This window comes from Diorhabda sublineata, chromosome X (genome assembly GCF_026230105.1).
Source record: "Diorhabda sublineata isolate icDioSubl1.1 chromosome X, icDioSubl1.1, whole genome shotgun sequence".
In the NCBI taxonomy this organism is placed as follows: domain Eukaryota; kingdom Metazoa; phylum Arthropoda; class Insecta; order Coleoptera; family Chrysomelidae; genus Diorhabda; species Diorhabda sublineata.
In genome coordinates, this window is record NC_079485.1 from 20,435,673 (window position 1) to 20,579,851 (window position 144,179).

Consider the following 144,179-nt stretch of genomic DNA (forward strand, 5'->3'; position numbering starts at 1 on the left):
AGGTTATTAGTGTAATATTTGTTTTGGTCAGCAAAGACTCTAATTTTTGCAGCTTGAGTTTGTAGTTTATCCATTTCTAAAATGATTGGGTTCAAATAATAGTAATATTCAAGTGCATAGTTATACATTTCAATTTATATGATTTCTAATTTGAAGGTTGGCTGATACTAAGTTTGTTTTTGTTATATATCTTTTCTTATATATACCTTTCGAGGCATAAGTATTTCTGATTTGTCCCGGTTCTTATTAAGTGTTCTCGCAATTTTCTTTTTTCAATTAATTTAGTGGGAATCAATTTTTGAGTAAAATAATTTTGTTTTCCTTTTATGATTATCAATGTTCTTATTTAGGAGTATTTTATTTATATCAATATCAGATTTTCAGCTTTCAGTAGCACTTTTTAGTAGTCGCCATTTTCTACTAGATTTCTGTTATAAGGCTTTGTGATAAATATAATTATCTTCTAACTTATTGTAGGCCTTAGGCCTGTAGTTTCCAACTTGTCATCCTTGAGATGTTGATGTCCATGAATCCATCCATATTTTTGGAGGTCTTACTAAAGGTCGTCGTGTCCCTGGTTTACCGTCTCGTGCGATCTTTGCTAATCTTTCTCTGGTCATCCTGTGCACGTGTTCATTCAAAGCTCTTCTACGTTCCCATCTGACTATGTCTTCCACCTCACATTCGTGTCTTATGTCTGTGTTTCTCTTTCTGTCTCTTAGTCTGTTGTTCGAATGATGTTTTTAGTTCTTTTGTTCATACTGGTGTTATTCCAGATAATGCCCCGGAGTGCGCCTGATATTCGGCTGGCTTTGTTTGCTTGTCCTTTTACTTAATTTATTCTGTTCTGGTCTGCGCTGATATGTGTGCCTAGGTAGTTAAATGACATTACCTGTTTTATGGTTTTATTTTCTAGGGCGAGTTTGCATCTTATTGGTTCTTTAGAGATGACAAGGATTTTAGTTTTTTCGGTGGATACTTCCATGCTAGAGGTTTTAGCTTTTATCCTCTTGAACAGTTTGACAGTCTCCCTGTCGGATACCCATTGGTGCTTGTATTTCCCGTGTCAGGTTTTGGTTAACTGATATGTGAGTGGATGTGTTATAGTTTTAATGTCTTATGATGTATATTATGGTTTTCGTATTACGTCGTTTAGCCTTACCCTGTCGAGTTCTTTGGTGAGATCTATGAAGCACATATACGTGGGCTAGCCATATTCTATAGCTTTTTCAACTACTTCTCTGATTGTGAAGATGGCATCTATGGTTGATGAATGAATGAATATATTGTTCCCGATTCTTGCGTTCAGGTCACCCATTATGAGTAGTTTTTCATTTACCCGTATGTTTCTCAGCTCATTTTCAAGATTTTCGTAGAATGTGTCCGTGTCTTTGCTTTTGCTAATGTCCGGGGCATCTACACTTATAAGGTTAAGATTTCCTGTTCCTATATTCAGTGATACATTGAGGATTCTTTTGTCTACGTAGTGTATGTCTTGTAACAGATTTTTCGGTTATGATTATTCCCACTTCTGCTGTTGCTCGTTTATGCTTGGTGACACCGCTGTATATTAGTACATAGTTCGGTATTTTGATATTTCCTTTTCCTTTGAGCTTGGTTCCTGATAACGCACATCTATCTATATTATGTTGTTCCATTTCTAAAAGTACTTCACAATTTTTGGTGTTCCATGACATTATTTTCCAACAAGCAGTTCGTATTATAATTTTTCTCAATGTTTGTTTCTTGTTCAATTTGTTTACGGTATTCATATTCCAATTTCATTTTACGTCCGGCAGGTTGCTGCCCACACCTGACAACCCTCCTCCTTTACCCGGGCTTGGGCTTAGTAGTGGCAGTCACCAGGCTACTCTATTCACTCAGCAACCATGCACAGGCGGAGTTAAAAAACATGTTTATATTATTATTAAATTGTGTATTGCTTTGATTATTTTTGGGTTTTAATTGTTATTTTGTTTGTAGATTATAGTTTCTAAATTACAGCCAAACCAAAGTGATAAAACATAATGCGTTTTTACAATGTATGTTGAATCCCTGGATGTACTGAAATATCTAAAATTCACCACATATTTCCAAACCCTATAAAGGAAGGTTTAACAAATGGTTGGAATATATTAACGATGCTAATCTGAATAATATGAAAAGAATTTGTAATCGATATTTTGAACTTATATATGTTTCGGCGATGTCTCATCGACTACACTGAAATGCTATTCCTATGATGTATTTGCATGGTAAGTTCATTTCGTTGCTCGTGAATAGCTAGATATATCAATACCACGTTTCAGATAAAACAAAAAAATGCCAATATCAATGTACCATCTACATCCAGTGGTATACTATGAACATGAGCTAATTTACCATTGACATTGGAACCATCACAGATATTAGTTTCTTCTACACCAAGCACATATAAACGTATGTATGTATTAGTTTTATAAAATGCTATTGCAATTATATAATTAAATTGAGTTAGAGATAATATGCACATTGTTCTGAAGTTTTTTGATATAAAGCAAATGCTAATGCACCTATATATGCAATAATATAAAATTTAGAACTTTGCTATGCTTGACATTTGGTTGGATTCATTTTGTACAACATATAAAATCGCCTACTTTTTGTGGTTACCTTTAAAACCAGGATGTAAAATAAGTAATATGTATCAATTGAATTTGTTTGTAAGAAACAATATGAAGTAATATTACACTTACAACCAACCTTTTGTATCCGAGTAACTAAATATGATCCATGAGGTGATCATGCACAATAGCATACTTACATTAGTTTGAGTGATGTTTCTGATTTTTTTATTAATTTCTAATGAACAATATTTCAATTTTATTTAAATTTGTAACCTATGCTATATGATATCACGATAACCAATTAAACTTAATATTAAAATTTTTCAATAAAAACTATAATCCACAATTGGTGTAAAAGTATAAATAATATACTCTGTGGTAATTCTAAATATATAGGGAAACAGTTTTGTAAAGATGTAGGCATTAAAAATTAATAAAAATCGATTGAAAAATCAAAATGTAAAAAAACATGTAGATGCACCTAATGTTTAAATAATAGTTTATTAATAAACTTAATGAGCTGCAGTGTTGTACTTTTATTTATCCCTATATATATTCCAAATGAACCCTAGATTTTAATTGTATTATTCACTGCTATAGTTTCTCCTAATTTCAAACTAATATTTCAATTCTTCAAGTGATAGCGTCATTTAAATCAGATGTACGAATTTTAGAAACATTTGAGTTGCACTAAGAATATTCTGACATAAATATATTTAGAATAACTACTATGAATAATTTTTATTAAAACAAAATATTCGACGTTATTTTGGCAATTACAAATTTTATGAAGGGAAATATGTTAAGTTAGGTCAAAAGTGCAGGAAGTACGATTGTGACTTTTTTTGGAAAAAGTAGTAGAGAATTCACATAATTTTTTAATTGGATATAGATACTTAATTTAGTGCAAATCACATTTTCTTTAATTTCGCACATGTATGAATTCTTCAAATATCCCGCATTTGATTATTTCTGATGCAGATCTGTAGAGGGAATCAAATCAGTCTCATTTTATTGTTTTGTCTTGGAGTGTCTAGGGGTAAGTGGTCTGTGGCCCGCATATAGTATAGGACGTATAGGTAAGGGTTTTCGTTTTGAGTTGTTTCGTCGTCGGAATTCTGTGCTGATTGTTGGGGAGGGTGTACTAAGACCATAGATCAACCACATTCTTTGGGTAGCCAACTCGAGTTCTCGTTTCAGGGCCATATCTAGGTTGGTTCATTTGCAGGATTCAACGTACTTAGAAACAAAAGTTTCTATTCTGCTTTTGGCGGCCTATTTCCGATCCAATTTCAAATTCAAATATGTCGTCCAGTTATGTTTAGAAACAATTTAATGTAGTTGCATCAACCAAAACGATCACGATCGTTGGCCTTAAATATGTTGTATCCCTTCGTTTTTAATTATGGGGAGAATTGGGATTTAGAAACGAAACAAAAAAACGTGATAAAATAAACATATAGATTAATACATGTATGTACGTATAACTATATTAGAGTATCATATACACCGCGACCCAAAGTATCTATTGTGTTTACAGCTAATTAATCCCACCCCTCTTAGAAAGTTCAGAATATGGGATGGCTGTAGCTGCAAGAGATATTCGTCTTCTATTACATACACTGTCAGATGCAGAACTCTGGAGTTCTGTAGTATCTCCCACTTTGAGAGAATGTGGATAGAGGATTCGTCAAACCTTCAGACGTATTTTTGAATTTTCTGTTATGTTGCCCATAAAACCGGCCCGTGATTGTTACGTTGTGATTGGGAAGGAAATGGCACATCATCGATATTTAAATTGATTAAGAATTTCATTTGTTTTATTAGTATTAATTTCTATTCTAGATAATGCATCAGTATTGAATTTTCCATGTTTGTATACAAATTTGTAGTAGAATTCGTCTAATTTGATTCGCCATTTAATGAGTTTGGAGTTTGGGTCATTTAGAGAAAAGAGCCATTGGAGTGGTTTGTGATGGCAAACAATGGTAAATTTTCTACCATATAAATAAGGTCGGAAATACCAAACAATGGCCAAGAGTTGTTTTTCCGTGGTATCATAATTACGTTCAGAATCGTTAAGTGTCCGTGATGCGTAAGCGATTGGAAGATCTTTTCAGATAGGCCCTTGAGGAAGTACTGCTACGAGGGCTACGATACTGGAGTCTGTGATCAGGTTGAATAGTTTTGTGAAGTCGGGATATTGGAGAATGGGATCGTTGGTCAGGATGTTTTTTCACGTCTCGAAGCCTGATAGGAATTCGGCATTGGGTTGGATATTTGCGCCTATTTTTAGGCATTTTGTCAATGGTTTCGTCAAGTGAGCAAATTTTTTTATGAAGCGTTCATAGTATCCTAGCAGTCTTATCTGTTTTGTGGTCTTGGGTGTAGGATAATCTCTAATGGCTTTTATTTTATCTGCATTTTACTCCATCAGGGGTGACTACATTCCCAAGATAAGCAAGTTTTTTTCAGAAATTCCGATTTATCCGACTGGATTTTGAAAGAGGAATCCATGAGTCAATCAAATACACCTTTTATTCTCTCTAAAGGTGCTTGCAGTGGAGTGGAGAAAACGATTATATCATCAATGAAGATAAGGTATTACCAGTGTCCGAATTCGGTGCTAAAAGCTGTTGTCTCTGCCTGTTTCTGCCATCTCGAGTTGATGGAATCCTGAGGCTAGATCCAAAGTTGTAAAATATTGGCATCTCCATAACTTGTCTAATAAGTCCGTTATATTATGTAGAGGGTATTTGTCGTCAATCGTTTTTTCGTTAAGGCGTCTATAGTCGATTACTACACGAAATTTTTCTATATGGGCGCATTTCAAGCACTTGGGATCTGTTAGATAATTTTGTTGTCTAGAACTTTTTGAATTTGTTTGTCTACTTTGTTTTTGTAAACATCGATAGGTCTTAACGTTAACAGGCATCTCGTCAGAGGTTCGTATTTCATATTTAATTTTGTTTGGAAAAGGTTTGAAAACTTGAAATTCGATGGGGTTGTTTTGATATAATAGGACAAATAGGTGTAGGTTGAGATGGAAATGGTCTTTGTTTTCTAAAGAAATTATTAGGTGATGAGCATTAAATTGAAACTGGATTTTTTTATTATTAAAATTGCGTTTATCAGAGTATTGTGGTTGCCTAATATTTGTTTTATGAGTATAATTCTGGAAATAATAATTATTTGGTTTCATATATCTATCGGTTCTTGTAATCCTGACAAAAATGTTGTTAAAGTTACATTATTATATGAATTTTATCCAAGATTTTCTATTCATTTTCAATTACATGAACGTGTAGATATAGCTACACAAAAGGCTGAGAAAATTCAATATCTATCAAAGAATTGCTGTGGTTTTTCATTTGCTTGTTGTCTTATCATTACTAAATACCTGTTAAGATAAGTTTTGTCCATCCGATATGCGAAATTTCTAGATAATACATCCTCATTCCAAGTAGATACATTTTGTAGAGTTACGACTAATTTTTTATTTCCACTTAATTTGGATATCAAGAAATTTAGTAAATAAATATTTTGGAGATAATTTGGTATGTCTATCTATAAAATAATTTACATACACTTAAATATCTCTTTAGGTCGTTTGGGTTGCCAAATCTCGCACACATTTTAAATATTCTGGTCTGAATTCGGCTATTATTAAGTTATTACTAGCTCTACTTATTAAACTTTGATTTAAAATTTGTGAGTCAATTGAAGATCTCAATTTTAAAATATGTTAAATTGTCAACATCGGACATAAAATTTATTGTACTTATATTAATAATTGAAGAAATATTATCTGCGATATTGAACTAATTTCGGTTCCAGCTTTCTGGATTTTTTTGCACTTGGAGTCGTTTCGTTGCTTGATACACTGGGTTTCTTGATGCTCTAGGAACCGCTCTAAACTTTCACTAGTACAAAATAACTAAGTCCGTAGATTCAATATTCAGTCAATCGTTAAAATGAAAATCGACGCGTTCGTACGTACGAATCCCGATTTCAAATTTATAACTTGAAATATATTTTTTAAAAACTTCATTTTACATCTTCTTATATATAAAATTCTCATGTTACAATGTTAGTTACCATACTCCTCCGAAACTGCTTGCCGATTTTTATCAAATTTTATATGCATATTCAGTAGGTCTGAGAATCGGCGACTATCTAACATTTTATTTTTATTTTTTTTGGACAAAATTTTAATTTTTAATTTCTTTATAAGGCGCCATTAAAAAATACATACAACCCTAAATGTTCACCCTTTTATTACCAACCCCTATTTTTTAATAGTCATTTTAGTAATTTAATCATTTTTCATCCCGCTCGATAACTGATCAATTGTCACTGGTTTCAATCAAATGTTAGGCTCAACAGCCTAACATTTAATTGAAACTTATTACATGGTAACATTAGTATCGAGACAGTTTATTCCTGCTATAATTAGTGTTACCAGTGCTAGAATTTTCAAATTTTCCGCGCTTTTTCTGGATCAACACTCATTTGCCAGACTATACCGGTGTCACTTCCCAGTTAACAGCACGGAGTAGGGATGAGACCGAAATCGGTCTCCTGTTTCTCTCACACAATAAGCCTTTTCTCACTCCCTCCACAGTTTTCGGCCATTATTACTGTTCATGCATCAAGCGTAGTATGCAAACATTAGAGGCGTTGAACAGGACTTTGAAAGGTATTAAAAACAACGACAAACTATTTGGCGGCACTCTGTTAGTCCTTTCAGGTGATTTCAGATAAGCACTTCCCGTCATTCCACGTTCAACAGACGCTGATGAGATCAATGTTTGCTTAAAATCATCGCCATTGCGGTGTAATTTTGAAAAAATACAGATGAAAGTAAATATGCGCGTTCAAATGCTTCAAGATCCATCCGCTGAAACATTTTCAAAACAACTCTTGGATTTCGGTGATAGAACAGTTACTATAGATGAAACTGGATGCGTAAAATTACCGACCGATTTCTCACAATAATTGATTCGCAAGATGTTCTCATTGAACAAATATTTCCCGATGTACACACACAGTATACACATCATAAATGGCTTGCAAAAAGAGCAATTTTAGCTGCAAAAAATGTGGACGTCGACGATTTAAATCTGAAGATACAACAGTTGTTGCCAGAGAACTTGGTATTATACAAATCTATTGATACAGTTTGCGATACCAGCGAAGCTGTAAATTTTCCAACAGAGTTTTTGATCTCACTGGATTTGCCAGACATGCTACCCCATAATTTACAATTGATGGTTGGATCTCCCGATTGTTTTGCTTCGTAATTTGAACCTGCCACGGCTGTGCAATTGTACGCGATTAGTCATTCAAAAATTAATGAAAAACGTTATCGAAGCCAGTTGGCAAGTTCCGAGGTGAAATATATTAATATCACGAATTCCTATTATACCTACAGATGTGCCAATTCAATTTAAATGTATTTAGTTTCCGATTAGATTGACATTTGCAATGACTATCAATAAGTCCCAAGGCCAAACGATGTCTGTTTGTGGCTTAGATTTGAGCACACCATGTGTTTCACTCGGCATGCTCTCGAGTGGGTAAACCATCCAGTTTGTTTGTGTTAGCTAAAGATGGGCTAACAAAAAATATTATTCACGCTATAGCATTAAGAGATTGATATTGTTTGTATTACTGTCGTAATTAATTGATGATATATATATAATTTTAAGGAATAAATTATAATAAATAAAATAAAAAAACGTTTTGTTATTTTTATATTCGCTCATCGCTTACAGCGCTCCATGCCTCTTTCACTTATATACCACATCCTTATACACTTACAATAAGTTAGTTATTTTTTTTTCTATACTAGAAATTCCCTAGAAATCATTTATATGGCAAAACAACGTTTGCCGGGTCAGCTAGTAATTATATACTTTTTCACAATTAAAACTAACTAGAATTTATTATAATTGACTGACTTAAAATGTATGAGAAAATACTTTTATATAAATGAAAAATGCTGAAGTCTTCGCACTGTGACTCCGTGGAAACAGCAGGTGATGGCTTTCTGTGGGAACGGTCATCGGTTGAGATGATTTGTGTTTTTAAAATAGGGAAATGAACCTTCCTTAGGACTTTTCGGTACTTATAACCATAGTTCAGGTAGATCACCTATCAGCGGATTGAGGATCCTAACTCAGAACGAGATTCCATCTTCCATTGTATTTATTTAAGCCATTTAAGGGGTATAAATAACTTTTTAAGTTCAAAAAACCATTGAGAAATGAAACAAACCTTCAGCTGATGTCATTAACCCACCGGTCTATCAGGGAAGAAAGGATCAGAACGTATGATTACGACCCGATTACCTCAATCAGTTTCCTAACAACAATGGACGTGACCCGCGTTAGTTTCCGAACATTCAGATCATCGGGTTAACCCAATCATAGTTTCCGAAAAGTCCTTATATTAGTTAATATGTTGAATGGAATAATAGTAACAGTCTTCTTGCTCTTTTCTTATAATATAGTACTTCCGGAATTCGTCAGAAGTATGAACGGATCTAGGTAATACTTCATTAATAAAGGATGAAAAGTGAAAAACTCCAATCAGCCAGTAAAAACACTTCCCAAAAAAGTTTTAATGGTATAAATTCACTTGCTAATGGTTTGTGAAAATTAAGAATATTGTAAACACCACATATTTTATTTGTAGATATTTTATTTGTAACATGTATAGATATTTGACAAACAGAATAATTGTTAAAAAATTATTTACAATATAAAATATTACAACCCAACCACTATCCATATCCTATTATAGGAACACCATGTTTATATAATCCAATACAAATATAATATTTTCAAAATTTCGGTCAGTAGATTCATATAATGTCGACAAATGTTATTTATTGGTGATAGCCCTATAAAAATCCTACAGTTTTTTTACTGTACACTAAACATTTGTTTTCGAATACTAAACTTACAGTTTATTGTATTCAAACTACGGCTCATTAAATCGTGCAAATCTATATACAGGGTCTTTTAAAACGTTTGCATGCGAGTTATATCAGTGCATTGAGCGAAAAAAATCGATTAAAAATCACAAAACAATCACATGTCTATAACGCATAGATTAATCGCAAATTAACAATAAGGTTTAGCCAATCAAAGCTTGTGAAACCTATCGAGTGGTCGAGAGAGCTATAAAAGTATTTAGCTGCTGCCGCATTTTTGAACTTTGCGTTATAGACATGTGATTGTTTGGCGATTTTTGATCGATTTTTTTCGCTTAATTCAGTGATATAATTCGCTTGCGAACGTTTTGAAAGACCCGATGTAATACATGGATCAAGTGACAAAGAAAAATTTGATTTTTTTTTATTTTTAATGGAAGTATTATTTTTGTGACTTATCTATACCTAATCCACATGCTAATTGATAAAAAAAAAATAAATAGTCAAATTATTCACGTATAAAAAGTCAAATCACCTACTTAAAATTAACTACTTATAAAATATAACGAAGACTTAGAATGTGAAAATTGAGCTTCCAACAAGAAGATTTGATTTGCATCTAACACTAACATTTGTTTACGAGAAAATTTGAATTGATAATATATTTTTGGCACATGTAAGTTTTAGAGTAATTTGCGTATTATATAAAATTGCCAGTAAAATTACATAGTCCAGAATTGACATACCATATCTCCTTGTTTTATTGGTTAAAATCTAAATTCTACTATTAATCTCTATCAGTCTTTATCATTTGTTTTTGAACTATTTCTGTTAACATTGTTGTATGTTGAGAAAAACGTCAAGGCTTTCATTAGTTGGTAGCTTTTAGATATAGGAATATTAGAATCATACAATTTTTTGGAGTTTTTACAGTCCACGTAAAACCACCAATTACATTTTAGTATTGTTTGGTCGAACAAAGTTGATTCCGGACACAGGAAGCTCTTCATAATGAGTCCATCATCTGTTAAAGCACATACGTGAAATACCTGAAAATAATAAAAAATTTGCTTCATCTGTTTCGCAAGAGTTATAATTAAAGAACAAAACTATATTTATTTATTTTATGAAGGGTAACTAGAAATGAATATCATCACCAATCTTTACAGAAATCATGTTAAATAGCTAGCAGGTAACTGCAAATATCTCAGAACTCGGGTACATTCTAAATTTGATTGTACACCTAGAACCAACCAACCATTATCACGCAACTAACAACCCTAAGTAACATTGTTGTCATTTATGGTATCACAGTTCTGCAAACAAAAGAAAATGATACAGTTTGCAAAGAATGTCTGTCTTTTGAAATTGGATTAATATACCAGATAATATTGTTGTGTTCAACAAATTATATGACTTTTGAAGATGACATATATAAATTTTAAATTTATTTACTGTGATGATAGAGAAATAATATTTATTTTTCCATCATTTTTCAGTTAATTAGAAGATAATGTATCTCCTTCATCACAGTATTAGGTTACTCATATTACAAAGGGTATAAAAGGCTAAATAATTTAATTTCATCCAAAAATTATACCTATTTCCTTTCTGCATTATATCTATGACAAAGCTTATATGAAAATTTAGTTAGTCTACTGCATTTGACAATTGTTATGAACCTTTATTGAGTGATTTATATGCCACTCTCTAATATAAATATTTCTCAATTTCATCACCTTGAAGCTTTCTCCAATCCTTATGTTTCCCAATGTTTTTTTTATGTTGCTTCGTAGGTTTTTAAAACAGTTTTTTTATTAATACTCTAATCATTTTGAACAATATATGATATTTCTAAGAATAGACAGATTCATAATTCATAGCATTACCTTCATAGTAAACATATGATGGTAACTAGCACATAATTTGGTAGCACTTTTGTGAGAGATTATTCGATTGTTGTGTGACCTCTAGACTGACGAATTTATTTTTCATCACAATTTAAATATGTTCAAAGATTCCGGAAAGGTTAGAACAGATAATATACGAGTATTATTTAATCTAATAAATTATAATGTTATAAATAATGAATCATTTTACAAAATATATATTTTCTTAATATAATAAATGTAAAATAAATAATACTATTTAACCAGGTCGTCAGTACGAAATTAAATTCGCATACTTTGTAAAAGCACTTAAATTCATTACTTGGATAGTTGCTTCAAAATCATACCATAAGGTAGTACTGATGAAGCCTCTTTTAATATTTGTGATTCGATTAAGATCCTAATCATCTTACAGAGCTTATATGTCTTTCTTGTCTATAGAGGGAAAGATAACAGTAAGATCAGTCGCTTTTAAAGTTTTCCCTATCATGTTCCTCATTAGAGAGTGTATGTATCATGTATGTTTAACAGTTTGGTTACTTGGAAATTCTATAAATTTAGACAAGATTTGGGGTTTATTGCCTTAATAATTTCTTCAATTCTATACGCAAGTGATAGGATTTTAAGGTAGAAATTACCTCCTTGTCCATGGGATGAAATGTGGGAGTTGTGTTATGGGATATAAATTATATTAACATTAAGTCCTTTCGGTAGGTGCTCAGATTTAAGGTTCAGGGGTGATGTATTATACTAGATTTGCTTTCTTTAGAATTTTATTTGTGTCATAAAATTCAAGCACAGTAGCGCAAAATTATTTTTATACTGGCTATTAGAACCTCCTTAGTGAAGCTGTTCTGAAAAATAGGCGGGTAGCTTTTTTAAGACTTTTAATATCCCGGATTTCATCTAAATTAAATATGAGATTTACGACTGTAGCTTTTTTGTGCAATATTTTAAAATTTTCAGGTTAAGTTGCCGCTGCTGCTACATCAGTGTTCATCCCTTTTGTTTCGAGATATGAAGACCGGAAACCACCTAATGATTAACAAAAAAGTTTCATCATTAAATTGAAATGAGAAAATCTTTCTTTGATTTGCATCATAAACACACAATGCCAATGTCCGTTACAGTTTTTCTATATTTTTGCTCAGGGCAGTAACATACTATACACTTACAGCTATTGTTTGCCGATATTTTTCAAATTGTTGTCACAATGGATGAGATAAATTGAAATATCTGCAAACTAAATATTTTCTTGAACCATGTTTGGTTTCTTAATTGATATTATCGCCTTTAATGAAACAACAAATATGATTTTTCGGAGTGTGAATTGGTGTAAATCGAACCAATGTAAAACAAAGTGTAATTTATCATGGAAGTTAGTAAGAACAACAAAAACCTTGAAGTTAACTAATGCATTATTCAAAATCACTTCCAATAATCTCTTCAATTCTGCAATTTTCACCCAAAAACTAATTTTTGATATGCACAAATACCCAATGTGGTAACTACGAAATATTAGTGGGTGGCGACTGGTCATTTGTTGAACCACTTCATTCTACCACTGAAAAACCTAGAAAAACGTAGTGATGCAATGAATTATTGCAAAATTGTTTGAATATATTGCTGAACAGTATATAACGTTTTATTATTTCAAGATAGTATTGAAAAGAAATAATGATTCAAGTTGTTGCTGATTAAACCTGTATTTTTCATATATTTTGATTTTGTTTTCTTAGACTAAATGCTCTAATTATATCCTTTTTTCGATTTCTTTCATTTTCTGTATTACAAGGCAACAGAATCTGTTTTTGTTGATTTATCAACTTTTTCTATAATATGTTCCGTTACTACCGCTAATATTCAGTTAATTAGGTTTTGTTTCTATTTTGCCCCATTTTTTAATCTTGTAGACTATAGTTTGTGTTATTTGTTGTTTCTCCTCTTTTTCCCTCTTAGTTTCCTAGTATTTTCCAAATAATCTGTCCTTTCATTCTACAATTATCATTTCGATCCTGCAAGCAACAATTATTATTTTTTAAATATCAATAATAATTTTCCACTTAACGGTTAGGTTAGTTATTTTCCAAATGACGTTCAATTCTAATCAATATAAAAATTGGTAATTCCAGGGAAATAGAAGTCCCACTAGTTAAGATATTAAAAAACACATTTATTTTTTATCTAAAAATTATTATTACTAATAAAAAAGAGTGACGAAAGAATCATTATTGGAAAAAAAACTTACTAACTAAATTAGTATTATTTAGGATTTATTTAGTATTTATATGGTGGACCGACGTCCGCTCCTTGACGATTGCTTTTATTAATATGTAGGTAAGTACATTTTATCTTTCAAATATTGTTATGCATCTCTTGATTTTATTGTATTTTGTATTTTTCTCTAATCCACGAATATATCCGTCTAAATTTATAAAATTGTCTATGCTAAAGTTGTTGTACGAGCCCCGTCCCATTTGAGTTGGCCCAATTGAGAAAAATTACTAATCATTGCTTTTTCAACTATTAAAAACCGGCAAATTGTTTCATTTTGAGCACTTTATATTTTCTATAAACATTTTAGATACTTTTACAGGAGTTATAAGTTTTAATAACAGCCGTAATTCTTTGAGGCATCGTGTTTATTAAATTTTGGCAGTATTCGGGAGTAAAATCATCCTAAATTTCTTGTAGTCTTTCTTTTAATTCCATGACAGTTCTAGCTGGATTTGCACGCAACTGCTTTTTCATTTCACGCCAAAGTGTTTCCATTGGTGATAAATCTTGGACTACTTGAAACCCACTCTAAAAGTGGAATATTGTTGTCTGAGAACCATTTTAAGGCCTTTTTTAATTTATGGCATGCTGCTCCATTTTGCTGAAAAATAAAGGCTTTCCCAGCGGTTAAAGTTACTTCTCTTGTTGGTAACAATGATTCTTCTAAAATATCCAGGTACTTTTCAGTATTAACAATTCCGTTTATGAAATGCAGTTTTCCCACTCCTCTTGCAGATATAGAGCCCCACACCATCACAGATGCCGGAAATTTTGCTTTCCGCTTCAAACAATCTGGATGAAAAGCTTAATTTTTTTGTCGAATAACTCTACTTCGATCGTCACTCCAATGTATACAGCTCCACTGTATGGCTTTTCCTTGGCCTATGTAAAGAAAATTTAAATTTAGAAAAATATGCATTAAACTAAGGTGTTACAAAATTCACCTTGTATGTCCGAAATCCTAATTTTTTTGAGCCTCTCTGTGACATGTGGATCTTGAAACCCGCCTACCCACTGCATTACTCAAAAGTACACTTAGTTGACCATAGTTAACACGTCTGTTTTGTTGAATTATTCTTTTTAACGCTTGTTTATCTTTGTCTGACAATTTCGATTTTCTTACGTACTTACAACTGTCGCGATTTCTGAGTTCTTTTTTCCCATTTTTGAATAAGTTTATTATGATTAATCGAATTTTTTCATCAATAATTTCTCCTCTACCCATTTTAAAAATTATTACTTCAAAAATCTATCTGTCACTTAAAAAAAAACATTTTGTGAAAATATGACTTACACAGCCTACTTTATTATTTGCGTATTTTAGACCTAATGAAAGTTTGAACACAATTTTGGAAACAATGAACCCTTGTATATGCATAAAAATTATTATCAACAAGACCTATCTATTTCCATCATATTAAATATCATTCAAAATATTTGACAATATTCATCCAAAACCTATTTTAGACGTAAAACTAAAAGTTCAAAACATTTTACTAACAGCTACTTTTTGGCATTTTAAAATAAAGTTTAATAATTACGAATTTTTCTAAGTGGGCCAACTGAAATGGGACGGGGCTCGTACATTTACATTATAGTTATTTTAAACAAATGGTGTGTAAGTGTACAATTTTCTACAAACTGAAAGAAATTTTAAAAAGGACGAAGAAATAAGTACTTGTTTCCTAGTTTCAAATAATAAATATAAATTTAGACATATCTACAGAGAAACATACACGTTTAACGAATTTGTTTTATTATAAATCTCATGCAATAAACGTATATTTATTCATTAATGTTTGCCATAAATTGACATAGTTATACTGATTATAATTGAATAAATTATATTCTGAAAATATTCATGTATTATTTGACTTACAAATTCGAGTTGCAAAAGTGATAATATTTAATATTCTTTCAGGTAATGACTCAATTTAAAGAATGATCAAATTGCTTACGAATTTCTATTCTCAAATATAGAAATTGAAGTAAAAGTTCAATACAAAAGTTCAAACGTTAATAGGTAAGTGAATGTGAAAGTAGGTGCCATCAAAAAGTGTTCCTAATTACAACAATGACCTTGATAGTATCCGTGGCCGACTATTAAGTACATTTGAAACGGTTAAAAATTATTATAAACAGATATTATTACGAAAATGATAGAAATTTGATTGAGCAATTGTTCAATATGGGAAGACTAATCAATTAAATATGGAGTTTATTTTTTATCTTGGCGTTTTCTAAATTTCGAAAGTATGTACATGTTCCTGTTATCTTTAGTAAGTTACAACTGCTATTATTAATCGGTAGATGGGAAGATTTGAAAACGTGGTCGCCAACCTTCAATGAGAAGACGGTATGAGAAGATGAGAAGATGTCAAATGACATAGTATAGGTATATCTTCCGAAATGATAGATACATTTATGACGATTGCGAAAACGTTGCTTAGGCGTATTATCAATAATCGACTTAATTTTTTCTATTCTTCTATCGATTGAAAACAATTCCTCAAGATGTTGTTTTGTTATTTAAAAAAAGTGAATTTTACCGAAGCCATATTAGATTAATATACTAGTTAATCCTTGAAAATAATAGTCTTGTGAAATGGTGCTGTGCCCAAATAATGGTAGAATATTAAAACTATATTTATGGAAGGAATTTAACAACTATATTTGAAGTGAGAAGTGATGATTCTGCTTCAATGTCTGGCCATAAATTATTTGTCTTTAATTGTATAAAAAGTAACACAAATGCTATATCGGTTGCGAAACAATACACAAAATCAAATAGCGCCACATTAAAATATACCGTTCGATACAAATATTTAAATGAAAACACGTGTTTATAAAGATACTGCCCGTGTAGCCGGTTGAAGTAAGGAGTGTTCAAATATCGCTTGCTTCATGCGATGTCTTTGAGTTTACACTCTCGCTATGCAGGGAGATTTGAAGTTTTGGATTGGTCTCTATAAATTGGTATACGAACCAATATATTACGCTGGAAATACCTTCTCTAAATTTTCTAGAGATACATTTGTTACATGATCGATCTTTCTGAATAAACATATCACCATTTGCTTATTAATTATTCAAGAACAAGATGCTGTTCCTAATTTTCTCCATATTAAAATAAACTACGGATAAGCATAATTATTGTTATGGCTCCTAGGTAAGAATCTTCTACTTTGCTTAAGCGCGGTATCCATGTTTTCTGCCGCAACCACCGACTCTAAACGGTGTTTTTCCATTACATGCGTATGCAAACTAGGATCGTATTTGAATTTATTGTATCATAGATATATAGCGGCCTTGAATGGTGGTTCATCGCCAAAATTTCTTTGATATTGTGTTCTTGAGTTAAATCACATTTTATTTTTGAATATTTTAACTTGACAGAGTCCATTAGGCAACATTAATAATGACAGGTGAAGAATTTACTCATATGAGCATGTTAACTTGAGAATATAAAAGTAAATACATCAAAACTCTGCAATATATGGAATTTTAATAATGAGGATAAACATTGGGCCATGGAATACTAAATTATATTACAGAATTAATGATAGGAAAAACGTTGCTTATTACTCTAGTTATGTAAAAAAGTTTATACAATTTGTAGTTCAAGGTTCAAAATCAGTTTTCTTAGCTGCTTCAGAATTACACAATCGGTCAATTAGTATATTATTGCAATGTTTCAGAATATTGAATATAAAATTTCATGTATGTTTTTTCAATTATCATATCTTATTATAATATATCTGGAAATCTGTTTTTGTCCACTGTGTGTGAAATAAGAATGATGTTTGATTATTGTGACAATAAAATGTCAAAGTGTACTCCTAATAATATATATTCCATGCTCTCGAATAACTGTGCATTTATCTACGGGGAAGTAATAAATTGAGAATCGTCGAATTGAATATGAGAATAACATTGGATATAGACATTTTGATATGTTTTATTATAAAATTTCATTCTTCGAATTTGTATTAATCACTTTACCGAAGATACATACACATTTATTCCAAAGCTTGGAACATATATTAAAAATTTTACAATTTGGTATTTTATTACCATAATCCCATAATAATAATATTTATAAAGGGTTTTCATATTTTGTTCTTTGGCCTTTCATTTACCAGAAATTAATTAACCGAGAATAAGGGTATTAGATCTTTAATATAGAATACTAATAGAATATAATTCAAAATACAACTTAATATTTATGTCTATTTCCTTTCATTTTCATCATTTATATACAGTCGTACCTGGATGAGTGAGAGTTCAAGGGATCGCTTATACAGGTTTCTCACTAAACCCTGTTTCTACCTTATAGAGGTACAGAACAGGCCTTTCACATTTATAGAGGTTTATGAAAAATACAGCGAATACGTAATGAGAGAGATCCACAGGTATAGGTATTATTCATTGTGATATAGATGCTTGCGAAAAAAACTTACACTAAAAATAATAACAATTTTTATTTAAACAAATTAGTTAATTTGTTCTGCGTTCCTAGTTTTACATTTTGTATATGTTTTTCGAGTTTGTTTTATAAACTACCGTTAAGTATTTAAAAAAACTTGTGGGCCGTCTCCAGTTCATATAAAGCGTCTTGCTTCTTGGAATGTTCCTCACTTTTATATTCAAAATCTGTGATCGGTTGCCTTAATCTTCACTATCATTTCCGTCAGCACACACAATTCTGGTTGCCACGTCGTCGTATATCTGTATAAAGTTTTCAAAGTTTGGCGTTAACATATTATCAGTAGTTTTGTGAGTCACAAGCTTGGCCCAGTCCTTCGTTGCTAGCTCCAAATTCAACCATATTTTTTTTAGGCAGAAAGTCTTGGAAGACTTTTTTTAGCCAATCTTCAAATAATATCTTTGTTACCTAAGTTTTGATAATACTAGCATAATCAACAGGTACAGTCTTGACACCCTTAAGTTTTTCTGCACCCATCATATTTACACATTAAAGAATAGGAAACTTTCCTTGTTTTGTTTTCCTTGATGGCATTTTTTGCCTTCAAATGTGAATGTTCTAAGACACTTGAAGAACAAATCAGTTTAGCCGCGTTGTGAATATCTTCTGCATCATACCCTTCTAAAAGACTTGGCAGATCTTCGGTCCATTAGTTAAGCACGCTTTAGTCCACAGCTTACGCTTTTCAAAACCCTCCAACTAACCAGCGACGTCTTTAAATTTTTGTTTTAATAAAGGTTCATCTATGGGAATATTTTTATTTAGGGTTTGTTTTATCCATTCTTCTCGTTCGATTTTATAATTTTATGAAAGGTTGATTTTAGTAAGTCAAACTCATTATGTATGCCAATTCACGATTTCCAGGACTCGAACACATTTTACCATTATATAGAGAAAACACTTTGATATGTTGTTTCAGCATTGTGAGTATGGGCGGAACCTCCCATCGCAACAGATAGCTATCAACTGTTAAGTTCGAGAAATAAGTCAATAGATACATTCCTCGAAATTTAAGAAAACAACAACAAAGTCATTTTCACTAAATTTACGAATGAGTTATAGACAGCAGACATCTCAATATTTGGAAAATAGATTAAAAAGTCATCAATACAATATAAAAACTGCATTAATAAATGGTGAAATATAAAAAAAACATGAATTTAATTATAAAAATTCAAAAATTCTTGAAGCAAAGTCAAATACAAGGAAAAGAGAATTTTTCGAAATGGTTCATATACATAAAAAAACAGTTATCAATGATAAAAAAGACAATTAAAGTAAAATTTATAATCTTATTTTATGAATTTTAATGTAACTATATATAATTTGATTGATTGTTGCTACTTATTTTAAGTCATTTATAACAACTTAGAATAAAAATAAAAAATTATTAAGTGAGGTAAGAGATAATTTTTATTTTGATTTCCATGTTGTTATTGATTAATATAATTATGAAAAATGTCAATCTCAAATAATATTTTGATAAAAGCCGCAAAAGGTCGAAACGTTAAGATTTTGTCAGTTTTTAAATGAGATTTAAATTCAATGACACTTAAAATTAAATTTATCAGCAAAACAATATAAAAAAGGTCTAGAAGCCACTAGACTCAAGTGTATCTCATCTTCTTGTCGCCACTTTCTTACACTTTAATCTGAAACCGAATTGTGATTCTTCGGAAAGATCATTATCTGATGCTCAATGTCCAAGTCTATTGAGAGAAGAATTCATTTGTTTGATAGAAGGCATCAATCAATATGTTTTAAATATTTGTATAAAAAGATGGATTTGGGAATAGTATGTTTCTTTTTCGATTAAGTTCAACTATTCTGAAGATAACCAAAACTATATCTAGATAGCTTAAAAATAAACAAAAATAATATCTATTAATAGCAACAATATCTCAGCTCATTCTGCTCTTCTTTCAATTACAATTTAAAACTGAAGAAATGCAAATTAATAAGAAACAATCAAGAAATATTTCAGCTTACCATACAACCTAAATCTTCGTCAGCATATAATCCTGGGAAATGTTTCTGATCCCCGCAGTAAAATGAAGTTTCAGGTAATTCTACCCTTGAGGCAAAATTGTCATCAAAATTCTTATCATAACCTACAGGATAATACTCCTTAGGAGCATTCATAACTTTTCCTACACTATTAGCATATTTATTTGAATATCTAGGAGTAGTAGATATGGGTTTAATCCTCATTGGTGGTAATGGTAGAGGTCTATGAGTTACCATATCAAAGTCGTCTTCTATTAAAGAATTGTTATCTGGAAGTGATAATTGTGGTATAACCTCGTTATTGCTGGCTCCTGTTCCTTGAAGTATCCTTACTGCGAAATTATCATTAATGTTTTTATCTTGAGCACGAACATTCATGTCCTTTTTGGGTACAGCAATCACAGCCATGAGTTCAGGACTCGGTAATTTTCCTAAAAAAAAGTGTTTTGAAATTTTGTGTTTTTAGGAAAAAAAACCAATTGATTTATATTTAACTTTCACAACTGTGACAAATATTAAGTATTATAACCAGTTAAATATATTTGTTTTCGAAACTTTTTCAAATAGCATAATAATTCAATACATGTATATTATAAAAAACTTTGGGTATAACGTAATCATCTCAATATTATTATTGTAAAACAATGGCTTGCGAAAAAAGTAGTGGAAGGAATCAAACCAATAATAAAAACTAGAAATACAGTTCAATACCAATTTTGTCCGAATATTTACAAATACCAGATGATTTACACATGAATGGCTCATATGCAATGAATTATTAGTTTAACCCTCCATCTGCATCGGTCGAACCATTTTCTATTGAAAAGGTATCGCAATGTGTCAAATTGATAGATCTAACTTTTGCTTAGAATTACACTAAGAACATCAGTTCTTGTATCAAGCTAAGTTGTAGATTAAATTCAATAATTAATTTTGCTCATCCTTTTATTTGTTTGTTTAAGTATGTTGTGATCACAAAAAAAATATTTCAGTGATTTACGGGTAAAAAATTATTGACAGCGATGCTCGCAATGTATTTGTTTGATACATGATTGTAAAATTTACTAACGAGAAGTCAATTGTGTCTGGTTTTAGTTGTTATGTTTTTTATATTTATTTTTTTTAGTATGATTTGAAATATTTATGTTATGAAACTTATACAGAAATATAACCTAAGTAGCTAGGTACTCATATGAAATTATTTTATTTCTTACATTGTAGATTGGCAACACAAATAAAATCTGGCATTCTTATGTAACACAAACAAAAAATATATACTCGTAATTTTAGAAACATTTGAAATAAAAATATTTAGTCTTCACTCGAGAATTATAATTTTCGGTTTTGGAAAATTATTTTAAAAATTTTATTTTACACAAAATAAAATCTCACAAGCGAACTAACTATAAACATTGAATGAACTATATATTCAAGAGCGATACATATATTCATTGCCAAGTTGTTTACAATAATTCATATTTATAGTAAAATAAATGCTGATGAAGTGTTTACGATATTTAATACAATTGCGTTTTATAAAATGTCCTTCAAGAATTTTCTTCATGTAACTCGAGTCTTCTTTTTCTTGCAACCTTGAGTGACACGGTGTGCACACTGGAGTTGTATTCTCGCAAAAAAAAATTACTTGTTTTTCGTCAATAGTAACACATTGTTGTAGTGAACAGCTGTGTTTACAATTCTTAACAAAATTGTCGAAGAGATCACGAATCTGCGCAATGTTGTCAAAAGCTTTTCTTTCAGTTCTTGTGATGCGGCCATCGAAACGCAGGCATTTCATAAGAAACTTGTCCCTTTTGAGACTCATAACAAGCTGAAATATTTCCATGCCGTGTCATCTGTACCCCAGAGTACTCTGAGTTCGGTCATTACCGTATCATTTGCATCACGTCGTCGGCCAAACCGATCCCTTACTTCAAGTTGAATGTACTGATTTGTAAACTTGAATATTCCTTGTAGCATTTCATCAGAAAACATATGACTCCAACATTCTATGGGTAACTTAGCTAGTCGTGCTTCATGTATTACTCCTGGGAGACGTGTTACAATATTATGGGGCTCAGTGCGTCGCTTCTTTGCGCGTGGTAGTTTCATCCATGTTGTGGTTTTGTCTTTTCCGAGGTAAAAATTTTTCTTGTATTTCAGGTTCTTCCTCTGCCCCACTCTCCTTAGTATCAGAGTTACCATCTCTTTTTTCCGCTGGCTGATCGTCCGCATCTATGTCCAGTTCATACTCGAAGTCTTCCATTTGGTTAGGAATGTCTTCATATTCATCATCTTCTAACATAAACTTTTGAAGATATTCTACATCATTTGGATTATTAAGGTTGTACATTTGCTTTGCATCCATTACACTGAAAATTAAAATATAAAATAACACTAAGCTATAATAATTAGGCCAAAAATAGCTTACTACAGTCAAAGTAAAAAAACACTTACACGTTATGTCGCAATTTATCAATATGATACAATAGGTTCGTAGCTAACCACACTCAATCACTACAACGTTGCGAATACGACTGAGTGATAGACTAATGCGACATAGGAAGGCACTATGAAAGAGGAATCTCCACACTTTAGGGTTCTCTAATAAAATTGAAAATTGGCGATTTTGTATTATTTTGATACGCATGCGACCGACCGAGGGTTAAAATCGTTTTGTTCTAAAAATACCTGGATAACGGATTAAAAGTATTTCTACTTTACCATATATCTAGCTACTTTACCATATATCTAGGAGCGGCAGCTTTACCACTGTAATATTATTGTGTTTAAATGAATTGAGGTAGTAAAAGATAGTTAAGTTGGAATTTCTGGAACCGTTGGTGATATTCATACTGAACACACTGTTTACCCTACCACCTCACCAACAGTTTTTTAAGACGATAACTTGGTTATCGAAACGCGCGCCAGACAATGTAATTGTAAGTGTTGGTGTGGTGGTAGTGTAAACAGTGTGTTCAGTAGTAAAAGATATCGATATTAATAGTGTAAATAAATAAGAAAACACTAGATTGGCGTCAGGGGTGGGGTTTTGTAAATAAATAGTGACATAAACATGGCTAAGATACTTGGTGACCTGAAAACCGAAGTGAAGATTTGCAAGCGTTTGGTAAGAAAAGCGAATTAGTAGAATAGCTCATACTGATACTGTTAAGAGACAGATTTGAATCAGAATCTTATCTATACAAAGACGAGTCTTCCATCTTGATCTCGTCACTTTATACTAAGATGGATGAGAAAATTTACATTGAAAAACGATATTTCTGTCAATATGGATGACAAGATTTCGACTGTGAAGAACGATATTTCTGCTAATATTGAAGAGAAGATTTTGATCATGAAGGACTGTATGTTTAATTTGAAAGACAATATTTCGGCTGATATTGAAAAACGATATTTCTGCCAATATGGATGAGTAGATTTCGTCCCAAAGGAGCGATATTTCTGCCGATATTCTATCGTTGAAAACGAACGTTGTCGTTGACATGGAAAACAAAGTCTCTAAAATTAGATATTGAGCATGAAATGACAACGATGAAAAATCATATAGACGAGAAAATCAAGGAAGAGAAAGAAACATTGCAAATTCGAGAACAGAAGATATTCCAGTAGAAGAAAAGAATATTGTAAAAATGAATTCCTGCAAATCCTCAAGAGCGAAGACAACGGCAGCTTTACACGATTTAAAGCCCTAATGTTCCACGGTAAGACGTCATGGACCAATTACGTTAAACAGTTTGAGGCAGCCGAGTGAATAATTGGTCCGACAAAGAAAAGGTAGTGAATTTGACCATAACACTGCAAGGAGATACTTTAAATGTACTCCAGACGATACTTCTGAAACTAACGATTTCCAATAGCTGAAGAAGAGGTTAGACATGGTCACGAACATTTAGAACACTTGTATCAATCGCAGCTGAAGGACCGGAGGCAGAAGTGAGATGAAACTCTTCAAGAGTAAGAGGTAGAGATTGCCCGATTTGTTTATCCATCAGTACCAAAGAACATGAAGAAATGTTTGGGCATCCATACATTGATGGCCTGCGCGATCATGATATGTAGAGGACACTTCGATTAAGCCATCCGAAAACCTTAGTTGATGCTCTGACTGCTGCTTAGAATAGAATCTTATAAGATGGTGACGAGGACAAACTAGTCCAGATCAACTTATTGTAAGATATGGTTAACAAGAAGCCAAGAAAGAGCAATTGTCGGAATTTTAGTAAACGGGTCGCCTACAAGAGGGCAGCACTGAACCAGGATTATAAGCTTGCCTTCTACTTCTGTTGTCACCGTAAAGTCAATACTTTGTCTGGACGACCGTACCCAGCAGACTGTACTCGGCGCAATAAAGCCGAATCTAAAGAAGCCGAAGTTTCGAAAACTACAGTGGTAAACAAAGATTGGTCACCCACAAGGATCAAAGATCAGGAGAATGATACTCACGTAAAAATGATTCGGCAATGGAAGAAAGAAAATCGGCGACTTACATTGCAAGAAGTGTCAAGATTCTCAGCATATTGGGCTCAGGGGGACTCCCTTGTCCTGGAAGAGGACCTTTTAAAAAGAATCCTTGAGAACGATGATGGTTGCGAGAAGAGAGCATAGCTAGTAATTCCGAGAACGAAAGTAGCCAAGGTACAGAAGGAGAAAGAGACTCTTCAGCATTACACACATAATCCGATGGAATAGTGGAGAGAATGAACAGGATCATTGGCAGATATCTGTCCAAAGTATCTTCCAGTCTCCAGAGAGATTGAGGTAAGTATCTATCCCTATTTGTAATGGCTTACCGATCCGTTATTAATGAGTCTACCTCTAAAGATGGGGATAAAGTTGGATGCACAACCTTACGAGGAGAAATGAATTTTATCCGAAATTACAAAAATCCTGGGAAAGTCCATACTTAGTCGGAAAAAGGATTTATGATGTCATCTATCGCATAAGCAAGATTCACAATGGTATACCAAAAGTACTCGGCCTGAAAAAACTGGATATGACCAAGATAGCGAGTAACCAGTTGAATTGGTGAGTCGTCAGGAGCATAGTAGAGGTGATATTCCAACACACGAAAAGTGCACGAAAGGGTTCATTTGCTGATTTAAGCATGCAGTCCCGGCTATTCACGAGTTTCAGGAAGAATCATCTAAGGTTATGTTACGAACTCTTCCTCGACATGAAGCCAGTCCGGTCCGGTTATAATGGAATTTTAACAATTGGCGAAATCGCGGCCCGTTTGATGTTTTTTTTATCATAGCAGGCAATTTGTCCACATTCTTTCTTTTGAACTAATGTCTAGAAAGGTCTATTTATTTATTTTGTTTCTTTATTTTCTCGAATTTCTGAGAACTTTGTTTGGATATATAAACGAGTTTGTGTAGTGCAGTTAGTTTAGTTTATAATAAATAGTCATAGTGAACAGAGCAAAATAGAAAATTTACCGAATTCAAATAAATTATATAAGTAAGTTAATTATTATATAATTTAGTTAAGTGTAATGTAAAGTGTTTAAATAAATTAAGTGAGTAGAAGAAATTCACCCCACCGATAGTAATGTGTAAATAAATTTGAAAAGCGTTACATCATTAAGCAAAAACACAAATAATTGTCGGAACAATCGTAACGTACAGGTACTATCAGTAATATTTATTATACTTGTTAATTTGTTAAAAACTGGTATACTCTTATACACTTACTCACTATTAATATCAATTAATAATATGATTGGTAAGAAGTGTCCGACATTTAATTTTCAATTTTTTGATACACAATTAAGATTTTTTGAATTTTTTATATTAATGAGTTATTTTATATTTTTTATTTTATATTTCAGCCGAAAAAAGATAGCTTGATGAAATGAATAAAACAAAGTGTGACTGTCTAATTAGCGTCCCCTATTAGTAACATTAAAAATTAGAGTAAAAAAATGGTAATTATAATGACAAAAAACGAAAATCGCCAATTATCAAACAGAAGTTATTAAAATATGGAAAATTATTGAAAATTTTGTAGCTTATTGGGACACACTTATAAGCAATATTTATATGAGGCATGTCGAGCTAAATCATAATATTTTCGGTATGTTCAGAAACTGGATATTCACAATTAATCACCTTGTATAAATATTTATGCTGTACACATCTAGATTGTTGTTGAGAAGCTTTTACCTGCACATTTGTACAATCGCCAAGTCATCGTTAGTATCATTTGGTACGTTTTCCTGGTACTGACCGAGAGCATATTAAAGTGATAGTAAAACTTACAATATTGTCTAACGTCAGGAGCATTATTTAAAAAGCATATCTCGTATACCTAAAATTTTACACAATACCACATAAAACATCAAACACCAACATAATAAATAACTTTTTGGATATCTTTCAGATAAAACTAAGTATGACAGCATTGTATGGATAAGAACTTTCCAATGAGAAAAACTCATAGACTAGACGACTAGAGGAACAGCTCATAGAAGAAATATCTGCACCAAATTTTTTTATTGCAAATTTGTCTTGATTGTTATATAATAGTTACACTATAGTTTCTACAATATGCTATTTTAATTATTTAATCATATTTTTCTTCTTGATAAAAGCTTATTCAAACGTTTCATATTTGATAAATTTTATAATTTTGTTGTATATTTAGTACCAATGTTATATGGTGAAAATCAATCATATGAACCTAGAAGTAATCCTATATATATGGAACGGTGGAACGAAGTCTTTGCCAGTTAGTTTTCCTAGTGGGATTGATGTGGCAAAATTAAACATCAAAGTGTACTAACTCTAAAATATTTCCAAGCTCTCGAATACATAGGTATATATTAAAAACATATGGATGATGTGCGTCATACTTATTGTTACCCTTTCATAAATATTGCATTTTAAGACATATTGGAAAACAATATTTTTTATTTTTAAAAAATTGATATCCATTACAAAACACTGTGATCATGTTTTTTAAGTCAAAAAAGTGATAAAAAATTATTATGATAAGAAAAGTAAGTATAAAAAATGTTCATATATATATGACAGAATTTTTTAAAATCCTGTGAGATAAACCAGTGAAATAAAAATGAATATGATATACGAGAACTGCCATAATAAAAATTATGAAGATGATTATCTGGAAAAAATACAAAAATTAATAATAATTAGATTTTCGATCGTAACTGAGTTAGTTAGAGCTTCCAATTTTTATTCCATCAATTTCTTTTATCCACTTTCCACTTATTTAGGTACTTGAAATGTGTTACACTCACTGTTTCTGCCTGTATATTATTACCAATTTTTTAATCAATTTCCATGTGTTTATCTATTTCAAGAGCATGATTTGGCGATAATTCAACCACCAAAAATTTATACAGAACCATCCACTAGTTTGTAATTTTTCCAATTTCATCTTAATTCTGTCATATGTCGTAATATAGCCTTATTCCATATGATTTTTAGTTATAGAAAAAATGGCATAGTAAGTAGCTAACAAATTAAAAAAACACAATAGGTATATTGATCATTTACCCACTGGCGTATTAAGAACCTATCACATGGTTATGACACGATAACATCGTTCAGTTTCTCTATCACAGTTTTCGAAAAGCTCTTTAGGCTTATGAAAATAAGTCAATCATAGCTAACATTCAGTGAGGGTCTAGATACAAACAAAAATCGCTAAAGATTGTCTACAATTCTTTGTTTTTAAATTAGGCATATATAAGTAAGCAATATAAAGTTATATTTTTTAATGTCAAATATCATTATGTGTCAAGTTACCAGTTCGTTCCATACAGTTTCGCGAGTGAGAGATATTGAATCTGAATTAAAAAATGAATATGTTTGATTGTTACTATGATTTGATATTATCAAAAAGCAAGTTAGACTTTACTATGAAGTGAGTAGTATTGCCGATTACTCTATATAGAGTATATCTTATTCTTTCCATTAACTTCATGATAAAAACATTTTTTACGTATTTTAATGAAACAATCTCAATGTTGTTTTTGCTACTGATTCTATTTCAATTGTTATATCTAAGATAAACAACTGAATAAATGTTTGTTTCCATGGTAGACTTGTGTATATATTTAACCAATCTCAATATAGTGCCTGCTATCTGTTATACGAGGTGCGTGAGAAAAGTAATGATACTGATTTACTATAGTTTTCCTTTTTTCACACAACAAAGTTATTCCCCTCAAAGTAGTCTCTTTGGGCAGTTATACAGCGATGGATCGTTCCAAAATGTCCTTTTAAGCCTTATTGTAAATTCTAGAGAAAAAAACGTTGAAAATTATTGAAAATCAGAATTCTTGCTTATTGTTAATTCTCTCGACAATATTAACGCACACGTTTCTTTGACTGCCCTTCTGTAGAGCTGTGAGGTAGTTCGGCAACATTTTGGCACAAAACTTTTGCTTTTCTATATCGTATATTGAGTGAGGTTAATCCTAAACGTCTTCTCGTTCTTCCAAAAATGATTTGTTTGAGGAAAACTTGACCCAAAAAAAGCACAACATAAATGATGACACTGTTAAAAATACTGTGTTAGCTATATGGGGTTAGAGTGGGCAAAAACAAACCAGTCTTAACACAGGCCAATCTCATTATTTACCTTGGATAATAATAATTTTTGATCAACTTTATTTTTAAATGACCCGTAAGGGTTTTTGATATTAATCACACCAAATAATTTGATATTTCGGCTCGTATCAAAGTATTCTAACGATTAGCTTTATTATTTTAGACCGAAGCGGTTGCACAAACACAAAACGTTGATGTAAATAAATTCTTTGTTTAAAATTCCATTGCAGTTAGTACTGTTGATTCTATGCTCAAGTAAAATGGAATGGAAATTACCTGTGGCACCTTTATTAAAACTAATAAGAAAACTTGGAAATATACTTTTATTACCATCATACGAAGTTAGATTAGGTTGTGGGAAATTATTCTGATAAACATAATTATGTTATGTCACAGAAATTGGCGATGTGACGTACGAAGCCTGATTTTGTCTTTTAATCGTTCTTTAGTTTTGGCTTCAGAATAAGGTACAAAACAAATTAATTGAGCCGAACGATAGAATCAGTGGGAATTGTGATAGTCATTAAAAATAGTTTTCCAAATTTTCTTTTTACAAACTTTCTAATGCTTTATTTAAAATTGAATACATTATTGGGTTTCTGCTGTTCATTTTCTGGCCTATCCTAGATGAATTCAGGGCAGATATAAAATCTGGAAAATATTATAGATGTTACAATAATCCCATTTCTAAACTCATGAATTGTATAAATTTACAAGAAATTTTCCAAAAAAAAAAACAAAAGAGAACCTAAACATAAATAAGGGGGTGCCATTCTACAAAATTTGATCCAATATATAATAAATAACATGTGCTGCTCTTATAGTTTTTTGATTGTTTTACTTCATATTCATTTTACAATAGAATTATAGGTATCCAAAGTACTTTATAATTTCCAAACACAGATTCCTATAAAAAAACTTGGAAAAAATGTCATTTGAAATATAAAATGCAAATTTCACTATCATCATACTGAATGAATTATTATTGCAGTAATTACATACGATGTATCTATTGTAATTAATGTCATACACCCTCACTTGTTGAAACCTGTATTGAGAAGTGTTAGCCCGTTCCGATCTGCTACTATAACACCAATATAGTGAAATCGTGTTTGTAGAGTCTGTCACGAAACAATTATCTCATTAACATTCAGTTTTGTTGAAAACATGTTAAAAGAAACTGACTGTTTTTTTTTACTTTCTGCCAATAAATCGTTGATGATAGTTTGTTTATATTCGAATCAATTCGAAAAAGGGTTTTGAAAACATTTTGTGGATTTGAGAAAAGACTAATTTAAGAAAAGCAAGTTTTAATTAAACAATATTCACAAATGTGTGTAACATTATACCACGCCGATTCAATTTATTTCACTACATTTGCTATGGTTCTCTCAGATTAGAGTTAATTAGCCCAAATGATACAAATCTAAAACTTATTTTTATTATTCCAACATGAATGCAATTTATTTGATAAAAAATGTTGATTTAGAAAATGTTAGGAAATTTTAGAGTATGTGTCAAACTTCTATTCCAAAAGTATTTAGTGAAAATCAATCTAAATGTTATCTCTGTAAACATGACATATATTCCGTTAGAGGAAGAGTTGTAGAGATCAAACTAAACTACTTTTTTAAATCTATTCGAACAATCTTATGTCTACAAAACTTGATATATTCACGAAATACTAATCGTTTGCTTTCTACTATTTATAATAAATTATTGTTTTGTGACGAGTTTATTAATCTATGTACGAATTTTATTGATTATAAAATGAATATACCGGGGTGTTCCATATCTATTGGAAAAATAGATTTTGCAAAGGAAGACATGGCAGCATATGTGTTCGAAGCTTTGTGCAAGGATCACCTAACAAAACTATAAAATGATTTGCTCGAGATTTGTTTCAGACATACTGATATTAGTAAAACGACCATATATGAAAAGAAAATATTTAAATGGGACATTAAAATAATCACAATTCAAATTGTAGGAGATGATATTTTGTAAAATGGTGTCAGTAGAAAAATTCATATTCATATATATCTTACTTACTACTACCTACTACTAGTACATGTCTAGGCATCGACGGAACTTGCGGTATTTTGTTACTAGTGGAGAGCTGGTCGCCACTTCGACTAAGGTACTTTCACAAGGCTGAAACTTTTTCTATATGTTATTTAATATATTTAAAGTAAAAAAATCCACTTCTGGCAGGGTTGCAATAATATCCACTGTTTTTTACAAGTTGCAATTTTTTTATTTAAAAAAACGTATCTTTACAAATCTGGCTTTTCAGTATATTTTTAATTAGACAATTTTAAATATAAAAAAATTGCTAGATGATTTGTTCGGTTACAAGTATCTGTAAAATGGATTGAAAGTTGATAAAGATATATATGAAATTACCTATTTCATGATATTTTATTATAAATACCTAACTTTACAAAATAGTTTAAAAGATATTTTCTTTAGGAATTAGATTTGGAACATCGTACCAGCCGTCTTAGTAATTTTCGATCCATTTTACAGACACTTGCAACCAAGCAAATCATCTGGCATTTTTTTTATACTCAAAATTGTCTGATAAAAAATATACTCACAGATTTGTGAAGATATATTTTTTTAAATAAAAAATTTGTAATATGCAAAAAACAATGGATATTGTTGCAACCGCGCTAACCCTGCCAGAAGATGATTTTTCTACTTTAAATATATTAAATAACATTAGAAAAAGTTTCAGCCTTGTGAATGCACCTTAGTCGAAGTGGAGACCAGCTCTTAGACTATACGCTAAGCCCAAGTATATAGGAACTTGCAGTAACCGACAATATCTTTATACTCGGATTTCGTGAATAGGATTCTTCAGAAAAAAATTTGTATCATAGACTACTCTTTAATCAAGGTCACGATAATGCAAAAAATTAAGCTTAAATGATTACTATTATTCCTTTTGATTATAACACTCCTAATTTTACAGTTTACTTTCGATCAGTGATAGAATTCTGACAAGAAGGAAAGCAAATATATTTTTTTGACAAAACTTAAGAGAAAAGGAAGACAAGACAAATCTATAGTATCATATGACATAGCGAAAAGGTGGTGTGTGAATGTGATAGACATTCGTGTTCAAACAAACATGCAGATAGAACACCAACACCCGCTACCAAACACGAAAAGAGTCCATTTTCTTGCTTAGCAGCTATCAATTTAAACTCTTCATCTTCGTCATTCGTAATCTAGTTAGACATGTGCGACATTTTTGAAAATCTTAATGTAGATAATACGGTTTGAACTATGTGTATGATTTCAGATGATTTGAACAAATATTACGAATATTCTAAAATAATTAGCGCACGTACGTACATACTTCATGAACATTTCTAACGGCAATGATGGGCGAATGTTGTAATTATATATACAAATTCTTCGTATTCTACTATGTAAAAATCATTCCGAAATGAATATGTCATATTAAATAGTGTATAGTATAAGAGAAAAACAGTATTCGATATTTATAGCTTTTTTCCAAAAATATCAAATACGAAACTGTTCTCAATCTAGCCATTATGCAAGGTTTTCATTATAAATTTTATAAATATTTTGTTGTATGATATTTCTACCCGTAAGTATTTGTAAACAAGAGATTGTAAGCTTGTTTGCTATGCAATTATGTTCTTCTTGCATCCAAAAGGTACGACCATGCTGACCAAAAATATATTCAGATTCAAATACAGAACCAACAATTTTGATCTCGGCTTAGTGGAGGTTGTTTATCATTGCACAAATAGAACGTTCTTTTATTTTATGTATCTCATATTATGTAAAAATTGAAAATCTTGTATTTGATTGGCTGCACTCAATGTATGGTTGTATATACTGTTTCTTCCTCTTTACTATCGATCGTAGAGATTATTGCTATATGGGTGTTGATTTGTAGCCAATTGTCTAGCAGTTACGGATACTACCCTTTAAAACTTAAATGGGTTGGGAGGTTGAGTGGTATCTTATTGTAAGCGTCGTTTGATTACCTCTTCATTATGCATTGCAAATAGTTTGTCTTCAGTACTGTTGTGAAAATCAAGTGATTCTATGAAAATATAATAAAATTTTCGAAATGTTGTCCATTATTCAACTCGCAGTAGTTATTCTCGAAAAATTGGCTAAATCTCGACAATGTGCTTTGTAAACTTAGGCGCCCAGATAGAAAGAAATCTAGAAGCGTCTTTAGTATTATTGTAGAAATCAAGTAAAACCACGAAAACATGATAAAATTCCATCTAATTCCAGGACATATTTATGATTTAAATCAATCTTCAGATGTCTTCCATTAAATCTTGTTATCGATGAAAGAATATTGTCAGTTTTTTGTTGAAGTATAAACGCCATTTAATAAAAAACAAAACTAATTTTTCTATAAAGTAATATTGACTTTAAGACATGGTGTCGGGAATGATAAATCGAGAATATCTCAATAAAGCTGTACTTTGGATCTGTTTTGCTATCTTATGTATCTACGACTAAAAACAGTCTAGTTCAGGTAAATACCATTATTATTTAGTTATTATTATTTTGTCGATTTCTGGTTTTGATACCGAAAACTTATTCACAGTGTTCACCAGATAACTCACGGACTGCTACAAAAAGTCTGCTATCAGTTAACCTTCAAACTTTGAGGGTCCGCTCTTGATAGAGGCTTCATTTGATTTTATTGGAAACCAGCCTTAAACGTATCCATTAAAAATGAGCGTAATGTGGCTTCGAATATTGTTGAATTTTCTATAGAAGTCCAAATAAACTGGAAAATTTGCCAATTAACACCTTGTATACTCTAGTTATAATCTTTTTTTGATTTATTGTTATCAATTTTATGGATATCTGTGGAATAATCTAATTGGGTTTCTGAAACTATCAGAGATTTTTTTTCCAGTTTTCTATTTCTCTGTGTGTTTTTGTAATTTCGAGGTCACCTTTGTTTGAACCATCAGGTAGATCTTTTAGTAGCCGAGAAAAATTAGCTACTTCACGAGTTTACGAATAACAGCCACTTGCTTCTTACCCATATAATGTTCTTAAAGACCCGTGTAAGAATCACAAGTGTATGAATTACAGCTATTTAAAAATTATATTTCAATTAATTTTTTCGGTAGAAAATAATAAAGTAAATCAATTATGAATCAGTGAAATAAATAGAATTTATAGTATATAGGTATTCATATTAATTACTTCTCTAATCCAAACTACTTAATTTGAAACAGTTACCTGAAACTATAGAGGGTGGTTGTTTGGCTACATATCTGTCATCGGAGGGAGGAATCGGTTTGAATGGAGGAACAACTATGGATGATTTTTTTGATGCTGCACCTAATGATGAAGGTGTGACCACGTCTGCAGGACCTATTCTCGCATCTGCCTGAGTCATCTTAGGTACAAAGGTATTCTGAAACGTAATTAATATCATTTTATTATCACATTTGAGCTTAGCACGCATAATAGCATATTTTCAATTATTGCAAGTATTATATTTATGCGTACCCGATTGTCTTAGCAGATACTGATATTTCATTATATAAATAGCGAAAAGCCCAAATTTGATTATAGAAATTCGTAAATTTGTTAAACAGAATCGAATACAAAAAAAGAGAATTTTTATAAATAATTCATATACACTATATAATCCAACAACAATGAAACGACCTAAATAATTTGAATTTATATTTACATTTTATATATTTCGTTAAAACTATCAAATATAACCATAATTTGAAATGGATTTTTCCTTCTTTACCCCATATCAATATATGACAATCAAGAATGGAGAATAAATAGAGTAAAAACGGATTCTATTGTTATATTAATGTGGTGTGTGATTTATTGATTCAATTAATTATCGGAATTGTACGTCAAAATTATTAACTATCGTTAATTATAAAATACTGTACACAGGGCATCTAATTTAGAATGAAACATCATTGTTGATTTTGACTAACAGCAACAATGTCATTTTGATTGCCTCGATGAATTTTTTAACTTCAATTAAGCATATACTCTTAAAGTTGTCCATTGACTATTTGGTAGTATTCTAAACGTAATCAAAATTTGTTTTAAAAATTTCTAATTTGTTCTTTTAGCACTTCAACATTTACTAGTTTGCTCTCAAAGACATTGCTTTTCAAGTATCCCCATGAAAAGAAGGATTGAAATCTGGGGGTATCGATTGTCATTTAATAGGTTTCCTTCTACCTAACCGTTGTCGATAGAGCATGGAGATACTCACGAACAGGTCCTCTGACTTGATTTTTCTGTAATCCCTGCCCAAATACACATGGGGCGTTGAGTATAGCCTTCGCTCACCCACTGTGGATGCTAATTCGGACAACATAAATAGTTTTGTTGATTTACTTATTATTTAAAACAGATATATATTAATCAGAAAACAAAATTGTCCGAAAGAATTGACTTTGTCAGTATGAATTTTTTTTTAATATCTAGATTGCTAGTTTTTTATAGAATGTCTATGAATGGTTAGGTAAGTACAATAATATCCAATTTGATTTTGTAATTAGTAAGGAATCGAAAATTGGTATTTGACCTTTAGTCATCAAAATGGAAAAAATTAATGATGACGTCATTTATCCAAATTATAATCCTCTGTATAATTTATCGTATATAAAAAATTGCGATTGAAAATATTAATATACTTGTAATCGTATTTTACTAAGATTGTGAAATGATTGTCTATTAAACAAGATTTTACTATTAGGTGTATAATAAATTATACAATATATAATTAAATAAATGAAATTCAACATGAATTATTAGTAAAAAGAATAGCTAGGTAATTGGCAAACTAGATAAATGCTTCACGAAGTGAAGACCTTCGGAATGTAACTTATCACAAATTCACAGTTGAAAGCCACTACGCGTATATTTGGATTTCATCTATTTTATCACTAATAACAAAGGCTTGAAGTTTGTCTTATTGCAAAATGAATAATTTTTTAGTCCAATGTTACAAGGTATTCTTACAAAACGCAATAAAAAATTACTTCAATAATAATTAGTTTCACTATTTTGATAAATTAAGTTTTCAAGGATAAAATGAAAATCCACGTAGTTTCTATGTATATTTAAATTATTGGATCAGAAATTCTATCTATCACTGAAATTTATGGTGGTATAAAGTCAAAAAAATGCCGTTATAAAATAACTGTTTCCTTTACCGATATTCAATTGAAAAATATACATATCTTCACACCAACAATAAATAAATTAATTCAAGTGGGACTCTACCATATTAGACATTAAGATATTCTATATGTTTTTCGAAAACACACTTTTAGCTATTTAAACTTTACGAGGATGTATTGATATATAGTTAGCCTAGACCAGTTCCATGCATAAACAAAATATTACGTTACCATAGCAACGAACAATAACTTATTAGAAGTGTCAGTGTAAAGTTTGATGTCTAAAAAGTAAACCAGAGTTACGCAATAAATTAAAAGAAAAAAGATGTCAACCCAAATTGTGAAAATCGAAAAATTGGAGTATCGAGCCATCATCAAGTACCTGTATTTAAAAGGGTTAAGAGGTAAACAGATTTACGAAGATATGCTCAATACTCTTAGTGATCGATGTTCTTCGTATGCTGAATATTTCAATATTTTATACGTTCATTATATAGTTCACGTCAATTCGGACATAAGAAAAATTGCCCCAAAATGGATCCCCAAATGTTTGAATGTTGACCAAAAGCGTGCAAGGGTAGAAGCATCGCGTTCGATCTGTGCTCGATTTGAAAACGATGTTGACTTCTTAAACCAAATTGTTACTATGGGTGAGACTTGGGTACATTTCTATGATCCAGAAACAAAGCAACAATCGATGTAATGGACACTCTCGTTCTCCAAGTCTTAAGAAGTTTCGTGTCCAAAAATCTGCTGGAATAGTTCTTGCTTCAGGTTTTTGGGATTGCCATGGAGTAATCATGATTTATTTTTGGATTAGGGTAGAACAATAACTTAAGATTACTATTTGACATTACTGACCACTTTACGTGAAAAAATTAAAGAGAAAAGACGTGGAAAGCTATCCAAAGGTATTTTGCTTTTGCAGGATACGCCCTTGCACACAAATTTCATGTTGCCGTGCAAAAAATTCGTGATTTAGGGTTTGAAATACTAGAATTTTCTTCCAACGAGGAAGTAATAAAAGCCGTGGAGATCTGGTTTGCAGAGCAAGAAGAAACATTTTTTAAAAGGTCTAGAGATGTTGCAGGTTCGCCGTAACAAATGTATCCAATTAAGAGGAAAATATGTTGAGTAATAAAATATTTTAACATTGAAATTTTGTATAGTAGGCTAAGAATTTTTCAATATATCCTAGTAATATGTAACAATAATTTCTACTTATTAGTTAAGTATGTCTTGTTATATGAAGTTATTCTGGTATTAGGAGTGCAGGATTACCTGTTTTTTTGCTGCTTCTTGCTGAGCTTGAATCAACTGCGCTGTGAATTTGGAAGCTGATACCGATCTTCGTTTACTATTTTCAACATTGGTAAGAGATTCTTTGAATCCCAATTCGTCACCTAGACTAAATCCTAAAAGAAAAAATATTTAGAATAGTTTGTTGGTTATCCTCATTTTACAACAATTAAAATAGCTACATATATTTTCGACAAGAATCGATTTAACCCATTATAGCTGCATCTCAGTACACACCCTAAAAAATTCTGAAGGTAATACGTCGACCTTGATTTTAATGGGGACATATTTCATTATAATACTGGTATACGTAATTTCGCTCCCATATTTTACTGTTACCCCCTTAAATTGCGAGAGGGTCGAGTAATATCTTATTTGAAACATATCAGAATTCTCTGAACAATCATTTTAAATCCTTCATAAAATTCAGTAAAGGGTTTGTGAAAGCATGAACAGGAAAGATATAATATAATATAATATAATAATACAAGGTATTATCTTGCCTTAAATTTTTTGAAAATTTAGTTGTCATGTAAATAATGAAATAAAAATTAGATTAGATTCTCGTGGGGCTGAGTTTCTAATTATGTTAAAGATCTTTTCATATATGAATTTAGTTGATTGTGATTTGCCCTGATAACAAATTCTTGTCTTCTGCTGAGATTGCGTTGGAATTTCCTTAATGGAGTTGTTGTGTTTGTGGGGTTCCGCGTATTTGTTACGTGTGGTGTCCTTTGGTTGACTTAAAAATAGCTCACCCAAACAGACCCTTTTTGGAACACGAACTGTTTTTTCAACAGAAGGTGCGCCATATTTTGCTGTACCGGTCCGTCAACTTCGAAATAATCAATTTCCTAGTCGATGAATTGGGAGAAGTGCGAGATTTATTTCATTGAGGTTATTTGAAATCGAAGAAAAACATATGCTCAGAAATGTCCGCATAGCAGTTGAAGAATTCATCATTGTATGGAAGGAAACAGAGAAAATTTTGAGCATTACAAAAGAAAATGTGAAGTCTATCATTCGTGTTTATATTTTTAGAATCCAAACAGTTATTTTCATAAGTCTACTGATAAAATTCTTGAAAAATTGGACGATTCTAAAATCTCAATATCAGTCATTCCTTCTGCAATTATTTAAGATAAGTACTTTTTATTGGGACACAAGGTATACAGTGTTATAATGTAAAACCCTTACAATGTAAACGTCACATGTATTATACTTAAGCAGTACAGATGGCAGTACACAAATATATAGTTGTAACTAAATCCCAAAAGAATTTAGTATTTATTTATAATTATATATTGAATCATTCAGTTTACTTATTTTAATTTTTGTACTATATCATAAGGTTAAGTTGAAATATATTTATTTATTTAAGTTTCACAAGAATGACATGTTTATCTCCTATTGGGTTTTGTATTCAAACAAATATATTCATTTTAGCAGTTTTGCATCTTAGAATAATGTGCCTCTTTATTTCTCAAGGTGCTACGATTACTTCAGCATTATAGTAGCTTTTTTATCTCTGTAGCAGATTAGTAATGTACTATACATTCCTTTTCTGTCTGTTCCTAAGCTTCCTAAGTATGTAGCAAGTGGGTTAAGTAGTACTGTACATGAAGTACATTTTTTCACATCTTCTAATCGACATTAAGTGATTGGAATCCTTTTGATAATGTCTCATTCATTCTTATTGTGGTAGTAATTTCAAAGTTTGCCTGTTGCAAATCTGATAATTTGTATTAGGTGGCTTGTTCTTTCCCAGCCAGTGAAACAATAAAGTATTAAAATTGCTTAATCATGTTCTATTAACCGTTCACAAGTATTTCGTTGGTATAAAATGCTCAAGGAATTCGGTGAGACGAGGACGACGAAGCGCGAGGAGTAGGAGCGGTTGAGGTGCGGATTGATACTAACGCGTAACGTGAACGATCGTAGGTTGATAGTTCAAATGATAGCAGACGATCTAAATGTCAACGCGAAACTATCAGACAGATTTTAACTAAAAATTTCGCGATGAGGGAGCTATGTGCAAAAATGATAGGTCGAAAAACCTATCGGGTGAGCAAAAACAACATAGAAAATCATAGAATAACTGGCAGCGTGCTCGGAATTTCCCGATTTTTCGATCCGTCCATATTTAAATGAGCTATGTTGTTTAAACTGGATATACTTTTAGTATAAATTACCTTTAGTCTCCAAAGACGATAACTCATCGAAACGCGCGTCAGACACTGTAATTGTGAGTATTGGTGTATTTATAATGTAAGTATGAATATCACTAACGGCTCCAGAAATTGGTAAATGATCCTATGTTACCGGATTACATTATTATGGGAGATGAAAGCTGTTTTTTTCCATAAGTTCCATCTGGACAGACCGTGAAACAAGTATATTATTGTGCCTCTGTGCATTGAGTGTAAGCTGTTTTTGTTTCCAGTATTATCACAGCCGCTCTATGCACCGGATCTATGGCTCCAAGACTTCTTTCTCTTCCCCAAATTCCAAAACTTTGTGAAAGGAATGCATTTTGAACCAATTAACGACATCCAAATAATTGTAATGAGTGTGCAGTCGGAGATTCTAGTTAAAGACTTCTGGAACTGTTAAAACAACTGGAAAAATAGATGATATATATTGGGAATTATCATGAAGGGGATTATATTCTCACTGAATAATGTTGTAATGAATAATTTTTACTGTCAGTTTCATTACTGATTGAATTGAAATATGTACATATTTTCTACCATAAAACCATATTCTTTGAATTGACGAACCGTATGGTAATATTAAACTATCGCTGTGAAAGTATGAACACTTTCTGATATTTACATTTAAAAAAAAAATTAATCTCTGAAAATTGTTACTTTGCCACAGTTTTATAATTCTACAGTATTATATAATGTTGTTCATAAAAGTGAGGAAATTACTTTGTGTTTACTGTTTATGAAAAATTAAAAAGTAGCGCTGTTCTTCTAGTAACGTATTAAATAACCTTGGGGACGATGAAGCGAATAATAAACCAACTGAATTTCAATTCAATACAGCAAAGAGTGTAATGGTTTATTCTAGAATAACAAGCGTTTTTTACTTAAGAGAATCAATTATTTAATGCGGAATTATTACAGAAAATGGGATAGAATATACATCTATAAATTTCAATATAAAGGAAAAAAGTCACATCATTCTGAGAATCTTGTTATAAGTGTAGACGTTTTCATTATGCTTCTTTTAGCTTCATTATATATGTATACAGTGCTTTTCAGATAAAAGTATCCACCTTTAATAACTTTTGTAATACTGGTATTTAGAAAAAATCCAAAAACACGTCAATTTATGTTGGAAGGGGCAAGCATTATGGCATATTTAAACTTACTGGAAAAGCCACCCCCTCACCCCTAGCAGCATCCCCTTTATTTTTTTAAATTACTTGTCATATTTTTTATGTAAAATTTGGATACTCCTCTTTGAGCTGATTTCAAAAATGTATAATACTTGTAGGTTAAAGTGGTTAGTTTATGAGATAAACAATTTTTCTTTTAAGAGCACAAATTTTACTTATTATTTATTTTCACCTTATTTGCCTGTACTAAAATGGGTTGTACAACAGTTCAAACTCTTTAATCTTTTTAACTGTGCTATTTATTCTACTTAAAAAATCCAAACAACACAAAACTCTACTTTTTATTAAAGTTTGACATTGTCAACTAGAATTTGTAGTCACTATTGATAGTGTAATTTGATACATTATTTATTTTGTTTCTCTGAAATGGTTTACTCTTTGCAAGAAAGAATTGAAATTGTAGGTTTATACTACCAAAATAATAATTGTGCAAGAGCTGCTGCTAGAATATTTAACGAATTACATGACGGAAGACATGCAACTCATAAGTATGTAATTCAACTGATGGAGAAATTTACCACAACAGGGTCTGTTTGCAATAAAGTGCATAAGCGAGAGGGATATATATATATATATATATATATATATATATATATATATATATATATATATATATATATATATATATATATATATGTATAACGGAATGTTTTAACACAATTTTTGAGCACTGGAAAACGGATGAAATTCAAATTTGATTTAATAATTTTGTATCGTAGTCTTTATCGATTAAAAATTATCACCTGAATTTGGCATCGATCATCCACAAGATGCAATTGTGTACGATAGAACATACTGACCCATGTAACGGTTAAGCATTAAATTGCGAAATGATTTATACACCTCATATTCTAATCATATACGGTCCAACAAATAAATTATAGTTAAAAAAACTGAAACGCTCTTTTAAATTTAATCAATGTATTATTTTGTTATAATTTGATACTAGTTTTATTCCGAAATAAAGAGAAAAATGTCCCAAGTTTTGGCAAAGTAGCAAAATATTCTTGATATACTAATGATATAAATGAGATGAGTTGTGAAAAAAAATAGTTAATTATTTATACCAAAGTAAAATAAGCTGTTGATTATACTTTACATACATTAAACTAAGCAAATTATTTCGACCATGAAAACTATTTTTTACTTGTGAAAGGTGCACTGACATTGAAAAAACGTTCCACAAATGTGTAGTAACAAGGAAACACTGATTCTAAAACAAAATAACGTTTGCAAAATTAATCATTTTCATTATATCCTAACGGAAGTATTCTCCCAATCTCATTTTGAAACCGAACTAAGAATTTGAAGCTGGTAAATTTTGAAAAATATGAACATAGGAACTCAAACATTATTTGAGAAATATTGTACGTACATATTCAGAATTTTTTAATACAAGATTATAATTCGAGTGATATTAATCCTTTTTTTCTTCTATTCCTGACCTGAGCGATGCAGACAATTTATTTGAGTACACTGATTTTAAATATTGTCTTCCAAGAATTCCAAGAATGTTTAACTACATGTACTATATAGCGTCGCTCTTTGACATCTTCAGTTCGGGTCTCAAGCCCGAACGAGGGCTGTTAAACTGCTCTGATGAACCGTAATGACGTCGAAGCTCTTCTTACAATTGCGAGCCATTGGGGATGTTAATATCGATAAAAAGGTCGATTGACATCACGCTCTTCATAGGAGTTGTAATTCAATATTTGTCGAGGCAGTAGCCAGGAAAGTGGAATTTTGAAGTTTCGGTTCCACTTTAGAGTCATTATCAAGAGAAGGATAGAGATAGGGTGGTAGTTTATTGGTAAGAACTAATCCGATCCCGTGGTCTCAATATGTCTACTCCACGCAACGAATCAGCCCTTTTTTTGGTTGATTCCAAAGCCTCAAACTGCCTACTCCTTGGATTTTCATCGAGGAAGTGATAAGCATCGACAACACTGTTAACACTAACCCAATCACTGCTGGTCTTGAGCTAATTGGTGAGTTAGCCGCCTGGACCTTGTAATTATAGGGAGGTTTTGGGTTTTTGGGCGCGCGTGGGAAGTATAATATTGGCGAGAGAGGTACTAAATGCGTAGAGATCGGCTTCTTGGGATATTTTAGAGATGTTAATATTGGCAGAAGTGGTATTGGAGCGAAATGGATGAAGAAGGTGTTTTCTGGTTTTCTATAGACACGATGTTGGGCAAGGGTGGAGGGAATGTTGGAATTGACAGACAACAAATGTTCCTTTGCACTGATGGGAATACGTCGATTTGTCTGGCCGGCTGGATTCGTCAGTCAACGGGATGAATCGTGATAAGAGGGTATTAATTTTACTTTTGAATCGGAATTATTGTTTGTATTATATTTGATATCTCTATATAAAACTTAGAAACGGTAAAATCAAATTAATAATATTGATGGCGTGATTCATTTCTTCAAGACTATTGGAAAGTTTTGTTGATTTCCAATGTTTTTTTATAAATAACGTAGTCTTGCTTTGTGTTGATTTATGCAACATTTTACGGGATATTTGAAGCTGAAAATTAGAAATTAACTCACTTGTATTCAAATCACATATGTTTCATAGTAAAATATATTGGTAATCATGAGATTACATTAAATTAAATGACACATTGTATTCTGCTGTTTAAGGTAATAATAAAACCAATGCTATGTAGTCGGTTAGGTGAAGAAAAATTGGTCTAATCTGTCAGTGCGAAAACTTAAATTTGCAGTAATATATATTGAAGTGTTTAAAAGCATCACTGACTAGCGTGTCGGCATTTTTAGGCTGACATACGAGTTTTTTGTAATCGATACATACATTGTAATCGATACGATACATTGACCGTTTTTATATCTACTGGTTTAGTTTTTCGTTTATGTGTATGTTTTGCTAACGATAAGAATGACGCTCTGTTCTTGTTTAAAGAGGTCTAAAAAGTGTATCCTATTTTTACTAGAGTCAGTCGGTTATTTGCTTTACTTGTAAACGTTCGAGTTACGAGTTTTAATTAAAGTATTCAGTTTTCACGAGTTTATTATTTACTTCACCTGATCCACAAAAATTCTACAACAGGTTATGGGCCCAGGTGTGTAGTGGAAGTAAATAATTGTTCGGTTTTTTTTTCGGTGTAACGGAAAAGTGAAGTGCGGGTGCGACAGAGTAAAAACTAAGTGCATTCGGCTATCGTTCGCCGGTCAAGTTTGCCATAATGGAAATTGACAAACCGAAAATAGATAAACTGCGTGATGCTGACAACTGGTCGCAGTGGCGGTTTGTGATGCAAACGCTATTGCGTATATGCATTGCATATATGCTTCGCAGCATATGACAAATCGACGGACCTGGTTTGTAAATTTTAAAGAATTTGCAAAACCAACTATGGTTTATGTAGGTAATGGTGCTGCCGTGGAAGCTTTTGGAAGTGGTGACATTGATATGGAGACATTTGTAAACGGTGAGTGGTACCCAGGAACTTTATGTGACGTCCTCTATACTCCGGAAATGTCGAAAAATTTGTTTTCGGTTCGCGTAGCCGCTAAAAAGGGTATCGATTTCACTCTGACGCATAATGGTAGTCAATGTACATTTCGTAGAGGTAAAAAATTGGTGGCTGTCGGGATCGAAGCGGGTAACTTATATCGACTTTTAATGCGAGTGGTTTCGCCGGATAATGCTTCTGCCGCGTCAGTGGATGATGAACTGCAACTTTGGCATGAACGGTTATGTCATCAAAATAAACGACACGTGCAGATGGTTATGAAAAATCGCGGAGTTGAACTTAAGTTAAACAATGAGTTGTGTGATGCGTGCGCGTTCGGTAAACATCACAGACTCAAGTTCGGTACACGTGAGAATATTGCATCACATCCGCGTGCAATTATTCATTCGGACGTGTGCGGACCGATCCAAGTGGAAAGTCCAGGTAAGAAAAGATATTATGTACTTTTCAAAGACGATTACAGTAATTATCGGACTGTTTATTTTCTTCGTGAAAAATCGGAGGTCAAAGACAAAATTGAACTTTTTTGCGCGGAAATTAAAACACGCTTTGGTAGAGACATCATTGAAATGCGTACAGATGGTGGGGGCGAATATGTGAATAAGGAGGTTGAAGATTTCCTAAACAAACGAGGTATTAAACATACAATAACAACTCCTTACTGCCCGGAGCAAAATGGAAGTGCCGAACGAGAAAATCGTACCTTAATGGAAGCAGCACGTTCTATGTTACATGCAAAGCCACATTTGCCGCAGTTTCTTTGGGCCGAAGCTGTAAATACTGCTGTATTTGTTTTGAATAGAACAGGACCAACCAAAATCAAAGATCAAAGCCCATATGAATTATGGTTTGCTGAGAAACCCAGAATTGGTAACCTAAAAGTTTTTGGTACGGATTGTTTTGTCCACATACCTGTACAAAAACGTAGAAAACTGGACAAAAAGGCATATTTGTCGGATATCTTGAACATCTTGATGGGTATCGTATTTGGGTTTCGGAAAAACATGATGTGGTATTAAGTCATGATGTGATTTTTAAGGAGGAGAAAATAGTTTTAAAATCAACTCAATTTGAGAATACATCAGAAGAAAATCACGATGAAGATCAGATACCAGAAATGCTGCAAGAGCCAAAAGAAGTTTTGGAAGAGGTGTCTTCAGAAACTACAACACGTCAGTTACGTCCCAGGGATAAAATCAATGCTCCAGATTATTACGGTATTCCTGTAGCGTGGGTTGCTCAGAGTGAGCCAGAAAGCTTCGAGAAGGCGGTTTCATCAGAACATTCGACTGAATGGTTACGTGCTATGCAAGAAGAAATGAGCTCCCTGCAACAAAATGACACGTGGTTGTTAGTTGAAAGACCTCCTGACAAAAAGGTAATTGGAAATCGTTGGTTTTTTCGTATCAAGTATAAAGACAATGGTGAAATTGAGCGGTTTAAGGCGCGTCTTGTCGTAAAAGGTTGTGCGCAGAAAACCGGGATAGACTTTAATGAAACTTTCAGTCCCGTGGCTCGTTTTGAGACTATTCGTGTTGTGTTAAGTTTTGCTGCTATGGAGAAGCTTCATCTACGACAGTTCGACATCAAGACAGCTTTCTTGTATGGAGATCTTGAGGAGGAAATTTTCAAGGAACATCTTAATGTCTACTGTGATGCGGATTTCGCGAGTGACGTAAATACGCGAAAGTCAACTTCGGGAGTAATTTGTAAGTTCGGGGGTGCGGCTGTAACGTGGTTCAGTAAAAAACAACAATGTATCGCGCAATCAACGACTGAATCCGAATACGTGAGTGCGGCTATGGCGGTAAAAGACTTAATTTGGTTAAAGCGCATCATCAGTGAAGTAGGTTTAGAAAATGTAAAAAATCCATTGTTATGTATCGATAATCAAAGCGCACTTAAGTTGATAAAGAACCCAGAATTTCATGCTCGTACAAAACATATTGATATTAAGTATCATTTTGTTAGTGATGTATATGCTAAGGGCGAATTTGACGTCATTTATGTATCTAGTGACGAACAGGTTGCTGATATTATGATGAAGCCTTTACCAAAACCTAAATTTGTGAAGTTGTTTTCGGAAATTGGTTTAGTTCGAAATAATAGCTTATAGACTGGGTGAGTTGGTTAGTCAGTTATACTTTTAGGGAGAGTATTGAAGTGTTTAAAAGCATCACTGACTAGCGTGTCGGCATTTTTAGGCTGACATACGAGTTTTTTGTAATCGATACATACATTGTAATCGGTACGATACATTGACCGTTTTTATATCTACTGGTTTAGTTTTTCGTTTATGTGTATGTTTTGCTAACGATAAGAATGACGCTCTGTTCTTGTTTAAAGAGGTCTAAAAAGTGTATCGTATTTTTACTAGAGTCAGTCGGTTATTTGCTTTACTTGTAAACGTTCGAGTTACGAGTTTTAATTAAAGTATTCAGTTTTCACGAGTTTATTATTTACTTCACCTGATCCACAAAAATTCTACAACAATATATAAGAACAATTCACCAAGCTTTCCGCAATATTTATAGACGGTTAGGAAAGACTGGGTAATTAATTTCTAAACAAAGAGTGGTATCAAAGAAAAGTTTCTATAAGATGATCAGATTAATGAAGTTCTAATACTGTCAATCTTTCGAATATTGAACAAACAAAAAACAAACCTCGACCAAATCATTTTGCAATTGTTCACAATATATTATATTTTGTTAAAGATAGAATTTTGTGTAGTGGATTATAGAAATGGAAAACAAAAATCCCCGATATATCAGAAATATTCTTTTATCTATAACTCGAAGAAGACTGTTTCTTTGAAGCCATAGTTGGGGTATTGAAAATCCTCTTCACTCATTTTCAACATGAGTTTAGTGCTTGAAACTCTTCCTTGGTTCCTTACAACTTACCATACAATTTGAATAGTCACTCCTATTTTTAGTTTTTATAGACAACCTTTTTTGCATGAGATGGAATCATTTCTAATTAATGTTAAACGCGATATATGGTTCATGCATGAAAGGACACCAATCATTATTCTTCAATTATATGTTACTATACAAACGATGAATTTCAACATTGTGGAATTGGCAAAGGAAGCGAATTTTCGTGGAAGGTGCGAGACTCAGAGAGTAATTTAGATTTTTGTAGACACATAAAATTCTTAGAATTTTCCCAAGAAATTAATATCCGCTATACGTTGTGAAATCAATCAATATATTGCATATTTTTATATTGAAGCATTACTTATTATTTCTACTACACTTTATTCAATTCTCTATATCTCTTGGTATTTTATAATCAATATAACAACTATTACTCCTTTGATAATACATGAATCAATTAAAAAATGCACTAGTCAAGTAATAGCAATTAATTAATTTAATATATATTTCATATGGTAGATATTGTTGTTCATGATTTCACCAATAGATGCTCTCAATAGACGGGCGGTAAGCGTTGCACAATTTCTTACTTCATTCCTTCGGTTCAAATCACAGTTCGACCGTTAAAAATTATAAAAAAGACGTCGAATTTGTGAAATAACAGAATTTTTTTAACTACCATACATCATAAAGACTAAAAAGCGGTCAGGGTAAACAAGGATAGGACGTATGACGTCAGAAGTTGGTGAAAAAGAAAACGTTAAAAATTCATTATAACAATACCTGGAGTGTGGTCATTCACCAGTAGGATATATACTTGAAACAGATTCATCGAATTTATATCACATTTTTATTTAGCGTATTATATGATCAAATTGTATTCATTGATTTTGAACCTAAAATAGGGAACTATAATATACTATTAATTAATTAACAAATAATTTCATGATTTTTCGTGTAACTGTGATTATTTCGCAAATCAGCACAAAATCGAAAAATGCTATTAAAACGACAATTCACACAGTTGTGTACAATGTAGGAAGGAAAAATCTCCCCCTGTTCAGTTCTGGCTATAGATAAGTTTCATGAGGACTCTGTCGAGGGAGTAATGTTACAAAATCGTCCACAACATAGACCGTGAAGCCGTTCCTGTTCGATTATCTTAATTGAATAGAAAATTTGGTGAACTTACCAAGAAATGAAGCTGAAACCTGTGATGTTGTTTTTTCTAACTTATTTACAGAAAGTCATAGCCGTTTTTATAGAATCAGTTTTTACGAAGACATTTTTGTTTATTCTAGAGCCGAATTATCGAGAAATCCTTTTTTTATAAATAGGGGCTTATTGATCAGCGAGAAGTCAGTAAATAATCTGGGATACATCGGTATAGACACGTAAGCGGTGTGTTTAAATAAAATAAAATGAATTAGTTTAGTGTACTTAATGTAAGTGTATAAATGAAATAAGAAAGTGAGAAACATCGTGTGTTCACTCCAATGTTAAATGCTGTTTAAATAAATAAGAAAAAACATTACATTATTGTATTGTAATCGATTAATAAATGTGCGAAATTTCAAATAAGTTCGATGTTTTGAATATCGATTTCAAATACAAGTTTGTTTAAAATAATATGTCACAGAATAGAGCGTTTATAAGTGTTTCGGTTTAAATATTTTAGGCTCAGGATTTCTGTCTAAATTATTTACACTCATTAAAGAGTCATATTTCACTTAATTATCTATATGAACAAATTGCAAAATTTGAGAAGGTATTTTCCAAATATTTTGTACAAATAACAGTCGATTAGATTTCAGTTGATATTTTTACGATCATTAAATCCTTGTTCTGTTTTTAGAATTTGCGTTTTTTACGTGGCTTTTAACCTTAATAGTTTTAAGAATGGAAAGTTTACTAAGAGTGTTTTAAAATGGCTAATTTGATTCAAAAAACAACTAACGAAGTCAAGTTCAACGGGTATCTGAGAAACTGTGTACAATTCATAAATACCGTTACGTTTTCCAGAAATCACGATTATAAGAAAAAAATCACCATTTTATGTATAAAACTAAAATCCAATTTATCATCAACAGAATGGCTGTATCAAACATCAACAGCACTTTTGACATTTTGCCGAAAATCATGCTTGGAAAGCAACAAAAATATGTGGCAATAAGAGGAAAGGCAATCTTGAAGTACCGATAAAAATAATAAAATAATTCTATATAAAAATGAGTTTTTGAAAATGTATCTCTTTGAATAAGTCAGTTAAATAAATTTGCTTTTTATGTAGAAAATCTATTGATGATTTCATAATATCAGACGAAAAATTTCTGGTCATCGAAGAAACATAATGACTGTTCATGGAATTGATCTATTATCCAATATAAAAGTTCAGGTAATAAGTTACATACAATTTAATTGCACACTCTAAAAATTATCGGTCTGCTTCAATTCGTCTGCGTAGTGAAAAGAAAATTAATTAAATATAGTCCAAAAAAAAGGTATCTGGGTAAAGTATATCCTAAATATACGATAAATATCAAGTGTCAAGTGTAAAAAGCCTTATATCCTCAAAAGTATATAGGGTGTCCCGCATAAGAATTGAAAAAGTGCAAAGGCGTGCAGGGGAGCGTAAAATATGACGATTGCAAGCAATTGACTATACCAAGGTGCATACCAGACGAGTTATTAGGCCTCAAAGTAGGGCTCAAAATTTCTAAAAAATTTATTTCTTTGTAACACTATAACTTAAAAATCCAAATTTGGTACCCTTTATAAGACTGTGAAGGGCATTAGGTTAATTAAGAGTAACCTAAACTTGAAATTCCATAGAAATATTTTATCTGTCACTTGATTTGAAAAATTATTTTCATACCACGGATAATTTCATTCATGAACTTTCTTTAATCTTGTAATTTTTCACAAAACTTTGTCGAATAACCAAAGACATTTTTTCAACAATGTTATTTGAAAAGTTAGAGAAAAGTCAAGATATGGCTATAAATTTATACATCAACTTGGACAATTTTCAATTCAGTTAAATCTAATAGTCTAGTGTACAGATGATCTTAATATGGCTCGTTGTCCATACTAGGTGAACTTCTAGTGCTAATATGCCGCCGATCATCAAAGGTATCCACTCTTTAACATATAAAACTTTCCTGTTTCTAGAACCCGTCTTTACAAAATGTTTCTCTATGACAAATCTCCTCTGATATTCTTCTGCGCTTCTTCCACAGTTTCCGTCACAAAAACCCAACACCAATAACATATCTACTTGTTAGCTAAATGAGAATTTTCCACTCATTCTAAATAAATTATAACAGAAGAATTAGAAGAAATGATTTAAAAATTGTCAAATCTATAAATAAATTCATTGTCAACTTTTTAAATAAGAAAACATGTCCTTGGTTATACAACTTTTTTTTGAAAAGGACAAAATTTTATGAGAAACTACAGGAGTAAAAAAGGTTTAAGAATTGAATGATCCATAAAATGGAATAAATTTTGTTTCAAGTGACAGATGAACAGCTTCTGTGAAATTTTAAGGTTCGATTGCCTTCAACTTCTTTAACGCCCTTAACCGTCTACAGTGTACCAAATTTGGTATTTTTAACTTTAAGGGTTGCAAAGAAATTTTGGTCCCTACTTTGATGCAACTTGGTATAGACGTAAATTGCCTCCATCTACCATATTTTCGACTTCCCTATACGTATCTGCTCTGTGTCGGGACAACCTATATATTCATTTTCACTGAAATTAATTTGTTTATTTTTATTAATTATTGTGCACAAAGTGTTTTTTTATTCAAAATAGTATATGAGAAATAAATTTATATCCATTTTTAGTAACTATTTTAACTTTAAAAAGTATTCGTAGTGTTCAAGTACCTCAAAATGCTATCGCGACACTGCGTAATAAATTTGAAATAAAATATTTTTGTAAAATTCTTGCGTGCAACTGTTCGAAAAATGTAAGAAAGTAGAGGAAATGTTCAGTGTTGATCACGTAATCACAAATTCATGTACCGAATAAAAATGATTATCAGTTACAAGACTTGAGTTAAACTACCCGTTTACAAAATTTATGTGTAGCTTAAATGAATATAATGTATGATATTTATGGATCATTATAAGAGTGAAAGTGTAGGGCCTCTACAAAATTTTGCATGAGTAATTTCAAAATATATTACGGGTGTAGTTGCAATTTTTAAGATAGAATAGTTACTTTATTAAAATTTAAAAAGTATGCACATCAATTCTCACAGCAAATTTTGTATTATTGGATCTTTTACAATAGTTTTAAGTATATATATATATATATATATATATATATATATATATATATATATATATATATATATATTAATACATTTAAATGTTCTTGATTTTAGGTTTCTTCTGTTTTAAAATTAGTTTTTTTTGATAATTTTTAAAAGAAATACAAATTAGGACGTTTCGACTTTTCTTAGGTCTTTATCAAAATAAGATATTGACACTGACAATTTGCTTATTTATATTGATTTATAGATCCCCTTCATCATGAATAGGATAAGGATAAAATCAACTTAGAACTTCAACAAGAAAAAATGAATCCAAAAGAAGTAATATTATATATCAAGTGTCTTGTACTAATTGTGACGCTGTCTACATAGGGCAAACATCTCAGTATTTAGAAAATAGACTAAGAGATCATCAATACGAAGAAAGAAAATAAAACTGCGTTAACCCACAATGAAATATCAAAAAAATATAAATTCAATTATAAAGATTCAAAAATTCTTGGAACGGAATCTAATTTACGAAAAATAGAATTTTTAGAAATGGTCCATATTCATAAGAACGAAAAAGCTATAAATGATAAAAAAGATCTAAATAATTTAAGTAAAATTTATAGCTCTATTTTGTAAATTCTAATAAAACTACAAATAATTTGATTGATTAAGTACTGCTACATATTTGAGATGTAAGGACTAAGGAAAAATTAATTTTTCTTATTAGAACATTTTCTATTTTGATTTTATTCTTATTTTGTTGTTCATGATGTAGGTGATGTATTGATTAATATAAATACGCAAATTGTTAGTGTTAATATAATATTTTGATAAAGACTTAAAGAAAAATCGAAGCATCAAATTTTATCTTCCTTCCAAAAGTTATTGAAAAAAACTAATTTTAAAACAGAAGAGACCTAAAATCAAGAACATTTAGATGCATTAATAACCTAACCTAATACAGTGAAATCGGTTAAGTGGGACCTGGATAAGTGAGAAACCTCCATAACTGGAACTCATGCTGAGGTCCCAACATTTTGGCACTGAATTACCTCTGTTAGTGGGACGAGGCAAGCCTCTTTATCTGGGATTTGTTCTTTCGATTTATCATCATAGTTACCTCTATAACTGAGACAGCGAGTAAATTTTATATGCATAAACCTCTGTAACTGAGATAACATTGTTTGTTTACTCATTCTTATTCTACCCACAAATTCCACACTTTTAGTTTTAGTTTCGCTTTACTATCATACAGATGTTTATTTGAAAAATGCCAAAACGAAAGCTACAATCGCTATCATTACGTGAAAAACTGAAGTTAATATCCGTTTATGAAAGTGGGAAGACACGCGAAGAAGTTTGTGACGAATTTAATGTGCCAAAATCTACTCTTTGTAGAATAATTCAGAGTAAACATAAAATTGAATCACAATGTTCTGAAGGACAAGGAAAACTAAAACGTGTACGTTTATCAGAATATCCTGAACTTGAACAGTGTTTGCTAACATGGGTCAAGCAACTTCGTAACAAAAACGTTCCAGTAAGTGGACCGATGATTAAAGAAAAGGCACGAGATTTCGCGCGAGGGCTCGATATTCATAATTTTTGTAGCAGCAATGGTGGAAAATAACGCTGTTGATGTTAACAAATGTAGCCAATGGATTGAAGACCTACCACTTCTATTACGCAATTATTCTGCTGATGATATTTTGAACGCAGACGAAACGGGTTTATTTTACAAGTGTCTACCCGATAAAACTTTTACCTGAAAAGGTGAGTCTTGTCATGGCGGGAAACTCAGTAAAGAGCGCATTACAATACTTTTAGGTGCTAACATGTCAGGAACTGAAAAGTTGCCTATCCTATTAATAGGAAAATCCAAGTCTCCGCGATGTTTCAAAGGTGTTAAAACTTTGCCTGTGAATTACCAAAATAATAAAAAGGCATGGATGACATCCATTATTTTTTTGATTGGTTGAAGAATTTAAACCAAGAAATGAAAGCCCAGAAGCGAAAAACTTTAATGTTTGTGGACAATTGTACTGCTCACAATAATATGCCCGAGCTAAGCCACATTAAACTCGTGTATCTGCCTGCGAATACGACAAGTAAATTGCAGCCAATGGATCAAGGCATCATCAATAATTTCAAAATTTATTACAGAAAAGAAGTTGTTCGACATGTTATTAAATCTATAGAAGACAATCAGTGCCCACAAATCGATGTTTTTCAGGCGATGAGGTTTGCTAGGAAAGCTTGGTTTTCTGTGACCAAAACTACTATAGCAAACTGCTTTAAAAAATCTGGATTCAAATCTGAATTAACTGATGACGGTTTAATAGTTTCAGGAGAACTTAATGAAAGCGACATTGTTCATGCCTTCTCGTCTTCTTCATTGGAAAATGAAGAAGAAGACGATGAAATGAGCGCGGAAGTAAATTTAGTAAAAATTTCTAAACGCGAAGCAGTAAAAGCACTAGAAACTTTGCACAGTTATTTTGAAATGTCATCAATTGGTGACCAAAGCATATTTGATAAAATTTATAACATCGAAAAACATCTGATGGCTGATACTTCCAAACGACAAACTAAAATGACAGATTTTTATAATTGATACATTCTGTTTCCATATTCGTACATCATCATCATATATTTAAGAGCTCAGCTCTTGTCGTTGAGTACATATTACGTGTAAAAACGTGCCTGAATATTTTTGTATGATGATCTTTAAGTACTATTTTTTTTATTAAAACTCATTTACACACATAACACGTTATTTTATTTAATAATTTAACCTTTATAACTGAAATAACCTGTATTATCATCTCTATTAATGGAACTCTCTGTAAATTAGACAGATATTTATTTATACCTGTATATCTGAGACACTGGGTAAGTGGAATACCTCTATAAGTGAAACGACAGTGCAGGTCCCTTGATGTCTCACTTAGCCAAGTTTCAATGTAATTATAATATAAATTAAAGTTTCCTGGGTTACATTACAGTTCATGACAATTATTCTTTAAAATTCTTCAGTAAAATATGTGCATTACATTTGTCTCTGACCAAATCCTCTTAACTTTTAAGTTACTTTAATCTATTTTCCAAATTTTGACGCTTCGGTCTATAGATGAGTTGCCTGAGCATACGCCAAATCGAACACATTCCATGCCAATCAGAAAGAACGCTTACCCAACTGATACCAATTTTACCCAACACCTCGAACGACAACTACAGCGCCGAAATTGAAAGATAACTCAATTTTTTCAACTGACTTTGTTATTAGAATTTGGTTTTTCTTGCGATTACGATTGTTGACTTATTTTAGCTGCATAAAACTTTTATGCGATGTAGTGTATGTTTTAATAACTTTTTTAAGAACATTTTAAACATATTTTCTACGATTTTATTGTGATATTGTATGGTTTTATTGTTCATCCTATTATCATGAAGCAGCATCATGGATCTTGAGAGGTATGTAGTAGTTACACCCCCATAATGGGGGTGGGGGGAAAATTAAAGAAATAATAAAGATTCGGTAACCAGATAATAATAGTTGTCCATTTACTACTGCAATTTTTAATTACTTGGTTATATAACTGTACAAATGTGCATGCAGAAAAAAAAACATATGTGAATATTCAACAAAAAGTCTTCGACCATCAGTATTATAAATAAACACATGTCAAAATATTTTCTTCAACAATGATTCGCCCAATAAACATTTAACAAATTGGCATAACATAATAATCAAACAATCTGTTTTTAATTTTAGGAACATTAAAGAATTGGAAACATGTAGATCACAAGGAAATAAAGAAGTAAATCATGCATGTCAAAAGAAAAACAAATTACCCAATGGAAATAAGAATATCTATTAAATTATATAATTTAAGTAATTATAAAGTTATATGCCATCATTATTTTTGCACACGATTCGTTTTGTTTTCATTCTCTAAGGATATACCAGTACTGCTCAAAAATGAAATTCAAAAGTAGGCAGTACTCATATATACGGGGAATGCCCTTCTCGGTTTATTGTTAAGATGATGTAAATGGAAAGTAGGAATTGGCGAAACATTAAAGAAATATTATGTTTTATTAATTATTTCATAAATCAGGGTCAGTTAAAGTGACAATTAATGGAACACATGTGGAACATAACAATGAATTAAGGAATAAGTATTCTCTTAATAAGACTGAGCAGATCAATCAATAAGGAAAATTTTATTAAGGATATTACCACAATGCATGGACCATGATTATGTGAGAAGAAGAAAAACCTAGAAGATTATTTTGTATGTGGCATATTATTAAGAATTAGAATATACAGAGGAGGTACGCGAACAAACAAAATAATATAAGAAATGAAATGAAAAAGGAAATAAAGAAAATGATAAGAAGCATATGAAGGAGATGAATATAAACAAATTTATGGAATTGAAGGATGATTATCTTAAATAGGTATTTAGAAGAACAAGATTGTCTCATATTTTTGAGATATTTTCAAAAGTAAGTATTTAAATATATATGTATTTGCCTACCTCTTTTAGAGATGATAATAATGATATACATTTTTTGGTAGTAATTATTTTCAGAGTGAAAAAAGAAATACAATATGGTAGCATTGATACAGAAAGCATACATAAATCAATACCAACATCTCGCAATAAAAAGTTTGAATAAGTTTTAAAGTATGAATTTTACGTATTTAGCTTATTATATCAGTTACAAACCATAAACATATTCTAATATATTTTGTTTTTATAGGGTTGTTACACGTACTGGAAGAAACTATAGATGAAAAGATGGCTGGAGCTGTTTTTATAAAGAGCAATCAAAAACTCTCTTCGCCAACAAAACGAAAAATACTGTCTACTGTCTACTACCTGTATATATTCATAAACGTGTATACGTATAAATATACGGAATTACATGATACATTTTGCTTAGTTCTGATGGGTTTTAATGGAAAATATAGATGTTTTCCATCATGGGAAAATGCACAGGTGAGTCAGAATATTATTCCATATGAATTTTAACTACTTGCATGTAAAAAACCCAAGTTATTTTAAATATGTTTGGTTGTCTCAAAAAGAAAAATATTTAGAAATTTTATAACGCAATCATGGCAAGAATTGCAGAATGGGCCAAAAATTTATTGAATTTTTACGAAATAAGTTGTACTTTGATCAGAGAAAATGATAAAAAAATTAAAAATTTACGCGAGAGTTTGTATTTATATATACTTATATCATCGTGAAGATATTCAATAATTTGTAGTTTAAAACACAAAACCATGATTATTACCGTATCATCTGCAGACATTCTGAGAGACCCATTAGTTGTTGTTTTGATTAAAAGTAGTTCCACAGTCATGATGTTTAATTATTTAATACTTAAGGAAAACGCATTATAATAGTACATGCTGGAACCAGAGACCATTTTGTTCCTAATACTAAAGTCAGGCAAATAAGAACTCTGAGGAGCAGTGTTTATACACTCCAAAAATTCGTTATTGAAAGTCCTGTGTGAGATACAAAAGATTTCGCATTATATCAAAATATTTATCGCTTACTTAAGACGTCGTGCGTAAGCTTAAAATAAAATTTACAAAAACAACCTCTCAAAAAATCTCTAAAACAATAAATAAAACTAAAGAGCTCAAATTAATTTTTAAGTTGTATATCGTTGTTGTCTATCATTCCTATGTTGCAGACATCACAGTTCACATTAAAGCTATGCGTACTTTAACAGTAATATGGATTCGTTGAGATTAAGTCTAGATATATTTCAGAAGTAGAACATATGGAGAAATCTTCATTGTAGGTCTACTTCAATAAATAACATATTTTTAATGGAATAGACAATTGGCATTCAGTTTATATCAAAGTATTACCTGGCATATCTATTTGGATCATCATATGAGTTAATGGATCACTTACCAAATGATTATAAAAATACAATTTGTTTCAACCATTAAAATATTTTAATTCTTCAATTACTAAATCAAATTTTAGTATACGAAAAATAAACAATTAGCAATTGAAATAATTTACAGTTTCAACATAACAACGCTCTTATTACACATCAAATTATCGATTTTCAAGTCAAATGAATGTCCATAATCTGTGTACAGAAAATATGGGAATATATGATTTAACAAATAGTTCAAAGAAAACGAGAAGTCAATCAACTTAAATCCTAATAGTGTACGAGGTCTATAAAATGATTGAGTGAAGCCTATAGGTCAAAAATGTGATGATCTCACACGGAAGTGCGTGTGTTAAGGTATAAATCAACCAAAATCTCTGAAGGGATCATACCTATTTGTTATGTGCATAGTTCTATATATATTTTCGCTAAATATATAATTAATTCCTATTTGCCACTATTACTAATCACATATTAACAGATTTGGAAATAAAGCTAAGGTACACAACTAACACCATATATATACTTATTTAAGTACATATCCAATTTTTATGTAAATCAAATTTAATCAATAAGATTTTAAATGAAAAATGGCTAAGTGGTAAGAAGTTTTGGTTCACAAATTCAATGACTTATCTCTGTAAAAATTTTTTGTAAAATTATCATTGTTTTGCGAAACATATGATGGCTAAAATTAATACTCAGTGTGTGTGAATTCAAATTATAATACAGTTTGAGTGATTTTATTTTATTATTTTATTATTTTTCAATAACAATGTTTGAAGATTGAAAAGTTACAACACTGAGTAGTAAATTTACTGAGTATCCTTATAATAAATCTTTTATTGAAATTACAAAATTATATAGTAAAATTGCTAATGAAATATTCTAGTACCACTAGTGAATTTTATAAAATTTCTTCAAATTAAATTTAATTATTTTGTTTAGTGGTTTCATAATTATATAACTGTTTCTGGTACTGAAAATCATCGGTTCAAACTACAAACATGTCGTATTTAATAATCTCTCAATTAATATATTCAATTGGGACAATCGTTTCTTCTACATATCGTCTTTATTATGGGTATGATTTTCCACAGCTTTCTCTCGTATATTGTCTGCTTATTGAATCTACACTGTCATTAGTGACAAAATTGTATTTTACGATGTATTACAATACCAATTCCATAATTACTCAATAGTATAGTAAAAATATAAAATCGTGACAATTAAATTGTTGACCCCTATCTATTATACGAGTTAGAAAGTATTAAATTTGACCACAAATCGTATTACCTAACACCGGATCACAAATAAGAGGCACCATAACCACTTCACATTGACTGATATGTTATAATTTATATGTTATAATTTATATAATTTATATAATGATATAATTATAAAAGATGGCAATAATAATGTTAATAAGGGATTTGTACAGGTTACTGAAATATACATACTTCGTTTGATGATTGTTTTTAAAGGCAACACTGTCTTTTTGATGGATATTTTTATAGGGTATCAATTATGAAATTTTCATTCCTCACTAATTACAAGAAAAAATTTGGAAAATGTTAAGTTCATGTAGGTTTTGATAAGTCAACAAATGTATTGATTGTAAGCAAAGTTATTTCTGTCGGAGAAATCTTTGGATATAGTTTATTCAACTGCAATGCATAAAATTTAAATTTTACAAATGATTGGATATTGAGGTAGAGCAAGAACATGAATTAAAGTTACGCATCTATTGAGTTAGAAAAATATTTCAAGTAAAATAGAAATACAATTTAGGGAAAACGCCATTATAAAACAATGACTCATCATCCTAATATCTCTACCAGGTAGATATGTAATGATATTGAAATTAGTCAGTGCTCTTCGTGACCACTGACTAATTTCTTAAATCATCACTTGAGACAACTTAATATAAAATAAAATAAAAATAAAATTGTTGATATTCGGCGGATGAAAATTCAACCTGGATAAGAAAAGGCCATACTCGAAGCCTGAAAAAATGAATGTTTGCACAGGAATTTTTGCAAATCAAGTAATATTCTTATGCGAGTACGATATTTGAAATTATTGCAAGAGAAGTTAGTGCCGCTATTAGCTAATTCATTTCCTAGCCTTATAGATGCTATCAGATAGAAACATTTGGTTCCAACAAGATGGAATGCCTTCCAATCTCATAACACCCAGTTAGATGGATAGGTAGAAGGGGATATATTGAAAGTTGTTATAAATGTTCAAGACGAATTTTTATTGCTTTTAGAATATCACAAAATATACTCAATGAACAAATTTATGAGCATTTGCTTGATTAAAATAATTGAATTAGATTATTTGATTACTTTTTTTATAACTCTGCTACTTTTTATTATCTTGAAATTGGCAAGGAATACAAATATGATATTTGTAAGTTATTTATAACGTTTGAAAACATCCTTCAAAATGTCAACCTTTAATAATGATGACGTCGTATATTCAAATTAGGATACCCTCTAGGTATATATCAATATTGCTCGTAAAAATCAATCAATGATTAATAAAAAATTAGTATTGCTTTCTCTTCAGATTACAGTATGTCATTAAATACTGATACCTTTGCAAATAAAATATGAAATATAGAATAAGTAATAATGTTTATGTCTTTTAAGAATTCAATAAACGTATCAATATTATGTATATTGTTTATCTATACGTAAGGAAATTCAACGGAAATGGCAGTTCTATGTTGTGTGTTCTGAAAACCGATTTGGTTTATAACATAAAAATAAATAATATCAATATATTAATTATCCTTACGCTGAATAGGATCAAGATATATAGATTTCTTTGTTTCGCATTGAAATAAAGGAAAAGGATAGTATTCAACAATATAGTGAACATCTGGTGTTTAAAGAATCAATTGGCTCTGTTTAGTATAAAATCATATTGCAGTTCGAATATCGCGAAAGTTCTGCACCGTTGCAAGTTGTTTGATATAAAACTAAACTAATAACTTTGTCATTCATTACAGAGTTTAAACGTGATATTTTCTGTATTGTATTTGTTGGACAACGTCGCTTCAATATATGCAATTGAATATTAAAGATTGAAGTGGTTCCGAATTTCAACTTAGAGTTTGTAATTATAAGTAGTACTAGCATTCTAATAATATTTCTAGAGTTTACCGGTACCTTATTAATATTAGCCGCAATCCTTTAATGAGCTGTTTTGTTTTTCCGGTTCATTCAAACGGCAGATATTTATTGAGCTTTTACATGCAAACAATAAGTGAAATATTCCTAGGTGTAAATTTAAAGCTAGTTTTTTAACACAATAGTACTGCCAAAATAAAACGTTGGGTGTGCTGAGGCTTAGACCATATTCGTATTTCAATTTGCCGATAAATATCGTGATCTATATAGTGATTTTTTCTCATCGTTTTTCTATAAATATTTTTTTTTGTTTCTGTAACAAGAAACAGTAATTTACAAACTTATTATATCATAACCTATCAACTGAATTTTCCTAATATAGAGACAATTATGAGTAAATATAGTTCTTCAGATTAAGGGATATGTCTCTTAAAATTTCTCTCAATAATTACCGTTTAAGATTGTTCGTTTCACACCATGTGTAAAATATATAATAATAAGAATTTCAGAGGGTAGTTGTCTAAAAATAATACAGATATTCGGATACAGAAAAAATTTTGTTCCATAATTCGAAATCTGCTAATGTTTTCATGTTATTTTATTGTACTAAATCCTATACATTTGGATAAATTCACAATGTTCTGATGGAAATAGTTATGTACGCTACTGATGTTCATTTTCACTTTTTATGAAATAGTTTATGCAAAAGTGTTGATAATTAATCAACAAAATTACGCGGCAAACCGTAATCGATAATGAATTTTTACTAACATTAGTTAAAAATTTGGAAATAAAAAAATTTCTCATATTACATAACAAAAATTTTAACCAAGAGTAGTTGAGTAGGTTAACATTTTTCCTATTTTAGAAAGTACAAAATATATTTGGGATACTAGCTAATTGGTATTTCTGGAACCGTTGGCGTTGATATTTATACTGAATACTGTTTACACTACCTCTACACTAACACAATTACACTGACTGAGTGCAAACAGTGTACTCAGTACATGAAGATAAACGATTAATTCATTATTATTTCATGGATATTTAGGTATATAGGATTAGAATACGGATATGAACTATTAATTGAAACTTCTATAGAACACTATACAATAAAAACTGCTGACAACGGTTAGATTTATGTATGGTGAGTAGTTAACGAAACTTAAAAGAGATATGTCATGACAATCAAGGTTGAGCAATTAACAAAATTTTATAACATTCAAACACTTAATAGGCGTAAGTTCCTTTTATATATACATGATGAAGCTCCCCCTAAGTTGATAGAAGGTCTCGTAATTGATTCAGTAACTATTGATTTATTTATTGGTAGATGAGGAGAATCTCAATTCATTAACCACTTTCACACGATTTCAATTCTTTGAACTACATAGTTTCGTCGTATGTTAAGATAAAATTTCATGCCACAGAGGTAAAGACACGTCAATACTTGTAAGATATAATATCTTCATAGCTGATGCCCTGCAGTTTCGAAGATTAATACATTCTTTCGTAAAAGGGAATTAACAAGATTTTTCTCACACTTACAAAACTAGGCTTCCATCAATACAATATTTTTTTATGACTAGAAATGTCGTATCTTGCTCTGTTTCTGCTATGTGTACATAATTTGGGCAAATCGCTTCCCTTAGATTGTGTGACTACTAAAAAAAGTGTAGATAACGGCAGCACTTTTTAAAAATTGGTTAGGTTTATAAAAACATGTACATTCATTGAAGACGATCACTTTCACCAAATTCGAGACATGATTTACTTGCCTTGGTTTAAAGTAGAGAAGAGCGGAGTTTATTTACTAATTTTATTTTTATATAGAGCTTGTACTGACATTAACTTTTCAATTTAATTTAAATTTACATCAAATTTGAAGTACTTGTCACATCATCCAATTATCTTTTAATTCCGTCTTAAAAAATTTTGCTACCTGTCTAGACAATCATATGGCACTTACCACCTGAGTGTTTATTCAATTGATACTGAGATTGTGGGAAGGATTATCTACTTCTTGTAAACTAAATTCTCTGATCAGATGTTGGGTTCGATTGATTGCAAGTGGACGAGCATTACCACGAAACAAAATTATAACTTTTCTCGGCATTTCACACCTTGTGTTTTTAATAGCACAACGGAGTTTTCTTAAAATCCTCCATAAATTCTTCAGTAACATGTTCTTCCCGTTCCAATTAATGGTACAATGATTTTCTGGGCTGAAAATATTTGTTTAAACTTGACTTTCTTGGACACTGTCGAATATCGCAATACTATATTTAATTTAATTCTGGAATAACGTATACCACTCATGTTCCATCGCTTATCACTGTCTGGCTTAAAAAATTTAAAAAATCATCACCTCATTCATAGTTTAAACCAGAGATGGGGAAACTATGGCCCGCGGGTCGTCTTCGGCCCGCAAAGCGTTGAAATCCGGCCCGCGACCATCAAACAAAAATCAAGTACAGCTTTCTTATTATCAGAAATTACATTATTATCAATTGGCAGTAATGGCAGTGCACGTCGCACATAACACAACATGTGCGAGCGCGGACGGGGATATGAGCAAAACCGGAAATGGAGCCCGAGTAGGTTTGAAGCAACGAGTTCTGAACACCAGGAAATTGGAATTTTATAAGTCCTTATCTAGGTCACAATACCCAAATATAGTTGCCCACGCCCAGAAAATAATGACAATGTTTGGTACAAGCAATTTGTGCGTACAAACGTTTTCAATAATGAAACTAAGAAAAAATTGTCTTCGTAATAGGCATTTGGATGACCTCCTTTTTTCATTGTTAATAATTCAGCATCACAATGGAGCCGGCTTATGGTGAAGTTCTGCCGAAACAAAAACAGTTCCACATGTCACATGTTCCAACAAAGACCAGCGCTTCTCAACCTTTTACTTCGCGGCTAACTTGAGTTCAATTAATTGCAATTGAAAATGTTATTTTTTAATATTGCACAATAAGTTAATGTTTCAGAAAAATTGAAGTAATACTTTTATTCTAGTAAATAATGTAATTTTACAACTTGGCCCGCTATATATTTCGTTAACAAAAATTGGCACGCGAAGAAAAAAGTTTCCCCATCCCCGGTTTAAACGTTCCATCACAAATTCGTACACTCGAGGAAAGTCATGAGAAACGCCTTGAATTTTCTGATCATCTTTTCTCACTAAATCAACAGTAATTACAGAAGAGCGGCCACTGCGTTCCTCTTTGTTTTGCTCATTGTAGTGTAATGTCTATACGATCTAACCAACTACACCTATTTTATAAAAAATATCGATCACCTCTATACCTTTAGAAGAAAGAAACCGGATAACAGACCGTACTAATTTAAAATAGTCGCAAAAAACCAGACGCAATTGAATAGAAATTTAGTACATCAATAGAAAGTGGTGTATTTTTTTAATCAAGCCCAGAAAAGTAGGATTTTTGAATCTAAACAAGCTGGTGACCATTGAGAGGACGCAAAATGCAGATCGATTCGAATTGTGGATTGAGTTCGTCCTGCAACGTGTTGAAATATTTTTTCAATAGTCTAGCCAAATAAATTAAATTCGTTTCCGATTAAATGCTTCGTATACACGGCTTCATAATTTTATTAGTGCAACTATATCATTGTGAGTTCAACCCTCTCAACATATTTGAGTACATACAAAGAGTTACGCAGTGAGCAATTTAAAATTGGAGACGTGAACCATTTACTTCGTAATTTAATGGAGAATTAGCATGAAGGAACACTGTAAATCCCGTTCAACCTGAGAAAAACTTTATGCGAAATTAGATTTTCCAGTGGATACGGTTATTGGACAAGTCGTTATTTATGTATGAGACTGATAGTAGTAGAAACAATAGTAACATTATATATCAAAAGAGGCAGACTAAATGGTTTCGATGAGGTACTTGTACTACTTTACCATAAAAATATTGTGTTCCTCAAATATCAAACATTATACAGCCCGGCACAGCCAAATGGAATAAATTCGTTAATAAATGAGAATATTCTAGACATAATTCATGTACAATGTCTTATACCTACCTTCTACCTATGTAACTGTATCCAATATATATTAAAAAAAGGAACTTATGTTATTTCACAAATTCGCTATATTACAAGCTATACTTTTTTTTCACTTAGCTCATGATATTGAGAAAGTGAGCAAAAATCATTCTAGCGTTCCTTTTTACTGTTATAAATGGCAACTTTAATGGAGATAAATATTTAGAACTGCTCCAAAATAATGTCGTCCTATTTTTGACATACTTATATCCTGATTTAGCAAATCTACAAGTTCCTGTGAAAATAATCTGGTTTCAGTAAGATGGAGCTCTATTATTAAATCAATGTCCGGCAATAACTCAACCAAATTATTCCACGTCAGTGCATAGTGAGGCGCGGATCGATAGAATGATCAGCGCGATCTCCCGATCTATCGCGATTAGATATCTTTTAGTGACGATATGTCAACAGTACTGTATACAGAACTAAACCCCTCAACTTGAGATGTTAAATAACTGGAGAAGACATTCCCATTTCATATAGCATGTTGTCAAGACACGAGCATTTATATCATTTTTAGTATAATTTGTGAAATGAAATAATTTTATTTCTTTAATATTAATTCAACATGAATAATGTACAGGGGGCTGGTTTTAAATTTGAAAAGTCGTTGCCACTGTCACATAAGTGTATTTTTTTTTGAAAAAATGTCTGTTTAAAAATACAAATCAATGTGTCTAAACGTTTTTCTCAACACGCCCTCATTTATTTATCAAAGAGTTTTCTTCATTTGGCTGCTCCACACCATATTAGAATATTATGAATATTTCAGATCCCTCCGCTACTGGCGCTTAAATTGAAATTTATTTTATACTGATAATGTAGCTGACTAATTTTATTTTAAGTTTCTTAGACTAAAGGTTATAATATTCATGATATTTTTTTATCTTTACTATGCAATTAAATAAATCAAACTCATTAGAAACTTCATAATAATTATTACACATATTTTGGGAAATACTAGATATAAAATGACAATTTAACATATGGGAAAATTAGTTTATAAAACGGAAAATGGATGATTTGAAACGTAAGAAAAAAAATTTGGAACAATAATGACCACGTAAATTTCTAAAGTAGTAGCTAACATTATGGAATGCAAGAAAAAGCTGCGAATTAAGGAGACGATCTATCCGACATTCCCTCAATCACTACTATTGACTGTATAGGAAAAGAGCCCAAACTGCAAGGTACAACAAATAACAAATAGATACTAGCAGGCAGTGTAGCAAATTTAGCAAAATACCGTAAAAGAAAACAATTTGAAGTTAACAAAAGTAACAGTTAATATCCTCAACTATTTGGTGACAAAAACAAAAAAAAATACATTAATAACAGTACTAGCTAAAGTGCTGTCAATAAGAAATATAGGCAAAGATTGAAAAAAAGGTGGAACAATTTAAAATTGACTTTTTTACGACAAAAATAAATATTCAGGAAAACGCAATTCAAATTTTTTAATAGTTAAGGGAAATATATAAGGAGTTCAAAATCTACAATATTTATGAAAAAAAAAATAAGTACCATTGTACAGCTCCAATTTTCTTAGGAATGTTTAGCTAAGAGAAAAAGTTTTATGATATGAATTAAATAACATAAGTTTTTTATGAGATATCTCTAGAGTTAATTTTATTTCATATGCGGTACAATTCAATTCATAGTTTGAAAAATTTCTAAATGAAAACAAAAAGAATGTGCTAAAAATGCGAACAACCAAATCTAAGCATTATTCTAATGTTAAAGGAGCGTGACAAGCGTGGTATTAAGTACTAGTCATAGACATAAGCATAGAATTCTGATTAGAATGATTAATTATGTTTCCCATTTTTCTTAGCAAACATTATTGTTACTATAGTTTTATTATTTTCTATATCCAGCTATCATCATTAAAAAACATTCCAAAGTTAATTAAATATGAAGTCACTGATTTTTTCAAATACTTTACTTTCCATTACTTCCCAACTTATGGAAATTAAATAAAAAAAAAACATGGAAAAAATGTGAAATAATCACTTTACTTTGAATTCGTATATATCATTAAATGTACATCATGCATTTCCTTACCTTTACAATAAACAGAAAACCTAAATTATTCCTATTATGACAGTCAATTGTGTTTTTTAATAAATAATGAATTCCTCGTATTATAATTACTGTATAGTGCCCCAATATGAAAGTACAACGATAAAATGCCAGACAAATTATTCATATACGTTCCAAACAATAAAGAAATACGAAGAAAATGGTTAAATATGGCAAGGAGGCAAGATGCTCTTACATTATCAACTAATTCCACAAATTATTTCTGTGAAGATCATTTTGATGTTGAAATGTTTGCATTTACAAAGATAATGATAAAAAGAGCCAACTTCTTATACAATTTCATTCACATTTATGAGGAATTCAAATAAGGTGTCATATTAACAGCTCAGATTTATTTTATTGAATCATTGCAGAAAATTTGAGCCAGGGCCCTCTCGATGATCATCTTTGTTTATATATATTTTGTGGGTAAAAAAGAACATCTTTTGTGATGTCAATTGAAAATAAGCACATTATTTTATTAAGTAAGTATTTAAAAAATACAGCTGGTAGTTTTCGTATCTAGTATACTGAACTGATTCAATACACCTTAACCCATTTGCTCAAACATAGATTCAATTAAAAAAGAATTACAAAATGATCAGAAACAAATGAAACAAATCAGTCTTCCAATTGAAAACTACAAACTACAAATAAACTCAATGGTTTATTATTCCTGAAAAATTTCATATCCAAAATTAATCCCTTATTTAAAAGATATTATTTCACAAAAAATGTGTCTAAATCCTACCTCTTATATGTAGTTCGAAATTATGTATAAACTGAATTCTAAATTTTTCTCCAGAAATATGTATGATCTGATAATGGAAAATATTTCATTATTTATCTGTTATTTCAGTTTTTTGTATATCCAATGCATAATACACTGAATAATCATATTTTTGGTACCACATATCTGATTTGTTTTTAATAGTTATTATATTTTCTATACTTCATAGTTATGATAGTGGCCGATCATCAACTATTGCACACATGGACCTCCTGATAGAGCACTCACCGATAACGTAGTCTGCAGTTTCCTCCTTACATAGAGGAGTCTGAGATGACCGTGTCTGGTTATAAGGGCAGGACTCAGTCTAACTTCGCACTTTTTCAAGTGGAGCAGTTGATTGGTAAACGAGGCAGAAGGCCCATCGATGTGTACCTTCACTTTTCTCATACTCATCTTCGCAGTGTTTGATGCGCGAGCATACTACTCACAGGTATTATTACTACACTTCTAGCTACAATATCAAGAATTGGTTCTGAGCACTTTGATAGTTTTGCTGTTCTCAGTCTGACAAGCAGTGTTGTCCTTGTTGCCCAAAGTAACCGGACACCCAAACTCACTGAACCTTGCAGCCGTTACTTCCCAGTTTTACAAGCTATTTTTGCGCTCAAGTATAAGTTTAGAGCAAACTGTTTCAGCTCTTATCGCTTTTAGGGTAACTCTGCTGTCTGAACGGATTGATATTACTGATTTTCTATGGCGCAGATTAAGTATCTTCTATCCACATTCCATCAGAGCGAAAACTCTGGCTAGGAAGACAATAGCATGTTTCACGAACCCTGTACAGAAGCTGGCATCGGCCAAGCTATTCATGCTGAAGCCATCCGTGTACCAGGTAGCTCCACTCATCTGCTGCGAGATTTTCGAACGGTCAGTTAAGCTGCAAATGGTTGAATATATTTAGCCTGTATGCTGTCCTCATGGTCTAGAATTATATCGTTAGGTCCAAAGATGGAAGACACAGTAGGACTTCAAGGACCCTATTTGAATTTTATGATATTAAGACACGCGAGGCACTGAACTTCGTTCAGTTGTAATCTTGTTTCCCTTTCCCGTACAGGGCCAACACACAATGGCTCCGTACTATATTTTCTATAATAATTAGTAATACATTCATTCATACATCATGGATATTATTTTTTTTTCTTCATTTCTGTGTTAGCACAAGTTTAGGATTTCTTTCTATTATCAAGAGATGAGAAATTAAGTTATTAGGGTAGTCAGTGGGTTAAAAATTAAATATTATTTTTTGGATTATTGTATACAGACAAGGGAATATGTCGAATTATTTGTGTTAATCATTATGTATTCATATTAAACCACAAATATAAAATAATAAAGGAGATCATTTGTGAAGAATATCACCCATACGAATCCGAGGAACAAAACGGCTTCAGAGCAGGTCGATCGACGATAGATAGTATTTTCTGTCTATCACAAATAATCGAAAAGAGAACCGTAAGATCACAAGAAGTGCACCTACTATTGGTAGACTTGAAGAAAGCGTATGACACAGTACCTGTCTCAAAATTATGGGAGGTTCTGGAAAGAACGAGCATAAATACCACTCTAATAAAGGCTATAAAAGAACTATACAGAGACACAACAGCAAAAATAAAAATAGGTAACAAGGTGACAGACGGCTTCAAAACAACCAAAGGCTTGCGACAAGGGTGTTGTTTATCCCCAACTCTGTTCAACATATACATAGATGAAGCCCTAAGAGTTTGGAAAAAAAAATGTAAAGGAATGGGACTAACTATTGGGGAGAGCACCTTGTATACACTGCACTATGCCGATGACCAGGTAGTGGTAGCACAGGAAAAAGAAGATCTGGAGTACATGTCTAGAAAACTTATAGAAGAATACCAAAAGTGGGGTCTACAGGTTAGCACGGAGAAGACACAATACATATGTATAGGATCAGAAGATTCACCTGGGAATTTAGATCTAGAGGGAAAAATAATTAAAAACTGTAAGGAATGCATATACCTAGGTGTAAAACTAACAACTTAAATGCAGTGGAAATGGATTTCTGGAGGAGAGCAGCAGGAATATCTAGAACGGAACATATAAGAAACGAGGAAATAAGAAGACAATTGAAAGTAGAAAGAACTTTAGTAGAAGATATAGAAAAGAAACAGTTGATTTGGTACGGACACGTTAAGAGAATGGGAAGAGAACGACTACCAAGAATAATATTAGAATGGACCCCCAAAGAAAAAAGAAAGAGGGGAAGACCACCTAGAACATGGCTACAAGGAATCACTAGAGCAATGTCCGAAAGGAACCTAGCAGTCGACGACTGGCAAGATAGACAGGCCTGGAGATTAGGAACCCAAAGGCGTATAACGCTATAAAAGGGGATATATATATATATATATTAAACCACAAATAAATTGAAAAGTAAACTAAGCACAAATTTTCAAATTATATTATAAAGGAAAACAACTTGTATGAATGACGCAATAATCTAGTATAATAGTATCAATTGTAGTAGTATTGGCGATGAGTATACAAAAAATAAAAATAAATATTCATTCATTAAAATTAAGTGCACTTATGAAATTTAATCATTTGATTGATTGAGTGCGCCGTCGGATTTATAAGTAAAATATAATCTCCAACGACTTATTTAATTGACTACAATTTACCAGAGGTACTACGTGGCTTTTGTGCGGTATGTGAATTCCAGTAAACAGTAGACGTTTCATTGTAATGTTATTGAATGTTAATGCGCTTCTACCTATTGATTATAGGAATCCATTAATTCAAATAAATTTTCATTAGAGAGTCAATATTTATCAATATTGGAAAACTTTCTAGATCAACAAGAGAAGGTAGTTTTAAAAAACCAATAAGTGATACTAATTACCCTTCGCAAACTTTTTAGTATAGCATTGCACGTGAAATGTTCCAGAAAAAATTGTTTCTGAAGTTCACATTTAATTTTCTTGGATTTGGGTTTTGTGAGATTCATTTTAGGAAAATGGAAGTTTCGGTAATCTCTTAAATTGATATTTTGCGAAAACCGTTCATAGGAATGAAATTTTGCAAATGAAAATGTTTTAAGACATTTCCTGGTCTCATTACTATGAAGTATTTTCTTCTCTTCCAAAATTATAGTATAACAATTTTTTAACCAACTGCCCCTTGCATTTGTTAATTGAATTATGTGCCAGTGAAACTCACCCTTGCAATAGTAGATTTGTTATAATTTCTACACTACTTGATAGACTAGTATTTTTAAGATACAAGTTAATGTTAGGAGAGCATTGTAAAAACCTACTTATACAACGTACCGCAGACTAAAAGACACATTTCTTCGAAAATCATGCTTATTAAGATCGATTCGACTTATATGTTGATATTATACAATGCAAAAAAATGCGAATATAGAAGAAGAAATATACTTCCATTTTTTTACTCAAAATATACTCTTCATATAATTAACATTTTGTCTTAATGAATTAATGAGATTAATAATTTGAAAAAAAATTATATAGTGGATTATGACTTTCAAAATTTTAGACAGTGTTTAATTGTGTTCAGCCATTTGTAACCATTAACTTTGTAGTTCATATAATTAATTTTATTCTTTATACTCTATCACTTAAAAAGTAAATTTTCGAAGAAATGAATCACAGAAAAGGAAGATAGAATTTACCCAGGCCTATGTGAGCTTTAACGCCACCAAGATTTCTAACTCGAAACAGCCCTGATTTCTTAAAAGCACAGTTGATGCTAAATCCAAAATCTGATTCCAATACACAGGTCGGTCGACCTAACCTCCAAGTCCCGCCTGTAAGGAAAATTAAGCTTTTACTGAACAATTACCATGCCATTAATTTTTACTTTCCTTACATCTTGCAATATACATTCAATCAATAAATCATCTAAATTATCATGGCAAAATTTTCAAATTCCAAATGTACATATAAAAATCTCAATTTTATTGACGAAAACGTATTTTTCAATTATAGATAGATCGTGAAAAAATGGATGATTGTGGACAAACAAAATAAAAAATTATAGCATTCCAAAAGTTAAAAAACAAGTTTATTCGGGTATGAAACCTTGCAAAAATCAGTCTTAGAAAGAAACAAAATGAATAGTAGTAGTCCACAAATATCTACGGAAAGGGAAAGTTACTAAGAAAAGGTACAACGAATTAATTGTCTGTCCAAACAAATAAACAACACATATACTGCACATTAATAATGTTTTCTTCTATCTCAAATGGATAAATACATTGAAAGAACAGACTGCTTTCTAAATGGTTATGAGGTCGGTTACCAACTACTATTTCATTTCCTCTTCTTATTTGTATATTGACCTGTATTCACTGGGTAATATTAATATTTAATGAAAATCCAATCAAGAACTGTCCTCCATTTACCTTTATTTTAGGTGAATATTGATTCAAATTTTTTCTCCGTTCCTGTTTCGATCTTTTTATTGAGAAGAATAGGTTCACCCCGTAACAAGGTGAAAACAAGCATATATAGTATTGTTGAAAAAATCCAGATTATACCCAACTCCCCACAGAACTATTAAACGATACATTTGCCATCTTTAATGAGCAAAATAAATTAACAAATCTTCAAAAGCGATAGTTAATTGCTTGAAAGAACTTTGGTTTTAAAGAGAACACAGTATCGACAAAAAATCTACTTAGAAGCGGAATATACCACTTGAGGGGAATATAGAGAAACGATTTTTCTCGATGTAAGGAGGGCTTATAATGTGAGGACTTACTAATAGTTATTTTCACAAGATAGACCCATATAGAAAACTTGGCTAACTATATATTTACAGCGGCAACCTTCTAGTGAAGATTATAAATAAGATAAGATTTTTGCCAAAATAATAGATTTTTATACATATATAAACAATATTTGAAATAAGGTGTATTTTAAATTTTTTGCTAGAATAAATATATCACACAATCATTCCAATACGTTCAAAGTAAGAAAATAAGAAAAAATCATATTTATAAAAGAATATATTTTACAGCGTAGGAACAAGGAAAATATAGACACTATGTTTATACATTCTTTTTGAGAATTAGGTTATTTATGTTTCCTCTCAAATTTCGACTATGAAAATACGATAGTTTTTGGATCTAACTATAAACTTTCAGAATACTATAACTATTTAATGTATTCATAACTTTCTTCAAACGCTCTTATGGTTTAATAGCCCCCCCCCTCCCAATTATTAGCACTCTGACTTATTATTTTTCAATTCTAAACTTTTACAATATTGTAGATTTGCTATTCTTTATATATATATATATATATATATATATATATATATATATATATATATATATATATATATATATATATACAAGACTATACATTCTATTGAGAATTGTAGTCGCTCAAAATTGAGCTCTTTTGACCCTGTATTTTTATGGGTGGTCAGCCCACATTTTACCCTATTTAATTACAATTTATCACATATTTTTGCAGCTTCGACTATTGTTCTCCATTTTTCTCTGTCCTGCATCTGTTTGTTCCAGTCATGTACTCCCAGATTTTCCATTTCTTGCAAAATCTGATCTTCCCATCTATTTTTTGGTCTACCAGGCAATCTTTTCTCGCTCGGTCTCAATTCTTCTTTATTATCTAATCGAAATTTCATTGATCAGTACAAATTATTCATAGTTACATTGAAATTTATAATTATATTCTATGAATTTACATGGAATGAGCTTGATTGATAATTGCTTCTCTTTCGTATATTGAAATGTGAGTTTTGATAATTAAGAGTCTATTCTCCGTTTGTTAAAATATCAGACAGTGCAATTGTGAGAGTTGGTGTAGTGCTGAAGGATTGACACTGAAGGACACAAAATCTTTCTGTTTAAAACAGATCCTATTTTAGTATTTCTGGTAGGTGATTTGTTCATTCATAAATCTAGTTGTAAATTTGTTTATATTCATCAAAAGGGCCGTAAGTAAGTCGAACTGTTTGAAATGTGTTCTATTATAGCTAAGGATGCTAGAAAAATATCTTGATATAGGTATTTTTATAAACTGGTATTCAACATCGGCGAGATCTCTTCTAAAAAGTACATAAAATCTTCTGGCACCATCGATTAAAATTAAAATTGAATGATAGTTAAATTGCAAGAAACTAACATTCTAAATCATACAATACTTAAAGTTCAGCAGATTGAATTTGGATTGACGAAAAGTTAAAAATTGATTAAACAAAAAATAGAATTTTTGGTGTAAGTCTAGATACAATTGGTCTTTAAAAATGATTTATATAATGGATGCTTATGATGACAAAATTGACAAATCATCTTGTGAACATATAGGTACAGAAATGTAATTGTAAAAAGTGTGGGCGTTGTATACATCAAACGCCTACAGTTTTGTTTCTGTCGGTAAAAATATTACTATTTTTTGGGGTACTGGTCAGGTAAGTTCTTTGTGACTATCCTATTAAAACTAATAACCAGATTATTTGGTGGCCTCTACAAGAAAACTTGTTCAAGACTTTCTTTATATCAATCCATGAGACTCAATATGTATAACGTTTTCTGTTCATTTTTTCAAATGGTAGAAATTTTTCTAGGGAATCATAAAGTAGAGGATAACAGAAAATTGATGGAAACTATTCGTTTAAAAATTTAAAATGTAGCATGAGTATAAAAAATCAGTACCTCTATAGCTACCACGATGTTTTCCAGCAAACTGGAGTGATTATACTAGAAAATGAAGGAAAAGATTCAAACCTTATATCAATCAATATCCGGGACCATAGAACATACATATGATGATCGACAATTCTACTCAAAAGTAACCAGGAATAATTGAATAATCGTGGACAAGTATAGATTTTATAAGGAAGAGGAAAAAATTTCAGTTCACTTACGAGTAGTTTCAGAATACCTTTTCATTGAAAGCATACGTAAAAAAACATGTAGAGAGAAGGTGTAGCTGCTTTGATTCAACACAAACATTTGAATGTAGATTATAAGTCTATAGCTGGGAGGCGAGCTGTAGATTGCGGAAGAAGCTTTGTTTAAAACCTTAAAAGTGTAGTGGAATTCAATATCAATTATTATCTACGTTATAATAGTTGCTTTGTCATTAATTAAGGGAGTCAATGATTACACATGTATCGAAAATAAATCATGGTTCTACTTTCAATTTATGGTTAACTTCAGAAGTTATTTTTCAATATGAATTCATTTTCATTTCTGAGGCTCATTCACAGAGATTTTTGGGGCACTCAGTGAACTACAGAAAAAAAAATTCGCCTCAATACATTACGATGATGAAACGGAGATATCAAGGTAACAAATTGGTGTTTGGATGACCTAATAGATAATTTATGATATAAATGTGATGTAAAATATTCAAATTTAACCTTAAAAAATTACAAACGTTCGAATAATTTTTGCAGTATGTTGATATACAAGATAAAGCTATTAAATACGAGGCATATTTTTTAAGTAAGTACCGTTTTGGAATTAAAAAAAGAAGAAAGAAAGATTTGATGAGATCTTCGGTTCGACTAGCCACATGTGGACGAGCATTGTCATGCAGCAAAACGATACCCTTACTCAACTTGCCACGTCTTTTGTTCTGGATTGCACGACGCAGATTGTTCAATGTTTCACAATAAGACACTGCATTGCGAGGCCGAAACTTTACTAGCAATACTCCTTTTCTGTCCCAAAAAACTGTGCACATGATATTCCGGGCAGAAATTGTTTACTTAAACTTCACTTTTTTGGGTGATGATGAATGTCGATTGGTTTTACGCCTTTAGCACTAAGAAATCGTATAACAGCCCGTACTTCACAATCGGCGGGACTCACGATTGTCGGAGGAATCTTAAACACTCAGTAAACAACGTACACAATGAAGAATCAGACTGTAATGGCGTCAGTGCGTAAACAAGAGATGTAGGTAACCAGCGCGCATGTGCGGAACGGCGACCTTGGGATTGCGGCGGCGGAATCGCAAAACGGTACTTACTTAAAAAATATGCTTTGTACAAGTCCGACGGTGACATTAAAGAAATGCGGATGCGCCAAATGCCAGCAACCGACAACTGTTACTACGAAACCTCAAGTTACGAATGCCAAGACTTTCGCTACTGTACCTAAATCAGCATAACCTTAGGCTTCATCTAGATTCGAGTTGCTTTTTTTATTTCTCCGGAAATATCAACTAATTGTGGTGATAAATACATATTCAGGAATTGCGATATTAAATTATAATTTATTGGAACAAATGTATGACAATTAATCATGTGCACGAGTTTTTTGGATGGTTCTAATGTTTTTGAAATGATTAAGTATTCGTACGATTGCTGAAGTTCAATAAAAAAAATCCATAGGGCGAATTTTATACAAGTTTATCACGCAAAAAGTTAAATTGGTGCCTTACTTCTGAGCTAAAAGCTTGCAAAAATGTTTCTATTTATATTTTGAAAACAACAAGACGACATTTATTGGAAAGGATGATGGCAGGTGACGATTCACGTTTTTGTATATTTACTTAAAACGAAGCGCCAATCTATGCAACAAGAGCTAATTTCATCGAGAATAAAAAAACTCGAATTAACAAATCAATGTTGTAAGTACGCTAAGTAAAATACATGATTTGAAATAAAATATTTTACACGGTCAGTCTCGTTATTTAATAACCACACCTCGTAAAATAATTGAAAAATACGTTTTTTTATAATTTGAAATTAGGTAAAACCAACTTGAAACAACTGGATGTAGACATATTTAGTTTATATACCTATTAGACAATCTACAAAAACCTTTACATATTCATGTGGGAAATTCTTCTACTTAAACTTTTTTCATATTTTTAGATGGAAATTTCATCATTTTTGCTAAATGAAAGTGAATTGCTTTCAGGGCCGGATTAAGATTTATAAGGCCCGGGGCTAAAATAATGACGGGGTCCCCTTAAAGAATTCGGAAACCCGGAAAAATTCACAAAATAAAAACAATTTGTGGTATCAACACATCAAAAAATACAGAATGATTTCCAAATGATGGGGCCCTCTTGGATCTGGGGTCCGGGGCTATAGCCCCCCAAGCCCCTAGCTTAATCCGGCCCTGATTGCTTTTTATATATATCATATAATATTAAAAGTTTTGTCATATTATTCCAACCCAATAACAAACAATTTGTCGTAAAACAAAGTTTTGGTACTTTCATATCTAGCTTATAGTTATTTTTAGTTTGTTCATGGTCAGTCTTACAAAATTGATTAACTTCAGATATACAATACCATTTAAACATCAATAATAACTGAGAACAAATTAGGAAATTTAAATTCCGATATTTTTCGTTACAACGTGAATCGTCAATAGAATGGATGAAGCATTCATTAGATAAACTTTGTGTACTGTGTATAAATTTATATGTGAAAATTAAGATGAAATAATACCTCACTACTATAATTAGGATTAATTCATGTCAGTGGCTGATCTAGAATTTTATTTGGGAGGAAGGGGTTGAACGGGGGCAAATTTTGTGAGCCACTATAAGAGCCTTTTCGATAGGGCGCAATTATTTCAATGACACTAGATAAACGGAGCGGACACAAAAATCAAAATACTTTATGTTGATTGATTACAGTATATGTAGGTAATTAACCTATTCAGGGATATTGTGTTTTCAGATTTGAGGGGGGAGAATATTCGGAGTAAAGAAAAGTTTCAGAAAAATATTTAAAGAGGAATAGTTGCAAAGTTGAATGAAATAGTAGAAACAAGTTGAGAGATACAGAACATTTTGAAATATTTGGAAAAGTAAAGTGATGAGCATAACTAAAAGAAGAAACCCAAGAGAATCATGTTAGAAGACTATATTGCCAAAAATTTGGTTCACTAAAGGAATTATCTCAAATATAAGATGAGTAGATTTTTTGAGATTGGAATCATATTTTATTTAAATTTGACAATCATTTTCCATTCCCATTCCATCATTTTGGAAGCCAAAGGAAGAACAAAATTACAGTAATCCTTTGAGAACAAGTTTTTGTGAGACTTTTATCTTAGCTATTTTTCTTAAATTTACTGCAGTTAAAAATGATTTTTTTTTCACATAACATAATTATATAACTGTAAATTTATATTTAATTGTTAATACATGGATTAATTATATTAGGTGATTATTAGAACAGATTAGAGAAGAAATAGAAAAAATAATTCCTTGTAAAGCTCAAATTCTTTCGATTTCGAGGCTTTTAGCTCTGGTTCGGCATTCATTTTATGATACAAATTGGTTTGAAATAGCAATTTCAAACCAGCTAATTGGATCAGAGCTCTTCAACTGCCACTTAGCTCTAATTTGTAGATAAATAAAAAATAGTTTTTAATTTAGATTCTAAGAATTTGAAGGATATTATTTTTTGACCTCGTAATATTTAAGTAAGACTGGTAAACGGTAATAATGTTTCTTTATTGAGAAAGTTTTTTTCTATATCCTATTCAATAAAATTTAATGATAGGTCAAGCTGGTAAAACCTATTAAATATTCTGATGAGTATTTAATATAAAGTAATTTCTAAACAGTCAAAAATTCCCCACTTTTTTATGAACAAAACAAAACATATTTTCCTTAAATTTCGAAATTATTCAATGAGGACAGACATAGAGTATACTGGACTTTTATGACCCAGTAGGTTAACCTGAATATAACATGAAACAAGGAAATAATGGAAGTATTACAGTAATAAGTAAAACGTCACTTGGTAGAAAATTCATTGTAATAGATGATACTATGAAACAACTCATCATAAGAAAAGTGCATTAATATTATTTACAAAAAAAAGATACCTATTTTGAATCAAATTTCAGTAGATAAATTGAGACGTGCTTTACCAAATATTGAAAGCGTTAAATTTTGAAAAACAAGTATTAGATTTCGTTTGGGAGAAGCACGATAAAAAATCTAACCTAATATCTAGTATAATATTCTTAGAAAAATAGCTGTGGGAAATTAATATTAATATTTAATTATTTTTTATATCTAAAGTAATTTTGTGTTTTCCGCCACTAAGGTACAAATTACTTGATAAATCCTGAGACTTTGCTAATTCACTTTTTTTGATGTAATATATTCGAGGTTTTTCGGGGTGATCATACTAAAAGCTGCATGCATTAAATCATGCTATTTAAAACGAACAGCTATATTTCTATTTGAATTATAATGAAGATAATTTCGGCTTAATGAAAATAATTTTCACATATTCAAAAAATTGTGTGAATAGTAAACTGGAGAGTTTAACAGATGTGATCAAAATGTACTAATATGAGTGCGATGGAGTTACTTAGTTTATTGAATAGGTTTAAGATTAGAGAAAGACCTAGCCAAATGAATTGGGAATTTTGTAAAAAGAAAAATAAAAAATATTTCATATAAGACCTTGAAATCAACGGAATACATCATAAAATAAATTTTTAAAAAACATCTTGCTGGTTACGCCAAAGGTACAAAAAAAATTGAGTAGCATTTCATGATAATAGATAAATTAGAAACATACGTCAAGAAACATATGTGTAAAAATAAAAAGTAGAAAATATATCGATTACTACATACATTGTAGGGTCACGTAAAAAATTATTATGTTAGTATCTTAGATTAAAGTAAAATTTTGAAACTTTAGTGCAATTCTGTAAAACGGAGTCTAGATTAATTTTGAAAAAATTAAAGTAACCGTACTATGATACATTGGCTTTCTACGGTACTTTTCTAGATTACTCAGTATATAAATATAATAAATATGATTAATAACTGTTGTGGAAACAAGATGTATTCAAAATATTCAATATGACTCTCTTTTCTCTTATACCCAAAAATATCAAACTTTGATTCATCACTCTAAAAAACTCTCTCCCACTCTTCATATGTCGAATTTTTATATTTCTTAGCTCACTGCAGCCTCTTAATTTTATTTTGACGTCTTAAAAGAGGTTTTTCCACCTTTCCAAAAAGACCAGCTTCTCTAAATCTCCTCCTCCTGGTAGATGCATATTTTTTCACGTTATAGTTCACGATATGTCGAGGTATTTTCAATTCGGCAGCAACCGTATGGTTAGTTTTGCCTTGGCCATGAAGATTTGCGATTAATATACCAGCTTAGACCGATAACTCCTTGGTTTTACCCATTTTAAAACTTACAAGTCTGAATGTACGAAAACGAAAACAAAGAGAACTTAGCACAAAGTATAAATCACAGCACGTTCTTACGCCTCACAGGGCTAACTGGGGCTAAACTATAATCATAAATACCGAATAAATAATTCAAAGTTAACGAATAATAAACAAATGTGTCTGGCCGACCTAGAGTGACTTCAGGGAGGGAAGATCAGTATATGGCTAATTTCACTCGAAGATACCGCAGAATAACGGTAACAGCCCTTCGAATTTTTAGCATATCTACCGAAGAGTAATTTCGAGAAGTACCATAAGAAGGAGGTTACATTCTTTAAATCTCAGAGTAAGAAGACCTTTAAGGGTACCTAGACTTCTACCTCGACATAGAGCTGAACGTCGCCAATGAGCCAAAGAGCATCGGAATTGGCTTTTACCCGAATGGCGCAACGTCTTATTTTCTGACGAGTCACGATTTGGCCTACAGAGTGATAGTCGCCGGGAAAGAATTTGGAGAGGTCCAGGTAGACGAGAGCGACTAATTTTCGCAAGAGGCGTTGTCCCTTATCAAGGTGGATCAGTTATGTTTTGGGGGTATAATGTATGGTCGCCGCACTCCACTTATTCTTATTAAGTGAACAATGACCGGTGCCATATACGCTCAAAACATTATCCAAGCAATCGTGCAACCTTTGCGCAACTAATATGGAGCAAATTTTATTTTTCAAGATGATAATGCCAGACCACATCGCGTACCAAGGGTACAGAATATGCTACAAGAGGGAGATATCCAAAGATTAAACTGGCCAGCAAACTCGCCAGACATGAATCCCATCAAACATGTATAGGATTATCTTGGCAAAGCAATATCCAATAGAGAAAACCCCCCTCTAACTCTCCGTGACCTAACTGCAGCTGTTCAAGAAGAGTGGAACAATATGCCCAATAATGTTATTGATGAGCTAATTCGTGGCATGCCAAGAAGCGTTGGAGAATTAATTACAAGAAGAGGTGGAAACACAAGTTATTAAGTTATGTTATTTTCAGTATTCACATTTTTTTCTTAAAAAAAAAAAGATTTTATTTTGTTTTTTTTTTCGGATTTATTTTACAAAATTCTGCTTATTTTTACACGAATACAAGTTTTTACTTTATAATTGTTTTTATTTGTATGATAAGATAAACAAGTATTTGCAAACAAAAAATCCTCAAATTAAAATAAACTTGTGAAAAATTACCAAGGGGGGCCAAGACTTTTGGAGATGTGTATATAAACATTTGCTCGTATAAAGTAAACAAATAACGGACACTATTATCATTGGTTTATAAGACACCGTTCCGACCTTTAATTGACAATATGAAAGAGGAAGTGGATTATTTTGAAATATAATGGATGTATTATCGGCTGGGCGATAACTTTTGACCGGTAGTGTATATATAGACAAAACAATTGCCTATGCAAGAATATGCCTTTTTTAAGAGCTGTGGTATTAAATATTTAAGTATATTTAAGTTTAATATTATTTATATAACAGTGAACTTGACACATAGAAACATTTGAATGTTTTTTTGAGTTTTTTCGAGGTAATGTTAACCACAATATTAATTTTTTTGACACTCGTTGTTACAGAAACGAGCAGAACGTTTAAATTATTTAAAAACATATTTGTATTAACTTCGTGGAACTACAACCCTGTTAATCCAGAAACAAAGTATGAAATTCACTTCAGTTGTGCAGTTAACTTGGTCTCTAGCGTGTGACGTCATACGTCTCACGAGACCAACGCTTTTACAGAAATGACGTTTTTAGCGTTGTTTCGACAATTTGAACTTCATTATTTTTAATAATACGGTTAATCTCATTATGTGATGCATAATAATTTAAAAAAATTCCAAAACTTACTCAAATGAAAATGTGTTTTAAATATTATAAGAAGAATATTTCACACTTGACTTCCAATAAATTATTGTTTGCATGACATAATATTAGTAGTAGATGAATAATTTTAGTGTCAAAAAATATGAGAAAATATGAGAAAAATATGAGGTTTCACCTTCGAAATAAGCCCCTGCTGCGTGCTTTTACGTCTTTTAATTATTGAAAGAAATCAGATAAACATGATGGTGCGTTATTACACAGCAAAATATTCGACTTTTCTAAAAAATCTGTTCTTTCAAACTCTTAGCCTTCATGTTTTTTCCTAATAGCTTGTTCAACTCTTTGGCAAGTTCCAAATGCACAATACTAGAAAGAAACTGTGAGCATTACCTTCACATTCGCTCAAGTTGAAGACGGCATTCTAAAGTTTGTTTATTCATAGACATATATTTCATGGAATTTGATTCTTATAGTAACCGACGAATTTGTTACTGCTTCTAATATGAAGTCTAAGGTACATAGGCTTTCAGTACTTGGTGCCATTACTTCAGTGCAACATCGTTTAAAATTGTATACAAAAGTACTCCCGAACGGTTTGGTAATATACTGTGGAACGATTGTCACGGACGAAGGCAAAGAAAAAAAAGTAAACATAGATTTCGAACCGTTCAAACCAATAAATACCTCGTTCTATCTATGCGACAATAAGTTCCACACGGAAGCTCTACCTGCTCTATTAGCAGACGATAACAAATTCGGTTTTATCGTAATGGACGGTAACGGAGCCCATATAGTAGTCGGCTTTTTCAATTGGGTTTTTGTAAAAAAATCTTGTCGTCCATCTCTCACCCAAATAATAGTTTGAAATGACATTTATAGATAAGTGAAGGAGAAAAACTTAAGTGGCTTGCATATATCTAACTCTTATCAATATCTTGCTGTTGATAAAAATTAGGCCCATTTTACAGACGATAAAATTAGAATTAAAAACACTTCAGAAAGAACAATCAAAATGTTCAAATAACGGTATAATACACGTTGCGAACTATAAATGGATGGGCTTATAATATTCATCTTAAACATTAATTGTTTCGATGGAGAAAATTGTACCTTGGAAACTCACGTTCTATACAGATAGATAGTTGATAATTTTGTGAGAAAAAAGACTAAAATATATGATCTCCTAAAAATATTAGAACACACAGACTTGTTAGTACGTTTTTTATATTGGATGTTTTCTTCAAAATTAATAGGATTAACGACCCTAAAATATGGAGAACATTTTGGAAAAAAGAACATTTCAGTTGAAGAATGTTATGCGTAAGATCTTCCTAGAGCAGTTGGAATGTAAAATAAACAAATACGAAAGCTTCGAGATAATTTTAAAACTTAAAACTTCATCATAGAGTAAACCTAGTCGAATATAATATAAATAAATTAGTAGAATTTTAGTTTTGTTGACACTTTTCAAACCATTTTATTAGACTCCAGTTCATTTTGTTATATTTACTACTAATCATTTTCAATGTACGATTAATGCATAATTCATTTCAAACTTATATATTTTAACGTATACCTCCCAAATTAATATTCTGGATCAATTTGTTCAAGTACTTTCCAAAAATTCGAAAGAGAACTTTTTAAAAATTCCGGAACTACATAAATAACCTCATTCTACAAAAAATGTTAAATCCACTTGTCCCCAATAGACCAATTCAATAAATTGGATACTGTACAAGATATTTACACTATGAGAATGATGAAGTCCTTACCTAATATTGTAATAAACAAAAGGACACGTGTACACCTCATTATCACTTTCTAATTCGCCACAATTATTAAGTTTTTGTACTATTTTGATATAATACGAAAAGAACTGACCATTAATACCGTGGTCAATCAATGTCCGTACTCCAACTGTTGGTATCTGACTGAAGCAAACGTGACCCAGTCTCACTCTTACGGTTAACGGTATCGATAAAAGAAAGAGCTAAATTATATTATAATTTGATGTTTACGTTTGTATTGGGTTACATTGGCGAATATTATATTAAAATATAACCTTCGAGGCTAAATAAATAATTTGATGATTTTTCAAAATACAGGGTGAGTCAAGCATATGTCAACATCTCCAGCAAAGCTTATTTATATTTTTCAGACACTGTTCTACAGCTTTATTGATTTCTTGTTTGCTAAATGTAATTATAATTTTAAATGTTTTTTAATGAGCGCGAAATGGGATCCTATTTTGGGGAATTTCCAATTATACATGTATAAGTAATATTGGTTTCTGTAAATTAGTTGATTTCTTGCATACTTAGTTACGGCATAACGCAACAGATGGAGTAAGTGTTACATAGGTGTAGTTAAGTTAAAGATACCTCATGTTTCGATGGCATGGCGGAGAAACACGAAGCAGATAAAAATTATAAAGATATTATCAATCAACCCATAAAGGTTATCCTTTAACTTTAACTATCTCTACAACTGTAAAGAAAGTCTTCCTTAAACCACCACCTCTACATAACTTCGTCCAAGGCAAGGCTAGATCTGTATTGTACAGATTAATACACCTATAATTATATGAGTTGACAGACTAGTTCTTGTACAAAATCTGTCAATCAGAGGAAGGAATTTCAGAGCGCATACTTTAACATACTGCACAGTTTGATAAGCCTATAGTTTGCTTAAGAAAGCCAGGAAATAGATACACGAAGGATTTAGTGTCTCACCCTTATGAGGAGAATAAAGCTGAAACAGAAATAGGTGATCTAGATATGAAGAATCACAATAGACCTGAACATGCAGTGGAATAGGCCACAAGCCACCTTAGTATAATACCCACTTCTAATCTGCACAAAAATTCCATCATATGCAGTATTAAAAAATTATTCAATCAGCTACCTTCAGAACTAAAAATGGAAAATAAATTCAATAAGTTCTGGAAATTGACTAAGATTTGAAAGACCTTTTATTTCGTGGTAAAATTTTACTATCTACCTTAGACTCAATAGACTGGCATAATTCAATTTAGTATTAAGATATTATATTATAATATTATATTATATTATAATAATTATTATTAATCCAAATTGTTATTTTATATTATCGCACAAAAAATTGTATCACTTGTAAAATTTTCTTATGACAATAAAACGTATATCATCATCATCATCTGTATTTATGTATCTACTCTTCATTAACAACAAACCTTTCAACATTTTGTTTTTGTTAAAATGCTTTGAATGAGTAGGGTCCTAAATGATACTTCAGAATTTAGGAAACACAAAAATAAATCCGCAACTATATCTAAAACTAGGATTATCCATCCCTAACCGCGAATATAGAGTTTTCGAATATTGGAAGTAACATATTCACGCAATCTGAGCATGCAAATTTTGAATCCAAAGGTTGATTTTCACTAACCAGGGGTCAGCGGCTGGAGATCATTTGAATCGGATGATAATGGATACAACGGTCGTGAATTTAGGGTAGCTTCTATCTGCGTGAAACTATGTACATCACGAATTATCCAATAATCGAACCAAATGATATTTAGCGCCTTTCACAGTGGATTCCCATAGTCTACCACAGTGCGGGTATCGAGGGGGAATAAATTTCCCTTGAGTTTCATTTTGCTCCAAATACGTTTTAACATTATCAGAAGCGGACTTAGGTTTGGAGAAATGATAAAACTCTTTTAGTTTATTGCTAGTGCTTACAAAATTGGTATCAATGTCATTGTAAATGCCATGCGGATTTCCCCTGTGAGCAATAAACCGATTTCATGTAGCAAGAGAAGCGTCAGCGGACAGATCACTTACAACCTCGATATGAATAGCTTTAGTTGCCATACAAATGAATTTAGCGAAATCTACATACGTTTTATAGATGCGCGTGGAGACCAAACTCTGTCTCTCAGGCCAAGCCTGAGCGCAGATTACTACTACTATGTCCCAATCAGCAATGTGACACTTCATGATTATTAGCGGAAATGCTTGCTTATATTCCACCGAGCATTGGCAAGACAGTCTCCAACCCGTAAAATACCGGTAAGTATCTATTTCCAAAAATAGATCTATTATTCGACAAACCAGCGATTTTCTTAGAAAAATATTGAGCTCGAATAGTTTTTATAATAAAATCACGTGCGCTGATAAGGTCCTTCTGTGTGAGGAAATGTTGCTTTCTATTTTCTTTATTTTTTTACGGATAAATATTAGTAGATAGGCCACACAGCTGATCAGTTGTTTCATTCGCCTATCATTTGTTGAATTTACAAAAATTATTTATACCCCTTTAATGTCTGTCTAATATTAATTTTCATGAGCAGCGTCATCGATAAGTTATTGAGGTACACAGTTTCTATACTTTTCGAAATTTCAACATAAAAATAGCTTATTAGAATTAATCCGTGCGAAGGGGTAAATCTCGTTCTGGGCTAGGATCCACAATCAGCTGATAAGTGATCTTAACTCGAGATGTAATTTCCGAAAAGTCCTAAATGTAACAATGTGGAATGTCGTATGATTCTATATCTTTGAAGATTCATGTTTATATGCAATGAATCTAACATACACGAAAAAAGAACCAAAAGCCAAAATTTTCGTGCTGAAAAACAAAACCCTTCCCAGTCCCACAGCAATCGCTAATTTTTTTAAGTAGTGTGGTCGAATGGTTATTTGGAAAGTAATTTATTTTTCTATAAAACATCACAGCTCTTCAAATTTATAAAATAAAATATTTCTTGGATTTTACTAATTTGTATGATGAATATCAGTAATAAAATGAAAAAGTTAAAATTTCTTCAAATGAATGAATAAAATGTTCGAAATGAACTGACACCGTATTTAAAAAAAATCCTTTATTTGTACATACCTCCGGTGTCAGAAATCAGAATTTTCATTTGAAGTTTTTTGCATTAATACTGAAATTAGTAAAATCGAATATAAGTTATTTCATAAATCAAAATATTCAAAAAATATTCAAAAACTAAATTAGTTGAATCCAAAAGATCCTCAAAATTATTTCATAAATTGGAAACAATTATATAAATAAATTACCTTTTAAATGATGTTTCATTATACCAAGAATAGGAAATTGATGCGGAGCTGCAGGATATTACATTTTTGAGTATAAATTTTCTATGAAAATTTTTTTCTCTCCCAATAAAATTTGACGTTTTGATTTACATTATGAAGAGCCCCATGGAGGGTCAAATTTTCATTGGAACATCATGTATATTTTTTATTTTATCATTCATAACAGTTCACTTTCAAATGTAGATTTTATTCCGCACCCTATTATCACCAGAATTGTCTTGCTTTTATTAAGAACCATCTTAAAAAAAGAAAAATTGGAAACCTGGACCTACTGTTTTAGGTAATGGTTGACTATTATCAAAATGACATCATTTTAGATCTATGTATTACTTTGAACTATTCATTAAAAAGACTTTTCTGATTGGAACCTAATTAGATTCGTATGCTAATACATATTCCGATAATGACAAAACAGTAAGGATAGACCAAAATCACTTAAAACGGTAAATCGGTTGAATTACAAATTTGAAATCTACTCAGAAGAGGTTTAACTCTAATTCATATTATTTGGACTATCGAGATTATCAGGTGTTTCCAAGACGTTTGAGTTTCTCGGCACTAGCAAAATTATACAAATTGAATTGTTAATCGTCTAACAGTGTAGTGCTGTAACAAACTGGTATAACTGCCGAAAGAAGATTTCTATTCAGTTGAATACAGAAGTTGAACGAAAACACGGTTTTAGACAGTGTTCACACAATATTTCTTTTTGTGGATAATATAGAAAATAATTTGGTTGAATATGTCTATAGCTATACTTAACGGTTATGAAAAAGAAAAGGAGATAAGCTGATTCATTGACCTTTTTTCATAGGAAAAACAGGAGGTCTTAGTAGTAGCACATTTCACTTTGCTTATTTTTATATGAATTCGCTCCAATGATTCTAATTGGAAGTATGTTGGGAAAACTAGGAGGTCTGTTAAAGTACGCCTTAAAGGGCACCAAGCTCATTTAAAATATGGTCGGACTATTACCGGGCAGAAAAGTGGCTTATTGCTAAGCACGCTGCCTGACATAATCATGCAATGAGTATGTAAAATTGTTAGGAACTGATTCACAATGGATTGTTGGATGCATTTTAAATTATTGGGATTGTTCGATGTGAGAATAAATTAATTATAGAACCTATTTCTTAATGAATAAAATAATACAAATGTTGATATTTATAAATTTATTTTTTAGAAACAGTAAAAAAATTAACAACATCACGTACTACACTTGTTAACTTTCTCCATAGAACAAAGGGTGATAAAAAGAATCCTGATCATAATCAACATCCGCGCTGTATTTTGAAGATTTACCTCCACCCCCTCCGGATGCACCTCCTGCCTTCTTTGCTCCACCCCCTCCTCCATTTCCTCCTTTACCACCGCCGTTTCCACCACCATTTCCACCGTTTTGATCAGGTTTGGGTGGGGGCGGAAGTGGAGGAAGAGGATTTTTCCCGGCATTTTTAGCTAAGCCAGCTGCAGCTGCAGCGGCTGCCGCGGCAGCATTAGCTGCGGCCAACTGTGCTGCAGCTTGAGCTTTCTGTGCAGCAGCTTGTGTAGCTTGAAAATCTATCCTGACAGCGGCTAACTGCTTACCTATATTCTCTAATCTATCCTTTGCAGAACCAACCATAGCTTGCTGAGCAGCTAACTCCCCAGCAGCTTCATTAGCTGCCTGGGTAACGTGATCTGCTGCAGCTTGGGCAGCATTTAAGGTATTTTGAAGGACCTGGACGTGTGTTCTTGCTTCCTGTGCTGCTCGGTTTGTTTGATCGGCTGCTCTTTGTGCCTGTAAAAGTGAGAATTTTTATAGGATAATCAGTATTAGCACCAGTATATATCAGTAATACAGTATTCATAACCGTAAATATATCAAAACAAAACATAGAGTATATTCATGTCATGTCATGTCTTTGTTATAGCTCCTCATGTTCAGAAGTCAAATCATCGAAAATTCTCTTGGCTAGGAGAATTATTTTCGATCTGTATCAACAATATTTCAGAGTTATTATTTGTTAGCTTCTCATATTTTCCATTATGATATTGGTTCGAATTGTAGAATAGGGTGATTACTTTAAGAAGCAGTTCTTGTAAAGCTATGTGATTATTTGCTTCATTTATTATCTTGGTTCCAGTTTTCATACATTTTTATTATCAACAACAAATTAAGATTGACGAGATTTTGCAAATGATACCTGCATTAACTGCTGTTTCTCTCCCATAAGAGCAGTTTGAGCATCTCTATGTTGTTGTTCGAGCCCCTGAAGAAGAATTTGCTTTCCTGCTAATGCAGCTTGGGCTGTAGCTGAAGCCTAAAAGATATAATAAATATTATTTGTTATTTAATTTTTAGATTTATATTTTAATAAATTTTTCGAAACTCTCAAATCATATCAATGAACATGAAAAAAATAAAAAAAAAACGAAATATAATTAACGACAGACATATCATTAATATGATTGGAATATTTCCAGTCATTTAATCGCTACATGTAAGTTATTATTTTTTCAAGCCTCAAATATTATTAAATTATAACAAATGAAAAGTGAAATTAGTCGCTTCACTATTTTATATAGTTTATACTATTCACAAAAGTATCTATCAATATCTATTTCATTGGTTAGGTTAATAACATTGGTTTATACGTGTGACAGGTGTCCAGCATTTATAGAATTGTGCTTCAAAAATAACGTTATGATTAGATACCAAGGCAAATTTACAAGGACAAAAATCTCTTGAATTTTACGATATTAACGAGATGAATAACACATATTTTTATTTTGATCCATAAATCCTGGTTGTCAACAAGATATTGGTTGCAAGACAACGGCGCAATGAATAGTGGAACCTTGCGTTAACAAAAAAGAAGAATATTATATTTATATTATATTGTTATAAATAATGCAAATTCCTTCGCCACTGGCGGTTGAATTGGAAAGTTTTGGTGCATACAAATGTAGCTGATAAATGTCATTTTTAATTTTTTATACTCTGGCCTACTTTGGTCAAATTTTTTATCTAACCTCTTTGGTGTTCTGTTTTTTAGCTAGAAGGAGTATTCAGGAGCACATTGTTTATGTTTCTTCGTACAATAAATAAATACAACTTTTGGTTTTAGACGAAAAAGTTTCAAAACGAATGTCATAATATAACTCAGGAATTCGATTATATTGTACTTCATATCTAAACTATTTTTATTATTAAAAAGTTGGAGATGTTTCATAAAAAAGGTGTTTCGAAATGTATTCCTATTCGTCTATTTGGTAAATAGAAAAAAACAATATATCAATTTCTGTAGTATATCTCTTGAGAGAATTCAATAAATTTCTAATTATGTAATAGTGCTAATTCCGAAATTATCCAAACATATAAGTGATGTGATGAAACTTGGCGAGTATTATCTGCTGTTCAACTGATTTGGTGGTGGTCTATTTATTCTAGTAATAATGAAATAATAATTCATTCCCGATTTATTTTCTTTCTTTAGGTTATGCTCGTTATCGAATGTAGATGACTTCTCACTTCGGCCTGTTGCCAACAAATAGAAACGACCTACATTTTATCAATGGTCCGTATTTAGAGACTATATGGCATTACCTTTCAACAGGTGTTATATGTTTAATTGCCATATATTGATATTATATTGACCTGGGTTTGAGCTTGTGCCGACTTGGTTAATGAACAGAACCTAAGCAAACCCAATGCAACTATTTCACTACATGATGACAACCATTAATTCTAATTGTTTATAAATTAATTTCGATATTTGTGAGTCTTTTCTTACAAATGTGTGTAGAAAAAAAGAGACAACAAAGATTTTCAATCAGTTACCTTAGTCTTAGTAATAAAGATATTTGTTGACATGGAAAAATGAGTGAAGAACGAATTAACTTAAAAATATAAACTTACTGCTGCCGCCGATTGTGCCAAGGTATTTTTGGCAACATAAGCTGCTTGATGACCAGCAGTGTCTTGATTATTTACAGCATCGTCAGCAGCATTTGATGAACCTTCCGCTATACTCCTTAAACTGCTACCAGCACTGAAACCTTGTTTCTGCTTAGGGGCTTGATTATTCGCTACTTGCAAATTTGTAAATTGGACGTCATAGTTAGTTAATATATCTATATCATTGTACTGTAGTGATTGCTGAATTGGAACTGGAAAAATACGTAAAGTGAAATTGATTAAAAATCTGGAATATGCCTTGACTCCCTGTTGTTATGTATTATTTTCAAGGCAAATAAGATAACACAAACTAGTTCTCTCCCAAGAATAGTTTACGAATCAATATGGTGTATGTCATCATAATAAAGAGAAATGAAACATTTATAATGGTCCCAGATACAAATATTGTAATGATTAAATAATATATACATAATAATATTAATATTAAATTATTTTTTTTTGATAATTCGAATATAGCACCACAATATGTTAAATACGTCTAGGTATCATACTCTATCAGAATCTACTTAAGACTAATTGTTGTCTTGATAGTTATCGTGACTTTTTCAATTGTTTTCCACATTCAAGGCGTCAATTTATGCGACTAAATTCAGGGGATTATATTGCGGTTATGAAATTATGATGGATTTATTCTCTAACAAAATTTCCTCAGCCTTATCATATTCGAATATTCGAATAAACCTACACTTCAAGATGGCGAATAAAACTTTTATAAAGTTTTCATTTATCTTTAATGAAAATAGAAACTTGAATTTTCAAGGAATTATCTACCATTTTTTTCAAAATTCCTGTTATATTACAGATAAAAAGTAACATCCCTTACCTTATTTATCATCCTCTTAAAAAGTAACAGGAATGTTGAAAAAATACCTATGGTTAGTCCTTTGCGATTGAATAGAATTTATAAAAGTCTACATCTTCCTTTGAATTTGAGTCATTTACCATCTTATTATAGTGAACAGAGGAAATGTTCTCATAGAAAAGACACATTAGAATACGGGCAATCACTTGCCGAATTTTTTCGCATGAAATAGAAGCACCTATTCTTCTCCCACATCATTCGAAATAATCAAAATTAAGATCGTTACTATTCTTGATTTTTAGCTGTTTTGTAGTATCTATCCATGTAATTCTTCAAAAATGTCGGAAATTTTATTTTATTTACCATCTAAGTTATTTTTTCTGAATTGTTTTTATTACAGGTAATTGATTTTAGCCCTCTCTCATTGTATCTTTTTGTAGTCTAAATATTGAAACTATTTTTATTTTATCTAAATGTATATTCATGTATCTTATTATTAATATCTGCTTCCAAGTTCTTTTTATTTATTAAGTTTCTAATTAAGTTTTATCTCCTTTTCGAACAATGGTCGGCAAAAAATACATTCTAAGTTTCCAACGACTTCCATATTTCTATAACCTCTTGAATTTTTCCGCATTTGTTCTTATAACTTACTTTCACGTAGTTTGTTATTTCCTGTTTTTTTCTTTTAATGACTTATGATCATTTTTTTGGAGTATATATGTATATCAAGGTGCTCTCACTGGTAAGCGTATTTTAATTTTAATTATTATTTTCATTTTTACAGCCTCCCTTCTATCGGTCGAATTCCAAGGAGTAAAGAGATTGGAAAAATGAGCATAGCAGATGTTTGGAAGAGAACAAAGCCAATCGATCCATCACACACAACCGTTATTTGATCGCTTGATTACCGGAGGATGCAAAAGGCACCTTGAAGTACGGCGAAGTCGAGTTTATATCCCAAAAGATGCCTCGGTGTTTGTAGTGGATTGTACGTAGAATTATTCATTTTGAACAGCTGAAACCTGGAAAAACTATTAGTGGAGATCTTTATTGTGAATAGTGCAAGATCGGGCTGAGAAAGGCGAACATTCGATTAAAAAATACATTGTTTAAAATGTATTCCTTTGAATTTATTCGAAGCAAGTTCCCCTTTGTATTCTTATGCATATACACTAGTATGGAATGGTTTTTATTGCTTTTATTCAGATTGAACTGGTTTTGTCTGCTGGTATCCTCTTCGAGCAGTCGTTAAATTGCACATAGAAATATGCTTTTATCATAGCTAGCCGTGTTAATATTGGAAAATCAATTGAAAAACCAATCATTCGCCATTTATTCTTTTGTTTAATCCACATTTGCTTGAAGACATGAAATTTTTATATTTTGATCCGTAATTTCATCTGAGAACCACATTTCTCACATTTTAATTCCAATTTTATATGAATTTTGATTTACTAATACTGAAAAACGTGTCTCTATCAACTGATAACGAAATTATTGAATTTGAGTACCGTTCTTCCCTAATCTACTGTAAATATAGAGACAAACTGTATTTTCCTTAAGATCATTGACATTTAAATGAATAAACTTTTAAACTATGTATTTTATACTTTAACGGTCTATCATAGGGTATTTCAGATATATGTATTGATTAGTTATTCTACAGAATCACTAGGTGAAGTATAAAATAATTTCTCTATCATAGGATTTGACATTTCACTATATAAGAATTTAAAAAAAAACTAAAAACAGCACACTTTAATAGCAAATCCAACTGAAAATTTGATAATAATTTTTGAACACTTTAAATGAGGATAGAGTGATATCATTTTAATCGTGCGGTACTTGATGACCATTTATGTAAATATTTTATGTTGATAGATACTGATATAAATAGTCATTATATTTGGTTTGCTATTAAAGCGTTTTTTCTATTCATTGAAACTATCATTTATTTTTTAATAAAGTTGGTAACTTATCCAAGAAGTGGATAAATTGTGCGTCTATTACTTTCCTTTTATAAGTAGTTATTAAGCTTCCTTCCTGAAAATACCGCGTTTTCCTTTGATCATGAAATTAAGAAATAGACACGTCTGAGCACGTCTCTAATAAGTGTGCGAAATTTCGAATAAATTCGACTTTTTGAGTGCTGATATTACGTGTCTTACCAAGGATTTTTAAGTTATCTTATGTTTTTTTTGAGAGCTTGTTAATTATTTCTTCATATATTCTCAAATATAACTCTGTATGGTTTTTTCAACTAATTCTATAGATAAATTTATATTTTTCCTTATTATATCTGGTCAGGACTTGGCCCACCATCGCCCACTATCCCCCGATTTACACGGTTTCGCTTCTACACGGTTTTCCAAAATAATTTATTTTTGTTTTTATCGCACTCTACTGAATGCTACTGTGATTGAACACGTGCGCTGTGTATATATATTACGGGGAATCCCCAGCTCATGTGCTGACTTGCTGCACACGCACACTGTGCCTGTATTTCTTCGCATAAAATTATCTACGGAAAATTGTATTTGAGTGAAAGTTTCAGAAAGATTTAATTTTTCATATTCGTAAATTACAAGTGAGTGTATAATTTAGATTATTATAAATTAACGGTTGTGATTAAAGTAAAATTCAGAGAAAAAAATGCGGGAAATTTTGGAGGGAAATGATGGCAATTTACCAAAGAGGTTTAATTAAAATAAAAAAATTAAAACATTTTAATTTGGAATAAAAATTAATTATTAAACTTTTGTTAAACAGTCTAGGTATGGTGAATTAAAACACCTGTTAAATAGCAAAATTATGATATTTTTGCAAGCTTTTCGATTTACACGGTTTTGATTTAAAAATTTTTAATTTCCGATTTACATGTTTTATTCAGGAACATATCAAATCGGGGAATAGGTGTATTTGAATATGGATTTCAAATAATAATACTATAATAATCATGCATCTTAATTTATAATTAATACTCTACAACTCACTGTATCTGAAAACTCTTTATATAAAAATGGAGAAGTTGAGAGTACTGTTTGGTGTTACAAGCTCAATTTGTATTTGAATACCTACAGGTACCTGAATCTGAAGATATGTCGGTTATTTATAGGAGGCATTTTAAATCCAATATTCGAGTTAGTTCCACAAATTCATAGGGTAGACTAATCAAAGTTTTCCACCCAATATATGTAAATTTGAACAGTTAGCATTGCTAGAGAGTTACAATAACCGTAGTTATAAGAATCAATACATGAGCCGCGTTAACCCAAATCTAAACACTGGAAATGGAGAGCTGCCGACTTAGATATATCTCTCAAAAAAGAACATTTTATTTAATTGAGGGGACTTATTGAAGAATTTCTGCTATCAGAATTATAAGAACGGCTCTCTGCAATATATTAGAGACCCTCGATAGTACACCTGCTGAAAAAAATATCAATGTTGTTTTGACACGAAGCTGAACATTATTTTTAGGTAAGTTTCTCCGTATAAAATTTAAAAATGCTAATTTTTTTTAAAAACAACCTAATTATAGGCATAACAAAATCAATCATTGCATTTTCAACAAATTATTTGCATATTTCTAATTAAAAGTTTCAACTACTATCAAGTAAGGGGTGAGGGAGTGTGGAATGTTTTTTTCAAAAAGCGTTCATAGCTTCGGTTCTACTTAATCGATATTTCAAAATTTAGTTTTTTAAAAAATACTTCTTTTTCAACATTGTAGCAGTAATAATTTCGACTTCACCAATAAGCAACATGCACGCTATTTAAAACGCGAAAATGTCCATTTTCTATCCCTATATCAAATGTAAATTAGACCTACTATGGTTGTAGATACGGTATAGTACAATTCTGTACAAACAAATTATAATTGACTCTCCTCACCCTTTTTATTATGATTTCAATGACTATTTCAATAATTACTGCTAATGTTATCGATAAACGGCGCCGGCGATAAGAAACTCCTTATCTGAGTAGATTGACTGAAACTTGGGATATGAAATATACGTCGAATTTTATGGAAGATACGATGAATGTTTTTATTATTTCTCTCAGATAGGTTAATTTTATAAAAAATTTTCATAATTTATTTATTTGGACATACAAATTAAAAATAATTTCCAGGTACTTCCCGATTTCAAATATGAGGCCGAGAGCAACACCTGGTACACATGAATAACAAGTATCGTAACCATATAGTATTCGTATTATGTTCAAGCCCAAGAAATTTTCATTTTTTCAACTGTCATGGCATATAATCAGAAAGTAATTTAAATAAAGATTTCCGAGTTAAAACCGTCAACGATTTTTTTCGATATTCACACCCTCTTTCTCGCTTCAATTCTAACACTACTTTTACAAAGTTCTTAATTTGATTAGCTACTTTTTTCACTAGCTCCAATACGTATGAGTGATGAAATTTTGTGTTTTTGATTGAATAAATTTACTGTTCTCGCACAATTCCAATTTTTAAAAATGGAAATAATTTCAACTCATTCGGAAGTAGAATATACTATTTTGAATGTATTGAAATAATGTTCAAATTTATCAACTCAACCCAATGTTAAATGTTTGTGTAAATTTACTTGTTGTACTCGTAGCGACAAGATGACACATTATCAAACCAAAGGTATCGCATGTAATTTTTAAGAGACGTTGTACTTTGCATTCATCAAGTTTTTTTTGGAAAGGCACTATAAATATTATAGAACAATCAATGACTATTATGATGTATAAATACTCCATCCGAATGCACATGATTTATTACCGAATTAAAAATAAGAGATTGGGGAAATGAAAACGAGGGAGATGACAAGTGACTGTTGAAGAAAAATCGATGTGTGTAGCAACTTTCTTGAAATATAATAAATACTGCCAAATATCGGCCTGAACTGTTATCTATAGTCCACTCACTGTAGTTGTTTCGAGTCAAAAAATCCTCATTATTATTTATTTAGTAGCTGACGTTTATTTTGTGTAACCGGTTGTAAAAACATGATAAATTTCACCATTTCTTGTTTTTTATGAGAGTAATAATACAGATTTATTACCGATTAATGAACGGTAACATTCGTTTCCAATAGATTACATTTCAAACATTTTAAATTATAGAGAAAATGAGAAGAGTCAATGGACCAATTCTGTTAAGATGTTTTTAGAAGTGATTGATAATTTGTCACACTTTTTAGATAAGAAATGAAGTGTAACATTAAAAATTATGTAAACAACTCAATTGAAACAACTATTATTAGAATTAAGAATGGCAGCAATTAAAAATGAGAATGACATTTTTTACGCGTTGATGCTGTTACAAAACCGTGATATTTTGTTTAATTTCCATTGAAGTATTTACTAATATTTTCGAAACTGTTTCTTATTAAATAGTGAAAGCACTACAGTTTAATATGAGCAAACATTCTAGCTTTTTGTAAGGACGTAGTTCTATCATTTAAAAAAAACTTAAATATATATATATATATATATATATATATATATATATATATATATATATAATTCAACAGAAAAGGACTAAATATAGATAGAGCGATGAAAAAATTTTTTTTTTTTTTCATTCCCTTAAAAAACGCATTTGATCACCTGCGAAATTTTGATGTATGTGCTAAAATTCAACTACTCACTATAAAATGAATAATTGAAATAAAAAGAGAAACCAAAATTTGCTATATATAATAATAATGATCAATATTTATAGTCGTAGTGATTAATAAAAGATATAATTATAAATAAATGTAGAAAAGCGTGGGGTCCTTTATAACATTAAATTACTCATATATTTTATCAATAATTCTACCCTTATTTGAGGTGTTAAAAAATTATTTTCTCATTTTTAGTTTGGTTAGCTACTATAGCGTGCTTTTTCTAATTTCATAATCTATTATTTTTAACATAATATATTCATGCAGCTATACGTATATTTTCATCGATCTTTGATAATTGTGTGAAATTTCGAATTAATTTAATAATATGAATATCGAGTACATATTTTCATATATACATAAATATCAAGCTCATCAAGATCATGGCACGAATTTATGAAATTTTCATATTGTCATTGTCAAATAAATCGGACGTTTGAAGTGTTCAGAAATCGAGTTCAAAGATTCCGTTACATACATACAAAGATAATGTAAGCGTGGTGATAAGTTTGAGTCATAAAAATGGAAACTTTTATGGAGATAAACAGGGTCACATTTTTTTACCCAAGTTTTTTAATAAAATCATTTATTGTGACCAAGTAGACGATAAAGTAGATCTTCTTAGTATCTACTGACAAATTCACATACACACACACACACACACACACACACACACACACACACACACACACACACACACATATATATATATATATATATATATATATATATATATATTCAGAAAAAAGAATTATCTAAAATCAAATTTTCATGTTAACGAATGAAATCTTAATTTTATTGCGGGGGCCTTTTTTTGTGGAGACACCAGATACCCTCCTCCAAATACTGTCCTGAAGATAAACAACACTTCAGAAATTAAAGTACAGTAGAAGTTGGAAGTAAATTCAATAATAGAAAAGAAACTTAACCCACCTAATATAAATGGAAATTGATTGAAGAAAGGATTCAACATATATGTATTATATCACAAATCTTGTATAAGAAAGATTTCTAATACTATTTAAAGAAATTCCTCTGTGTTCATGTGTTCATCAAATATACAGAAACTATGACATTCAAAAGCATTGTGTCATCTATCTGTTACCGTGCTTAACGAAAAGTATATTTATGAATAATTTCTTTTGTTCATTTACTGTTGTCTCAGTGAAAGTTATTCAAAATTGAGGTTAATTTTATTTTATTTCATTTAGTTTTCTGTCTATATAACTGGAACTTATTTTTTACTTACTTAAGGCAGAAGCAAGAAACAGCACCCATATCATGTCCTTGGCTGAAAAATATTAATATTTAATAAAATTAATTTTAAAATGATTTTTTTTATTTTAATAATTTATTTTTATCATCATAAATTAGATCAAAAAAAACCTTTCAACGGAAGGAAAGCAAATAAACAAGTTTTATAATAGTAGCAGTGTATAACTCAGAGAAAAATGAATGATATAACGTGTTTAAAAAAAAAGGAGAGCTTTTCAGTAACTAACTTTTATTTCGTGAACTCATATTTGCATGACAGCTAAATGTGTTTAATCTCTATGCAATTGTCATTTACCAAATATATATTTATAATTCTCCATATTAATTTGAAATCAATTTATAAAAAAGTATATAATGAAATTCCAGTTAAATTGAGCCCGGTAAATAAGCCCTGTCAAAGAAATAATAGTAATGAGAAGTCAGTTACAATAATTGTTGTAGCATATATTTTACTTCCATTCATTGATTATGAACCCCTTTTTGGTCTGAACAATCATAAACTAATATCATATTTATTTCCACGTAAAACCAAAAATAAATAAATTAATTTTCCGTTAAGTTTGTATATTTTTAAAATAAAAGAATAATTGTATAATTATATAATTTATTATTATAACTTAGTATTTCTGGATCTATTTGAATAACAATACTTGGTAGTTTTTTTCAAGAAAATTTGTTAAATCGATGGAATTTCAACCTATTATTTCTTTTTATCTAAGAATTGGTCCCTATATAATTGAAATATTGGACACATTTTAAGCTACTATTTCCATGGTTTTAAGTTTCGATTTCCTATCACAAGTCACTTAAGCACATTATAGATAATTTCACAAAACACTAGACTTCCTGCATGATGACACCTACCCGTTAAGAAATACAACTAGTCTAGATAACAGATCACAAATACAGACTGTTCCAACAATATGAATATTCAAAGTTTTATACCGATATAGATAGTAAAATCTAAGTGGGGCAAATATAAAGAAAATAAGACCAGACATACAAAATCAATCTCTACAAAATTAAAAATTACTCTGGTACGTTTTTTGTGACCGCAAAATCGAATGTGTCGAATTGATTGTTTTCAATTTTTGTTATTTACAGTTAAGGTAGCTAATGAAATTTCTCTTGAAAGATAGCTCCGTTTATTTTTCTCATTGAGAGCACAATCCAACTGCTTTCATTAAGAAGTGATGATGCGAAAATCTGCACTCAATAAATACACGTTCATATTAAATGAAAAGATTCTCATTAAAAAATCTGAAGCTGCACCCATCAATAAAAATGTCAGTCATTTTCATTCAATTAACAATACTGAAGCAGTTTTGTCCCTTTATAGCTTTTTTAAAGAGTGTAAATGAATATACTTTTTTATATTTATAATATGTAATTCACATTAAAAAACTCAAACTTGTTGATATCCAATGCTTGATACGCCGAATTAGTGATGACGTCCTATCGCCATTTATAAATATCCGGGATCCAAACATTACAAAGTACTAGAATATATTTCTTTTGTTGTTAAATCGTTTCAATTATTGTGTATCAGATTAAATTTCAAAATAGATTGGCTTAAAGGCTCGTGATTAGTAAATGTAATTCAAATTAATATGCATAATATTGACTTTCTACGTCACATTAATCCTGCTTATAAGGATAGCACTGAAGTGCATATAGAACTTTTGCTAATATCGATGGATTAAAACTGAAACTATCCATGTTTATATTAATATTGTAAGACAACGATATGTCGAATTTAACCGGGTGTTGGATGGAGTTGAGTATGCAAAATGTGAGGACCGCATTCGGTGTATGGTTTTGAACTCAGAAAAGCATGTAGATTATGATCCTGAATATTGCCAGAAGTCTTATTGGTCTATTTTTGTTTTACATCCCTTCCCTTTAAACATCCAGTAAATGGACTAAACACATGCTTTGGTATCAATATAACGATTGTTTTAGTGAGAATATCCAATTGATTTTTATGATTAAACATACTTACAGCTAGTCAAATAACAGGTAAATTAAAAATAAAAACAAAAATTGATAAAAAATTATTTGATTCAAAAAACCAGATTTGAACATATCATGAAAGAAAAAATTATAATTTCAAATTTTTTATACTGACAATCCGTTTTTTATGCACTTGCATAAAGAAATACACTTAATATATAATTTCTCACAAGAGCAATCCATTGTCTTACAATTGGATGCACATTTACACGGTTGAATCAACAATAGGCTAGTTGACATAATTTGGGAATTAGTTTGAAATTATAGCTCAGCATCTATTTCACCCCAAAAATATATTATTTTAAGAAAAATAGGTTTTTTACATTAGTATTTTGAGTTTTTAGAAATGAACTTGAAATTGACTGTCATGGCGTCTTAAAAGACGTCACACCTCGCGAAGCAGCAGTGTTTGTTTATGGCGGTTAATTGTGTTTTTTAATAAATAATGAATTCCTCGTATTATAAATACTGTATAGTGCCCCAATGTGAACGTACAACGATAAAAACTTCAGACAAATTATTCATATACCTTCCAAACAATAAAGAAATACGAAGAAAATGGTTAAAAATGGCAAGGAGGTAGATGCTCTTACTTTATCAACTAATTCCACAGATTATTTCTGTGGAGATCATTTTGGTGTAAGTATCAAACAAAAATTGATTATCATTGCAAAAAATTAGTCAAGCATAACGGCATCAATTTTGGGCAAATTACTGCAGTTTGTTTTGTTAAATCCTGATTCCATGGTAATTTATACATGTCTTTAAAGATTAAACTAAAAACGAACTATATTAATTTAACTATAATTGCTGAAAATTCGAAATAACCTGGTCACTTTATACGAAAATGACAGCTACAACATAGTGTTTCGCGACGGGTGACGTCACGCTTTTCTGATTGGTGTTTAATGACACCTCATTTTGTCGATTTTATTTTCCAAAAATATTATTAATCTTTCATTATTTTTGTAGATAAGTTGTTTTTTTATTTTCTAATTATCATGGTTAATCATTAGAAACTCAAAGCCATCCGATTTATTATTAGTGGAAACAAGTCTATTCCGGCCATTTGTGGTGGGTATAAATTACTATCCTTCCTTTCATAGCCTAAGAAGATGTGATCAATAGTCTGTAGGTGAGTTTGGTCAGCATTCCCCATACATATGTTTGTGCTGAAACTAATAATACATAAAAATGTAGAGCATCTGATGTGCAAATTACTTTTAATAAATTTAACTCGAAAGCGATATTTTGGGAAATTAACTTATACCGAAATTCATCAGCCGCTGAATTTTGTTTAAAAAAAAAAGTGCAAATGTTTTCCAATTCCTTTAGCTGTTCGACACTAAGCAGGGATTTCCTAACGCGATTTCGACAAATGCATCTTCTATTTCAGGAAGTTCAGCTAGTCGCTTGGCTTAGAATGATACTTCAAAAGAATGAGATGGTAATTAATGTTTCAGTTCATTAATCAGCTTTTCAAATGCCTCTTTAAATATGTCATGTGGTATTTGACTTTGATGAGTCTGCCTGCTGGATTTTCAGAATTTCTTGGTAGTCGCAGATAATCACGATAACAATGTTTATGATACCTCACTTCCATTGCAAATAAATCAGCTGGTTCTTCGCAAGTGCCAATTTTTGTGAAAACATTCTCTTGGCAGTATTCAAAATTTGTTGCGCTGCTGAAATTTCAGAGCATAAAAAAGAGTTTTGTTCTTATTTCTTGTTTGTTTATCACAAATTAAACATTTCTGATTTGTATCAAGTTTTAATTCACTTCTTGATGACCAGCGATGTTGGTTACCTGAAACATTTGCTTCTATAAGGAGGTGGCAGGAACAATTGTGTGCGGTAAAGTCTGTATAACTTTCTATTTTCTTACTCATATCAACTTTTCTGCGATCTGCTGCTTTTTGAATATTAATAAACGTTTGTGGTTTTGGATTTTTCTCTAAATCACCCGTTCTATAAAAAAACAAACACGACAATTTATTTAGTTTTCGCTTCTTTACATTTATCAAGTAGTGACATTATACGCGCTTTTATTTAAATGAAACAAACTAACAAAACACTCGACTACAAAAACACTTCTTCACTATTCGATACTCCACGAAGAATCGACCTGAGATTAGACCCAATCGTGTTTCTATTTTGACATTCTGTGGGTTGTGATTTGATTCCGCGGTTCTTTCCTCTTTCACACATGTTATGGTTTTTTGTTTGGTGTGCATTTGTATTTGACAAATGATTGATTTTTAACCAGCAAGTTAGACTGAACAAATTAAAAAGTACGTTCATTGAGTAAAGATTCAAATGCTCTTTCCAAACTGAAAAACAACCAGATGGTAGTGTGTGAATATTTAAATGGTGCATTACACTAAGCACTTACGACAACCATGCTCACCGTTTTCCCCCTTCCACTTAGTAAATAGAATGGATAATTGGGCCTTTTCAACGTCGACGTAAATGGAAAAATAGAAAAAATAAAGCAAAACCTTTAAGGAGTTACAATTTGTCTTACTGTTACTGACAATAAAGGAAAATTTTATGCATAATAATTAATTATGATTTACAATCAATTTTTGTGGAACAGTTCCACATAATTATATTTACCTGTGACAGCACATTGAGAATGACAATATCCTTTACGGCATCAAATAATGAAATTTCCACAGTTGCTATCTTTATTTCTGGGAGTATTGAAAATTCTCTCAATGCTCATTTCGACCCACTTATTGACATAGATCGTCGTGGCTTTGCGCAAACGTTAGCCACATTAGTAATGTTTTTGCGACCCCAACGATTGTAATCGATATGTAAGATTGCCAAATAAGTATTTCAGGCTTTGTAAACGCTAAGCACCCAAAATGTAGGGTTCCCAGCTTAAGTTTTTTCCCCCAAATTTAGGGGTAAAAATTTGGGATGGAATGTTTTAGAGTTTTTTCAGAGATTTTTATAACTTCAAATATTTATTTATTTTCTATTTCAGATCAAGCCAAATATAGGTGTAATAGTATAGACCCTGGGAAACTATTCAATGCAAATATCTATGATTATAAAAAATCCGATTTGAAGAAAATGAATAAAGAATTTTAAAAAATATATTGCTAAAAGAGATTATTTGTTGATTGTTAAAAATTTAATATTTGTATATATATATATATATATATATATATATATATATATATACATATATAATAGATTTACCTATATATATATATATATATATATATATATAGGTAAAAAATTACTCGTGTAATCGTGTAACGATACACATCCACTATGTCCTTCTAGGTTTACTATTTTCTTCAATACTAATAAAAGATGCTAAAAGAAAATTACATTGTGTCATGTCTAGTTTTTTGATAAATTCAATGCTTATTTTAACTTACTCAATAGCATACTGATTTTTTCTAAATACGGTGTAAGAAATCCATAAGAAGTAAACTAAGCTCTTTATATAAATAAAGAACGCCTACAGGACAACAATTGCCGAAGAAAGGCTAAATTTTTTGATGCTGATGAAAAGCGAGAATGACTTGGTCGACAAGATGATTCTAAAGGAAATGACTGCAAGATGGGCCAAATTAAAAGAGAGACGCCTTCACATTCAAGTTTAATTTTAATTGACCTAGTCTTATGAAAATTGGATTCTCGGGTTTTTAGGCCGTCGTCGTTGGTTTACTTTAGTACTCGACTGTAAACTGAGCAACAGTCAACATCTCTCTTGACTCACTCTCTGGACCAGGCGAAATGTTTCACTTCTTTCTGTTTCTTTCTTTTGTTGTGCTTTTAAGTTATATTATCGCTCCATCTTTTCTGGGGTCGACCTCCCAGCTGGCGATTTGTCTCTTGCGATCTTTACTACCCTATCATCTGCCATTCTACTAATATAGTTGTTCCATTCTTTTTTTCTATTCAATTTTCTATTCAATAACCACTCGTTAATCTTCTCCATATTACATGCTGTTCTAATATAGTCGCTACTTACTCGATCTCTCAGTGTGTTCCCCTTGATTCACCTCAGTATTCTCATCTCAGCTGTTTCCAGCATTCTTTGTGTTTTGGACGTGGCCGGTCGCGCTTCTGCTGTGTATGTCATTATTGGTTTTATAACAACAACTTTGTAAATTCTAGTCTTTGTTCCCGTTCTAATATGTTTGTTTCTCCACATTGTATTATTGAGGCATCCTGCTGCTCTATTGGCTTTCGGTATTTGTTTTTTTACTTCTGATTCTACATCTCCATAGCTTGATAGTGTGATGTCTAAGTAGTTAGTTTCCATAATCTGTTCAACGCTGGTACCGTCAATTTCTATCTTACATCTAATCGGCTCTTTGCTAATGACCAGTGTTTTTGTTTTTTGGGATGAAATTACCATGCTTAGCTTCTTTGCTACTATGTTAAACTTGTGGACCAAGCTTTGTACGTCGTCTTCACTTTCTGCTACGAGAATAACATCATTTGCATAGCAGAGAATTTTTATTTCTCTATTTCCCATCTTACAACCTTTCCTCTTTTTCACTGCCTTTATTATTTCATTTCATTTCATCCATGAGATTGAAAAGTAGGGGGATTGCGGAATCTCCCTTTCTTATACCCGTGCCTATGTTTATCTATGTTTATTTCCACTGTAAGTTGTCCGTCTGTCCGTCCGTTCTGGCCTGTATTTTGTTGTACTTATATATGTCTTCCATTGTTTTTATGATGTCTAACGGTATTTGTCTATTTTATAAAAGGTGATCTAAGGTTAATCTAACTCTGTCAAAGGCTTTTGTCAAGTCAATTAAGCAAATGAATGCAAAGGAATCTCTCAGCGAGAAAACAGTGGACAAAAATAAAAAACGCCATGGTTCTGTAGGGAAATAAAAATGTAAAGAAAAGAAACAAGCGTATCTGGAATATATGTCAAACAAAACACCACCCTCATATAAGACGATTCGCAAGGAGACGCATAGGCTCGTTAGGATGATTAAACATAACCACTGGGAACGCTTCTCAAAAGATCTAGAACATGACTTCTACGAATTGCAAAAGGAAGTGTGAAGATTTATAAGAGGACAGAGGCAAGAAATGAAAAAAATAGTAGAAGTAAAACGTATAGGAATAAAAACCTGGATAGACTACCTAAAAAGATTGTACTCACAAAACCAACTCACAACAGAAGAACCGGAAACACCAGAAATCACAAATGATGAAGAAATCAGAATAAGTACAAAGGAAGTGGAAGAAGCTTAGAGAAAACTAAAAAAGTGAAAGGCTACAGACAGAGATGGAATAGCAAATGAACTTTTAAGAAATTGTGGGAAAGCAATGACTGAGCAGTTGGCACTATTCATTAGCAAAATATTAAAACACAAAAAAGTACCCGAAGAATGGAAAACAAGACAGGTATACTAATTCCACTGTTTAAAAAAGGTGACAGAAAAGAACCGGAAACTATAGAAGTATCAATCTTTTAAACACTATGATATAATGATAACCAAAATTTTAATCCAACTAATAAATCAAAGAATATCTTTTGAGGACGAACAACAAGGTTTTAGAAGTGGGAGATCATGTACAGACGCAGTATTTGTAACAAAACATCTCACAGAGAAAGCTCTAGAATATAATCGACCGGCATTCATTTGCTTAATTGACTTGACAAAAGCCTTTGACAGAGTTAGATTAACCTTAGATCACCTTTTATAAAATAGACAAATACCGTTAGACATCATAAAAACAATGGAAGACATATATAAGTACAACAAAATACAGGCCAGAACGGACGGACAGACGGACAACTTACAGTGGAAATAAACATAGATAAACATAGGCACGGGTATAAGAAAGGGAGATTCCGCAATCCCCCTACTTTTCAATCTCATAATGGATGAAATAATAAAGGCAGTGAAAAAGAGGAAAGGTTGTAAGATGGGAAATAGAGAAATAAAAATTCTCTGCTATGCAAATGATGTTATCCTCGTAGCAGAAAGTGAAGACGACGTACAAAGCTTGGTCCACAAGTTTAACATAGTAGCAAAGAAGCTAAGCATGGTAATTTCATCCCAAAAAACAGAAACATTGGTCATTAGCAAAGAGCCGATTAGATGTAAGATAGAAATTGACGGTACCAGCGTTGAACAGATTATGGAAACTAACTACTTAGACATCACACTATCAAGCTATGGAGATGTAGAATCAGAAGTAAAAAAACAAATACCGAAAGCCAATAGAGCAGCAGGATGCCTCAATAATACAATGTGGAGAAACAAACATATTAGAACGGGAACAAAGACTAGAATTTAGTTGAAGTTGTTGTTATAAAACCAATAATGACATACACAGAAGAAGCGCGACCGGCCACGTCCAAAACACAAAGAATGCTGGAAACAGCTGAGATGAGAATACTGAGGTGAATCAAGGGGAACACACTGAGAGATCGAGTAAGTAGCGACTACATTAGAACAGCATGTAATATGGAGAAGATTAACGAGTGGTTATTGAATAGAAAATTGAATAGAAAAAAAGAATGGAACAACTATATTAGTAGAATGGCAGATGATAGGGTAGTAAAGATCGCAAGAGACAAATCGCCGGCTGGGAGGTCGACCCCAGAAAAGATGGAGCGATAATATAACTTAAAAGCACAACAAAAGAAAGAAACAGAAAGAAGTGAAACTGAAAGGAAATGTTTTAAATTAATTTCTTTTATATTTATCAATTTTTAATGTTAGGATTAATTTTAAAAACGAGTGCAATTGATTGATTTTGTATCACTGTTGAAACAGAAATTAATCTGAAGAATAAATACACGGTCTAATAATAGAATAGCAAAAAATGCAAATTTTAGAAAAAATTTAAACTAAGTACTCGCGAAATACTGGTTGATACGCGTTTGTAACCATTGGTCTGATTCAGATTTAACGGTTAAGGGATTAAATACGATGTTTTTAACTTGAAACAATCTACTTTTCTCATATCAATTACATCTTAGATATTGTGAACAATTAATTTCTTGCTCTTGTGATTATTGCATTAAAAATGTAATGTAATTCTGATTAGCCAACGAATAAAATATGGCTACATAATTTTGGAAATATTCCTTTTTTGAGCGGTTATAGAATTATCTTTATTTTTGAAAATGTTCAAGGTCTAATTGATTCCTGATTATTCTCTTTATTTTTACAATTAATTGTTTGTAATAAATTGCAACGTTTATAAATAAAATTAGTCTGATCAGACATGATACGAGATGTTAAAAGGTTCAGTACCTATGTATTTCCAATTTACGTCTTGTTGAGCTGTCAAATTTGGAAAAAATTAAAAATATCAATAGTGTGTCCCATTGTTGAATAGGTTCACCCAGAGTATCCAAAGCTCAAACGTGTTTGTTCACATTGTCTAGGAGTTGCCTTAAATTAGTATATAACTTTTTCGTTAATAGAGAAATTTCATGCAACGCATAAAACATGGTTGTATATAATCAATTTTCTGAGTAGCTTCAAACTTCAGAGAACTTCGAAGATAAAAAAAAGCTCATGAACCCTTCATAGCTTCCACTTAATATAGGTAAATTAATTGGCGGAAACTTTACACTTGGAGTCAGCGATGTCTGCGACCTAACACCACTGGCGACGGACGAACACGATGACCATTTGAGGAGGATGCGGAGTAACTCTGTTTTAAACTCTATTTGATAAAAGTGCATTTGCATCACCAGAACTTTATAATATAACTCCTCAAAATCGGTAACAGCCTCCTCTGCGTGAGAGGTTGACTGCATTTCTATTCGCAATTGCGTAATCAGTAACACTATTTCGGCATTACCCGATTCGTAGTTGCAATTCTTATAAAACTGGGGAAAAACCCTTGACATACGCATTAAGTTTGTAGTAGCCCTTTTACACTATTTTCATCTCTTCTCTCTCTATTTTGTTATAGGGCAAAATAATAATTGGATAAAATATCACCAATGCTAAAACAACCTCAATGAATGAGAAGCTAACCTTACTACTACCATTCAGTACAAAATAATATACTAAATGCATTAATGCGAACAGAAATTGCCTGAATAATAGAATAAAAGGAATACAACCTTTTCTATCACAGCATTTTGAAGAGCTTTCGACATTAAATGTTTTTATTCAACATAATTCCAAATCAAAACTAAATTGGACGGCAATACTGCTTTTTAGCCTCACTTCCAGATGTCGCATATCAATCAATAATGATTTCTACTTGAAACTCGCACAAATCGATCAACTGATTACGATTGAACCTCTTGCTGAGGTACGAAATTATAGTTGCTATATTATACATAGAACAAGGAAAGACAATATTGAGGAGTCAAAAAATGTTAAAATCCGTTCAGTCAACCCGGAGTAATAATTTATGTTTAAAGGAAAATGCTTAAAATTTACATATTTCTTAGGATATCTTGTAATACGAAAAAGATATCGACATGCGGTTTCCGCTATTCTGTTGCTAATTTGGTCTACTTTTATATTTTTTAATTAAAACTGCATGTTTCCATTCAATATTTTTCAAGGATAGCTAGATTTAAAAAAATAAATAAATAGTGCCCTCTAGCGTATACTTTACTCATTAGGTTGTTTCGAAATTATAACTCTTACATTGGCAGAAAGGAGCTCTCTTCAAAAAGCTAAGTTTGCATAGATAGGTTAAGTAGAACTGGACTTACAGGCGTTTTTTCCTAATAAAGTTCCCGCTTCCCTCCACCTCTTATTTAAAGAGATAGACTAAAACTTGTAAAATCAAATATACGCTGAATTTCTTGAAGATAACGATAATCATAGTTTAAATGCATCTTAATTAGGCAAAATTTGTAAATTATTCATTTTATAATTTTTGGTATTTAATTACGCTCTCTGGTGGTGGATCTACAGCTCTGTAAATAATTTCCAGGTTTTTCTTGAGGTCAATTTTGTGATAATTTTTTTTCTCGAAGCTGTACTATAAACGTTTTCCGAGATATGGCCGAGAGCCATTATTATTGGAACACCCAGTACATATATGAATCACAACGTTATAGCGCATCAAGCACGCACCTTTCTTCAGACTCCTGGCTCTCACCAATATTGCCTACTTGATACTTTCAACAGAAAAAATACAACATATGAGAAGTCACATCAACAACGAACTGAATGGATGACTAAATAATCAGATGGGGTCCTGCTAGAGAAACACTCCAGTATCAAGACAAGAGATTCATACACATGTCAGCTAAGAAGTCTGAGGAATTTCTAGTGTTGTGCAGAAACTACATTGAACTGGTGGTCATTCTTGTGACAAATTACTACCCCGTCTTATACCAAGACGATAGGCATGGCAGAAAATGACATGCCCATTTCATTAAAAAATTTTGTGGAGAAATGCTAACGCCAAGGGAAATGAGATACAAAAACCCCAGAAATATAGCCACCTTTTAAAAAAGTATACGTATTTTGAAAGCAGAACAATGAGATGTAGAGTCTTGTACGAAATATCTTCTAGGTTTTAGGTGCAGAGTGGATAAAAAGCCTAAACAACCAAACAATCTTTTTCTTACGCTTTAATTTATACATATTTTTTCATGTTTTATGTCCATTGTAAAATTATTATTATATAAAATATGAAAATTATTTGACTAACATATTTCACATTCATTTTCGCTCAGATCATCTTGAAGTGTGTAATGAGAGATGGCTGTCTTAAATATCATAAATGTTTTTATTTATATTAATTCTAAATCTTCATCAACGATATATGTGCCATTCTAATCGATGGATCTTTTGATGCATTTCCAGTAAAACCTTTAATTCCATCTTTGAACAGATTTCTGGATGAAAAACTGTACCCAGGGATCTTCACAAGTTTCTGGCGAAGCCAGCTTTACACCATTAAGAGGGTTTTGCATATACACGAAAAAATTTGGTCTAACGAGTTACTAAAGACATGTGTCTTGTTGTGATGGAAAACAACACTTTTTTTGTTGATCAATTTTTGCTGTTTTTTTTTCGATCACCTGCTTCATTACGTCAATTAATAACAGAAGATATCCAAATTAATATTTTGCTCATGAAAAACAACATCCTGCTAAATATTGGATATCTCTTCTGCAGGGAAGTGGCATACAGTTTTAAAAATATATTTGGGTTACTTGATTCGTCAATGATGTTATAAATAAAATACCAATTCGAATGGAATGTTATTTAATAAAAACAATCAAAAAATTCACAATTATTAAAAGAATACTGAGATTTCCATAACAATAATAAATTAAGAAAAGGAACACCTGTTTTCAAACGTATATAACATTTGTTCAACAATGAGAAAACAACTAATATAAGGCCAATTAAAATTGGCATACATTTGTATTAAAGTTTGGTTATAATAAAAATATCGTTCTGAATTTACTTCATACAGGTTTTCTTTCAATTAATAAGGTAATGTGAAATATTCTCAGTACAAGATTTTGTAGAATATTTTGTTCTCCCCATTTTCATTAATGTAGACTAAAAAAATTGATTGATTGACAATTTCTTTAATTTGACACTCTGTATATTTTTGTTATTTTGTGTAGTCATGTATATTCTAATACAAACGTTTTTTTATTCTTTTGCCCTCAACTGGACACTCTTTCTCGAGGAGTAGGTATTTGTCCTCATTTAATGCATACATATATATATATATATATATATATATATATATATATATATATATATTTACTACGTTTTTTTAACCATTTGAGTATAAATTTATTTTTTTCCTCTTTCTAATTTCTTGGGTTCGTAGGTTGGTGGATACATTAATGAAACTTCGATAAATATATATATAAATATACATATTCTTAATATTATTGATTTTAGGTCTCTTCTGTTTCAAAATAATTTTTTTTAAATAAATTCATAGATTCAAAAATTCTTGAAACGGAACCTAATACACGAAAAAGGGAATTTTTAGAAATGGTTCACATTCATCAGAACGATATAAATGATAAAAAAGATCTAAATAATTTATGTACAATTTATAGCTCTATTTTGTAAATTCTGATAAAATTAAAATTGGCAATATCATTTTTTGATAAAGACTTAAAGAAAAGACGAAAAGTCAAAATTTATCTTTCTTTCTCTTTTAAAAACTATAAAAAAAAAGGAGAGACCTAACATATATATATATATATATATATATATATATATATATATATATATATATATATATATATATATATATATTATAGCTATTGGTCGTTGTATATGATGGCCAAATAATCAGGAGTTAATATTTTCATATTCGAGTTCTAAATTTAGTGTCAAATGTGAACATTGATTGATGATTTCAGGACATTAAATGATTTATAAAAAGACAAGATCATTGACTGACTCCCCTTTCCGAGTAGAATCAATATATATAATTTTTCGATATCAATGTTACAATGAGTAAGTTTTTAGAAGAATTCAAAACTATGTTCCAATAGTTAATACAACAAAACAGCACGGTTTTAAATAAGCAAATTCAATAATTTTGTCAAAATCGCAGAATGAAATGCCAACGGGATTCTGCAACAAAAACAAGAAGTTGAATTATTCCTGCAACACAATGAAATAGACTTCTTATTTTCACAGATTGGTCTTACTTCAAAATGCCTCGTTTATAACTTACTACACAAACCATCCACAAACCCCGCCCACGTTGGAATGGCTATTATAGTAAAAAATTTAATCAAATATATCGAACTACCAAACTATGCATAGATTAATCTGCAAGCTACAATTATAAAAGTATACAAAAGAACCTATGAACTAACAGTAGCAGCAGTATATTACCCACCTCGATATGATTGAAAGAAAGAGAATTTAGAGCATTTCTACCAGATTCTGGGAAACCAATTTATTGCAGGAGACGATTACAACAGTAAGCCCTTATTATACGGATCACGCCTTATCACAAATAAAGATAAAGAATTAGTACGTCTTATCCAAGAAAAAATTATCACCCATTCTCAACTGTCACTCAAACATATTGGCCAATGGACCCAAATAAAACCCCTAACGTTAAGATCTGTTCATTACCTGTGGAAAATCATCTGCCTACATGGATATCACACCAAGCTATGATCTTTCGTCCGACCAATTACCAATCATAGCTACTATAAATAGCTTCGTAGTATACAACAAGCCAACATCTAGGCTCCTCAATCGCAAAACTAATTGAGAAAAGTATCGGACCAAACTTGGAAGACGAAATAAGGGAACAAAATAGATGATGATTATTTGTCGAAATGGTTACATATATATATATATATATATATATATATATATATATATATATATATATATATATATATATATATATATATATATATAAAACATATCAAGATGGCCGCGTCGGGGAAAAAGACTCCCGATCGCCCAGGGATAAAATTATATAAATGCCATGAAGACACTAAGTTTGAATCAGTAGTTTGTGTTATTTGTGAATCAGTATATCATTATAATGATTTTGTGAGAAGAAAATATGGAAACTCAAATAAGTGATTGTTTAGTAGTTTGCAAAGAACATAAAGAGGTAAACCTAACCTCAATTGGTGACCACGTGTTAACACAAGAAGCGAGAATTCTAATAGCTCAAATAAAATGTAATGCACAAGCCGAAACATTGAAAAGAGAACAACTATATACAAAAAGGTAAAAAGTCTAGAAAAGAAAATAAATGAACAAGAAGATATAATTAAAGAAAGTGAGAGAAAAATTAATGAACAGCAACAGCAGTTAACACAGCTGGGACAACAACTAACTTTAAATAGTAAATTAAGACAAGACAATTATGAAGATATGGATCTAGACGGCACAGTTCACGATAAATCAGTTTTTGAAAAGGCAGAAATAGAAACTTTGAAAATGGAAGTAGATCTACTAAAAAAATTGAACCAAGAATTAGAGGACAAGAATAATCTATTAAAGGAATTACTTAATAAAGAGAAAAAAATAGAAATCTCAATGCTAATACTTTTGCGGAAGTTACTGCAGGAAACATATTAAAACCAAAAATAGCACACAAAATAACGATAAAGAAAACAAATGAGGAAGGAACATTAAAAGAATTAAAACAAAAAGTAGCAAGATGCCTAATAAGTCAAAAAATGATACAAATAAATAAAGTCTATGAAAAGACAGAAAAAAATGAAATAATAGTAAGTGTACGAGATAATCATGTGGAAAGTGTGGAAAAAGCTGTGGAAATTGTAACCTCTAAACTAGCTGATATATGTGATATCAAAATTGAAGAGGTCAACAAACCGAAGTTAAAAATAGTGGGAATTCAAGATTTTGATAAAATGAGCAAAGAGCAAATTCAAGAAGACATCAATCAAAGAAATTATTTCAATGTAGAGAATGGATGTACAGTATTACATATGTATACTAATGACAAAAAAGAAACACAAACAGTTTTAATAGAGGCACCTGCCGAAGTATATAAGAGCATTAGAGATAACGGAAACAAATTATACATTGGAAATCAAAAGTGCAGAACATATGATTATATAGACGTAAACCATGCTATAACTGTGGTATGCTAACTCATAAAGGACAACCAAAGAGTGCAGAAGTGAAGAGGTTAAGTGCATGAACTGTGAGTATACCAACAACAGATATAATACAAACTATCAAACAGACCATGAACCAACGGATCACGAGAAATGTAAAATATTCAAAAGAAGAATAGAAAAGTATATTGACAATACCGACTACAGAGTGAGACCTGATGTGATGACTGCCGTAGGTAAAGTAGGAAACTACTACAACAAGATGATGTATGTAAACAAAGCCAATCTGTCTCCATGTGCACTGAATAACTTAAATAATAGACCATCAATTCATAACCGACATGATTAATGATATTGTAGATGAAATACAAAATGAAATTGTACAGCAGGCTGTAGCATGTAATGACTTAGAGGCTCTTAATAATAATTTAGATACCAAAGACAACATTTGTATGTATGTTAATATTAGAAGTTTAAATGCAAATTTTGAAAAATTCTAATTGAGAGCCTCTGAGCCAAACCGTATATTATAGTGTGTGCCGAATCATGGAAATTAGAACATTGTCAATATTATAAACTAAATGGTTATAACTTATATTATAATAACAGTACTACAGGGTGCGGCAGCATAACTTCCTTTTTTAAAAAGTTCGCCATTTAGTCGGTAGATGTCGTAACGGAGTGCTAGTGGTCTCGTTCGAGAGGGGGGACTATAAAGTTTTGTCCCGGCACAGTTCAGTCGCCATCATGCGTTGGAACAGTGAGGAGCGTGCGTTTGCCGTTGAGGTTTACTTTTCGAGCGGATGTTCTGTGATCGCAACCCAGCGCGCCTTTCGGAATCGCTTTAATTTAGCCCCCTTGGCCCCTGTCCCGGACCGGAAATCAATTGTTACGTGGGTCACTACGTTCAGACAAACTGCAAGTGTGACAAGACGAAGAACTGGAGTCCCTCGGCCCATTAGATCACCGGAGAACATTGAGTTAGTTAGAACTTCAGTGTTGCGATCACCACGGCGTTCTGCGCGCAAACATGCGTCTGCCCTTGGACTTTTCGATCGTTCTGTGAGGAGAATACTTCATTATGATCTTCATTTTCATCCATACAAGATGGCAATTGTGCAGGAACTTTCTGAACGTGACTTCACTTCTCGGAGGAACGCGTGTGAGGTTTTTCTGGAAGTCGTTCCTGAGGACGCTATTGTTTTTTTTAGTGATGAAGCCCATTTTCATTTGTGTGGATCCGTAAACAAACAAAACATGCGCTACTGGGCTGATACCAATCCTCGACAATTGCATCAACGGCCTTTGCATTCACCTAAAGTCACAGTGTGGTGTGCAATTTACTCACGTGGAATTATTGGTCCCTGGTTCTTTGAGGAAAATGAAGTCACAGTGACAGTGAATTCGCACCGGTATGTAAACATGTTACAGGAATTTTTTTTCCCACGGCTAGATGAGTTGGACTTAGGGGACACTTGGTTCCAACAAGACGGAGCAACGGCACACACTTCAAGAACATCGATGGCTGTTTTGAGGGAACACTTCCCAGAGCGCCTTATCTCAATTAGGGGCGATTTGGAGTGGCCAGCCCGCTCTCCCGATTTGACCCCTTGTGATTATTTCCTATGGGGTTTTTTGAAATCCCGTGTGTATGTGAACCGTCCAAGGACCCTACAAGATTTGAAGACGAACATCCAGGAAGAAATTGCCAACATAACGCCTGCTATGCTGGCAAGAGTCATGACAAACGCCAGAAATCGGTTTACTCAGTGTATGGAGAATGGGGGACGTCACCTAACTGATTTGATCTTCAAAACTCAGTAAAACAAAACTTTATGTATGTGCCTGTATTATAAAAAACGAATAAAAATTTTCTGATTCATACAATAAGTTTTATTAACTTTTGAAAAAAGGAAGTTATGCTGCCGCACCCTGTATAAACAGGTCGGATGGTGTTGTTATTTACGTTAAAAAGAATATAAGTCAAACGACTGAAATTATAAAAGTAGGAAGATTAAAAATTCTGAACACAATAATTAACCTAGGTAGCAACAGCATATTAGAAATATCATCTTTGTACAGATCTCACGATCTTAGCTGTATAGAATTTATATTAAATCTGAAAAATTATTTAAGAATTAAAAAGAATGTTAAAAATCATTTTATAATTGGTGATTTTAACATTAATATATTGAAATGTGATAATATAAGCGAAGAATTTTTAAATAATTTTGTAGATCATGGTTTCCTCCCGGGCTTCACAAGCGTAACGAGACCTTTTGATGTGAATAGCGAAGGTGGAACGTGCATTGACAATATTTTTATTAAAACAAATGAAAAGATTAATGCCAAAACTTTTAAATTAAATATACCAATGCCAGATCACTTTCCACTTTTTGTTGACGTCAGGAGATCTCTGACAAAAGTAGATAAGAAGAAAAATGAGAAACAAGTATACAATTACAAAAAACTAGCAAACATAGCAAGTACAATTGATTGGTCACAGTACAAGAAACTTTTGATTATTATTACTTTTTTGTACGTAAATTCTTCCATGATATTTTAAATTGTATAATAGATGTTTAATAATTTTTATTGAGCAAGCCCCTTCTTGCCTGGGGGGATAGGAGGGCGTTTCCCTGCGCCCTTGGGTTAAAGATAAAACGACGCCCTCTTGTCATCGAATTAAAATTACGATTTTTGTGTATTAACTATTGCATTATTCTTGACTCTTAAAATACGTTTCGTTTAACGAAATTGAATAGATATATATATTATTTATTGTTTAAATTCTTGAAAAATTGTATGTTTAGGTTTAGAAGTACAGAAACTAATTTTACACACTTACCAAACTCAATTCCTGACATGTTTTGGATTTTTTTTGGAGGTCTTTTAATCGTTAAATATAAATAAATAGTAAAATGTCATTGGCTATAGTTACTTTACATCCTATGATAAAAGGAAAATCCAGACACGATATTCACTGTGCATCGAAACTTTTATAAAATGGACTTTGAGTTTTAAGTCCTAAAATTTTTATTCTAGAACATCTTGTGTTGGTATTATTTATTAGTGCTTGACTGTATGGTGGCGACTCCATCACCCCTGTACCCCACCACTCATTTTGCATTAAAGTTTAATATCAATAAGTTATTGTTATGTTGAAATGTCGAAAAGTATAAAAATCGCAATATTAAATTATCAGTTTTCCAACAATAATGAGCGTGATCCGAATTAGTTTCCAATATTTAGATCATAATCGGGTTAACCCAATAATAGTTTCGGAAAAATCCTATTTAAAATGACCTCCACATTTCAATTTGACAGAGACTAAATAAATTATTAAAAGGTTATAACAGAATACGTTATTGTGATTCGATTCGACCTTCCATGATAACTTCTCCATTTATTTTTTTTGTCAAGAACACTAAGAATATGAAAGATGAAGTATTTATTGTTGAATTTATTAATTTATTGATACTATAACAGGAATTTGAAGAGAAGTTATCATTGAGGGCCGATTCACAATAACTTATCTTGTTACACCTTCTGAAATTAACTATTTATTGAGTCCATTTTTGAGAATTTATTATTGAATAGTTGAAACTATTCTATTCTGGAGACGACATTAAAAGTACACAGAATTATAAATATACCAATAAACCGCAAGTTGATCTTTTTTTTTTTGAAAACTTCAATCGTTACAGTTGATGTAGAAGAAGTCATCTAATATTAAACAATGAACCATACTTCTTATGAAAGTCCAATTCTAGCCACTATATTATAAATATTAGTTATTATCAAGAAAACAAACAAAAACCTCGGTTAACACAAAAATTAAGCGGGTTAACAAAGATTGTGTGTATTATTCAAATATCAGTTAATTATTACATTTTTAAATATACAATATGCTCTATAATGTTGTACATTAGTTTCTATAACTGATTATCATAAAGGATACAACTGCTTAAAGGAGAAAAATGAAAATATTCTTTTTTCAAATACCTGGCAAATGGTTTTGATTACGAAACTGATTGTATTCTTTCTTTTACTCTAAATTATTGAACACGGACTTGTCTGCCATTGCAGACACATGCGTAAGGTCAGGATTGCAATAGCAAATCATTACTAGACCTCTAAAAATGCCGCATCTGGTATAGTAGTCGCAATGCCCATAAGGAATACATTAAAAGCGTAGGCAGATGGTCCTATATATCGAGTTTGTTATCAGGGAAGTGTTCATGAATGAATTTAAGTTGACCTTCAGTCCACTGTGGTACCCCCACTTACTTTCGCTTTGTATGTGTAACGTATGCGAAAACAGACAATCGCCCCTTAACGTTTGTACAGCGAGGTTGTTTCTTATGTAAATAATTCTATACATTTCGAGTACGTTTGAAGATCCCACGTAGAATTATTATTTTTGGAAGCAGCATTAAGTACATCTAGCTGTTTATTAATTCATTGTTTTCAAGAACTGCACATATTTCCATTGTAGACTAATAATTCTTCTATGCCCGGAAAAATTGACCCGAAAGAGGAGCGAGATTAATAAGGATTTGTGATGCAATTGAAACTGAAATATAAGATAACAATGATGAAAACGGAACCGGCAGTTTTAGTGATTAAGATCCATATGATGGATCAGAGACTTAGATTATTCTCTGACAAATGATGATAGTTATGATTCATCTGACGAGTGTAGCTTCAATCTAACTCCACCAACTGTCGTAAATTAAACTGTAACAGATGTAGAAGGTCCTAGTTCTGACGAAAGTGATAAGTAGGAAGCGACTTATTACGATATACTCAGTGACCAATCTTATTACAGATGTCCACGAAAATTGATTCGCTGGTACAAGGAAGTGATATTTTATCTGATAGATGTTACTGTTGTCAACAGTTTCCTTATTTATCGGAAAATTGCTTAATCGAAAATGAGCCTCTTTAGTTTTAGAGAGGTTATCATAAAGGATCTACTTGAAAATTCATCAAATATAAAAGATGGGGGAAAATTAGGCAAAAGGGGGGCGATATAAAATCTCAGAGAATGTTCCAAATCATTCCTCATTGGGCCTCAATCATGAATGAATGAATGAATATGAAAAGTTCCTTTGTCGTCAATGCTCAAGAAACGTAAGAATGCGACAAACATTATGGCGGTGTTCTGCTTGCGAAAATAAGCCACCATTATGCGTTTGAATTTGTTTTGCACTCGTACATATGTTTTTTCACAAATTTCTTTCTCTATGAGTCGACGTTTTATTTTTGCATAAATGTTTTTTCAAGTTTTCCAAAAAAAATGTACCTTGTTTATTAACAAAATAATTTTATAAGTTTATAAAAATGTCCGTAGTTTTGCTTCATTTAGTCAACAGTAGCATTCATGGCGTCCCTTTACACACAAATTTTCAATATTTAGGTACATGAATTTAATAGCAGACAGTCGATTTTTTGCCGTAAAAACAATCAAAATTTCTGTTCAAGATGCTGACTTATTTTCACCCAAAAAACTATTTTTCAAAAAAAAATAGGTGATGTATTGAATAGATTCAAAATCATCTGTATAATGATTGCCCATGATTGTGTTAAACAAATTATTTTCTTAGACTTTTTTACACTATTTTAATAATTTGATAGATCACTGTTGATTTAATTCAATTCGACGATTTATCAAATGTATTTTACTATAATTGTTACATTTCTGCAACAATAAGATAATAATACAAATTAATTGAAAAATGTGATCAACCAAATTATAACTTTTTTTGAATAGTATAAGAAAATCATTTCTAGAATATCTTCTTCAGATATTTGAAAATTGGAAAAATATAACGTAATAGCTCTAAAAAACCACCCTATATTTATATGAGATGAGGTGAGTGGTGAAATGAAATAAATTATCCTAATATTTCTCTTAAAATGTGATTTCCACAATTAAAACCGTTTAGCAGATATTTGGAAAAACAAAATATTCAATTCACAATTTTACTCTCCCTCATTATTACGTTATGAAAAAAGTACCTTTATTTTTTTGGATGTACTATTAGCTCTAGAAATTAATGTGCATACAATTACCTTGCATCAAGAAACTTCATAAATCAAACCAGTTTATGATAACATAAATAACACCAAGAATATTCAGATATACAATAAAAATTTACACAAAGTTTAGTAGTAATATAGTTTTTTCGAGTTTTAAGTTTTTGTACTAGATTTTAACCTATCAATACATACATAAAATGTATCTATCTTTTGTTGTATGACTTAGCATATGTTCATAAATTCGTATAACTGTTTGTAAATTGTATTTACGATCGAATTTGTACATGTCTGAGCCATTGTGTGGTAGTTGGTGAAATTATATAAATAAATACGATACACATACACCGGTATGTTGAATTGTCGGTTCAAATTTGACACGTCACTCGCATAACGTCACACTGGAATCGAAATTTTTTTTGGCCATAAATATCTCATTAGAGATACTGGGTATTTATGTGTTGTGATATTATAATATAAGATCATAATGTCGGGTTCTACCGTAGCTACATGCAAAAACACTGAGAAACGGGTATTAAATACTTCGAATTTCCAAAAAAAAAAAAGACTTGGCGAAGCAGTTAGCCTGTCATCAAGAGAATAAAATTAACTTAAAATATTATTAATTAATAATATTAATAATTAAATCTATTTTGTGTTGTTGTCGATTCTCTTGTAGAATTATAAATAAAACCGGTTTCATTTTATTCCATTCATTTCGAAGAGGATAGCTCCATATAATGCAAAGTATCTACTATTAAAACATTGTTTATTTATCCAAATACAATTCGCTTAATGAAGAAATAAATAAAATATACCCATAATATATTCAATATTATAATAATAATAAATTGAATTATTCCATAATTTTGTTAATCATATTTTAAATAGTCGCTTATTTCACAGAATAGGCAAGAAATTATATTCCTTGAGAACAGCAGGCTGTATCAAGAATTTAACTAGTAAATTCAATAACCATATTTATGTCTAAGACATGTCTTTGTATCAGTGTCCTTACATTGTGCGGGAGAGATCACGCTTGTCTGCGTATTAGCATACCGGAGTATGTGTATCGTTTAAATAAATGAAAACAGGAGTACCTTATAAACAATCAACCAATAATAAACTATAAATTAAATTAGTGAATCATTTTGTGAATCTTCAATATTTTACCTAATCGCTGTTTAACAGTCTTCATTCCCTTTCGAGGTTTAGGTATTATACCACTACTAGATGGGATGACGGGATTCGACATTGATGTACTAGGTATTGCGGTGGCACTAGAGGATGGACTGCGTATATCTAATTTTGGTTTAATTTTCCTACGGCGGTACTGCCTTTTAGGAGACTATAAATAGAATATATATTATCTTAATAAACTAGACTAAGTATTAGTAAATTAGTTTAAATATTTTTTATATATTTATTTCATGATTATGACTGGTAGCGTGCTTTGCAATACCTGCTTTTTCGGTCCGTCTATATTTCAAATGAGCTATTTGCTCTTTAAACAGGTTATATAAGTCTGCCCAACATACTTTTTGTCACAATCCTAACAGCTAATTTTATATATAGCACTCTTTCATTTCTGATATTTGATCCTTGGGATTACACAACAATAGTTTTAATGTAAGGCTGGATTTATAAACCAATTTTAAATCTTTTTGTCACTTTATTAAAAATTCTTTCCAACCTTTTGTATAATCAGAATTGGAAAGCAAATTTTACCTTTTTCATATTTTCATTTGATTTTATATTTTGATTAAGTATATTATACAAATGTAATTCTGTATTGTAGAGCAAAACCAAAAATTTTACCTGCATCAAAAGAAATATAAAGCAACAAAATTAATGTCGAAAATGAAACCTGAAAACAAACCAGTAAGTGGTCAATTATTTAACAGATGTAATCACAAGTAAATGCCAATGATCAACAGAAAGTACAGAATAAAATAATTTATTTGTAATTGAAAATAGCAGTTTCAAAAGTAAAGTTTGGAAAGCTATCTTTATCAAATGTATTAATTTTTCATCATTACTGCCATTTTACAAATCTTGGCATTTTAAAACAAGTACAACTGTACTCTTACACACATCATCATTAATTTAGAATAGAGTTGTTTAATAATTACACCAATAGCTCAGCTTATGCTGGAGAGCCAAAAATAAGATCTTAGCTATAACCGAGTTAACCGTTTTTTTGTACACTATCTAACAACTTTAAAGCTTTACTTCGAATATTTCTTGGATTGAAAAGAATTGATTTATATCTAGAGCATTATGTATGAGCATTAAGAATATCCAATCTCTGAACTGTAGATTCTAGATCTCAAAATATGATGTTCAAAATTTAAATTTTGATTTTCACAATAATTTTTTATATTTTCACAATTTCTCTTTGAAAATTGGCAATTTCACGTTTTTTGGCATGAGGAATCATAATTTGCACTATAATTTAACATTGCTAATAGAGGGCGTTAGTTACACTTGTTTGTGTTACTTAAATCAAAGTAAACTTTTTTTGGGCTAAACTTACAACTAAAATAATAAAAAAATATTAAAAAGCGTTAAATTGTACAAAAAAAAGTTACTCTTCTTTGATTCGTGACTCAATCGGTTATCGAGTTACTTTATTCTAAGAAGTTCAATAAATTTTAATTTTTTCATAAAAAAATTTTATTATTCCTTAAATATGTAACAAAAACAAAAATAAAAAACTTCAAAGCAAATAGTGCGGGATCTCGCTGCAAAATTATGACATGAAGAATGTACACAATCAAAATCTGATTTGGAGGTATTTTTACAAGTAGGAGAATGTATTTTTCATAAGGTACCAATTAAAAATTACCCGCGAGTACTATTAATTAAAATCTAATTAATTGAATTTTATTAATACATTTCGTTTACATCTTATGGAAATTCAACCTATAGCACTTTAAAACAGTGTATTTGAAAGATTTGAAAAGTCACAGTTGCTGCTGACTGCTTAGCCGCAACCTCTACGCAGCCAGGTGTAAACAGGTATGATTTTGTAAAAACTTCTCGTTCATTATGTATATTAATTTCATTTACACCAAATTAAAGCTAATTTTTTTCTGTATTTAATTTTATAAAGGTGCTTGTAAAAATAAAACCGCAAATTAAAGTTTCCTTAATTTAAAGATGCCAGGTATTGGAAATAAATTGAAAAAGAGTGAGTGCACGACGTTACTGGTTAGACAAGAACGCTAAATGCCAGCTGTACGCGTTTTTGAGCTATTGCGCATGCCTCGATAAATAGGGTTCTCAACTAGCGGTCTAAATAGTCAAAACGACTCTAATTAAATGCTCTGAAAAAAATAATTAGATAAAATATTAACAACATAAAAAAAAATTATATTAAATAATTGAATGATCATAATAAAGTTGGATACATAATCTGAAAAAAATTGGAGTTTATGAAGTTTTGTTTAGTAATTTCCAAAACCATATTAAGTAACAAAACTTTTATTTTAAAGTAAAAAATCTAATGCATTAAAAAAAATCACAAGAGCATACTTATCAAAAATAAAATCTTGATCATTCATCTGAAAGAAAATTTTAATATATAAGTTTTGTTTAAGCTCTAAGATTTTATTTATATTTTTACTACAGTCACAAATGACAAATTGTTGACACTAAATATCAGATGATTGTAGAGTTTTAATGTTTAATGAGTGCACTCACTCTTTGTCACTTTATTTCCAATACCTGGCATCTTTAAATTAAGGAAACTTCAATTTGCGGTTTTCTTTTTATAAGCACCTTTATAAAATTAAATACAGAAAAAAATTAGCTTTAATTTGGTGTAAATGAAATTAATATACATAATGAACGAGAAGTTTTTACAAAATCATACCTGTTTACACCTGGCTGTGTAGAGGTTGCAGCTAAGCAGTCAGCAGCAACTGTGACTTTTCAAATCTTTCAAATACACTGTTTTAAAGTGCTATAGGTTGAATTTCCATAAGATGTAAACGAAATGTATTAATAAAATTCAATTAATTAGATTTTAATTAATAGTACTCGCGGGTAATTTTTAATTGGCACCTTATGAAAAATACATTCTCCTACTTGTAAAAATACCCCCAAATCAGATTTTGATTGTGTACATTCTTTATGTCATAATTTTGCAGCGGGATCTTAGACTAAAATGCTCAAAATGCCCACCATTTACTTCAATACACTTTATGATCCACTTTCGTAAAGATCTCTTAATATCAAATAATCCTTGTCTATTTTTTTAATTACATCCGCGGCTTCTTCTATTTTCCGTCGCAGTTGTGGAAGAGAAGTAATTTTTTCTTTGTAAACTAATGTCTTCATTTGCGACCAAATTGAAAAATCCAAAGGATTTAAATCAGGGCCTCTTGGTGGCCAAGCCTACTCACTTCCACAACCAATCCATCGATGCGGAAACTGTTCGTTTAAGTATTGACGCATTTGTAAAGAATAATGTGGTGGTGCTCCGTCGTGCAAAAACCACATATTTTGCCTTAAAGCGAGAGGTATATCCTCTAGTAATTCGTGTAAATGTTCTTGAAGAAAATCTAAATAAAGAGGTCCATTTAAATTGGTTGGCAGTTCAAAAGGACCCACAATCTTGAGGTAATAAATTCTGAACAGGAGTGTAATGATATGGTTGCAATTTTTCCCTCTTCAGTATTCTAAAAATAGATGATTGGCTTATACCTCTTTGCAGACTTAATCGGCGAGTACTGATATCTGGATTCTAAGTAACACAAATTAAAATTTCATCTTCTTCATCGGCAGTGATTTTTTTATAGGACCGTACTCAGTTTTAGAGCGTAAATTGTTAATAAATGGTATACTGATGTATTACTTATTCTTATTATTATCCAATTTTTGATTCTACACAAATTGTCTAAAAGTGACACAAGCTTACTTAAAAAAAAACGAAAAATTAAACTCTACACAAACTGCCCAATAGCGACACAAGCCTACTTGAAAAGAAAACGAAAAATTAAACCACGGCTTAATTCATGAATGTGATTTTGATATTAAGAGATCTTTACGAAAGCGGATCATAAAGTGTATTGAAATAAATGGTGGGCATTTTGAGCATTTGCTTTGAAGTTTTTTATTTTTGTTTACAAATTTGTTATTGTTACATATTTAAGGAATAATAAATTTTTTTTTATGAAAAAATTAAAATTTATTGAACTTTTTAGAAGCAAATAACTCGATAACCGATTGAGTCACGAATCAAAGAAGAGTAACTTTTTTTTGTCCAATTTAAGCCTTTTTAATATTTTTATATTATTTTAGTTGTAAGTTTAGCCCAAAAAAGTTTACTTTGATTTAAGTAACACAAACAAGTGTAACTAGCGCCCTCTATTAGTAATGTTAAATTAGAGTGCAAATTATGATTCCTCATGCCAAAAAACATGAAATTACCAATTTTCAAAGAGAAATTGTGAAAACATAAAAAATTATTGCGAAAATCAAAATTTAAATTTTCAACACCCCGTATCTCGGAAACTAGCAACATTTGCATAAGGCATGTTGAGCAGAATCAAAATATTTTGAGGTCTAGAATCTACAGTTCAAAGATTGGACATTCTTAATGAATCACCCTGTATACACGAGATAAAAGTTCGTTTGTATACAAAGTGCAAAGTGTTTTTGATTTCTGTCAATTTTTAGACATATTATATATAATATTGGATGCTTTTTGTTCAGTTTATTCAAACGAAGTTATTTTTATTAAACTTCACGGGTGTTACATTACGTGGTGGCACTTTTTCTAGTTTATTTTTAAAGAATTATTATGTGTATCCAACAATTACTCACTTTTATATGTATATAAATATGGACATTATAATTCAAAACTAAATTATTGATCATTCATGAAGTTCCAATTCATTTTCCTCATCATCATGACAGATTAGAGGGTTTTAAGATAAAAAATAATTGAAAATTTGAAATATGATTAAAACCACATATATATGCATATATACTATTTTACCTTATTTTTATCAGGTATCTCATGTAACCTTCTGGCTGCTGCAGCTTCAAGAACTTTTTCTACTGATTGTTTCTTAGTACCCTCTCTTGCAGGTCGATTCATTTTCGGTAACAATGGACCAACTCTTGCCTTTGGACTCCACGCCTCGTCAATTTTCGATTTACCTCGGGTCTTAAAAATTTGTACTTCCTCATCATCGGAATTGTCTAAAGATGGATATACTGTCAAACATTAAATATATAACTATAAACGTCCTAGTATCTGTTTACATTATAATTATTTTACTTCAACTATTTAACAGTGTATTGTTGAGTAGAGTGTCAGTTGGCAATATTTTAAACATCGCTAGTATTTTTGGTTTCAGATAATCATGAAATGGAAAACAGTTCTCTTCTATGAACTTTCCTTTTTGGAAAAAAGCATATATTGTAACTAATGAAAACGTCTGATCAAGTACAATTAAAAACTGCTCCACCTGGTACTAATCGCTAAGATTTGCCTTGTTGTTATGATTTAAAATTTATTCTGTTCCAGATACAAATTATTTGTAGTTTTTTTAATAAATTGTACGCAATCTATCTTTAGACTTGCTCATTCGTATGTTAACGTTATAGCCAAATGCCTAGTCCAACATTAGCAAATATTCTTATAACAAAGACCATCAAGTTAAGGAACTAAAATTTGACTTACCATAATCATCGTCTTGATGAACATTATTAACATTTTCTTCAATAGGACTTTGTACATATCTTTTTCTTTGGGTTTTGTTTGGTGACCAATTTTGACTAATAGAGAGCATACCAGCTATTGCTTCTTGTGTAGAAGGCGACGTTCCACCCTCAGGAGTTATACTAAATTATAATATACTGATAAGGTATTATTATAGGAGTTTATTTAAACAAAATATGTAATTATTTTTATGAATAAGTATGAAAATCTGAGGATTTAAAGGAAAATATGATAATAAAATAAGAAGTAGTGGTGATATTACTGATATTTAAATAACGAGGTTCAAAGCAATTATTGAAAAATGCATAGTGAGAAAATTAAAATGTGGTATTTGTTATGACAAAAATGACAAAAAAAAAATAAAGTAGTGTACATGTATATAATAGGGAAAGTAAATTTTATATAATTCCGAATATTTCAATATTTTAATATATATATATATATATATATATATATATATATATATATATATATATATATATATATATATATATAACATGCAAAAAAAATAAAGACTTGACTTTGGAGCAAAAGTATCAAAAACGAAGTAAATGACAAATAATCATAAGAAATAAAAATTATGTAACACCAAATACTGGATTATAATACATAGACAACAATAGCTGCTCAAACAGAATGTACATAAAGCTGAAAATTGAAAGATAAGATATGCATATAGATGAAGATTGAAATATATATAAATGGTGTCAAAGTACCACACTATGTACAATCAAGGGTTTGGCGCAAATATATAGTGATGGAAAAATGTTATCTACAGATAACAAATAGGAACATTATCGTGGGTCTTGTTTATTTTGTCTGCTTATGAAGAAGTGAGAAACAAGTAGCCAGACTACCACCAGTCACAAACTAAATTTAGAAAACGTTAGCTAATAGGAATTATTCACGTTTGTTGAAGTACATACAAAATATATTTTTCTTAGAAACCACCAAAAAGTACCAAGAATGATTAATTTGAAAAATCAATTAGATTACTTGCAATGATCCATTTAATTGATTCATCTTAAATGTATTGCAATTTTTACAACAAATAAAATGTTTCACATATAGATTTTCAGTAATTTTTAATAAAGTAGGAAACTAAGTCTAAATAAAGTATCAGTTTCTCATTTAAAAGGTGAATCTTAAAAAAAATGTAACTTACGGTACCGACAAGGCAGATGCTTGTATTAGAGATTCGATTCCATTTGATCCTTCTCCTGGAGGCGTTTTTACTTTCTTAGCTACAAAATAAAATGAAAAAATATGTAGTTATTACAAGCATTCAAAAATTCTATAAAAATCCTGTCACTAAACAAACAAATCATATCCAATTTCAAATAACAGATGAATAACATTTGATATTTCTAGCTATAGAAAATGTTGAAAAATTCAGGAAAAAAAATTTAAGTAGTATAGAGAGCTTTTGTCAGTGTTGTGTAGTGGTAGTGTAAACAGTGTGCTCAGTAAAGTAACTAACTACTTTTTATAATGAAAACTAACAATACTTCAGCTGCAAATAATTGGAACAGCTAAATTTAGCTTCTGTTGTCTACATTATGAAAATTACAAAACTCCTATGGAGGCTAATCAGATATGAGGAAAAATCACAGTACTCACCAGGTACACGTGCCTTTCCACTTGATTTCTTACGCTTTTTTTGAGGGGATTCGTCTATCATAAAATTAAAGCAGTCTTCATCTCTATCACTATCATCTCGAAAGTCATAAATATCTTGGGAATTGCTTCCCAATTCATCTCTGAACACATAGTCTGTTGGTGGTGCATTTGGAATTTGTGGTGGTAAAATATCTTTCGATCTAAAATTTACAATTAGAATAATTACAAAAAAGCAAATTATTTTGGTATTCCGCAAACTTTGTATTTTTACTGAAAATCTCTTTATAGTTACCCTAATTTAATTTTCATCACTGTTCCACCTCTATGAATAGCTACAGTTTCTTGAGGTCTATCAAATGGCATATTTAACCATTGTGGGGTACCTAGGCTTCTAGTTTCATCAATTACCGAAGGCTGCGATTCCGCAGCTGTCACTGAGCGTTCGTATGGATACATAGCAGGTTTCGGGAGCGTAAGTTTTAAAGGCGATTGATGAGAGTATTTTACAGGACTAGCTGGAGGTGGAGGTAGTTCATGGAGTGGCATAAACTGCAAAGTATAGTACAAATATTTAAACTATGAACATGTGTATCATGAATTACTTTCTCAACTACAAAAATATTTTCAGAAACATCTCTGCATGATATATGATTAATGTATTAATGAAAAAGCTTATTTAAATAACCTCAGTGTAATCTATGCATATCTTTTAAATTTTGAAAAAATAAATTCTAAAAAATTTAACATTATTGGTAACGACGTAACTTGACCTATAAAAATTTAATGTAATTCGTAACTACCTAATGCGTGGTGATTGAAGGGTCGTCACTCACATATTTAATAATGCTTACACTATATACTACGATTACTGACTTCTGACAACACATTGGTCAATGAGTAGATATATAGCAATGTTACTGTCGACCATTACATGTGTCTTTATATTATTAATACCTATCTATTCACTGATTCTCATATATTTATACAAATATGATTGTTATTATTTATAAGATGTACGTTATATAGATACAAGTATTAAATTATTATGTTATTATATTCTAATGGAGCGTGTGTTTTTATTGAGTCGAAATGCACGTTTATTGATTTATTGTGGCCTAAAGTTAACCTTATTGTTTTTAACGACTTTTTCGTGTATTAACCATCATAATGATTCGACGATTAAACAAACTACACAATTACGTTCGTTGTCATTTTAAAAGTCGACGATCACGTTAATAAATTGGTAGGCAGAGACTTAGTTCCGATTTATATATGCATATGTCTTGTCTTTTCTAAAAATAGCCCTTATATATTATATTTTTATTCTAAATTTTCTGTATATAATTGATCATTATAATGAATAAATGAAAATATGGTATCTATCGAATTTGATTTCATTTTCAACCAATAAACGTTTTTATTTTCAATAATGGTGGATAAAAAGCGGAATTAGATGAAAAATTTCAACCTAAAGTATTATCATATACCAAAATTAGTAATATCTATGTTCTAAGCGAAATAAATTAAATATTCAAATGTTTAATTTATTTGTATCTTTAGCAAGGATAATTAACTGCAAACAATCTCAGTTCTTAAAAAATGTATGTAGAAAAGTTTTTTTTGTCATTTGAAATAAAAGTATATACTATTCACTTCACCTGATTCCTTTGGTTTGTTTAAAATTATTAACACCAATTTTTTTCTCATATATTATTAAGATGAATTCTATATTATAATTTTGCTCAATACTTACATCTTGGGACGTGGATTTTGGTAACAATGAATAGTCAACAAAGTCTTTATTCACTGGTTTTTTCCTTTTCCTTTTGGACTCTCTTTCAGGTTTTGGAGGATTCAATTGAATTATATATCTTTCGGCATGTCGAATTTCTTTACCTATATCTTTCAAAAGTTTTGGAATATTCACCGTAATTGGAAGTTGTTCTCTTACAGACATATTGTACTAAAAATATGATAAGCTTAATTATTATTGAAATGTTTTAGAAGTGCTTAGCAATGTCCATTACAAATTATATTAGGTTATATGAATTGTAAATAAGTCTTTGCTAGCCATATTATGAGCGGTTCCTTGTTAGGAACGTGGCAAGGAAACACCAAAGTGGACTAACTTTAATATATATTTAATATTGATTGGTAAATTTAATGTTATCCATAAATTTACCAATCAATATTAAACATAATTCACTACAACTTATCCTTATCTAACGTATAAAAATTCAACGTCATTCATAATTTAACTAATTAAAAATTAATGAAAATCCCTATAGTAACCACAATCAATATTTCAATTAATCAATATTTCTATCAACGTCAATTTGAATATTGAGTTCTATGATTCTAAAAATGTATAAAAGCATTGATAATATCAAAAATCACCGGAAATCTTAATTAATTATTGTAAGTAAAATTTTATTGTTATTATACATTTATACATATTTCTTATATTGTATTTGACCATAATTTCAGTCCCTCAGTCCCAGACGAGGATTACATAAGTATTCGAAAGCTCGGAAAATATATTAAATTTAGTCCACTTTGGTGTATATATATATATATATATATATATATATATATATATATATATATATATATATTCAAAGAAAGATAAATTTTGTTTGTATCCCAGTCCAGATTTTTGATAGTTTAAAGCTGAAGCTTTAGTGTATTTATGTAAAAGTCAATTATATTTGCAAAGTAGGGCGGCCCGAGATTATAAAACATTTTCAATTCGCTACACTATGGAAAAGTTTCCTTAGATGTATAGTGCATAATAAATAAAAATTATTGGATAACACCTTCCAGACAAAATATAATTAGTTTTGAGATCATTTTCTAATCAATCCAGAACAATTTATGTGGATTTGGTCACTTTGTAATCTGCTTTTGTACTGCATTTTCAATCAACTCTCTTGATTTGTGTGTTAATGTAATGTATATACCCTTTGATTGTGGATTGCATACTTTAAGTGGAGTTTCAATGACTGTTTTCACGCAACGCTCCGAGGCTTAATATGACATAGGAACTTTCTTATATTTCAATCACACAGTTTTATGGAACTTTCACTTTTCTTATTTCTTATTTGACAGAGAAAAATTGGAGATGATATTTTTGTAGTCATCCAATCCATCATTTCAGGTAATCTAAGGCATTTAATTTGAGTGAAGGAATTTGAAATCTCCTGACGCTTGTATTAGAAAAAATAAGGTTTTCAGAATGATGGCAAAAAGAATATCATTTGATTACCGGGAATACAACTACTGTTAGTTGATCACTCAGGTATTTAGATATTGTTATTGCATTTAAAACGATAATTGTTTCATCATTTTTTCTTGATTAGATTTAAACTCGATGCTTTTCAGAATTCTGGTTTTTGTCAAATCTTTTTTTGTTTTGTGGTTCCTTTCAAATCCATACTACTGATCTTCGATCTCCTTCTTAACAATTGATTCAGCATCAATCCCAATATGGAATTTCTACGCATCCAATACTATTCATAGTTGGGTCCAATTCAATTCTATATTCGGAAACCAGAGATAAATGCTTCTTCAGAAGTAAGCTGTACTCGTGAACATTTTATTTGGCATCATCTTGAATATAAGACTATAAGCATCCAATACTTTTCATAGATGGCTCCAATTAACCGGACAGCTCTATATTCAAGAACCATGGGGATAGACGATTCAAGTCCTCTCTTCACAATAACATACAATTATGTACTATATGTCGGGAAATTAATTTGGAGTAATTCTCTTAGAAGACCAAATATTAAATATAAATGTATCCATTTCATCACAGAAAATATAACATAACCGCTCGGTGAAGGAACATAAACAAAGATTGAATTAAAACTATATGAAGATGATGCCTAACTCTCATAACTGAAACATAGAAAGAAATTGAAAAATTTACAATTTTTACAAATACTCAGTTGCCTTGCACGATCGGAATATATGCTTTAAATGTAGTGGTAGGCTATAATACTTCTAATATTTGAGCATAATAACATGGAAAAAATGTCATACCAAGAAAAGTAAGAAGAAAAAAAAAGTGTGATTTTTTTTCTAATCTGTATAGTCATTAGAAAATCTGGTTTTGAATTGTTTTGATCCACCCTATCGTGCGATGCACTTTTATATATATTTATATATAACAAAAGTATAAAAGTAGAAATAACTTCATTTACATGCATGTAATTAACATTAACGTAGGAAATGAACAAACACTTTTGATTAAATAACTCATTCATTTCTAGTTTGCTTATTTTGGCTGTGGGTTAGAAAGATTCTCTCCTAACCAATTCTTAACGAAGGGGGAGTTTTCGGTTGAATTGTCTGTTGCAGTTGGCAGCGCTCCCGTCTGGCTATCTGATTGCAACTGAACAATAGTACAATGCTCCTGTACAGTGTTGTCTGTTCAGTTTTTTTACCAAGTGCTTTTTGAGTAGTGAAATTGAGATTACCAAACTTCAGAGTACTGTTCCCGTTCCATTGTCGGTTAAGGTACATAAATTCATATGTCTTCTCCACTTGTGCTCTAAAATATTTGTTTCCATACACTGCACAAACAAGTTGTTGCAAAGGAAAGACATATCTAGACACTGCATTCAAAAGTCTAAGCGCTTTAAGCAAGATAGCCCAAAACAGGCGTAAAGAGTAAAGACTTTGGATTCGGAAAAATCAGAAGATGACGGGTGCTTCATTACAGTGAAAGATTTTCAATGGGAATGTTTTTGTGTGTATGATAGACTGATTGCTGAAATGACGACTAGGTCTAAAGCATATGAGGAAGTTGCCAATAACTTTCAGTTTCTGGTAGGTTTTTCAATGAAAAAGTTATATTTAACTACATTGGCAAATTGTGTAAGACTTTGGCCCAAAGTTTAATCAAGATAGGGACTTTTGAAAGAAATTGGCATATTTAAATTTCAGATGATGGATCTCATTGAGGACATTGAATTAGCTTCACATTTAAATATTCTAAAAGCTATACATGATTATCAAGTACAAGAGGAGTAGCCAAATATCGAGATAAGTTTGAAGATATTTCTCACCATGCCAATGAACGTCGCAAGCTGTGAATATAGTTCATCAAGAACCAACTCTGTTCACGAACAGACCAAACACGCTCACAACTTTGACGATTCTGTCAAAAAAGTATAAATCTGCTTCAAAACTAAACATTAGTTCACCAATCAAAGCTAGGAAAATAAGTTTTTAGTTACATTTTGTGCCAATACATTACTAATAACAAACTGCTATTGAAATTTTAATTTTTTCTACTATTGTCCATTATTCACTAGATTATATACAATTCAATTATTTATGAAGCTTTTATTTATTTTTGTTCTTAATATACCTACAGATCGTGCGCTCAAGGGTTAGCTTCGACGCTGCACTACAGTGTCAACTGCCAACACGTTAAAAATGATTAAACACTGTCGTACTAGTTCAAACTATACATATTATTATAAGTACATCTCGCTAGAGATTATGCCGCAGAGGGCTTTCAGTTATATCTCTATATTTTCGTAAATTATTTTACTTTTTTAAGACTTAAATAGTCGTTCGTCTTGGCGGAACATTGAATCTGCAATCGCAGCTATGCTACCTAAAAATTTCTATGAGATATTTAAATGAAACTTGCGAAAAAACGCAAAACATAGCATTTTGCATCTAAAATTACAAAAATGTTCCGAACCCCCTCTTTCAGGGCGTCATATAATCTAGCTACGTCCCTTTAATGTACTCACACCTTCATCCAAATATATGAGCATTCTTATATGAAACTGAAATTATGAAGAATACAACAAAAATCTTTCCAATTTAATGCTCTATTGACTAATGAAAACTATTTGTCATGTGTATTAAAAGTTTATCACTTCTTACAGTTCCCTCGAGATAATTGCATTTTAATAAATTCAATAACATTAACTATTATCAATATGTTTACAATAATTATTGTCAAGGTTTGAGATACAATTCCTAAAAAACATTACTCAGTAATTTTTTTATCTTTCAATACTGAAATAATTATATTCATTAAAATATTTTATGAGACAGATAAAACATTTCAACCTGACATTCATGTAACAATAAAAATATACTGCAATACTTACATCTTTTTCTGTATTCCAATGCTTAAGACTTTGTAATAATGCTTTCATTCCTGCCAAAAAGTATTCAGGACACCTACTTTCATGCATATTTATTTCAACAAGTTGTTCCAATAAATAAACAGCTGCAAACCAGTTTATCATTTCAAAATTTGGATATAGAAATTTGTGTTCTGTCTTGATTTTCTTTTCTATTTCATAAACACTGCAAACATAAAAAATGTCTACGTAGTCAATAGTTGTAACTTGTATACTAATGTGTTTGATGTTCAATAAAATAGGTACAGCTTAAATGTCATGTTGGAATTATAAAAAAAAAATTATAAATAATTTGAAAAAACTTATATATTTATACTTGGAGAAAATTATTATAGTCGAAAATGTTCTTGATGAGACTTATGATTATTTATTAACCAGACTCAGACTCAGTATAAGAATCCAACAAGGAGCTAATGATATTTCATATACGGATTCTAAAAAAAATCTCATTTCACCATTTAGAATTCAGATTGATTGGAAATATTAGAATTTAGAAAGGAAATACTTTGAAAGCAAATAAAGTAAAATATAGATCAAATTGAATCAGACGAATATACTTTAATATTTACCTTAACTGCATTCCTATATTAAGAGAATGTAGGAAATTTCCTCCAAAAACTATAGAATCAACTGGAGTGTAGACTGCGTGGATCCATCCTGTTGGAATAAGCATTGTTTGACCTTGTTTTATTACACACTTAATACACTGATCAACCTAAAAAAACAGCTGATAACGATCTTTCAATAAGGGTAAAACTTCTTACTTTTTAGACATTTTTATATGTTTTTCATGATTTTAGTTCTCTTTTGGAAGAGCATTAGTTTAAAAAAATAAGTTAAAATTGACAGTCTTTATCAAAATATATTTTGATAAAAACCGAAATAGTTGGAAAATTCAATGTTTCCCTTGTTTGTAAACTAATTTTCTATTAAAAGACCTTAAATCTAGATGACTTATCAAGAATTTTTTTTCAAATTATATTTTGTATTGTGAAATATTCATGACTTAATTCCAAGTTTTTATATGGATTAAAAATATGTATTAGAAACTTTTTTAGAGTAAGAAGTGCTCAAATGTCTTTCACCTTGTTGCTGAAAATATCCTAGTTGATAATAAACAGTATTTCAAACATTTTGTAGCCAATATAAAATTTTATCTTACTAGTTAATAAGCCACATTAATAAGCATATATCTTATCAACCCCTTACTTGGGTATTTTTCTTAATAAATGAACTAAATATGATTGATTGGACAGGTATATAAACAAGATGTATCTAAATTTTGATGATGATTAGAAATGGGGTCAAAAATTGGATAGAGTTTGTAATTGCTCGGTTGTTTCCTTGTCATCTAATTAATCGAAGTACAATTAACAAAATTTAAACTCTATATCTAATTTGGAGCGTGCAGCGGATGCTCCGCAAAAACAGGCGACAAAGATACAATTCTATTACTCTGGATAGACATTAATGGCGTCAGTCGCACAAATTTTTAAAAGATGGCAAAATTCATCCAGATGCATAATCTGTACAAGATTAGCAAATATAGTGAGAGAAAGAGAGAGAAATGCTTATTGTTAAAAAATTAATAACAATTTGTAGACAAAAGCTCGTGAAAACAAACACAGAAATAATAAAGACACAAATAAAATAAAATCAAAATATAAATTATACACAAGAATACTGCAATGAATAACGAAATTACAGAATTTCACCATGATTTAAGGTTGATAAGGTTACTAGATACGTGAGATCAAGATACCTCCAAGAGAAATTAGTATCGTCTGCAAAAAGCCATATTTTACTACTAATGTCTAGATAGGCAATGTCATTGATAATCAGAAGAAACAAAATATGGCCTAGTACTGAGCCTTAAGGTACTCCACATTCTATTGGTTTGTAAGAAGACATTGTTATATCAACCCTTACAAGTGGACTTTTGTTGGTAAATCACAAAAAATTGTTGCAGTGGAGTGATGGTTGTTTAGGCTGGAGTAAACATTTAGAAGGGAGAATATAGCATCATTTTTGGAATTGTTACTTCAAAACCCAAACTGATGGGTAGTTACTATTTTATATTTAAACAGAAATGATAAAACCATCTTTTTGATCAACCTTTCTATGTGCATTCGGGCAGACTCGGAAACATTTTTATGTAAGTCCATGAGTACCATATAAGGATTTATTTTTGAGATCATAATTTTACTGAAAAAGCTCTGCAAAACTACGAGCATAAAGAAGAAACTGTGTAAACTCACATTATCATTAGAATATGACAAAATAAATATGGATTCTATTGAATGTTGGCGAATTGTTTTGGATTGCATGCTGTTTTTTTCATGAAACTTTTATGTCATAGGAACCAATTCGTTCTAATTTTTTTTTTTCAAATTTAATTAGATTTACCAATTTTTTATTTTTACCTGTAATATATATTATTATAAACTGGGTTTTTGTTGCAAAGGAGATAAGTGTTAAAATATTGATTGTGTTAAAGTAAACAATCAAAAATGGAACAAGATTTTGAAATTCCCGACGAAATTGCAAAAGGTCAACAAAATCCAGAGACTCATACAGTAAAGAACCCAATTTTTGAAGTGAATGTCAGAAAATGCTATAGAAAACATGTGAGCTATATATTCGATGATACAGAAATGGTAAAAAAGAATAATACTATTTGCAATTTTCACAAATTATGTGAGTATTTAAAGCCAAGATCAATAGGAAAACAGCCAAAAAAATCCAGTGTGTTATTTAGAGAGAATGTTCAAAATTTATTCATGCAGTTTAAATGAAACGTTTTTAATAAGAAGGTCGCATTATTGTTTGATGTATTTGGTGGATGTGGATGGTAAGAACTTATAAATATATTAGTCACACATGTTGTGATGATGCCGAACCGAAACATTCATGATAAAGATGAAATGAAGATTTTAAAACTTATGAGATTCTATTTTTTTGTGGTCAAGGCCGTTGTATTGTGAAACTTATTAAAAAAAAACAAATTTGGGAAATTTTTGGTATTGTTGAAAAATATTTGGGTTTTAACAAAGTACACTGGTCATTGTTTAAGTTGAATGTTGGTAACCAATTTAGCAGAAGCTGGAGCACATAATTATGATTACATTTAAGTGCCATGGAAAATGGAAGAGTATTATAGATGCCGGAAGATATTTAGATTATAGCATATTTTCAAAAAATGAGGTTTGAAGGATATTAGCAATCATATCATATAGATCTTACATTTCCTTACAGAAACTAGAGATCAAGACAATGAATCATGTGTCCACCTAACCTACCAATTTTATGTAAATACAACCAAATAATGTATAACCGTAAATTTATATTTTGTTAATAAATGATATGATAATTTCCAATAGGTGTATTAGATAAATGAGAACTGATTAAAGGACCAACAAGATCACCTAAAACATCCCCATTAGATGTCCTAATAGAGATATATTAAAAGCAAGATTCATGCTTTCAAATCTAATATCACTGAGCTTTAATATTTACCCAAAAACAAAATCAGACTAGTAATTCTAGAAATATTAGGAATACAATTTATTATTAAGGTATTGTTATCAACAATAACACTTTGAATATTTGTTGTATAAAAGATGTTTATCGTTGTAATTTTAATTTTTTTCCAATAGATTTACTGTAAAAAGGGAAAACAAAAATGTACTTGCCCGTATTTATAATTAAAAGTTTTAAAATATAAAGATAATATGCCTACCCACCTACTAAATGAAAGTAGATTGAGAAAATAAATAAACTTTGTTTTATATCCTATAGAAAATAAAAATTGATGTTTATTGGTTTACAGAATTTGTTCCAATTAGTTTCCACTCTGATTACAATATATAAGAATTTTGTATTTACCTGATCTCCAAAGAATGTCTCACTTTGGCTAGTAGATGTCATCCACTGTGAATAAAGTGTTAAATTTGCTGGAGTGGGTTTAACAAAATAAAATATTTTTTCACCTTTCAACACATGATACCACACACTGGTTCCACCAAAGTCTATATGAAAATCAGTATAGGAATCTTTTACACTCATTAAACAGTATTTTTGAACCTGTGGCTTTCCAGGGTAATTTATTGGCCACACATAGTTTGCCCAATCTAAAGCCCGAGCTATACTTGGTGCATCAACTAGCTCCGAGAGGCTACAAATATGAATATATGAATTACATACATACATATATATATATATATATATATATATATATATATATATATATATATATATATATATATATATAAATTGAAAGAAGTCTTCGGCCAGCTAGATTAAGAGCGTTTTCATAGTGAGATTGTGAAATTAAACACCAAAGTGTACTATTTCTAATATATATTTCAAGCTATCAAATACTTATGTAATTATCATCGGGGAGTAAAAATATGGTCAAAGTACAATGTGAAAATATGTATATAAGTATAACAATATTAAAATTACTTGAGTTAATTGAATTAATTGAGATCTGTGGTGTCTGAATTTGTTTTTAAATTATTAATTTAATGAAATTCAAAATTATATGTAAGATAAATATGGAGTTTGTTAATTCTTAATGCTCTTCAAATTTTTTTTCAATACATTAAATTTTGGAATAGGTTCTGATAAGGCATTTGAAATAACAGTAAATTTTTATTGATAAGATTATGAATAACATTAAATTTTGTTTTTAATTACATAATCCCACAACTTAAACGTTCATAAACTATTTATCAATGCTATATATTAATACCTACCCAGTGCCCGAAAACTCCAAACTAACCACATTGAACACTCTGGTACGGTTCAAATTATTAAAATACTCAACAAATTCCCTCAGCTTCATTTTAATATTTGTTTGGCGACAAACATCAATAACGTCAATCTCCATATCACCACCTATAAATGATTCTACATCATAAACACTAAAGTTTTCTGGAGGTACGGTTAAATCTAGTCCATCTTTTGTATCTATGGATATAGGTTTATTAAAGCCATGTGTCTTCAAAAACGTTTCTGTTAGCTGCTGTCCCCTCATATGCATAACTACATCTGTTTCTGGTGTAAAATGTCTAGCACATAGTTCTTTTATGAACACAGGAGTACCAGTTTGGACAGGTTTTGTTGAAGCATTATCATCCCAGTAATCATGTCTATGCCAGTTACAAATAGGTTTATCTAAAAAAACATTATAAATGTTTAAATAAATAATAAATCCAAACATTAATGTCAAATTTAGTGTACCTTTTTGAGTGAAGCTAATAATAATCATATTTCAACATTAAAAGGAATGACTATAATTTACACATACTATACAAAGGCATTGTTCATCATATTTATATATACTTTAAATAAATATTTATCAACATTATAATAAACTGAAATAACTTCCTTAGTAGAAAAAAAGAGATTTTCCAACTGATGTATTGAATTGAATTGGAGTTATACAATATGATATTCTTTAAAAATGAATTTCTTACTTATAGATGGCCCAAAGGCTGGGGCACACCTTGGACAGTGATATTTGTCTATTTCTATTGCTGTATACTCCGAGAAATTACAACAACTGAAACATTAATAATTATTAACTGTATAAGAGATAATATATAGTGAAACTTACATGCTATGGAACCAATCTTTACAAGCATCACATTGTATCATGAAAATGTTCGGGTTATAAGGCTGACCACAAAGACAATAAGAATTTTCCATGGTGTAATTACTTGTAGAATAAAGATTTGGCTCTTCAGAAAATGTATGTTGTGCTTTAAACATCTTTGACGTTGTTTTGTTTGTCACTCGCTGCCATACCAACTTTCATTTGAATGTTTATTACTTCTTCTACTTTTTCTTTGGCACAAAAGGTGTAGAAGAATGCTCTGGCTGTTAACTTTTATCCAGCTACATAATTATGAACTTCGATTGAGTTACAGTGTCTACACTAACACTCAGAAATACACTCTATACTGTCTGACGCGCGCTTTGTTAATTAAATCGTCGTCTTCAGAGACCGAAAAGGTTAACTGGAGTGTTTATGTTTATGTTTATAGCTGGCTATGTTAGCAAACGATCACCTTTAATAAGAAAAGAGATTAAAAGTCATCTAAAAAACGCATACAGATTGACATTCATACATCAAATAGAATCACCACAGAACGTACCCTCTTGTTCTGTGACAATCGCAGCTGAGAAATTAAAAATCTGCTCTGTTGACAAAATTTATTTCATAAAATATTGTATTTCAAATATCTTAACAAAAGATTTGTAGTACTTATTTCCATAATTACACAGAAACTTTTTTTGAAAGCGTTTCACTATTAACAGTTTCGGCGCTGATCATATTAAACTATAATTTTGTAGTTTTGAAATTAAACTATAATTATATAATAATTATAATAAATTAATAAATAATAATAAATTAAAATCAAATAAGTGAAATCTAAAATAAAAAAATAAAAGAAGTAATTCTATATCCAGTGTTTTATAATAATTGTGACGCTGTTGACATGGGACAGACATATCAATACCTATTTAAAAAATAGAGTAATAATTCATAAATATAACCAAGTGAAATAAAAATGCATCAGCAAATCATAAAATATAAAAATAAAACATACTTTCAATTATAAAAATTCAAAAATCCTTAAAACATTAAATTACAAGAAAAAGAGAATTTTTAGAAATGATCACATACATAGAAATGATATGAAAGCTAAAAGAGACCTGAACAATTAATGTTAAATCATTATATTTTATAAATTGCAATGTAAGTATGTATAATTTAATTGACATGACAGCTAAGGGTAATAGTTATGTGTCAAGTCACTAAAGTCTTTTTGTCACGAGGCTAGAGATTGGTTGCTGAGTGATAAAATGAGCCTTTAGTGTCACGTCACATATTATATTTTTTTTTTCGAAATCGCCTAGATTCAAAAATACCTGCGAAAATATTTGGAACTGAGGCGAGTAGAATAGGTTATGAGTGCGGCGTTTAGCTACACAGCTGAATTATATGATTATATTTTGAAAATTGGCATGAAAATCTTATTTTTTTCATTCATTCAAATAAATGGTAATAGAACCGTTTGAAATATTCGTAACGTTAAAATATTGTAAGCTGGTTGACATGTAATTGACTGCTGTCAAACATAAAGCGGATGACAGTTCAGTTACTTCAGTGCCTAGATTAGAAGGCAAGGGAACATGTATTTCTGGCAGTCATATATGTAATACTCCTATATGGACAGCTCTTATGAGAAAAAACGTCTCTACGTTACGGTACTGACAGTATTCATTTTCTCTGTCGTTCGAGACACTTTATCTATACTGCGCATGCTTGAAAAAATTCTCTAAAATATCAGTAGTGGGAAAATAATAACTTACTGATGTGGTCGGAGGAGAGAGAGAACGATACACTATTTGTTTCAATTAGTCGGAACACGTTCCACTTATAGAAACTGTACTTATAGGAATATTACATATATGCTGGCAGTGATTTTTTTTTGTTACCAAAAACTGATCAGTTCGCCATTTTATTTGTGGAAAACAAAGCTAATACACGAAATGAATCTATAATGATTTTTTAACTGAAAAGTTTTATTATTTGAGTTTATTTTACACTTATTATATGGTAAATTGTTGTGCTTTCGGCTATAAAAGTCACAACCAGAAAGAGGAGCCAGGAATATAGTTTCACAAGTAATTATCAAAGGCCGATTCATAAACTTGACTTTCCGTTTGCCGTTGCCGTACGCGGGTGACGTTTACCGTTCGTAGCAAATTCTACACCCCATCCATAAAATTTTGTTATTTTTTTTTGACGTGTGTACTGCGTTTTGTTGTGATATCTTTGTTTGTAAACTGGTATTTATGGACGATATCTATTATAGAAAAAACGAAGAGTTTTTTTATTGAGACAAACGTGACAGACACAAACGGATGTGATTGGCTCTTTTCTATTGCTACGAACGAATGACGGGAAAAGAAAAAATTCTTTTATGAATGGTCTTATACGTTTTAATGTTTTTAATTTTGTAACAGCAAAACGGCAAATGGAAAGTCAAGTTTATGCTTCCTCAGATTATTAGTAGGTAACCATGATTTTTATTGTATAAAAATTATTTGAACTGTGTCACGGATATATTATACCTATTAAACATATGAAGATATTGAAGCTACTTTCATTTGTTATTTCAATAATTTTGACTCAACACTATATATTTATCTTGTAGTTTTAAAGAAGTAAACCAGATAATGTAATTCATGATAAATATTTTTTTGTAGAATATATATTTCCCTATTCCAATTCTTTAATTATGGTCTTATATAATGCAGTACCTGTACTTCAATAAATTCATTACGACACAAGTCGTATCCTCGTTGCATAAAATACTATTATTATGATTCTAATTAGACCAGTAGCAGTTTATTATGAGTTATATAGATAATAATGTATATTTTTTATTTTAAAAATACCTTATAATGAATATGATGTTTCAATTCATTCAATTTCATTATTTAATCTCACAGCTTTCCTAAAGATTTGGAAAAAAAATTTTCAGAACCAATAGCAAATGATCGAAAATTTTGATCAAATTTAGCTCTACAACTGATATTTTGTCAAACATTCTTTTGCTCAATGAGGCAGTCCTCACCATGTTTTCTGATCTGCCTAAATCATCAAAACCATCTGATTGGTTTTAAATCAATTCTAATAAGAAATGTATTGCACTGAGGTTTCAATGAAAATGGATGTTGGAATCAATAAACATTTTCATATTCCAGGCTTCTAAAAGGAAATAATCTTTTTCTCCAGAGCCTGGATCTTCAACAGCACCTTCAATTGTAGCGACATCTCCAAAAACTCTAGAAAAAAGATGTTGAGGAGAAAGCTCTTCCGTGAGAAAATTAGGAACAAAGAAAAATCGAGAAAAATTAGAGTGCTTAAGCAATCATCAAAGCGCTAGAAAATATAAGTACAATTTATAAATATAAAAAAAATGTCTAATATTTTATTTCTTGCCATATTTTTTATTTGAATGAATTTGTTTCAGTAGATTGTTTCATATTTTAAAATATTGCAAAAATCTTCACAAGAATTTGTCAAATTATATTTGACACATAAAAATGGCTTTCAAAGTTTAAACACTTAATTTTGATTTTTCTGATGTCCACACTTGATTTACTATAGAAAAAATGCGTTTAGTCGTAGCGTTAGTTCTAGGTAAAGATGGTGCATATGTTTAATACATTATTGTATGAAACATGGTTTGTTTCCAAATGATGAAATATTTCTAACCATTTGTTTTCTACTGTGATTTTTTCTGATGTCCAATATTTAAGCTTTTTCTTATCAATATATTTTATTACTAATGACACTTCATTAAAAAGATCGTTTTCGGAAATATTATTATTGGGAATTTTTGAGAAAAACAATCAAATTATTTTTGCACATCGTCCAATTAAGTTTTGGTTTTAATGTAAACCAACGAAAATGATCAATATCATTACATTGTACCGTTTAGTCTTCCAGATAATCTTTGCAGTTACTATAAAACATTATGACATGGTTCATGATATCTTTACGATTTATTGCACCTTGCTCTTCGAGCTGGTTTATACTATTGCGGATTGTTAACGGTAGAAAATTATTTTCTAACCTGTTTTGACCTTGACATTTTAAATTATTAACTTCATTTGCTACTTTGATTGCCGACATTTTGCCTAACCTTCAATAAGTTTTATAACGTTTTAAAAGAGAGCAGTTTGATTTTGTAGAAGCTCTAGCCAAATTATTGAAAATTTACCTTAATTCTAACAATCGGGACTTCTGAAAAACGTCGC

General features: G+C 30.9%; 2 protein-coding genes across 3 annotated transcripts; both read right to left on the reverse strand.

Annotated features, from left to right (window-relative positions):
- Positions 1-9,294: 9,294 nt before the first annotated feature.
- Positions 9,295-83,342, reverse strand: LOC130450856 (uncharacterized). 2 transcript variants are annotated; one of them, XM_056789522.1, is made up of 6 exons: positions 83,182-83,342; positions 71,049-71,183; positions 37,277-37,410; positions 34,068-34,245; positions 20,188-20,636; positions 9,295-10,595 (listed from the first exon to the last, which is right to left on the reverse strand). In XM_056789522.1, exons 1-6 carry the CDS (start codon positions 83,219-83,221, stop codon positions 10,344-10,346), a joined length of 1,188 nt encoding a protein of 395 aa, XP_056645500.1. In that variant the 5' UTR covers positions 83,222-83,342; the 3' UTR covers positions 9,295-10,343. The 2 variants fall into 2 exon arrangements, with proteins under 2 accessions (XP_056645500.1, XP_056645501.1); XM_056789523.1 differs by lacking the exon at positions 71,049-71,183 and having other exon boundaries at positions 83,182-83,322.
- A 37,581-nt stretch (positions 83,343-120,923) lies between these two features.
- On the reverse strand, positions 120,924-140,163 carry LOC130451396 (lysine-specific demethylase 7B-like). The gene is made up of 13 exons (XM_056790384.1): positions 139,957-140,163; positions 139,817-139,902; positions 139,094-139,514; positions 138,222-138,510; positions 134,906-135,051; positions 134,301-134,502; positions 129,917-130,126; positions 128,456-128,712; positions 128,164-128,363; positions 127,709-127,787; positions 126,505-126,665; positions 125,815-126,035; positions 120,924-121,155 (listed from the first exon to the last, which is right to left on the reverse strand). The coding sequence occupies exons 1-13, from the start codon at positions 140,109-140,111 to the stop codon at positions 120,946-120,948; spliced, it is 2,637 nt and encodes an 878-aa protein (XP_056646362.1). The 5' UTR covers positions 140,112-140,163; the 3' UTR covers positions 120,924-120,945.
- Between the last annotated feature and the right edge of the window lie 4,016 nt (positions 140,164-144,179).

Coding starts and splice junctions, on each gene's coding strand:
- LOC130450856 (XM_056789522.1), bottom strand. CDS start 83,221: ATGAGGTGTACACGTGTCCTTTTGTTTATTACAATATTAG. Junction 71,184..83,181: donor TTTGTTTATTACAATATTAG/GTAAGGACTTCA, acceptor TTTTCCTTACAG/GCGGGACTTGGAGGTTAGGT. Junction 10,596..20,187: donor ACGAAGATTTAGGTTGTATG/GTAAGCTGAAAT, acceptor TATTATTTTCAG/GTATTTCACGTATGTGCTTT.
- LOC130451396 (XM_056790384.1), bottom strand. CDS start 140,111: ATGTTTAAAGCACAACATACATTTTCTGAAGAGCCAAATCTTTATTCT. Junction 139,515..139,816: donor AGCCTTTGGGCCATCTATAA/GTAAGAAATTCA, acceptor ATGTTTTTTTAG/ATAAACCTATTTGTAACTGG. Junction 134,503..134,905: donor AATATAGGAATGCAGTTAAG/GTAAATATTAAA, acceptor TTATGTTTGCAG/TGTTTATGAAATAGAAAAGA.